General features: G+C 42.5%; 2 protein-coding genes across 2 annotated transcripts; both read left to right on the forward strand.

The window, feature by feature from the left end:
• Positions 1-39,012: 39,012 nt before the first annotated feature.
• On the forward strand, positions 39,013-85,087 carry LOC135497735 (uncharacterized). Its single transcript, XM_064787568.1, has 27 exons — positions 39,013-39,186; positions 42,417-42,506; positions 54,807-54,868; positions 55,964-56,134; positions 58,307-58,453; positions 59,215-59,331; positions 59,899-60,165; positions 62,005-62,119; positions 62,825-63,014; positions 64,246-64,416; positions 65,659-66,004; positions 66,870-66,999; positions 69,158-69,316; positions 70,017-70,149; positions 70,520-70,744; positions 71,156-71,365; positions 74,506-74,777; positions 75,961-76,108; positions 77,317-77,544; positions 78,093-78,246; positions 78,982-79,268; positions 80,485-80,679; positions 81,610-81,741; positions 82,935-83,082; positions 83,433-83,653; positions 83,914-84,084; positions 84,863-85,087. Exons 1-27 carry the CDS (start codon positions 39,125-39,127, stop codon positions 85,085-85,087), a joined length of 4,776 nt encoding a protein of 1,591 aa, XP_064643638.1. The 5' UTR covers positions 39,013-39,124.
• A 303-nt stretch (positions 85,088-85,390) lies between these two features.
• Positions 85,391-121,555, forward strand: LOC135497820 (uncharacterized). The gene is made up of 26 exons (XM_064787760.1): positions 85,391-85,635; positions 86,329-86,552; positions 87,956-88,061; positions 88,793-88,909; positions 89,682-89,802; positions 90,223-90,397; positions 90,825-91,101; positions 91,411-91,603; positions 92,486-92,703; positions 94,323-94,555; positions 95,347-95,500; positions 96,018-96,157; positions 96,574-96,726; positions 98,150-98,318; positions 99,536-99,674; positions 101,842-101,963; positions 105,219-105,358; positions 106,448-106,616; positions 107,900-108,094; positions 113,822-114,025; positions 114,977-115,762; positions 117,627-117,848; positions 118,876-118,971; positions 119,325-119,662; positions 119,917-120,118; positions 120,444-121,555. The coding sequence occupies exons 1-26, from the start codon at positions 85,476-85,478 to the stop codon at positions 120,752-120,754; spliced, it is 5,364 nt and encodes a 1,787-aa protein (XP_064643830.1). The 5' UTR covers positions 85,391-85,475; the 3' UTR covers positions 120,755-121,555.
• The last annotated feature ends 341 nt before the right edge of the window (positions 121,556-121,896 follow it).

A 121,896-nucleotide genomic window follows, 5' to 3' on the forward strand; every position in this document is an offset into this window, starting at 1 on the left:
GCGATTTCGCACACGAGAGGGCCTGATGTCCCCCCCTCCGGACCGAATTCGCAAGATTCGGTCCTTGGTCGCGATTCTTCGCCGTCAGGACAGCGCCACAGCCCGACAGTTTCTGTCGCTCTTAGGACTGCTCAATTCGGCGGCGGACCAGGTTCCTTTCGGCTGCCTGTATATGCGCCCACTCTAGCTCCTCCTGCTGTCGAGTTGGCGTCCTTTCACGGACTCCCTCGACCAGCGGATTTTTATCCCGGGGTCCCTTCTGGGGGAGGTGTGGAGTTTCTGGGGTTCGGAGACGGAGCTCCTCCGCAGAGTGCAGCTCAGCCCTCCGTCACCCCAGATGTCCCTGTTCACGGACGCCTCATTATGGTCGGGGCGCCCATTTGAACGAAGGGGACCTGACCACCAAGGGCACGTGGTCAGAGGAGGATGCGCGTCTCTCGATCAATATCCTCGAGATGCAGGCTGTCATCCTGGCCGTGAGGGACTCACGTCTCATCTGAGGGGTCACAGGGTTTCTCTTTTCTCCGACAATTCGACGGTGGTCGCTTATATTCGGAGACGGGGAGGGGGCGAGATCCGACACATTGTGCCGTCTCACTTGGGAGCTCCTGCAGCTTTGTCGCCGCTTGGATATCCAGCTCCTCCCCCGTCACATCCCCGGCAAGAGGAATATCTTGGCCGACGCCCTTTCCAGGTCGGACCGTCTGGTCCAGACAGAGTGGACCCTCCATCGCGAGGTGGTCTCTCGCCTGGGGGCCCTGTGGGATGCTCCGGTCGTGGACTTGTTTGCGACTCGGTTGAACAAGAGGTTCCACCTGTACTACTCACCCCTCCCGGACTGGGAGGCCTTGGGAGTGGACAGCCTGTCGGCCTCCTGGGACGGCCTCAATTCTTATGCATACCCGCCAACCCCTCTGTTGCTACCGGTACTCAACAAGGTGGCCAGTTCACGGGTCAGACTTTGTCTGATAGCACCGTTCTGGCCGAACCTGGCTTGGTTCCCGGTTCTGCTGGAGCTGCTGACGGATCACCCCCGCCGCCTGCCGGCGTGGGACCGTCTGCTTTATCACCCGATCGGCCGGGTCTATCATCAAGACCCTTCTTTTTACAGGCTTCACGCCTGGAGGTTGTCGGGTATTTTCTCCGAGAGAGAGGCTTTTCGGAAGACGTTATCCGTAAAGTCGCCCAACCTCAGAGACAGTCTACCCTTGATTCATACGATAGCAAGTGGGCTGTCTTTCGAGACTGGTGTCGGGAGCACGGAGTTTCTCCGGTCGCTCCCTCTCTTCCCAACTTCCTCGACTTTTTGAATTTTCTATTCTCGGTCCGGAAGTTTTCGGTTCAGGGAGTGAAAGGTTATCGCTCCGCCGTTTCGGTCACATTAAAGCTGACTGAATCGTGGCAACCGTCTTGGGATGACGCTGTTTCATCTTTGCTTCCCAATATGTCTTTGGAGCGTCCTCGCTCCATTCAGCTCTCCCCCAAGTGGGACCTCTCGGTGGTCTTAAGGGCTCTCATGAAATTTCCATTTGAGCCCATGCATCAGGCAGATTTTAAACATCTGACCTTTAAGACCGTTTTCCTGGTGGCTTTGGCCAGGGCACAGCGGCGGTCTGAGCTCCATGCTTTAGCCTTTGATAAATTGGCTTTCACTGAGAGGGGCGCGATCCTAGAATTTGTCCCAGGCTTTCTCGCTATAAAAACGAGGCGCCGCACACCTCCAGACGCCCGGTTTTTATTCCCTCGTTATCCGCTACGGTCTCTAGAGACCTTCCCGACAGAACTCTCTGTCCTGTTAGGGCATTGACGTTCTATTCTAATAAGACTAAGGAGCCTGCTGTTCGCCTAGGCAGGAAGCACCTCTTTTTATCTTATAGAGAGGGGTTTACTAGGGAGATAGCTGCAGCCGCGGTTGCCAGATGGTTGGTGGCCACCATCCGGATGGCTTATTCTATGACACTCGTTTCTCCAGAGCTTTGTCGCCTGGGCGCCATTACGGCCCACGAGATTCGGGCCATTTCTACTTCGTGGGCCGAGTATAAGGGAGTGGCGCTGAACGAGGTTTTACGGCTACGTGGAGTTCTCACTCTACATTCTCCCAGTATTATATGCGCGATTGGTCCAAGTTAACAGACGGTATGCTGTCTCTTGGTCCAGTTGTCGCTGCTCAGCACGTGGTCTAGGTGTTTCCCTGCCTAGACCACTCGTTGATTTTCACTCCAGCTGGCTGTCTTGTCCTCCCTCCTTTTTAAGCGGGGGGGGGGGGGGGGGTTTTCGGGCCTGCGTGTTCGCCCCGTCCAGCTGTCCAAGGGTTCAGCCGCCTAGGACTTTTGAGAGTTAGTCAGTGAGGCCGCTCCATATTATTCTGGGGCGTGCTCTCCTTCTTGTAAAAAAAAACAAAATTTCCACATTGTGTCTCTTGACGATATGTGCTGAGCTTATACCGTGTTGAGGTGGTTTTGTCCCCGTCTAGGAGGGGATGGGTTTCCCAGTTATGCTTCCCTTTGTTGTCAAAGGGCCTGTTGACCTCTAGTCCGGGTTTTCCCCAAGCATTCTTTCTCTGGGTCCCCTGGTCTCACCCGTTGGGTTCTGCTGCGCAGCTTGGAGACAGTTCACTTCACTACATGGTAAGTCACCGTTTACCCTCCTTCCTTTGGTTGTTGGTATTCGATGCAAAAGTCTGACCTGGGTAGAGTATGAACGACATAAAATTTCCATTTCCTGAGGAAATGTCATTTTATTAGTTCATACCTACCCAGGTCAGACTACCCGCCCTGCCTGTCCCCACAGCAACGGGACTTACTCGATGCGCTCGAGTAATAAGTACTAGTGATGGCGGCTCTCACGAGGCAGAGGCTGTATAGGGGCGCCGCCTAGGTGTAGCTAAGCGAACTAGCTGATATTTCTATTATAAATAGATTATTTCTTCCTCGGGTGTGTCCGAATGGAGGACACATGCAAAAGTCTGACCTGGGTAGGTATGAACTAATAAAATGACATTTCCACAGGAAATGGAAATTTGTTACTGTTACACCGGCAAGGGAAATAAGCGTAATGACTTCTGAAAAATTATAGAGACTGTCAACAAAATAAAGGTATGGAAGAGCAGGTTTCTCGGCTTCGTGTCCAAGTGGGCCATCAATTAGGTATACGCATGATGCCACATTTGTGACCCGTCTCAGCAAAACCAGGCGCATGTCGCACAGAAGATGAGCCTAATGACACCAGGAGATAATGGAAGAAATTGATGTGCTCATATTTCACAAAAGGCAGACAATAGAGAAATGAACAAACAGCCCGTCTAACCTGCCAAGCTCAGAGCGACGTGCGACTGGTTTTGCTGTAACGGGTCACATTTATTATATAAGGAGACGGTAAACAGACATTGTCGCTGTTGCTAACTACATACTTACCAATTTCTAGATCCAGTCTGTTGCGTAGGATGACACCAAATGAAACGCCCGCGGCAGAACCCCCAACCTTTTTTCTCCAATCGACACCAGGGATTTCAATTTCAAATTTAAATGTCTTGGACAGATCACTGATGTCTCGCCTCATTCGCTGAAGACGTGCACTTTCTCGTGTTTCTGGGCCCGACATCGGTCTCAGATTACCGGTTCTTGACCTACAAAAAATAACATCCGCACACAAGGTAACTATACTTTGTCTACTCTAACATTTAACACCACAGACTATCGCTTACCGTAAATGTCATCAGACATTATTGCACATCGTAAGCTAGTGTATATCAACTTAGAAACTAATTTTTATTTCCTAACGAAGCACTATGTACTGTACCCCCAGATATATGGCACGGCTTAACCCGCTGACTATAGAGGATCTCCTTTTTGGCCGAATGGTTGGCGCGTTGTCTCCATGATGGACGTTTAGTTCAGCTCGGAAATAACTTGGATGGGTGACCGGCGCATATACTAATCACTATATCTGCACGTTGAAAACCTGCGACATGCGATGTTCAATTTCTCCACCTACCCTTCTGGTTTAATTGTAGGGAACATGGTGGAGCGTGGGTGTCTTCTCAGTATCAGTGCCGATTCGTGTCGTACAACATGACTCTCATCTTGAGTTGCAGCGTGGTATAGCACGGATACAGCCTGAATGAGAGAGCCATAGAAACTACATACTTTTATATAATGTCATCAATAGCCCCTGTTGCCAGCGTTGGACCTAAACATGAAATATCTGGAGTTACGGTTGATTTGAACTTACATCCAGTGCAATGATGCACGTATTAAAAACACAGGGCCTAGTTTTCGCGTCAGCAGTTTTAAAAAATTTTATTCAGATATGGACGGCGCAATCGCGTTTGTACTAAAATCGAGACCGTCGGGTGGACCAAAAGTTCCGACCCAAACCTTCAGCCAAAGCATTTCAGTTCACATGAGTCAATATTTGAGGTCTACCCTTCTGGTGTCGATTTTAGGACAGAGACCCGACAGTACGGTGTAAAATTCCTTATAACAAGAAAGTATGTTAAAGAATATTTCCTACGACAAGTACACAGGCAAAAGTTTCCGTCCACGGATAGCTGATGGCCCATGAACGTTCCATCCACGGACGCCCATCCACGGATAGCTGATGGAGATTCTCCATCAGCTATCCGTGGACGGCCCATGGACGGAACGTTCATGATTAATCACCATCAGCTATCCGTGGACGGAGACTTTTGCCTGTGTATTATGCCCTTCCCTTGCCTCAGTAGATATCAATGCATGATCAAGTCATACGCAGGTTACTGAATGGAACGCTATTGCGAACCCTATTGTCCACATGTTCAGCAGGTCTAATCTAGCTAACTGATCTGCGCCTGAAATTACCGCTGAATCGATGGTGTGCGAAATCTCCATTATGGGACAATAAAGCTAGTAAGACCAGTAAGACTGCATCTTGTTGCGATGGTTTTTCCTTACATTTTTTTCTCTTAAAATATATAAATTTTACCATGGAAAAAATGCCAAGATTACCTTGTCGTGATTGAATGATCTGAGAGCATGCAGACCAGATCTCCTGAGAACTTGATGTGTTGAGACGTTGACGTAGGAGATAATGTGATCATACGACCTTTCCATACCAGCGTTGCCGAGACTCTCTAGAAGGATCACGTGATGCATGTCATAACGTCGAGCTTCGTTTTCACTTAGCATCGAACGGGCTTTGTTGTAGTGATATAGATCTATAAATAGAATTTTTCAGGTACGCTAATTCCTGATTGATTTCTTTTAAAATTGTTACATTGTGAGATTAGATTTCAACGTGAGATTTCATTTTACGTATAGGCATTTTGGCATTATATAATTGCTTACAATTGTTATTACTGTACTACAAAAACTACGTGTACGTTTTTCGAGTTACATATGCAGAGTTTAAAGCTGTCCGAGGTATAGCCCAAGGCGCTTTAATCATGCAATATGTAACGAAATGGCAGGACAGTATTAATACTATGCCAAAACTCCGAACATACAAAACTATCAAGAGTACCTTTGGAGCGGAGGAATATGTCAAACAGCGCTTAAACAGGATAGAGAGATCAACTATCGCACGACTCCGTAACGGATCATGTCCTCTGAATATTGAACTCGGCCGATATCGAGGGATAGAACTGGCAAAAAGGCTATGTGATATGTGTAATAAAACAGCAGTAGAATCTGAAATGCATTTTCTTTGCGATTGTGAAGCGTACAAGCAAATAAGATCCGATATGTACGCCAAACTCAACATGCTCAATAGAACATTACCAAGTTTCCATTCACTACAAAATGAGGAAAAGATAAGACGATTATTAAATATGAACTCAAAAATTGTGGCCAAATTTGCCATTGAATGCTACGAGATAAGAAACAGGAAATGACGTTTCCTGTTTCTTATCTCGTTATGACATATTGAAGATATAAAAAAAAAGAAGTAAAATGTCCCATAAGCCCTCTGGGGCTGGCTGTATCTGTACAGGTGACAATAAACAAATATATATATATACATGTGTACTCATTCAGCCAGAAAACAGTGGTTTTCATAATGTTCATGCCATTGGTCATGAGGCAGCGTATCTTAGGTCTACGTCCTACTGATGAACAAGTCAACAACTATATACTTTGGGTGGTAGTAAGATGTGCTGTATTTCTCTGTACGTCTGTCCCGTACGGACTCACAAGACCTTCTCCTCTACCAGCAATAGAATAGTGGTCATACCTATTAGTAATATGTGTGTCTTACAACTACATAATTAATACAAGGTATACTGTACAAATGAATTCACCCAAGTTAAATGGTAAACCCATGATAATTTAAAGGGCCTGCTGCATGGAACGCTGTCTTACAGTCGTAACTCTGTTTCTTGCTGATAGCTTGGTACCAGACAGAAGAACACATTATTAAAATGTTGACTTCCTTAAAACAACCTCACTCGAAAATAATGATTTGGTTTTAGTTGTAGTATGGAGCAAAGTCCGAACTGGCTGAATTTATGCAAGTATCAATTCGTGTCTTGTACCCCCCCCCCCCCCTCCTCAAGAGTACGACACCTTATCACCCTATAACGACATCTTAAGGCTCAAGCATCACCCTTTTTTCACCAATGCTACTTTTTCTTTCGTCAAGACGTCACCATCAACAATTTATCAGTTATCACCGTCATATAAAGTAACCGAACTAATTTTACTGGGTAAGGCTGTATGTTTGACAAGACATCGACACATTAGCATCCTTATTCTTTCCAGCTTCACCAAATTTTCACTAAAGGAAAAATAAATACTACTCAAGCATCGGCAAAGATTAGTGGTGATAGCTTAACTACCCTTGAGGAGGGGGGTACAAGAAACGAATTGATACTTGCATTAGATTAGACTGAAAGATGTTGCTAAACTAAATTGTACACGAAATCAACATGCAACGGTATAATTATTATATTCTCACCATGGAATCCAAGCAAGTTTTCTAGTCTGCCAACTAGCCTGTGTGCACTCTTCGTCTGACCGTTAATGTTGTGTCTATCTATAAGGCTGCCAAGCAACAGCAAGGCCTGTTGGTGTGTCTCCACGTCTTGTACCTCATCGGGGAAAGATTCAAGGTGAAAGCAGTACCGCTCTAGTTCGTCATCAAAAACCTGAAGATGATATTACCGAGATCATCAAAGGTAAGTAAAGAGATGCTCTGATCGATACAACTCTAATCGAACATACTGATAAACGTTTTATACATGTATGAAAGCTCAGATGCCCCAACCCTTCCCCCTTGGTGACCTCTCCTCTAGAAGCAAAGAACCAACACCTACTTCTATATATATATAGCCCTCCGAATGCCCGGAAAACACATATTTGGCACTCACATTATTGGCACTCCATTATTTGTAAGTTTTTCCTGCGTGTGGTGCCCTAGATCCACTAGTTTCCAAGATCGCAACTTTGGCTTTCTCTCTGGGAGGGGTTTACCAAATGTTGGGGTCCGCCACTGTTACCAGAACATTAAAATATCTTGGCTGACACTGAGAATTGTTTAAATACTGGCTTGAAACTCACTAACATGATTAGACGTTTACTCTACCTTGAACGATGGTTTGCTGGTGTCCGAAAAATGTGCAAACATGCGTTTCATGGTCTCGGGATTTGAGGTGAATCCGTATTCCGTCAATAATCGGATTGTGAGATCAGTCCCAACGTCAAACAAGGCGTCAACCATATGAAGACTTGCAGTAGATGGCCCAGCGCTGTAATATAAATTTTCATAACATTAGACTAGTTGTATATGCGTACAGTCAGTCATATAGGTTCTTTCAGACGATCGCTTCGAAAGGCCATCATATTTTATTATTTCTGAATGCAAGAATTATTTTTCATAGTTCGAGCGCTCGACATGTAATGTGAGCACTTTTGTTATGAAAATATGGATCCGAGACATAGCTGGATAACTTTGCAGGGCAAAAAATCGACTTCCAATTTACGAAAACAAGAAGATTCCGCCAGTGGTTGGCCCAAGCGTAATGTGACAAGCAAATATCAAGCATGGACAAATCCTTATGTCACATTAGCATTATGTACCCTTTGATAATACAGTAAAACAATGGTAATTCTGACCTATCGAAGCCGAAATAATCTGCTTAGGACAAGTTTCGCGTCATCACGGTATTTCCTACCTCCATTTATGCAATATATGTATTGGGCCAGGCCTAAATTCTTCTGACTGCGAGGGATGAGGAGCAAAATAAGGTAACGAGCATTTGTCAAACGGAGGCCTTCATTGCCTCTGCAACAGAGGTACAGGTCATCTCATCGGACGAATGACACTGTCCAGATTTAACACTTTCAGATTTATCAGCATTGTTTGCAAAGTTATTTGGTTTTTGATACTGTGCATGAGTCACTCCTACAATTTCATCTCGACTGTCATCATGCTCAGAGTCTTGTGACTCATCACGAACAGTACTTACAAGATGCCGCCATTCCTTATAGTCGGACTCACGGTTACGCTTCTTTGTTTCAACATAGTTGACCACAGACAGCCACATCAATATCATGAGGGTTTTTAACAAACTCATGCAACCTGTATTCTTGCCTGGTCATCACTTAGACCATCAACGAACCGTCTCAATATGTCTTCATTCTTGGTGAGGCAAATCTCACAATTCTTATGAACGACGACGTAAGAATTAAAGTCAGCGATAAATTGTGCATTTGATTGACGATCCGACTCGACGATCTTTGAAAACAAGCTGCCGATTCCTTGTGCCACTAAGTATGAAACATATGCACTTTATGCCATTCCACAAACGCCAGGATACTCACAGTTGTTGAAGAAGTGTCTTGCTTGTGTTGAATATTTGTTCGGTAACCGATATAAGCTCAGCATCTGGTAAGCTTTTCAGAGCACGTACCAAACCAGTGAAGCAGTCAACAGTCCCGATTGAGCCTAGCATAAAAATGTAATACATGTACTTGATAGAATTGAGAAAATCTATGGTCATCAATATCGCCTCAGACGACAAATAAGACAGATAAAAGAGGTACCGCACCCGCAAGAAAAAGTATTTGTATACACACACGTGGCATCGTAGAGATGGTGAATAAAATCGCGGGTATGTGCTGGCAGTGACATAATGCCGTAGGTACGGGCCTGAGCAAGGGTACAGTGGATCGGAATCACCCTCTTTGCGGAACCACGCACAGGCCACTGAATCAAGTGTCAGTAAAGAGTCATATCATTGTAAAAAGTGTTCAGGTAGAAGAGGGAGCAAGAAATCCAAGATGAGGGAGCAAATCCAAAGAGGTCTCAGAGAGACCGAAAGGTAGGAAACTTCCACTTCACAAGTTCGCCCCCATGTACATTGTGTAGTGCATTGATGTACAGGGGGCAGAGTTGTGAAGTGATCAAACGGCTGAAGTTTCTTACTTTTCGGTCCCTTACGGTTACGGTTTCTTCCTAATCCTTCATTGACATTTTATAACCTTTTAACCTAACTCGCCCTTGATTCTGTGGCCTGTGACAGAACTCAGGAAATGATAATTGCCTCATCGGTATGTCTACATACAGCGACTCTTATTTCTAGTGTAAGAAACCGTCTGCCTTTCAATCTGAATCAACAGAATTGTCTGCAAATGCGTTTTTGAAGTATTCTAAACTAAAATATTTTCAAAAATGATTTAGGAATTGAAACAAATAAGAAAATGTCATGATGCAATGACTGGATCAACCAACTTACTGTCCGATTTGTCTTTCTCGTCAAGGCAAGACAGATTCCCTCTGAAGTTGGCATCGAAATCTGAATTTTTTGTCCTGTTTTCTTGTTTCCTGGATGTGTTCTTAAAAAGAGAAACAAATCATTGGAAAAAAAGGGAATAACATTTCGAGGATAATATGTATCAACAAATATCTGATATAGGAAATATCACATTATTCCCGAAATACTGGTGTTTGCTCAACCCGTTGAAAGCAATTTTGACTATCTAATTTTCAGCAACTGTGATAGAAATGGGTTAAAAAGGGTTTTTATGCATCGTTCTTGGATACACTCACACACACATGATGAGGTCGGAAAGGCATTGGTCCATCAGAGTCCGTCATTCTGATGTACCCAATCTGAACCTAAAATGATATCGGTAACACTACATACTGCCTAAAAAAATGTTACCAGTTTGCTGACAAAAAAGTGTCAACTTCAACTTGACATCCCTTTTCCTACATGTATTATACAGAATGCAGATAAATTTTGGGCCACTTGTTGACACGAAATTAGGCCAAAAGCAAAATAGGTTGCTAGGCCATGCTCTGTTCATACTGCAAGGAGGATACCGCGGTGACGTCACATCACGTGATCCCGACCCATATTAGTGATCGCTATGGCCAATCAGATTCAGTCTACTGACAGCACCAGCACTGAATACATCTCCACGTCTCACTGTCTGGTGCGCTCCAATACACAAAAACACCAATAGACATGAAATATTGCCATACCTAGTATGGATTCTTCCTGTGTAAAATAAAATTTACAGAGCAGATTAACTTCCACGAATAAAAAAGACGTTTGGCGTGGCCAAAGTGCGGAAATAATGTCTCCGCTAAAATACACTACGAAATACACTAGGCAATGCACTACGCAATATACAGTAGAGATGCAGTTGAGTTTGTTATTGTTTTGACTTAGAAGCCCGCCCATATCATAATATATTCATGTATTCATGAAGTATGAACTCATTTCTGTCCCATACAACTCTAAGAACAGTCAATTTCTCCTTAAATCATCACCGAAACCGCGATATCCGCAGGAAGATTTCGTTCTAGTGTCCGAAAATGCATGATCTTACAGGGGCGCTAACTCGACAAATAGAGGGGATCTATGGGGATCTATGCGAGTTTTAGGTATTACAGGTCTCGAACTTGTAAAATCTGTAAACATGACTCCAAATCCCATTATGATAATGAAGAGATTGCCCCATATCTGGGAGACTGTTTTGAAACCATCGCTAATTTTGGAAGATCGGTGCCCGGCTATTTTGTTTAAAAAACCCTATTTTTCCCCATCAAAACAGCACTTTTCAATATTCAAATGATAGCTTATTGTCTGAAGACTTATTTCATAGCAGAAAAGTACTAATAACTCTGATTTGATGCGAAAAATCTAACTTTTTTGATGACTTGATTTTCCCTTTGCCGTGGATCGAGTTTGTTTACAATATGCAGCGCCATCTTGGAAAAGCCGTGACGTCACCGCGGTATCCTCCTTGTTCATACTGCATGCTTTTGTGTTAGATGAGGAGATGTATCAATCTATATACAGTCCAATTCACGATTGGCATCCCTTAATTCGCGTCAGAGGCGCTACCCAGTGCGTAGGTCGCGCGTAAAAGACGCGAAACATGGAGTGACAAGTGTGTCACTGGCACATCACTGGCGTGCAACTCGCGCCTCGCGCATACGCGAAGCAGGAAGGATGTCTAATGTTACTTGGACTTGTATCTTTCAAACTCCTGGGTTGCGTGTGTTTTAGGAACGATACAACAGCCTGCTAAGAGATGCTGTATTTCCTAAAATCTCGGTGATGATATTATCATATAATGTGAATTGAATTTCTAAGAGAATGTCTTACCGGATGAACATGAATCATTCCCTCTACGAGACCGGTCTCTGGCCTGGCTCTTACTTGTTTGACTCGATTGGCTGTCACAATCGCTGCTGATCCGGTACTAGTTGATTTCATCTGCGGGATTTCTGAAAGATGAACACATCAATCAGAATTGATAGGTACATTTATATGGCAATCAGTAGGCTATTATGTAACAATAAAGCATATTTATTTTACCCGCCCGCACCGACTTTGACCGTCCCCTGAAATTTTTTTATTCATTTGTTTAAGTATTTTACATTTCACCACCACTTCGTTAAGTTTTACAAGCACCCACATACGGGTATTCGACAAAAGCTGGATCGCTGGACTGCTGAATTCACCGGATTGTGACTGGTGGGTCACCACCGCCTGGATTGAGGATCATTCGAAAAACGGGATGTGATAGCCATGCGTATAAAAATTGGTTCCTCCCTAGACCTAGCAGAAGGATGAGGAACTAATCTGGGTACTTTAAGCCTATAATGCTCCGGGATGAGTGGGAGAGAGGTTAGAGCGCCGGGGTTATAACCAGGAGGTCGTAGGTTTGATACTCAGACGGATCAGCACTATCCGTGTGTCCTTGGGAAAGGCACTTAACTCTACTTGCCTCCCTCCACCAAGGAGTAAATGGGTACCAGGCTTGCCTGGGAAGTTAACATGTGATAGACTAGCAACCTATCTATAGGGGGAGTAATACTCATAGTCGCTTAATACTTCAGAAACGGGGAGAAGCCTGAGTCTGATCAGGATGACCAAAACGTTTCTTGATATCACATTGTATTGTACGCGCCGGTCACCGATCCAAAGGTTGACCGCGCTCAACGTTGCTTAACTTGGCTTAACTCTGGGGCCAACGCGCCAACCACTGGGCCATAAAGGAATTCCCTCATGGCTGGCGGGTTAAGCATCATTACTATGCATCATTCCCCCTTTCGGACAGAAATGGATCGTCCTCGATCCTACTTAGCGCTTCATGCGTCTCAGTACCGAACTACAAATCCAGAGCTCGCATCGCGTGGGAAGGTCTGCCAGATGTATTGTACGCGCCGATCCAAAGGTTGACCGCACTCAACGTGGATCGTCCTCGATCCTACTTAGCGCTTCATGGGTCTCAGTACCGAACTACAAATCCAGAGCTCGCATCGCGTGGGAAGGTCTGCCAGATGTATTGTACGCGCCGGTCACCGATCCAAAGGTTGACCGCGCTCAACGTTGCTTAACTTCCACTCTGGGGCCCACGCGCCAACCACTGAGCCATAAAGGAATTCCCTCATGCCGGCGGGTTAAGCCGTGCCATATACCTGGGGGTACTATACACACATATTGTTTGACAATAATTTTGTTTTCTAAAACGACCCATTAAATTTAGGCATGGTTTGTCAGGGATATTGAATATATTGTCAGCAGAAACGTCTATTTCGCCCAGGAAATGCGAGATCACGTGCAAAATGAGAGGAGAGTTACTATTAGCAAGAGACGTGCATTTCATCCGGAATTAGGCGTGGACTCAAGGAATGCTATCGATAACAGGAGAAATGTTACCTGCGTTAATTGCCGAGTCTGTTGGGAGTTCAGGCCTGTCGTTCTCATAAGGATTAAAACTGAAATAGATTTGAAACTGGTTTTATGGGCACTGGCTCTGTCATTCTGATGCGAGGATCCAAATCCTAAATCTGATGAATTAGAACTGTTTCCAATGATTAGAATGCTCATTCAAGGGCGGCAGTCAGTTCTCTAGAAAACAAAGAACAGACTACCGGCCTTGAAATTAGCATTCACTACGTTTCGAATGAGTTCTACTTGCTTTATGATTTCAAGTTCTAGCCAAAATGGTCAACACGTTTATTAAAATAAAGAGTGGTACATGTAGTGTCTTTGGGGTAGGCACCGAAAAGAACCATTGGAATGATTCCCAAATAGTTCTTGCCTCGGGCAGCAATGTCACGTAGCTGTGCAACGATGAGTGTGCAGCTGCATAGCAGTGAGTCCCGGGGAGTATGCAATGTTTATCAGCAAGATAACTCCTCTGGCGCCCATCATCTAACCAACAAACCATATCTTAGGCCAGCTATGAACATTGGCAGATATGTGGAAGAGTAACCCTCGTAAACACTAAGATTCGTTAGCCGTAAGATTCGTTAAAAAAAAAAAAAAAAAAAAGTAAAATGTAAAATGTAACCAACAAACCATATATTAGGCCAGCTATGAACATTGGCAGATCTGTGGAAGAGTAACCCTCGTAAACACTAAGATTCGTTAGCCGTTAGATTCGTTAAAAAAAAAAATGTAAAATGTAAAATGTAACCAACAAACCATATATTAGGCCAGCTATGAACATTGGCAGATCTGTGGAAGAGTAACCCTCGTAAACACTAAGATTCGTTAGCCGTTAGATTCGTTAAAAAAAAAAAGAAAAAAGTAAAATGTAAAATGTAAAATGTAACCAACAAACCATATCTTAGGCCAGCTATGAACATTGGCAGATCTGTGGAAGAGTAACCCTCGTAAACACTAAGATTCGTCGTTAGCCGTTAGATTCGTTAAAAAAAAAAAAAAATGTAAAATGTAAAATGTAAAATGTAAAAAAAAAGTACTAGGGAAATAAAAATATATATCACCAAAAAAAAGATTCGTTAGCCTGAGCATAACTTACTCCTTCGGTGCTTTTCCGGTCTCAAAGGTTTCATCGACGGACACTTTCCTTACTAAGCCAAGGTGTGAATCATATTCCAAAACCTGCAAGAAAGGAACTCATTCAGGTATGATCGTAATCAAGAAATTTATCTGCAGAAATAAACACTAGTGCGGCTTTCAGCGACATCTCAACAGTTTCTTTAAACTATTCCTGATTCTAAAGAAGTCCGACATCATCGGATGTTCTCTCATGTTCAAAGTTCTGAATTTGGCGAACCTCTTGCATGCTCATGGTTCCAACGTTCGGAGATTTTTAGTGAGGCTTATTAATGTCGATCTGGGATGCAAATCCTTTGGTACTGAACTGAGCCCGGCAAGTGGAAGACGTCAAACCACATCTTGGGGCAGCGGTAGCGCAGTGGAAGAGAGTCGGCCTCATGATCAGGAGGTCGTGGGTTCGACTCCCGGCCGAGTCACTGCTTGGTTCCCCTACTGGTCGAGATCAAGTGAACACCATCTGGTTGCTCCTTGAAACCCCTGATTGATTTCTGTGGAGACCGGTGTGCAAGGGGTAGTAGTCCTAGGGCTGATAGTCCGTGTAACAATAGCCCGCATTGCTAACTGTTTTGGTTAGGGTTAGCGGTACAATAGATCATGCTGCTTAATTGATCAAATACAATACTACCGGACTATGACTCCAGGGGGACTATATCCGCTGTCACACCGGGGTAATAATATGATATCCCAAAGCGCTTTGATCGAGAACTATAGTGTCACGGAATTGCGCTATATAAAAGACTCATTATTATTATTATTATTATTATCAATGAGTTAAGACTAAGACGATATTACAAATTGAACCTGCCTTGGTGTAATTGTTAGCGGCCGTTTTTACTCGATGATGTATGTTCCTTGTCTTTGTGAACCGTATGCCTCGACCCGTTGGTTCGGCTTTGTACGTCGCCTTGTGCAGTCCTAAAACAGAAGAGTTGCATTAGAAACAATGTTCTTTACTTCAAAGCACAATGGGATCGGTAGTTTACCAATCAAATGAGCTGACCATCGGTATTACTGTATTGATAAATAGTGATGTAGGAAAATAGTCATGTCGATGCTACTTTGTCATCATCATTCATTTACAAATTATGTGGTGTACCTCCTGTCCCTAATGGCATTTGTAAGTGCCGTCTTTAAATTATTACAGACACTGCGACAGGAAGACGTTTAAATGGCACAATTTTTTGTTGTATAGTGCGGAAATGATGGCATTTTGAAAAACGGACCCGTTTCGAAATTACATGAAAATACTCTGCATAAATAGAATATGATTAATGGACTCCCTTCGTCGTTTGTACACTTTGATTAGTTACGTATTTGTGAATTCCACCTACCTTCATGGCCGTTTTCATAGGTTGAATAATTCCATTTGCCGCTCATCTTGTCGTGGTTGACATCCTGTAACCATGGTAACAAAGAAGTTGGTTCCCATGTCATATTATTTTCAACGTCATCCACCCGCATGGTCGCATCTAGTAACTTCCGACTAGTGATAAACATTGCGCCGCTTTTTGGCTCATAGTCAAAGTGCATTTTCCGTCGTCGTCCGTGAACAAGTTACAAAAAGTGGTCTGTTTCTGTGGTCATGTAGCTATGAACTTGAAACATGTTACACATGATCCCCGATGTCAAAATTTCGATCTGGTCTTATTCTTGACTAGCCCACAAGGGGGCTAGAACTGTCACACAACCTCTATATCCGGGTTCTTCGTGATTAGCATTCAAAATGTGTGTTCCGTATCCCCTGGAAACACCTGCACGTCACATGGCGCGTCACCGCCAGAATCTAGGGGTGACGTAGCATGTCTGACCTCTGACCCGTCTTTTCCGGTGTAACATATGTGGTTGTTTCCCATGTGTCAGTGTTTCCAAACAATAGGCAGCTAGAGAGACCACGACTTTTCAATAGGGGGGAAACACAGAAAAACTTGTCAATCTATTTTTGAGCGTTCCCAAACAATGAGGGGAAACACTCAAAAACAGAAACACTCAAAAACATTACACCGGCATTACGTGTCAGCACTGTTTCAACCTGACCAAAATCTTTGTAGCCGACCGAATAATTGTAAAATTTTGCAATTATCTTATGGAGAATACAGATAAAGAAGCCTTTTACTTTAGTATAAAAATAAATTATCAAAGGGATTTTGAAATAATATTTTCACAGTGCTCGCGCGATTGGGTATTGTAGAGCGTGATTCTTCGGTTCTATTTTGCTCGAAATGCCCGCATGGCCCGACTAAATGACGCAATTTTTTTGTAGAGGCAATTGATTTTTTATATCAGCATTATTTCATATATTATCCGTGTCCATGAAGTTCTATTATGCCGTCAATTGATTTGTGATCGCATTAGGGTAAAGGGTTATGTGGACTGATAAGTCGCCCTTTCTGCCGATTCAACATGTTATGAATATGCCAAGTCTCAACACATTAGTTACATCTTACTTGCATGACAAACGTTATTCGTTGACCAATCAAATATGTTTTAGCTCAACATGATACCAGAGGTAGTGCAAGTATAGGAGCGCGCAATGACCCCTGGGTAAACGAGGTTGACTGACACATAAGCCCGTTCTACACGAGGACAGTTGGAACCGGCTTCGAGCCAGCTCGAGGCGGGTCAGAATAATTTTTACCGTGTAGAACGAAATCAGAACCGTCTCCAAGTGACCTGACCCGAGGCGCGTTAGCACTGCAGTCTCGAGTCACTTGAGGCGGGTTGGAGCCACTTCAAGACGCTTAATCTCTCGTGTAGAACCGATCTGGCCTCGAGTCACTTTGCGCACGGTACTAAAATCGAGTAGTGCGGTATATAGCAGTTCATGAAAACACGCGCCACCATGCGACGGGTTAGTGGTTTAAGTGGCCTGAACTGACCTGGGGCCGGCGATTTGATCCGTCTCCGTGTAGACAGCGCAAAGCCAGTTACAGGTGATCCGGCTTCAAGTGGCTCGAGGTGAGGAGGGCTAAAACCGTCCTCGTGTAAAAGCAACTATTGTATCTCGCTTATCAGAGATTAGTTTTTTAATACTTATTTATGGTACGCACTTCAGGCAAAGAGGAACCAGCCTTCCAAATTGTTTAGTTAACCCATTTTCTCGGTTACAACATGTAGCTGTTTAGTTACTACGAGCATTATACCCGTGGCGCGGGTTGTTTTAGGGTGTTAGCTTACTGTGGGCCGTCGGGGCAATTTGGGTGAAATGAAATGATATGTCTTGGGATACGACCGGAAAAATCAAATTCCACCACTCTTCAAAGTGGTCTCGAGTTATTTTGACGAACTATTTCGCGAATGGTGAAGAGGCAATGGCGTGAAGTTACGAAATTAGTACAACAAATGCCGCGATCTTAGTGGGTGGCAGCACCAGACGGAGGAAGTAGTTCGCCTAGGGTTTTTTCGACACCCTCCGCACGGACTCCACTCGTTCCGGAACACTTGTTAATCTGCAGTGGTTAGCCTGTTTTTATTGCAGTAAAGAAATGTTAATCGGGATTTTATATTATATTTTATATTTGCCCCGGGTATTCATATTGGGAGCTGTGCGCTACTTTGCGCCCAGTGCTTGGGTCGGGTGAGGCGGTTTTGTTATTATGTGACGTGTATCACGTGATGAATTCCCATACGGTACTTCGAAAAATTAAGAGCGATTAACAACGTAAGGTGACAGAGTACGACCAAAATAAAGGGGGAAAATTGCGAATATGTTTTAAACATATAGTGGCCTCAATACTTTCCCGGCTTATTTTCGTATAATCCCACACTTTTGATTTAATAGATTGCCCCATATGCAAATTCAGACCTGCTGAAATGGCCCCTTATGTTAATGAGTATGCCCATATATAGAAAGAACAAAAAATGCTATTTCTCCGAGATCGCTGCAAAGTTTACCCATTTAACCCGGCGACGACCATCTCCATATCAACCACGACTTTCAGGAAAAGTTTCGAGGTCATCCGATCTGAACTGACGGAGGAGATGTGTGACAAACTATTTCAGCTCTACGTCCATTATAGTAGTGATGGCACGTTTCCCAACCACAATGACTGTTGACCTAGTAGTAAATACTTTTACCTTTGCTTGTACTAGTAGGACTTACTTATTTTCATGCATACCAGGCCATTGATTAGGTAAAACAAATGCATACTAAAAAAACTCAGACATATTGGCCTACCTTAAGTGTTGGGTCGTCATGCAAATGCAGCTTGCCGAATACCATGGTAGCGAAGGCCTTTTTCATTGCAAGAATAATCGGCTCTTCATCGGACGAGTGGAATACCTTTTCAATATCACCATGCTGGGGGATAATGAGGAAGGAAAACCTGCAACAGACGGACGTAGCGCATGAGTTTAACTCTGTGCCGCCAAACAAGCAAAACTATGTCTCAATAGTGAGTGAAATCAATGTAAAACGTAGGTGAGGGCGAAGAAAAAGACAGAGCTTCGTAAGGGATCAAAAGGTTGGAAACTTCAGAATATCCATTAAATGTAGGAAATATTAAAATTTTCATTACTTCACAAAATCGCCCCCCTACGTAGCGTATAGTGGATTACGTACAGGTGGCGATTTTGTGGAGGGATAGAAATGCTGCAGTTTATACCTTTCGGTCCCTCGTGGGACCTCTGTATACTCCTTCATCTATCTCTACATAAAACGTTCATGGGTGTGTTAAATGTTTCAATCCCCTAAATGCCGAGGACGAGTGACAGTTGCATTGAGAGATGCCAAATCACTGTGATCATGAAATTCATTTGAACTCTCAAATCAGACCCCCGCACAATTCTGATCTCGAAACAACAGTTCCACGGGTCGAAATTCCTGAATGGGATTCAAATGTCGAACAGTTGTGCTACAGAAGGTACCTCGAGCTGTATATGTACGTTATATGACACCGTTTAACATTAGGTTTTACTCTGGGTTGAAATTTATGAAATCGACCGAAAAACAGGCCTCGTTTCAATCTGGTTACCCTTTAACACATCGACTATTTTTCAATTGGTTGTTTAAATGTTAATGTTGAAGTAAGAGGTCTTTGTCGCCGGAAATATTTCCCTTATCGCATAATTCACTGTTCGTTACGGTATATGAATCGAAAATTTTGATATCTTATGACCAAAAACATTCAACCTTTCTTTTGAACCTCTTTTCCTTTTTCGTTCATGGTAGAATGGTGTATTTGTACCCTCGGTTTAATTTTGACCCCCGCCTATGATGTTGATGGATGTTGCCACGCGTCAAACAATGCAGGGGCTTCAAATTAACCGGGGCTGACCCTATAACATGTTGTATTATTAGCAAGTGAGACGAAAAAAAATATAATCAAAAACCAAGGCCGGTTTTGTCCATATGCTCACTCAGGGGCAATGTTTATTAGAATTGTCATACGATTTCGTCTATGTAGTAGAAACTAGCAACTTCCGTGTATACAAAATCGATTCTGAAATATCGTCAATCAGAACTCACCATTTCCTGAAATCTATTGCGTCTGCTGGAACTGAAATCCGAGACGATTGTGTTAGTAAGGTAAGAGGAGACATATACCTTTACACAGAGTTTATAAAAGAAGTTACACGCAAATATTGTAACAAATTTAGGATAACGCTATCAGTTAGTATACACAGTATGTTCAGGGTTCAGAAGCTGGGCCATTGTTCTATGCAAACTCACAACAGGTGCGATGTTATCAGCTAGCAAGACAAGATAGATGGGATTCATGGATGGGGTGGACCTATTGTGAGATACGGGTGTAGCAGTAGCACAATTTTAGGGAGATGTTTTAGGCCTTGTTTGGCCATATGCTTGGATATTTTAGCAAGATTTGGTGTTATAAAAGTCGTATGAACATATGAAGAAAGAAACCTATAATCATATCGGGATCTTCGACCAGGGCCTCTGATCATTGGTTTAGGATTCCATAAACGTCATAAATGCAACTTCAGGGCAAAACGACTAACGTTGACAGTAGGTAGGGTGAATTCTGAGGCGTTTTATGGATTTATTTAGAGATGCATTTCAAAATTGGACAGAAGCGCAGCCAAGCCGCAGAAACCGAACATTCACCTACACCAAAAAGAATTCATCCAGTGACATGGTTGATAGCCTGAATGTGCCTTGTCTTTTATTTCTAACTGTGAATCACAAAATGTTTTTTTCCTTTTTGTTCGGTTTGAAAGGGACAACTTGGGCGCGTGATTCACCTGGCCAGGAGGCTAATGTGCCAACTTGACACTATGCGCCGCCACTGGTAGTATTACACTGATGCCGTTCTCTGGTAACGATTTTCACCAGTGTTGGAAGACAGTTTTGGGCATGGCTTGTAAATTACAAGCAGGTTAAGGTTACACCCCTTTCTAGGGCATTGTTTATTGCTGTTCAACGAGTTTTTATTAATCCTGCTGATGTGAAGTGACGGTCCTGCTGGAAGCAGTTTTTGTACCAAAAACCAACACATCTTCTGCCCAAGTATGCCCTAAAATGTTCGTTTTGCTTTTTACCTTGTCTTCCATTGCTGTGCAGCAGGATGGCGTTATGGACAGTGAGTAATATCTCGATGCTGACCTTTCCACGGCTGATGGGCATGAACCCCACCTAAAAATAGAAAAAAACTGATTGTAAGTCCCGCTGCGAACGATAAAGGCGTACTATCGAGTTTCGGCAAGATCAAAATTCATGCCTGTTTTACGTATCCCTATCGAATTAACGTATTATGAGATTTTCCCAACCTGTAATATGTAAAGTGCAAGCTCTCGTCAACTCACATAACTAGCGAGTTTCCGCATCGCTTACGATTACGATTACGATTACGAGTTGTGTTTGACGTCATCGATTTTTGGTGCTACGTCATCCCCAGCGAAATCGTCGATGGTACTTTCGTCTCGTTCTTACGAGGATTCCGGCTGATCTTCGTAAGTCGAAAAACGATTACATGGATTAGCGAAAAGCCTATTTTCCACGCTACATATCAAATTCAAGGTGAAATATTCATTGAAGAATACTTTAGAACATATCTGTCAAACACAGGAACTGCATTTAATGTGATCAACGGCGATTTTGATCATGTTTTAGCGCCGAGAAAAGTGCACCCAGAGCATGAGAGCAGAGTATAGGGCCTATACTACAGTACACCAAGTCGTTGGTGTGAATGCGGAAATAAAATTTCTGGTTCATGCCGGTTTTGAGAGTATTACGATTACGACTTTGAAATCGTAATCGTAATCGTAATCGTAAGCGATGCGGAAACTCACATAACAGTTGACAGAGGAGCGCCCCAAACCCCCGTCCTTCTGACATGTTTTAGCATGTTCATTGGGGTGAAACTGCCATCCATATTGATGGTACAGTCAATAAGTCCTTTTGACAACCATTACCCTTACCATTACCTTTACCATTTGATATTATCGCTAACCCGAACCGTGACACTTACTCTTCATGAAATAGCTATTGTTACTGACTCACCCGTGAAAATAAATGCATATTTAGGATATCATTAATAGGAGTAAATCCAGCTCTTTTTGCTGACATACCACACTTAAAATAAAATTTGGTAGTTTATATATATAATCGATGATTCAAGATGGGTATACTCTTTTGATACACCCTGCAGTACATGATATTTTGGTGTCTATTCTCGGACAAAGAATATATACGAATCCTGAAGACCTTTAAAACGGCACTTGAGGGCTCTGATCATTGGTTTAGGATTCTATAAACGTCATAAATGCAACTTCAGGGCAAAAAGACGAACATGGCAGAAGGTAGGGTGAATTCTGAGGCGTTTTATGGATTTATTTAGAGATGCATTTCAAAATTGGACAGAAGCGCAGCCAAGCCGCAGAAACCGAACATTCACCTACACCAAAACGATCAATTTCAGAACAAATACTAGTATCTAACTGCACTGAGCGTAGTTTGAAGATTTGTCAAAAACAGAAAGTCACCCACTCGCTGGTCAATGTTGTTTTTACTTTGTGCGGCGATCGCGAGAAATCGCATGTTTGAATCAAAGCAGTTTTACTCCACACTCGTCCCCATGTTTCCAATATGAGCCTGTGGTCGATACTAGAGCCATAATGTTTACTGACTTTACAGATTATGAGGTCTCTTGCATGAATTTGTCTCAGCAGGAAGCCCACCTGGGTCTGGATAACTTTAAGTCCTGTTGGCCTACTCCTCGTAAGGTAACCTGTACATACCCGACATTCAAGATGTGTGCAATACTACTGTAATCGTATTGTGTACAAAGGTTGTTGTCATTGCTTATCGTACCTTTAAGGAACAGGTAGCATGTATGCAGGACCGAAATAGTCTACAGGTAGTTTCAGGTGCGATGCCCCCGCCGCAATGCGCCAAAATGCTAGCATTCATTGGCTGCAAAATGTTCCAGTCAGAGGCGCATTGCCCGGGCGCATTGCGGGCCTACCTGTGTGACGTAGCGATGACGCTTTATGCTGCATTGCAGTGGCGTATTGCAGCCCCTTTTCGGCACCCTGATTGGTTGGTTCCTGTATATATGCCCTTTCCTTGAAGGTGGAAAGACAATTATTATTATGATTTCGGATAGTCAAGTAAGAGTCAAATAAACGAAAGTACGTATCGTATCTACTTCTCGTGTGGAAGTTTCTCCTTACGATCCCAGAGAGTTAGTTTCCCCAGGATGGACGGAAGGGTAAAGATTGGTCTCCCCCTTTAGTTAAGGCCAATACGACGAGTGGACAACACGATTAGATAACACTACTATACCTGGCTGAGATACATTTTGTATAGCGCTTGTTCGAGGTTACATAACATGATGGTAGAACTTAACATAACTTCCTAGGCCCGGTTGTTCAAAACAAGTGTTGTCACTAACGCTGGCGTTCACTGAACTTGGCGTTATCTCTTTCAGTTAAACCCTTATACGCCAAGTTAAGCTAACGCCAGCGTTAGTGACAAAACTAGGCCCTGGTTGTGAAAAAGGCTTGTGCCAATAATTATAAGCCCCCCTCTTAGGAGGGGCTCTTAAGATACACGTGTGTGCGGGAGTATATAATGAATGAAGAGAAATAAAGAGAGTAACTATTGTACATCCAACAAACAATTTTTTTTGGTTTTTCAAAATGGCGCTGAATAAATAAATCAGACCAGTTGTAGCGCTGAATTATAAATCAGACCAGTTGTAACAGGTTACGAGAACATCTAATTTAAATCTTCATGGGAATTCGCTACATATGCCTAAGAAATTGGCCAATTATATTAATATTTTTATTAGAGAAATATCCGTCCTAAATAATGACAGAAAAGGGTGGAAAATTTCAATTTTGTGTCGACATGGTCGAGGTCACGTGACATAAACAAAACAATCGCACACACCCGTCCAAAAAAAGCACTTTAAGAAAAACAAATACGTTTTTCCTGCTTAAAACCACACTGACGACTAAGTTATTTTAGTCTACTACCCAAATCTGAAGTATCAAAATGAATTACAAACTAGAACTAGCTCTATTTAGCAAAAGTTGCGTGAAAAATTCGGGTGAGCGACATTCTGAACCCTAGCGGCCAATAATTAAACTACTTTCAGCCGTCTGCTCCGGTCTCGTTAGGGAGTTTTTCCCAAATGTACGCGATGATGACGTGCCCCATTAACAGGACGTAACATCTATTTTAAAATGCGTTTCCAAAGTGAATGCATGAGGACAATCCATTTAAGTGTCGTATATCACTGGAAACGCCCGATTCCCGTGAATAAGGACAATCACAATGTATTACATTACCAAAACAAAAATGTGTCGGAAGGAACTATATGGATGGTCCCATCGCACCCCCCCCCCCCCCCTCCAGCAGTATGACACAGAAGGGCTAGTTGACTGTCAACCGGGATGGTTTGGGGAGAGCTTCCCCCCAACGCACTGGTAAAAACCTATGTCGACGGAGGGGGGTTTGGGGGGTGTCCCCCCATTGTAACAGCTGTAGTTGTTAGAGCTTGCACTTAACATATGCTCGTAGGGGGGTTCGGGGGAGCTCCCCCGACCTAAAGGGGGCTCACTAAGTCCTTGACTTTACATATTAAGAAAATTTTATCACGGGAGCTTATCATCTCAGGGGCTAACTGTTCTGATAACAAGCATAGTTAGAGTTCCTGAGAGAATCTCCCTAACAGGGATTGCCCTTCATGTAGCCAATTCCTGCGGTACACAGAGTAGGTAACAATAAAATTAAAGAGCTTTAAGATAGCTCTTTGTAGTTTGTTACCACTGTGTATGATCATTTCATTTTAGATGCAATCCAAACCTGATCCCTTTGTTAGTTTCTCAAATGTTAACCATGCGCCGCCACTGGTAGTACTACACTGATGCCGTTTTCTGATAACGAGTTTCACCAGTGTTGGGAGGCAGATTTGGTCATTGCTTGCCTGAGGTTACACCCCATTCTAGTGCATTGTTTGTTGCAGTTCAAAGAGTTTTCATTAATCCTGTTTCAGGGCTTATTATAATCCACGAGATGTGGAATGCGAAATCGCGAGATGCCAACCTCGGTCAGAGTACCATGCGCCACAGGATGTATTGCAAATATAGAACCCGAAAAGGCAAACATTCATGAGACCGAGGCTGTAGTAGGGAGCTAGCCTTGTTAGTCTCCGTCAACCTACGTATGTAGGGTTGAAAGGAGACTCTTGGTTTAGCTAGGCAAATTCCCCCAATTTATAACCCCGTTCCATGTGACTACGGTGTATGCAATGCACTATGTATATCATTAGTGATTGGAGAACCCAGGTGGATTCGTGTTCGCGAAGTTTAGGGAAAACTGGACATTAAGTAAATCAAATAGCATAATGAGTTGTTTATCGAAACATCAAAGGTGTGCAGTGCGAATTTTCAGAATTATTTAGCGAGCAATAACGACATATTTTAGGGGACGAGACAGCCGTTTGGCGATGGGTCGTGAAAATTTGATCCGCCATTACACAATCTCCAAACGAGACGTATTATGCGACCATATTCCCTGCCAATTTCGATTTCCGCCATTGCACATTCTCCAAATGAGACGTATTATGCGACCATATTCCCTGCCAATTTCGATAGCTTCCATGTTGGACAGGAAGTGGCCCGTGGAAATGGACTGAAAATGGCTGCAATTGATCAATTCGTACTTAAGAGCAACGATTACAGGAACACACTTGCTTTGACATAAATTGAAATATTTTATGATTCATTGTTGTTATAAGTTATTCTTGCTACAAACAAATTTTCGCGGCAACAATAGTGGTCAATACAGGCAGGGCCTTGGAGCGAGGCGACGGCGTTGATAAGCCGATCAAGTTCCGGTCATGCGCAAGTCGCATGTGCAGAATAGTGTTTAAGGCACATGTGAACCACAACATCACCATCGCTGCTATCCCAACACCGGCGGGCAGAAAATGCATGCTGCATACAGTCTGCAGACTGGGGGTTTTCTCATGAGTCAATAGAATCTAAGGTTTGGAATTAGGGGACCATATCAGTAGTTGCTTTGCGCCAACTTTTTTTCAAAGTTTGTTTTCTTATATTTGAATTACCTGTGAATCATCTTGCAGGAAGATTTTTTTTGGGTGTGCATGACAGATGACGTACTTGATACAGAACATGTATATTGTATCGGCCTGGTGCCTCGTGCGCCTGGTTGATTGGCCGGCAAGGTTGGGTTCGTTTCAAAGGCAGGATTTCATGATAAAAAGTGCTGAATGATATGGGTAAATATAATTAAAGATAACAGAATGAAGAAACCCAGGGAACAGAAAACCATTGTATATCAAACACCCACCTTGACAGTTCTCCTCTGTCTCTTGATGTTAAGTGAAAATACCGGCCTCTTTGACATTCTAAACAGGTGTTGTTAGGCCAAATAAAAAATGTTTTCAGGCAAATGTTTATTACTACAGTCCTGGTCACAAGATACATCCTAGCTGATTAGCATCATGTAGGCCCTACGTGCTAAATCCGTGCGAGTCACACATACATGTAGCGTGCCAGTGGATGCACTTGGTTCACAGTTAAATGAATTTAGGCCTACACCCCAACTCGTGGTGTATCGCAAAGCCTGTTTGCACAACGGCCTAGATAATCTTTGTTCTACCGTTTGGCATATACCTGAAATGGCCTCTTATTTTTTAGTGTGAAAATCACATGGCAACTGTTGAGATGGTCCCCTAATTCCAGATCTTAATTTTAATACAGAAGTTGGCTGAAAGCAACTGCTGATATGGTCCCCTAATTCCAGACCTTAGATTCTATTGACTCATGAGAAAACCCCCAGTCTGCAGACGGTATGCAGCATGCATTTTCTGCCCGCCGATCCCAACACAGCGTTAACACAGCAGCAACATAAACCCAATGCAAACCTTGCCAGCGAAGACAATTCTCATACCAAGGTCTACAGACAGTAACCCGACTTTTAATCTCCAACTATGTATATATGTATATATCTATTTTCCCAATAAACTTTTAACCAAAACATACTGCCTCCTCCACTTCCTCAACAAAGCACCCCACAGTTGACGGAGACTCCAGAGTCTGCCTGCAGACTCAACCGACAATTCTAGTTTTGATTGGCCCATTGAAATAGACTCCGCAGTGCGATGTGTGGAATTTAACCTCATTTATAACCTTCATTCAATAGTCGGACTATCCCGTGCTATTTTTAGAGATGACCAGACGTTCACCAGGTGCATGCTTTGTGCGGCTGTTATAAAACGCGGATTCCGCGGAAATCCGCGGAAAAATCTAACTTGGCTACAGGGTGGCTACCTGAACCGCAGGTGAGAGTTTTTCATATTAGTAGTGTGCATTGTACTCCTGGTGACAAGGTCTTTGGGAATCCCCGTTATATGGTGCGCTGTATGCGCCGTAAATCACAAGCACCTTGTAGTTTGAAATAAACTTATACTCTAGACGGGCCGCGAAGTAAGTTTTTGTGATTGCTTAAAATAGACTCCAATGTGCAGTCGCATATCGTTGGTTAGGTTCGGTTAGTTAGGTTGATTGTCCTAAAAAAATTTCGTAGACCACATTTCAGTTCATCATCGACTTATATTTGAAGGAGGCATATACCGTAACGTACATCAATCCGGGCAACAGTCACACTTGAAAGCAGCCTCGCAATGTGTTAGGGAAGGAACCACGGTGGTGTCGAAGATAACATGCAAAGTTTATCAACACCAAGAAAAAAAGCAAGAGGAAAGAGTCGATCGGAATGGCATGAATGGCGCTCCAGAGGATTAAAATCAGCCCGATGAAATGTGCAGATAACTAGTTGTTCTTGCCTCCGATTTATGATTTATGTTGTTATTTGTATAATATAATTATCATTAAATATTATGCGTGTATTTACTGGCGGCTTTGTGATTTTTCCGCGGATTTCCGCGGAATCCGCGTTTTATAACAGCCGAAGCTTTGTGTTATTGATCAATCATGTGTATGGTGACTTATGCTGCCAGGCGTAACGTGAAAATAAACTTGATACATGCAGCATCCTGAACCTCGTGGTATTATACTCACAGTATATCTCGATAAGTTGCAAAAACCTTTGTGGTCAAAATGAACATGCAGTTGACGTGGCCTTTGTATTGTCTTCGGCCCTACTATCATTGAATGGAGAAGTGGACAGCAGCATCAGAAATGGTGATTGTCATGGTCCAGGGAAGTAGAAAATCTTGTGGCAGAAAATAATGATTACCTATCTAGCGATTTCGCGATTTCTCATCTCGCGGTTTATAATAAGCCCTGTTTCAGTGTCCCTCGGAATGCCAAGACTTACTGGTAGCTAGTAGACTTCTTATATCACCCCAATTAAGATAACGTTTAAACTGTGTCAAACCACGCGTGTTTTTTTCGGCAGGCAGACCTTAATTACAGCGAATGACAACAAGACCATTATGCCAGTTGCAGGGGAGTTAGGCCTATTTACTGTACGCATGTCTTCAGTTTATGTGCATGCATGGGGCAACACCTATGTTACCACTATGATATCACTAAGCATTCAGTGAATCAGGATTACACAAGTATAGAACAGGATTATACAAGTATAGAACAGGCTTATACAAGTATAGAACAGGCTTATACAAGTATAGAACAGGCTTATACAAGTATAGAACAGGATTAAGTATAGAACAGTATTATACAAGTATAGAACAGGATTATACAAGTATAGAACAGGCTTATACAAGTATAGAACAGGCTTATACAAGTATAGAACAGGCTTATACAAGTATAGAACAGGCTTATACAAGTACAGAACAGGATTAAGTATAGAACAGTATTATACAAGTATAGAACAGGATTATACAAGTATAGAATCATTGGATCTAAATCAAAGTGAGCCTATCCTGAGCAATGCGGTATGGAGATGCATTCTTTCACAGCTATAAAATGCCGTTAGCCCTTTATTAATTGCAAAGTCACGAAAAAGTTGCTAGACAATGAGTAACCTTTGGACAAATTAGTGGGCAATGAAAAAACCGGTTTTTTTTAGGGTAATACTGGGGGTGATGATTTCAAAAAATGCATTTTTCCGAATGAACAGTTTCACTACATTACCTCAGAAATTGGACCCTTGAAGGATCTAATGGTCTCAAAGTAGGGGTCACAAAGTTCATTGATATCATCGTATCATATCGACATTATTAGCAAATTTAAAGGACCATTCCGTTCACACTTCAGGCGAGTCTGTGGCAAGAAATGGGGTCAAACAGGGAGGAGTGTTGTCTCCGGTGTTATTCAGTGTTTCCTTAGATCAACTTTGGTTTGTCCTCGAAAGTCTGGCGTTGAGTGTCACATCGGTATGCATTTTGTTGGCGCTTTCGCCTATGCCGATGACGTGGTTTTGTTAGCCCCGACGGTATTTTCATTGAATAAGGTGTTAAGGGTTGCTTCGTCGTTTTCAGTTGATTTTATGATAAGTTTCAATGCTTCCAAAAGTAAGCTGATTATTTTTGGTGAAACTGGGATCTTGAAATTGTCATTTTGTTTCAGGGGTGGTACTTCGACCATCTCCTATGAGTTGCATTTGTATATGATCTTTTCGCCAAACACGATGAAGAGAAAGGTTTAGGCTGCGATAAATGACTTGTATAGAAGAACGAATATTCTATTATCTCAATTTCGGTTTGCCACTCACGAAGTGAAATACGGGCTTTTCAAATCGCATTGTATATCTCTCTATGGGTTTCAGGGGTGGGATCTATCTTTTCGAGGAATTGAGAATACTTATAAGTAGCATGGATAGTATGTATAAGAAATCTTCCGATACCGTATCGAACGCATAATGCTTTGATTCCGTTAATTATACAGTGAGGATTTTCCTATTCAAGCTCAGATAGAAACAATGTATACTTTCGACTTTGTAAATGTACTATTGAGGGTGGGAGCCGATCGTCTCTGGAACTCCAACTGTGCTTTTTTAACTTTGTGTTAATCAATTGACTGATTGATTTGAGCCACAGTGATCTCTGCATAATAATATAATAATAATAATAATAATAATATAATACAACACGTAGGACTATATTACTTAGCTTTTGTGGTTTGTTTGCGACGCTTATTTCTTTATAGTAGGCTTTACCAGTACCGGTAATTTATTTGTCATGCATGACCTGCACCCCTGCACTTTAATTGTACCAATGTGTACGAATAAACATACATGTATTGCAGTATGTCTGTTCTTCTGTTGGTTCATGAGTAAACTACTTTTCTGAACGTGTTTCATGCTTTTCCAATTTTGTTTCCTCTCTTTGATAGTAGAAAAACGCGTTATTCGTTATTTTCAGTACGGGCAAGTACTGGCGCGAAAGACCATTCCCGCCACGTTAGTGCACGCCGAGATACGAGTTCACGTCACCCCGCTTTTAAGACGCAGTGTCATTTCTATGGCATGCCAAAGGGGAATTTATTTAGAGGACATTATTTTTCAATGCAGGAAGTCGTTTTGCAATCAGAAATTCAGAAAATATTGTTCAGAACCCTTTTACAGCAGACTGAATTCGAAATTTACTTCACAGAATGAAAAACACTATATTCTGCCAAAAAATCGTTCTGAACCTTTCTTTTATCCAAGAATGCCAAATGCGTCAGAATTGTTTTCTGGGCAGGACGTTTTTGCGGGCAGGATGAAAAATTCAGCAGAATTCACATGACTTCTGCCAGTAATCACATGACGCCGGCTGCCAGTGATCACGTGACCACAAACACGATGACGTCGCAAGGCACAAGGTCACGAGCCCTACGCGTATCCGGAGAACCGGATGTGTTTTTCCATAAATCTCTCAAGAGATCCGCAAATCTGCTGAAATTGAAAAAAATGTTCAATTCGTCTGCTCGATTTGGTGCCATGATGCAGAGCTAAATCGCGTGAGCGACGAAAAATAGATTATATGACGTCAGCAGTTTAAGTGGTCACGTGCGTTCTGGCAGGAGTCACGTGAGTCATGTGGTCATTGAAATTCTGAAGGATAAAAAATCCTGCCGTGTTTTTCGTTCTGACCAAAATTTTTTTGAAACATGGCAATGAATTATTCTGAAGGAAAAAAATTCATGAATCGGATTCTTTAACTTGGTGTTTTCAAAGTTCGGTCCTGAGAAAATTTTTTTGTACAGTTTGGCAAATTATAGCGTGATTCTGATGTCGGACGTGACGTGACGTGACGTCGGAAAATCGATACCAACACCATGAGGTAATTCCTAGCTCCAGGTAAGTTCCACGTGGAAAAAGTCGATGCGTGGACAGCTTAATCAGGTCAAATCGGAGTCAACGTTTGAAAAGCGCGATAATTCAGTCAGATTTTTAATTTTTCCTTTTTTTGTGCAATTTGTTGATGGGAACTAATTATGTAGAAAAGGAGGTGACTGGGCACCCGATAGCTGGGTAATATTGCCCTTGATTTAAACCTATTTCAAATAACTTTGGGTTCTTATTACTTGCATCTGTTTTCTTCTTTTTCAAAACGTTGACGTGGAGAATTTCGATGTTACGACGTAATAAACGGCGACAGTGAAAAGATTGCAAATGAGAAAAAGCCTTCAACAATCAGGTATCACGAGATTGCACGGGATTGTTTCTCGTGTGATCAAGATACTTTTTATCGCAAATTAGCCATCTTGAGACTGGAGGCGCTGATTTCGTTCCTTACAACGCCTCTACAGGATGTCTCATAAAAAAGGTAATCCTCGCAAAATGGGTCAATTTTTTTAAACCATACTTTCTACAACTTCTCTCATTGCAGCACAGTAAAGTAGAAGCTATGAGCTGTGTCTTGATGCCATTGCGACGTCCAACCTGTTATGCATGACTGAGCACCATGATCTTCAAAAACACATGCAGAAGTCACCTTGTTCCAAGTAGGGAAATTCAAGCTCGACATTAAGCCGCATTACGTGGCTGAGAATGAAAGCATATTTAATGATCAACAAAACATCACTTTCTTTCAGATACATTTTGTTCCACTTGAATTCAACATTATTACAATTTAAGCCCCGACACCCTCCACGTGACCCCCTCCTCTATGGATGCATTTGGCAACGTCGACACAATACCCTGAATAGACCGTGTCTCCATCTCTGGATTTACCCTCTACTCATCGAGCTCTCACTTCTGCTAGACCTTGAACTGGAGTCTCATAAACCTTGTTCTTCAGGTACCCCCAAAGAAAAAAAATCACAGGGGGCCAAATCTGGTGACCTTGGTGGCAACTTCACTGGGCGGTTCCCAGCGCGATTACCCGTTCTCCAAAAAAGCAGTGGCTGTCAAGGTTTCCTGAACTGCGTGAAGGCGATGTGCTGGAGCACCATCCTGTGCCCACCGTAAGCGCCTGAAAATACCCCTACCAGTTATGACAAAACACTCTTAAATTAATGAACCATTGACAATGAACCATGTGTGACGACAACTGCATGGAATTTCCCAACTTGGAACAAGTTCATTTCTGCCTGTCATTTTAAAGACCATGGTGCTCAGTCATGCGTGACTGCATGGACGTCACAATGGTATCAACACAAAGCTCATAGCTTTTACTTTACTGTACTGCAACGTAAAAAGCTGTGTAATGAATAGTTTAAAATATTATCCCATTTCGCCCGGATTACCTTTTTTATGACACACCCTGTCGAACTATTTAGTTGCCACTATCTTGAAAAGCAGTACCGCAGATATCGATCAGGAAAAAATCTTTCTTATTGCTGTGAGGCTATCGCATCACCAAAAAGCCCGCGAAAATGATTGCTACCCTACGCTGCGTTTGTAGTTCTCCGTACAATCATCCTAAAACCGACTTGTAAGCGTCAACTTTTATTTATAAAGATCATACAGTACCTACTAGTATATTTGTCGCGGCAGGTAGGCCTAGTAATTTTTCTAAGTCCATATTACGGTTTATACAGTAGGATCGAGTGACGATACCTAGAGAAACAGCCTATTATGATAACACGAATCCCGGTGTGCAAGGGATAGTAGTCCTAGGGCTGATAGTCCGTGTAACAATAGCCCGCATTGCTAAATGTTTTGGTTAGGGTTAGCGGTACAATAGATCATGCTGCTTAATTGATCAAATACAATGCTACCGGACTATGACTCCAGGGGGACTATACCCGCTGTCACACCGGGATGATCAGGTATGCGTAACACACTGAACTAGGAACTAACTAGGAAATTTTCCCTGAAAATTCTGAAATCGTTATCCCGATTGAAACGATATAACAAAATTTCGGTATGAAATAAAAAATGGTGCGCCTTCGTGTCGGGCGATATATCAAATGTCACCCCTCGGAAACAGGTTAGACCTCGGCCCAGAGCAGCCTCTGTCAACAATGTTCCTCGGGTCGACATTCGATATATCGCCCTCCAAAGCGTGCACCATTTTCATAATATTAACAACGTTGATGTTGAAAGAGACCTATCAGGTAATTTCCATGTTTTGTTCATAATCATGTATTTCAACTGAGCGCCAAGTCTATCGGCTTCGTGTTACACATCTCTGTGCACCCAAAGGATAAGTCACAACGAGAGTTCATTACATAATTTCATAAACGGAAACAGGACTGCCAGCAGTATCATATCATAAAGGGTTTCTTGGAACTAGCCCTTACCTTTGCTTTGACGTGAATGGCCCCCGCGGACCCTAGGTTGCATTCTGATTCTTCCTTGTAGATATACTCGTATCCAAGTTGGAGTCGAAACAGTGCACTACTAACATGAAAAACAGCCAACAAAACAAACAATATAAAGTAACGGTTTAAATCCATTCTCAAAACGTCAACAATGCAGCATGATGCTGTAATGATTAAGCCGAAAATGCCTCCTGTTTTAAACGATCGACGTCGGTCCTATCAGGAAGAGAGTGGAATTGTTTGTCGGGCGCACTAAGTTCTATAGGCCTGCTTATCGAGGCAGACCAGCTGACCTAGTTTTTTCGGCCACACAGAATGCAGGCCTTTAAATCTTTGATAGATGCAAACAAGTTGTCACCTGCCGATCCATCAAAGAATCGCCCTTCCGATCAGTCACACTATATCTTCTATTTATTTCATATAATTACCAATAGCTTGTTCAACATTATTCTTTATCAATCCATATTAGTAATATATAATATAATGAAATAAACAAACATTTGGAAGACTTTTTCCAAATGATCAATGACATAATGAAAAGAATGACAAATTTCGTTCTAGATGATCAAATAAACAATGGACGTTGCCTGTGTAACAGGTTCAATTTGAACAGTTTGAAGAGTTTATTCCCCCTTTAAATCACAGCGCGCGCCGCCTGAGCCTTGGCGATCCAAGGTTGATTATTTTATGTCGCTTGCAAGCAAGCCTGAGTTTGCGCAAAATCCCGCTATTCTTAACAAAGTTCTGTCTTTAATGAAGGATTGAATGATAGTTGGTTTTCAATTTTGCTGTAGACTCGTGATTATTTTCTGGTTTGAAATATATGTAACATTTTGATTGAATGCTGGCTGGTTTTGGCAGGCCATGTCAATCAAGAGATTGTTTTCTACTTGAGTGTGTGTTTTCTTCTTTTGTTTCGATATTTCGTGGAGATTTATATCAAGTAATTCTTGGTATTGATATTTTGTACTGTATGATTAGAGTCTGTATAGATTCCATAGATAATCCATCAGTACTTATTCTGTTGCATCTCTACTCATATCAGTTATTTAAGGTTTTGTTTGATTAGAGTCTGTATAGATTCCCCTTTTTATCTTTGGTAAATGTCAGGAGCCATTTTTTCTTGACAGGGGAATGTGTAACAGGTTCAATTTGAACAGTTTGAAGAGTTTATTCCCCCTTTAAGTCTGCTATAACCAATGGTTTAGCTCAGGTTATTTTGGGCCTTCACGGTCCCTGAGCCTTATGTCATTTCATTTTATGTGCTTTATCAGCTATTATTGTTTGTATAGTTTTCCTTGTCTACTGAGTTTCCCTCCAAATTCAGTTAGCCTTGGGATCCCGAACTGTGAACATGCATGTTGTAGACCTGGTCAGATGAGTTTAATATAAACATTTCCTCATATTTGATTTCTTCCTTTTCCTCCATCAACAATGTCACAAGGATTGGAACAGTGAATCTGTGGACCTGATGACTGATTTAATTCAGTATTACGCCAGCAAGATTTGCTGCCACAAGTTTTGACCACTGTCAACAATGATTGTCCGCTGCTGAGTTTTTCTATCATTCGGTAAATTATCTCTTACATTAACAATTTGATTGTTAACCGCGTGACTATTTTTAGATACTGTGGTCCACTTCAGATAAGAAGTTAATCGATCACAAGATATAATTTAATTAATATGAGCTTCCCTGTTGATAGTGACATGTTCCAGTTTCCCCAAATAAGCAGCACAACAATGACATCACGGTAGTTACTCGTCTGCGTACAAACTCTTTCGGTCCATCCGGTGACCAAGACAACAGTTTTATCTGGTAGTTCCTTTACCGAAAGATACAATTTTTACAGGGAACTAACTTATAGAGTTTGATTAATGTCAATAAAACTTTAAAGTGCCATTATGATTATTATTGCAGTATATGTTTGTTTTGCTGTTGGTTCATCAGTAAACTATTTTTCTAAATGTGTCTGATGCTTTTCCGACGTGAACATACACACATTTTTATTGTCAGCTTAACGTTGAGAACCATGAATTGTACATGTTTCCTGTGGCTTTTATTTCTTCCACTATGGACAAATTTTGTCGCCAACTAATAACTTGTAAATTCGACAAGTTATTCACCACCGGCCGGAAATTTATTTTTTGTTTGGCCTGAATTCTTGTTCTTTGTCTGGTTTGTGTCTATACCGGAAACCTCTTAATTTTGCGGCGTTTATAAGTTGGCAGGATATCCTGGCATGGTGAAAAACCTTTTTATAACTATTTATAAGCGTGGAATATCATTTTGAACAAGCGTTTTACTGTTTAGAAATGTTTTGCTCTGCTTTTTATTGCTGTGGGTCAAACAGAATTTAGGTAATAAAGGTACAGGAAAAAAGGTACAGGAAAAAAAGGTACAGGAAAAAAAGGTACAGGAAATAAAGGTACAGAAAATAAAAGTACCGGAAATAAAGGTACCGGAAAAAAGGTACTGGAAAAATAGGTACACAAAATGGCATAAATAGGTAAAAAAGTACACAATTTTTTTAAAAATATCATTTGAATTCTCCCTTTTTCTATTCATAACTTTAACTTTTTTTGTTGCGTAGGCATTGCATAGGCCTTAGAAATAAGTATATCAAATTTCCAGTATACCGTTATGGTTTTCAAGAGTGAAAACACGGCTATCAAGATCATGATGATTGTAAAGATTCTAGGACAATTCCCTCTGCAAAAGGGTTAACCGATAAATGTACCAATGTTCAAGTTAAATTGCAATTAATCAATTAACATTCATCATAGAGCTGGACCCAATTAACAATGTGTCTGGCCAATTAGGTCTTAACAGACAAATTACTAGATTTGAGACCAAACACAAGCTATTTAGGGAAATTGGCGAGAATCTTAATGTGAAATGCCAGGTCGGATGCCAGGTGCGCCTCCCCTTCCCAAGATCCTGGATCTGCCCCTAATAAGAATACGACCCGAGTATTTTAAAATTTAAAAGAACATGAATGTACATGTAGCTATTACCAAAAAAACGTCAGCTCCCCTGTTGGGCAACTTCTTCCATGAATTTTCCTCAAATTCATTCTGTAACAAAATTATCCGCAATGTATTAAACTATTTTAAGGCACCACCTTAGTCACAGAAGAAGAAAAATGGGCAAGAAAAGATTAAGACACAGGCCGAGTCTGAACCAGTTGAAGAGAATAATATTCTGAAAAAAAATTGTGTACTTTTTTAACCTATTTATGCCATTTTGTGTACCTATTTTCCAGTACCTTTTTTTTCCGGTACCTTTATTTCCTGTACTTTTATTTCCTGTACCTTTATTTCCTGTACCTTTATATCCGTACCTTTTTTCCTGTACCTTTTTTCCTGTACCTTTTTTACCGTATACCGGTCAAACCATACGACCTTACAATGTGCACTTGAAGAGGTATGCTGTGCCATCCCCTTATCTCGTGTCGCATCTTCTAGGTCTTATGCTGATCTGCAAAGTAGTAAAAACGTATAAAAATATGCCTGAAAAAGACGGATATATCGCATGTTCCCTTGCCTTAAAGGACCATTGTCATTATAAATGACAATTTTGCCCAGCTGTTGGCTGCCCAGTCACCTCATATTCTGTATATAGTTTCCAGCAACAAAGTCCACAACAAAAGGAAAAAATTCAAAATCTGACTGAATTATCACGCTTTGCCGATATTGACCCCGTATTGTCCCGAGTTAGCTCTCCATGCACTGATCCTATCCGTGTGAACGACGCACTATAGGCGTTTCCTGAAGCCATGGATTTACCTGTGTGGACTCGGTGTAAATATACATTATTCCGACGTCACGCTGATGGCGCTCGATAACCCTGCTACTGAGACGATAATTGAATTGACGTTGTGTCGTAATAGCGGGGTGATGTGAACTCGGATCTCGGCGTGCACTCACGTGGCGGGCAAGGTCTCGCCTTACATTAGGCCTTTTTACACGAGGACAGTTGGAACCGGCTTCGAGCCAGCTCGAGGCGGGTCAGGATGATTTTTACCGTGTAGAACGAAATCAGAACCGTCTCCAAGTGACCTGACCCGAGGCGCGTTTGCACTGCAGTCTCGAGTCACTTGAGGCCAGATGAAGCCAGTTCAAGACGCTTAATTCCCCGTGTAGAAGCGATCTGGCCTCGAGACACTTTGCACACAATACTCATTGTACTATAATTAGGTATTAGATGAATGAAAAGATGAGTCACCTGCACCACCTAACGAGGGGGAAGTGATTTAAATGGCCTAAACTGCCGAGGTAGGTCGATTCAATCCGTCTCCGTGTAGACAGCACAAAGCCAGTTACAGGTGATCTGGCTTCAAGTGGCTCGAGGTGAGGAGGGTTTGATCCCTCCTCGTGTAAAAGCAACTATTGATCAAGTATACCAACGAAACACTCTATGGGGCTTTTAAAAAAATGAGAACTTTTGAGTATACGTTTTGTACGGAATGTATGTGCAAACAATTCAGGCTTGATATCGTGGGAACATTTTCTCATAGGACAATTGCGCCGATCTTTCATTCTTTCTCAATTCTGATGATTACTGTCCGTTTGATCATGTACACGCTACGAGATCATTAGTCATTCATGTTAATATAAAAAAGCATAACAGGATCTTAATCAAATAGAAAATGAGAGCAAGCATCCCTCGGTGGTGTCGGGCAACCAATGAGCTGTCGGTATATGGTCGGCATAAAGCATTTTTTGAGGACGGGGAAAACCCAATCTCAGCGAGACACTTGTAAACAAGCTTTTTTACCCCGTTCATATCTTTTCTGGTAGAGATTGTCTAGGTTACTGCGTTTAATTGGGCTAACTCTCTTAGACCCATTCAAACCAATTATAACGATGCTATATAGGGTGTATCAAAAAAGTATACAGTTTGATAAATTACCCCCAAATTGCCTGAACGTAGTTAAAACTGGTTGCACCGCAAATGGATGGCATTTAAATTGGATCAAAGACCATCGGAAAGGATATTTGGTATCCGCTTTGTTTTCCACAAAATTGCTAATTACAGCAATAACCCTTTGGCCTCCACGTCAATTTCAAAAAGTACACATTTTGATAAATTACCCCCATATTCAAAGTGTTTTGTCAAACTTATAAATAGCATTACAATGTATATTGTCTAGCTTACCAAAGCTTTCGTAATAATCCAACTACTTCGTCAGTTACAAAACAGTTTGATCACAAACTTTCACCTGGTGTGAAAGACCTTTTCTGCCACGTGAGTGCACGGCGAGATCCAAGTTCACCTCACCCCAATTTTATGAATGCAACCTCATTTCCATTATTGTCGCAGTTGCGGGGTAATCGAGCGCCATGATCAGCGTGACGTCGGAAAATCGATATCTACACCAAGTCTTCACAGGGTAAAGCTGAGGCTCCAGGAAGCGCCATAAACATGGAAAGGATCGACGCTTGGAGAGCTAACTCGGATCAAATCGGAGTCAGCAGCTTATTCGGAGCAGCAGACGTGTTCGACAATACCGTGTTAAACGTAGGCCTTTAAACGATATCGATATTTCCATTCGCGATCTCATCCGGGATATTCTTATAAGTGCATTCATACACGTTCGTGTATTGTCACGGGATGCATTAATGTTGTTTGTTTCCCGTCTTTCGATTTTCCGGCCGGCTGTGTTGTTAAAATATAACTGATTCTTAGTCCACCCACCAGTCGATTAAAACATGATGTATGCAGCAAGCCTGCTTTTGCTCCTTTGCGTCTCTGCCATTGAATCCACTCACGGGTAAGTTATTATAATGCTAGACTAGGTTTATTTTCGTTTTCGTTTCTCGCCCAAGCCTTCTCAGAAGTAGACCGCCGCCTAAAATAGGACTTGTTCTACTCTTTAAAATCTTAATAACTTTCTTATCAATTATTGTATGGAGAAAACAACTTCAGGTATGGACAGAAGAGGTTATGGGATTTTTTGGGATATAATGTGTATTATTGTGATAAGTGGTTGTTACGCAATGGACCTCTGAAAAGACAGACATATTCTGATTTTCAGCTCGGAGTTTAAAATCGATAGCTTTCCGCCTAGTGGCATCCGATCGCAATGCAACGCCGCATTCTGGACAGGATGGCATGCGAGGTTGAGTTTAGCTTCTCCCTGAAGATGGCGCTGTTCTGTACCTCCTCGAACACTTCGTCCGTTATTGTTCGCAGTAATTCCTCGACTTTAGTGAATGAGCGTTGCACATACACCAATTCCTTGATGTAACCCCATAGGAAGAAGTCACAAGGGGTGAAGTCATGCATTGATTGGTTGAATTATGCAATATCTAACTTTCATTTTGCATGGCACTGTCCATTTGTTGTTTACTGACAATCCTGCCCTGGTTGAATGAAATGACATGTAAATTGGATGGCTTATTACGTAATCACTATTGGACCGTTTAATGCAAATGTTATAATAATAATGAGTCTTTTATATAGCGCAGTTCCGTGACACTATAGTTCTCGCTCAAAGCGCTTTGGGATATTATATTATTACCCCGGTCTCCACAGAAATCAATCAGGGGTTTCAAGGAGCAACCAGAAGGTGCTCACTTGAACTCGAACTCGAACTCGACTTTCTAGGAAATTCTCAAAGCCTCTATTTACCGTATTAAAAGGTGTGTTCCCATATTATTGTTTTTTGAGAAGGTATTCAGATTTTAAAAAGTAAAAGTATTCTTCACACCCTGTATAGCAGTTTAGCTGGAGAGAGCACTGTAATTGCCAAATTACAACCGACCCATGTGCTTGGGCGTGTCAGAATTATAATCTATAACAACCTGATTTCAGGTAATGATTAGAAATGTAGTCGAGGTTATATTGTGTGCCATCTAATGCACATTATAAGAAACGAAGACTCGACAGCAAAGTGCTCGTTCAATTTGAAATACACGAATCTTGGCCCGACTTCAACTCTCTAAAGGAAGATTTCTCAAAAAGGAATTGACAGATTAAATCGAAATGAATGCTATTCATTAGAAGAAATATCTTTATTTTGAGACCAAGATAGCGAAGTTCCGATAAGATATGATTGTTGTCCTTGTGCCTTACGGTGCATGCGCCTTTAGTAGCGCTGATCAGCAAGGACTACCCAACATTGGTGGCTGATTTAAAAAGTATACATACATACATACAAATAGCATTTATATAGCGCAAAATCCAATTAGAAAAATTGCTCAGCTGCGCTTAACAAAAACACTGTTTGGTTTTTAATCTTCTTTTGAACTCGCTGACGGTGGAGCTGTTGCGGGTGTTAGTGTCCAGCGAGTTCCATAATTTGCTGGCATAAACTGTAAAGCTTCTGCCACCAAATGTCTCAAGGCGATACCTGGGAGTCACCAACAACTCTTGGTTATCCGATCTCAGGGATCGCCCTGGGACATACGATGGCAGGATGTCATTCTCGGAGTAAGTAGAAAGTATTTAAAATCGTTCGAAAAACAGTTTACCCGTGAGACATTAACTCGATATATCACAACGGACCAAATTTCTGTGTCGAAATATTGCCACATAACTTATATCGGAGATTTAAATCGGCCGTTCAAGGGGCAAATATCTTGGCGTCAAAAACAGACGTCGGCCATATTTTGGAAAATGACGTCATACCATACCAAATCCGAGAAGGACGTCCTCGCGTGGTGAAATTTACGCAACTTGGCGCAATAGAGGTTGATATTACGTAACATACAGTTTTGTGACGTCATACGATGTAAATGGCGACCTTCATGGCCCAGAGAGTTTTTTTTGGCGGGAATGACCAGCCAAACGTAAATTGGCCCATAAAAGTCATGCACGACCTGATATCCGCTCAGTGAGATTCTGGGTCGTTACAAATGCTCGCTGTGACTATAGAAATGAAAAGCAGTGTGGCTCTATTCTCCTTACTCTTTAAAAGATTTTTGAAATTGTTGGCTTTCAAGAATTTTGAGAACATTAGATGCTCCCTCGAGAGCAGAAAATTGCATTAGCTATGGTGGGAGAAATACAGGAATAAAAAAGGCAACGGTAAAAAAGTCCCGGTAAAAGGACAATAGGGTAAAAAGTAAAAGGTAAAAAAGCTACAGGTAAAAAGCCACAGGTGAAAAAGCTACAGGTAAAAAGCCACAGGTAAAAAAGGCTACGGTAAAAAAACATGTATGAAACAACCATTCAAGATATGAATCTTATTCGACCCTATAAATTCGCCTTGAAATCGAAATGAAATTGCACCGGCCAGTTGTTTCGATGACGAAAAACTTCACCTAACAACAGCTAGCAATTTGTTGATCCTCTGATGATGATTCGGTCAGATGAGAATATATCAACTCAGCCTATCTCCCAAACCACAACCAAAACGGCATTTAACCAAGAACCGGCTACTTGCTAATCATTGGTGCTTTAATCCTTGATCAGCCAATATGTTTAGTTTTTAATAAGGCCGGGTCTATTTGGCAAGCGGCTCGCCGAACAGGCATCTTTTTTTGCCATGCTTGGAGAGCCGCTTGCCAAACAGCGCTAAAAATCAACTCTGTTCGGCTAGCCGGGCTTGCCAAACAGGGCAAAAATACTACCCTCTTTGGCGAGCCGGAGAGGTTACAACATGTTGGCCAATCAGAGAGCAGTGACGTCATATTCGAATTTATATGCGCATATTTAACAATGGCCGACTTCCCGCTCTCGATTCAATTTCTGTTACTAAACTCGGGTTTTGGTCAATAATCCATGAAGAAGCATGTACATGTGCATGACTGTATGGATTTACAAAAAAAGTCATAAACGTGATTTAACTGATAAGCATGTTAAATGCATTAGTGTGCATTTCTAAAGGCGTTTCACTGTAACTCCAGTGTTGCTGACCGTGTTGCCACGAATGATAATGAGCTCCTGGATGGTTGAATATGCATGAGTTCGGCTCTCCATCTAGGGCAGAAAAAAGGCGCTGTTTGGTAAGCCGGGCTTGCCAAATAGTCACTTCCTTTTAATAATTCTTTATTACAGGTGCAAACGGACTTTATATAGGCAACAGCGGTGGGAACTAACGAAAGGTTGCGGTTGGTTGTGGAAGAAGAGGTGTCACGTGAGATATTTGTGAGTTTTTATCCTTTACCCAAGTAACAAGTTTAAACGTGATTAAATATTACGTTTGCTGATTAGGGTCTCTTGAACCATATTGATTCTGGTCATATTGTCTGTCTGTTAGTGCGTCTGTCCGTTCACCAAAAATAATTTATACGCCTTCAGAACATAGCTCCTGTATGAGCGAGAGTCAGGAAGTCAAGTGTTACTCGTTTGTGGACCCTGGCATTCACATGACCTCATCGATCAATTTCACAATTAGATGTTCAAGGTTATATTGATATATCAAATTTGATAATCTCAAAAATCTCGATTAGTGTGAGAGATAGAAACATAATATCGAGTAGTATATATGTTTGCTTAGTTGGGGCTTTCCATAGACTGATCCATTTCCGCGGTCAAAGGTCAAGGCCTTTTCGAACTGATATGTCGTATTTCATGATAACAAAGATCTCGATTTGCATGGAAGATAGAACATGAAACCCAATGGCATTGTATGTTTGTTCTGTCGGGGCATTTAGTGGACTAACCCATTTCAGGGTCAGAGGTCAAGGTCATTCGGAAACTGACATACCATATTTGATAACTTCAAACATTTCAACTTGTGAAACCGATAGCAACATGAAATCAAGTAATATGTATGTCCGATCCGTTATTAGGTTATTCAATAGGCAAATTTCTTTCAAGGTTAGAGGTCAAGGCCATTGTTAAACAGACATTTCCTATTTGATAATTGCAAATATCTCGACTTGTGGGTCAGATGGAAAGATGAAACCAAACGGCATGCATGTTTGTACTGTAAGGTAATTAAACGAACTAAAATATTTCAAGTTCAGAGCATAAGATATCAAGTTTGGGCTTAACCTGACATTGGTTTTACTTTAGTATCGAATAATCTTGCGGGAACCATATGACATTCACAATGTCTTCTTGTTGTTAAGCTAGAAGTAGATTACGAATTCGAAGCTGCGCCATGCATGACGCAGGATGCGGCGAATACTGAGAAAACACTACCATTTGACTTCAAAGGGTTTCCTGTTGGGTTTTCTGTTAGACACCAAATCGTTCCTAATAAATGAATTCAACAAACAAAATAAAACAATATCGTGTGACGCAGAGTTAAAACAACATCATAAATACATCCTCCACGCACATGGGCGGAACCGAAATTATTTAAAGATCATTACTAGCTCTTGCCAGCCTGGCCAGTTAAGCCACTGAGCGTGCTAAATTGGTCCAAGCAGGCCTAATGGAAAATGCATCGGAAATATCAGTTAAGTTCGCTTTTTGAGTGCGGTGTTAACGAAATACCGGCTCTTCACTTCTGACAAAATTCTATACTTGCATGCCAAGGCATTTGTGAAAAAAAAAGTGGACAGATTTTCATGGAAATTCGGTGTGTCCATGAATAGGTTGAAAATTTGGGTAAATGTGTAATGCTTAGCTAATGTAGCCCTTAGTGTAAATTCTTGAGTAATCGGGTTTCGGGGGGCTTTAATTCCTAGCTGCGCTAGCCCTGAAACTGCTCATTAGATACATTCCTGACGACTTCAGACCCGGTTGTTAGTAATCTTGGCATTATATCCCCAATACTTCAGGTAGGGTTAGGGTTAGGGATGTACCATGCCAGGGGACATCGTACTGCGGCTGGTTCTCCATCATTCACACCGGTAACTTTCATAGCAGGTGTTAAAATGTCACTGTTATCTACCCCAAGCAATACATCGATAACTGGAGGTGAGGCTTCACAAATGTTGATGTCACGTAAATGGCAGTATATATTCAGCACTTCTTTACGTATGACCGGAACATCGCCACAAGGATTTGTCACCTCCATCAAGTCAAGTTTGTGGCTAATGCTTCCATCGAGACTCTGAATTTCACAATCAGGAACTCGCAATTTGCGATGGAGAACTTCCCCACCAGCAGTTGTGATCATGTACGTTTGAGAGCAATCAGATTCGCTAACTTGGACAATACCCTCTCGCATCCCTGACTTCCAGAGTCAAGTAGTATACGAACCCAGTGTCTTGTATTACCACTCTTTAGGTGTGCCATGACGGTAGGCAAAACACAGACAATGTTATTGTTACTTTCTTTGTTTATCTCTGAATCAGTAGCAAAGGCGGTCATTGTATAGTACCCCCAGGTATATGGCACGGCTTGACCCGCCGGCCATGAGGGAATTCCTTTATGGCCCAGTGGTTGGCGCGTTGGCCCCAGAGTGGAAGTTAAGCAACGTTGAGCGCGGTCAACCTTTGGATCGGTGACCGGCGCGTATAATACAGTCATGTTCTGATTTTGAGCTTTGAAGTCTGGTGCGGTTGGGTTCAATGGCGTAATTTTAAGTCCAAACTAGCGATATCCGCCTGTACTATGACATATTGATGAACACACAGGCACTGCGAATGGGCGAAAGTGTTGGCGTTTTGGCGGATCGAACGGCGGTTTTCCTGACACACAATCATCATTGCCGCATCGGTGACAGATTCCGTGAGCATTCAGGATATCGAATTTCGCCTTTTGCAGAAGGAATCTGAATTTTGTTACATCCCTTTGGGACAAATATAAATTTTGGTCGAGTTTGTCTGCAGTTTGGCAAAATGAATATTCCAATTTTGTTGGCCACGGGCTGTGCAGTCATCCGATATGATTCTTCTAACTGGGGCTCGAGTTGTTGGTGACACTTAGAGTGGATGAATGATCTGCCCTTCCATCATATCCCGACCAGGGCAATATGGCATCAGACGCCTTTCAGCCGGGTGTTATTTGGTGTAAATTCTCCAGCGTAAATTTGCCATGCATGCAAGATAGGGGCAGCAATCTCGCAAAGAAGGACCCCATATCCCTTCGAACGTCATTCGAGCATCCCTCCCAGCCATTGGGTTTGTGGAATGGAACAGTTCTAGAACTGTTGAACTGTGCCGAGAGACTTTGGACAGTTCTGACAGTAAAATAAAAGGGAATGTTCTGTCACTGTTCCAACCAACATCACATTTTAATTGTAACCTGGCCTGAAATGATTACGGGATTAAGTTTTACTTGCAACCTTGTTGTTGAGAGCTACAAAAGGAAACCAATCAAAGCAGATTCTTTTTTAATTCAAATTTTACTTGTAACCTTGTTGTTGAACTAATCAGAGAAGATTCTTTTTTTTAAACACTGCGGGCTATTATTTCTAATTTCCATATTACTACCCACCCACACGATTGGCCTAAGCTCTACCATGGCAACACTCATTATTTATTCACGTGTGTGTCCACAGGGGGATAAAAGAACACAACAGGACCATTTCCTCAAAATTTGGCTCAGTTGTAAAAACAGCTGTACAGACAATGCAATATGGTGATGAATTGCTTAACTAAAATACTAAGAAGTAAATGCCAATGGGTAGTAGAGAGCAAATGCAGCTCAGCGGTACTAGAATCGTCTGAATCGGTAGACTGGTGCCTTATCAACAGCTGCCGTAAGAAAGGCTATATTTCGGTTTCTAAGTTAATGTTTTTTTAACTAACCTGTTTTTGCTTGGAATAGATTAAAATTTACCATAAAGTCGCTTAGTGTTATATACTTGAAAATGATTTTTCATGCACGCCGTCAAAAAGATGTAACATTAGTGATGGTCAGTGACTTATACTAACTGCAAGCTAAATCTTTATTGATGTCTGTAAAAAACATGGACTGGGAGTAACTAATTTTATGTCGTTCATACTCTACCCAGCTCAGACTTTTGCATGTGTACTCTATTCGGACACACCCGAGGAAGAATTAAACTATTTATAATAGAAAACCCTTAGCTACTTCGCTTAGCTACACCTTGGCGGCGCCCCTATACAGCCTCTGCCTCGTGCGAGCCGCCATCACCAGTACTTCTTCCTCGGCACACTGTTTAACATTGTTCCGAGTTTCTTACCTACGTATTCGTCCGATTACGGCCTATACCGAGTTAAAGAAGGAGAGACAAGACCACAATTGATTTTTTAAGCCTTTTAGCAGTTAAATTGTCAATGTTTGACCGCGACGCATCAACAAACGCGTCAAGTAGTGAAACTGAAATTCGGATATGATATACGGGTTAGTCTTGCGAGTAACTGGTGCGATGGAAATTGGTGATTGACCACGGAAATTTTTTTATAATCGACAAATTAGACAGACTTTGATATTTCCACTGTTTTCAGCCAACTGGCAGAAAAAACTCAAAACACGCCCCCTATTACCCAATTAGCAAAATTCGAAATTAATTTTTTCATCAAATAATTTCTTTATATCTGTAGACTTGCCACAGCAAATATTTTTTCAATACCTCTCCAAATATGTACTTGAGAGTAAAAAACATGCACTCGTCTAATTGATAGGCCTCGACCCTCCAACCTATGAATATTCATTAGTGGTCTTGTCTCAATGAAGGTACATTTCAGGGGTTAACATTTTGAGATTTTTTTCAAACTAATGTACATGACATCCCACAACTCTCCAACAAAGGAAAGTCATATCTGGACATTTTTGGAGAAATGAGAGACATTTCAAAGAGTGGTACAACTGTGCCAAAGCGACGAAAGAGGACAAAATCGACAAAAAGTCATGATTTTGCAGCCAACAGCACCAAATTCAAAGACCTGCCCTGGCCAGAATAAGCAAGCTATGGAGCTGAAAATTTAGGATGTGATTTAGGAATATATTTGCTGCTCAGGGCACAACTTTCAGAATCAAGGCCTAAGTAGTTTCAAAGAAATTACAAAATGAATGGCAACACAACAAGACTTGTAAAAATGAAACCGAACTTAGACCGGGGTCAGGTTGACTCTTATTTGGGTCAAATTAAGTTTTTTTCTCATTATTTTAGCTTGTTTTGACCTTAAATCATCAGCAATACAATATTCTAAATGAATTAGAGTGATTTGAGCACATTCAAATTTTTCACTATATTGACCCAAAATGTAGTGTAAATAGAGACAAGACCACAATTGATTTTTTAAGCCTTTTAGCAGTTAAATTGTCAATGTTTGACCGCGACGCATCAACAAACGCGTCAAGTAGTGAAACTGAAATTCGGATATGATATACGGGTTAGTCATGCGAGTAACTGGTGCGATGGAAATTGGTGATTGACCACGGAAATTTTTTTATAATCGACAAATTAGACAGACTTTGATATTTCCACTGTTTTCAGCCAACTGGCAGAAAAAACTCAAAACACGCCCCCTATTACCCAATTAGCAAAATTCGAAATTAATTTTTTCATCAAATAATTTCTTTATATCTGTAGACTTGCCACAGCAAATATTTTTTCAATACCTCTCCAAATATGTACTTGAGAGTAAAAAACATGCACTCGTCTAATTGATAGGCCTCGACCCTCCAACCTATGAATATTCATTAGTGGTCTTGTCTCAGGACTGCCCAGGACACCTTCGGGAGGCTTACTTTCACAGGAGACGAGTGAGATCGTTCTTTTTACAATCCCCCTCGATTTCTGCTTTTGGAGCGTGTTTCTTCCTGCCGACTCCAAGAAATTTTTCTCCTGACTCCCGGGCTGCTGGTCACGTGACCCGTTCGTTCGTTCCCCAAGAAATCCGTCATAATGGTTTCATTATTGTCGTCTTTTCTTTCTTCACTGGGTGTACCACCCTTTGTATTGGACCTCCTGCTCTTCAGGGCGGGTTTTCGAGGTCCTTTTACCGGTGTGTCGGGGATTCATAGTCCCCAGCCCGGTTCTTCCCCGTGTCGGGGTGCAGGTAGTTCCGCCGCCATGGGGCCGGACCCTTCCACCCCCGGGATGCCTTCTTCTTCTCCCGGCACTGCCGGTAAGAAGGAGAAGAAGGTGAGGAGAGGGGCGCGGCCCTCCAAGGGAGAGGGGTCTCTGACCCTCTCTCCCTCGCCCTCCTCACGGACCCCCGCTAAGCGGCGAGGTCCACGGGGCTCTGGGGGGGATTCCGACCCCTTCCGACCCCTCCCCCAGGCCGGGCACCCCTTCTTTGGGGTGTGCCCCCTGGGGAGGCCTTGGGGTTGAGTGTTGGTGACCCTGGTTCAGGGACACTCCCCAAGGGTGGGACTCTGGACGTTTTACGTCCCGATCCCCCCCCCCGCCGACGTTGACCGGGCCGGCCCGGAGCCAGAGCAGGGCTTAATTAACCAGCTCTTTCGTCTCCCTGCCGTCGGGGCTTTATTGCCCGAGCCCGAGTCCGCTCCAACCTGTCATGGGTTGGTGAGCAGCGTCGTCCCCGTTGAGCCGCCTGTTGTTTCAGGCGTGCTCCCCCGTCCTCCTCCGGGGTTTGTGACGGGGTTGCGGCCGCTGTCCTCGCCGGCGGCGACTGGCACTGCCAGCGCCACGGTTGAGTCAGCGACTGCTCCGAGAATCGGCCACCCCTTTGCTTTGGGGCGGGCTCGTCCGGGCGACCCTCTCTCTGTGAGTCGGTCGTCTCTTCTGACGTCCCCTGGCGGGGCAAGACCGGTTTTCACCTTCCCGTCTTTGCCGCCGTTCACCGCACCTGGAGGTGTCCTGCCCGGCGTGGGCAGGGGGTTGGTGATCGAGCACTATTCACGGGCGAGGGGCCCTGGAGCCCCCCCCCCTCGTTTTGGGTGCCGTCAGACCGTCCATTTCCCCGGTCCGACCCCACCCTGCTCTGTCTGGTTTGTCGGGTTGACGGGTGCGGCTGCCTATCAGGCATGCCCCCCTCCCCCCTCCTGTGTCTGCCCCACGGGAGACCGGGCTGAGCACTGGGCCTCAGCCCCTTGCTTCCTCCCTCACGGAGGAGCAAAGGCAGTTGCTCAGGAGTCTGACGGACCGTATGGAGGCTTCTAACCTCCATGACAGGTCCTCGACTCGTCCGGCCGAACGGCCGGTGGCTTTTGACTTAGGCCATCAGCCCATGGATTGTTAGTTTAGCGACCTACAGTCTTTTTCAGCCTATCAGGCTGATAACCCCTCCGGGGGTGAGGATTCCGCCATTGCCGCGGGTATGCGCGAGTTACGCGAGTTACGCACTCTTGTTAGGCAATTTGTGCCGCAAGAGCCTTGTCCTCTCCCGGCGGTCAAACCTGCCCTCGGTAAGGTGCCGTTCGACTTGTTCGGCGACGCCTCCGAGCAGGAGTCGGATGCGGTCCCTGACCGGGCATTTCAAGAATTGCCCGCATCTCCGGCCCTGATTAGAGCCTCCACATGGTTGGATACGGCTTTCAGGGATACAGTGCCATCTTACGGGGGTCACTAGCGCGCCCTGGTTTCGACGCTCCCGTCTACGGGACCAGGTGCCTGGACTCAGGCTGGGAAGCGATTCACGACCGCTTCCCCTCCGAGCCTGTCCTACAGACCCGATTATTATCGGGTCTCGCCGTCAGGAACCGACCCGGTTTCCCTGTCGCCCCTCAAGGACGACGACATCCAATTTTCCGGGTTGGTACCCTCGAAAGTCCTCACTTCTTCGTCAAAGGATGCGAAGAATGATGAGGCCCTGGCTGAAGAGACCCAGGCGGTGTTGTCTTACGCCGACCTGACTCTTTGTGCTCTGACCAGGTCCTTAACAGCGGATGACTCGGAGGCCCAGCGCGTCCTCGCGATGTCCCTCCAGCAATCCTTGCAGCATGCCAGTGACCTGACTGCTACGCAGGCGGCTAACGGCGTGCTAAAACGCCGTGACCTGCTCTTTGAGGGGTTGAGCACGGTCATAACCCAGTTTCTGCGGGGGGGGGGGCATTAAGGACCGCTCCACTGAGCGGCCCTTTTTTGTTCCACGACTCCCTGCCTGACACCATGAGTGCTCAGGCAAAGTCGGATCGCCTGATGGAGTCAGTTTTGACTCCTCAGGCCGCCCCCCGCCCACGTTCCTATTCGCAGGCCGCGGGCAGGGGACGACAGGCGGGGTCTCGACGCCCCCGAGGTTCGTCGGCTCCTCGTGGGCCCTCGTCCTCGCATGGCTCCTCTTCCTTTCGTCCTCAAGGGCAGGCAGAAGCTGCGGCTCCCTCCCGAGCGTCCTTCCAAGAGAAGAGTCGCGGGGGCAAGCGCAAGTGACTTTTTAGTCCTTCCTCCTGCGCCTTCAGGTGGCGCCCCCACAGTTGGCGTAGTGGTTGGCAGACTGCGACACTTCGCAGCCTTTTGAGACCGGTGGTGTCAAAAAGACTCCCCTGTGCCGGATATGCTCCGACATGGTGTCCGATTGGACTTTTCCCGTCCCCCCTATGACGTCGACTCCCACCCCGGTGTCCCCGCCAGTAGACCCCGTCAGGGCGCTTGCCCTTTGATCGGAGGTCCTGTCTCTTCTCGAGAAGCAGTGAGGTTGGTGACAACCATTCCTCCCCGGGCTTTTACAGCAACGTCTTCTTCGTCCCCAAGAAGTCGGGGAAGTGGAGACTGGTCATGGACCTGTCCAGCTTGAATCGGTTCCTCCGGGTTCCCAGCTTCAAGATGGAGACAACCAGGTCAGTAGCAGTCGCGGTGCAGCCCAACAATTGGGCTATCTCTCTGGACCTTCAGGACGCGTACCTACACGTCCCGGTTCATCCAGAGTTTCAGCCCTTCCTTCGTTTCTTCTTCGAAGGAAAGGTTTATCAGTTTCAGGCCCTTCCTTTCGGCCTGGCTTCCGTACCGCTGATTTTCACAACAGTCGTCAAGGCGTTTGCCGCGCCTTTCCACGCCATGGGCTGGAAGCTCCATTGCTATCTCGACGACTGGCTGCTACGGCACCAGGCTCAACGCCGTCTGGGAAAGCAGGCAAAGTTTCTGCTCGTCACAACCAGACAGGCAGGGTGGCTTTTAAATTGGGACAAATCCGAGCTGGACGCAGCTCAGGATTATGTCTTCGTGGGGGTGCGATTTCGCACATGAGAGGGCCTGATATCCCCCCTCCGGACCGAATTCGCAAGATTCGGTCCTTGGTCGGGATTTTTCGCCGTCAGGACAACGCCACAGCCCGACAGTTTCTATCGCTGCTGGGACTGCTCGATTCGGCGGCGGACCAGGTTCCTTTCGGCCGCCTGTATATACGCCCACTCCAGCTCCTCCTGCTGTCGAGTTGGCGTCCATTCACGGACTCCCTCGACCAGCGGATTTCTATCCCGAGGTCCCTTCTGGGGGAGGTTTGGAGTTTCCGGGCTTCGGAGATGGAGCTCCTCCGCGGAGTGCAGCTCAGTACTCCGTCACCTCAGATGTCCCTGTTCACGGACGCCTCCCTTTATGGTTGGGGCGCCCATTTGAACGAAGGGGACCTGACCACCAAGGGCACGTGGTCAGAGGAGGATGCGCGTCTCTCGATCAATATCCTCGAGATGCAGGCTGTCATCCTGGCCGTGAGGTCCTTCACGTCTCATCTGAGGGGTCACAGGGTTTCTCTTTTCTCCGACAATTCGACAGTGGTCGCTTATATTCGGAGACAGGGGGGGACGAGATCCGACACATTGTGCCGTCTCACTTGGGAGCTCCTGCAGCTTTGTCGCCGCTTCGATATCCAGCTCCTCCCCGTCACATCCCCGGCAAGAGGAATTTCTTGGCCGACGCCCTTTCCAGGTCAGACCGTCTGGTCCAGACAGAGTGGACCCTCCATCACGAGGTGGTTTCTCGCCTGGGGGCCCTGTGGGATGCTCCGGTCGTAGACTTGTTCGCGACTCGGTTGAACAAGAGGTTCCCCCTGTACTACTCACCCCTCCCGGACGAGGAGGCCTTGGGATTGGACAGCCTGTCGGCCTCCTGGGACGGCCTCAATGCTTATGCGTACCCGCCAACCCCTCTGTTGCTACCGGTACTCAACAAAGTGGCCAGTTCACGGGTCAGACTTTGTCTGATAGCACCGTGCTGGCCGAACCAGGCTTGGTTCCCGGTTCTGCTGGAGCTGCTGACGGATCATCCCCGCCGCCTGCCGGCGTGGGACCGTCTGCTTTATCACTCGATCGGCCGGGTCTATCATCAAGACCCTTCTTTTTACAGGCTTCACGCCTGGAGGCTGTCGGGTATTTCCTCCGAGAGAGAGGCTTTTCGGAGGACGTTATCCGTGAAGTCGCCCAACCTCAGAGACAGTCTACCCTTGATTCATACGATAGCAAGTGTGCTGTCTTTCGAGACTGGTGTCGGGAGCACGGAGTTTCTCCGGTCGCTCCCTCTCTTCCCAACTTCCTCGACTTCTTGAATTTTCTATTCTCGGTCCGGAAGTTTTCGGTTCAGGGAGTGAAAGGTTATCGCTCCGCCGTTTCGGTCACCTTAAAGCTGACTGAATCGTGGCAACCGTCTTGGGATGACGCTGTTTCATCTTTGCTTCGCAATATGTATTTGGAGCGTCCTCGCTCCATTCAGCGCTCTCCCGAGTGGGACCTCTCGGTGGTCTTAAGGGCTCTCATGAAATTTCCATTTGAGCCCATGCATCAGGCAGATTTTAAACATCTGACCTTTAAGACCGTTTTTCTGGTGGCTTTGGATTCTCCAGAGCTTCGTCGCCTGGGTGCGTTACGGCCCACGAGATTCGGGCCATCTCTACTTCGTGGCCCGAGTATAAGGGAGTGGCGCTGAACGAGGTTTTAGATGCGGCTACGTGGAGTTCTCACTCTACCTTCTCCCAGTATTATATGCGCGATTGTTCCATGTTGACAGACGGTATGCTGTCTCTTGGTTCCGTTGTCGCTGCTCAGCACGTGGTCTAGGTGTTTCCTTGCCTAGACCACTCGTCGATTTTCTCTCCTGCTGACTGTCTTGTCCTCCCTCCTTTTTAAGCGGGGGGGGGGGGGGGGTTGTTTCATAGACTGTCGCCGGGTCTTCGGGCCTGCGCGAGAGTTAGTCAGTGAGGCCGCTCCATGTTATTCTGGGGCGTGCTCTCCTTCTTTAAAAAAAAAAAAAAAAATCCACATTGTGTCTCTTGACGAAGTGTGCTGAGCTTATACCGTGTTGAGGTGGTTTTGTCCCCGTCTAGGAGGGGATGAGGGTGAGGGATGAGGGGAGTATGAACGACATAAAATTTCCATTTCCTGTGGAAATGTCATTTTATTAGTTCATACCTACCCAGGTCAGACTACCCGCCCTGCCTGTCCCCACAGCAACAGGACTTACTCGATGCGCTCGAGTAATAAGTACTAGTGATGGCGGCTCGCACGAGGCAGAGGCTGTATAGGGGCGCCGCCTATGTGTAGCTAAGCGAACTAGCTAAGAGTTTTTTAATATAAATAGTTTAATTCTTCCTCGGGTGTGTCCGAATAGAGTACACATGCAAAAGTCTGACCCGGGTAGGTATGAACTAATAAAATGACATTTCCACAGGAAATGGAAAGTGTGACTAATTTGGCGATTAAAGGACAACGTCAAACAAATATGATTATGTCTGATGTAGGGCTACATAATATGTTATTTATTTATTTTTTAATTTTCATTAGAAAAACGAGAATTGAGGGCATCATGTTTGGTGCCCCTAGTAATTAACCCACCAATCAGAAAAGTTATCCATTTGTACCAACTGTCCCAAAGTCCGACAATTCCTGTGAACGGCTCGATTCTCCAAAACTGCAGTATTATGTTTCATTGACAGTTACATACTATACAGCAATTCAGTGCGCGAGACTGGGTTGTGTAGAAAAATTTAATTTGAATTTCTGATAGATGGTATCCTAAAAAGCCACTTCATCGATATTATAAGTATTGATAATTTTTATTTCATTCATCGGAAATACACCTTTTTAGTTCATAAATAATATTAGAAGTTAGAAGTTTTGTAAACGTAGCGTGTCCTTATTTGACGTATCGTCCCCTTTTACAATTTTCTAACAACATGATCAACAATTGCAAAGTGATATGGGTGACTATTTTCTCAGTATTCTTTATATCATCAATGACACCTCTCACCGTTCCGTTAGATTTTTAGATTTTATTTTAAGTTATGGTAATGATATGTATTATGGAAATGAAATGTACCACTTCTTATCATGGTATTTCAACATTTCTTACAGGTTCGCTAAGCAGGCAAATTGAGGGATAAGTCTCTCCTTGGAAAATTTATTGAAGCCCAAGTCAATTTGTGTGCACTAATGTGTGAAGACAAGCATGCAAACGGGCCATCTTTGCTATGGTGGCTAATTTGCATATATTCAGTGTCATTCCTTGGTTTTGGCTATAGAGTTTTCCGTAGTTTTTTGCCTGAACGGCAAATTGCTTTCTGACTTGCAAGGGAATGAAGTCGGTGAGATATCGACGTGGTCGGTTAAAACAGGGTGAAAGTGGCACTTTGTCGGTTTTCCTGTTCACCAGTGTTATTGACCCGGATTTTGGGATCAAAAACAATTTTAGGATAAAAAGGCAATTTTAAGCATGGTCGATGCAATCACTCTCTGCTTTATTTATAACAGTTACAAGCAGGCATCGTATGAAGTTTGCTGTGACGGCTATGGAGGAGACAATTGTGATTACTGTGAGTGTTTACCTTATGTCCGTGTGAATGATATTTGCCGGTTTTACGCTAAACAGACGCTTCATATTGCTTGGTTACTGCGACTCCTATAAATGGCAAGTCAGAATTTTTTAAAATCCTATATAAAGAAAGAAGAAACGAAGACAAGATATCCCAACCCTTTTATGGCTGCGAAAGCCCTACTATTATGCCCGGTTGTTTATGCAAGTATCAATTCGTTTCTTGTACCCCCCCCCCCCCCCCCCTCAAGGGTAGTTAAGCTATCACCACTAATCTTTGCCGATGCTTGAGTAGTATTTATTTTTCCTTTAGTGTAAATTTCGCGAAGCTGGAAAGAATAAGGATGCTAATGTGTCGATGTCTTGTCGAACATACAGCCTTACCCAGTAAAATTAGTCCGGTTACTTTATATGATGGTGATTACTGATATATTGTTGATGGTGATGTCTTGACGAAAGAAAATGTAGCATTGGTGAAAAAAGGGTGATGCTTGAGCCTTAAGATGTCGTTATAGGGTGATAAGGTGTCGTACCCTTGAGGAGGGGGGGGGGGGGTACAAGACACGAATTGATACTTGCATTAGGCTCTACCCATCGAGGCGGTAGTAGAAATCGGGTATTGTCAGGCTTGGGATCTTATTGGTGAGTAGATCCAGTATAATATTTCTGTTGAATGTGGCAAATTGTCATATTGTATTGGCTGTAAAATACACAATTAACAGTCCATATTGCTTTACACAGTTTTGTTTTTTAGTAGTAGGATTTTGTCACAGCAAGCTAAATGAGCTTTTGGCGCTAAATGCTATTTTAGTTTTCCATTTAAACATGTTGCCTTATCTGCAGTATTCACCTCAAGTCTACGACTATATATATAATTATACCCAATGCGGCAGAAATCCATATGAAACTGGATTTGTAATCCAAATTGCAGTCCCTACACAATGTATAGAATTCTATTTAGTAGTGCAATGGTTTTTGTGGCCAAATCGATACAGTGTTTTTGTTGGTCGGTTGCGACGGTAAAATCATTAATTTGGGCTACCCTCTTTATCATCTTATTCATAATTTTAATTTACACCGTGCATGATTATTATAGATGTTTGCGGCGGAAGAACCAACCCAAATGGAGCATGTCACACTGACATCCCCAGTGGTCGGCTGATCAGGAAGGATGGGTCGAGTGTAACCTCAAGCGAAGGAAGCTGCTCATCCCCCGGCGTGTGCAATTGTAACAAAGGGTTTTACTCATTTTATGGTCTTTGCAATTGTAAGTAACATATTTTTAACTGAAAATCTGTTTTCTTGCGAGTATTGATATGTGGAAGTGGAGATTTTGCAAGAAGTGTTATTCAGTTGCGGGTCTTTCCCAACTTTTATCATGTTCATTTTGAGTAGAACAAGGAAAATAAAGAAGAAAAGAGGCATTGTGGCATTGTCACATTAACCGCAGAACTGAAAAATAAAATATGATTAAATCACCATTACTCGACAAGTTTGACCCTCGAATCCACTCCAATGGCTGCCCACGACACAAATCCCGACGAGATTCTCATATACGATCGTGTTCAACTAAGTGTACACTAACTTATATGTACAATTTACAACATGTTTGTCAGATTCCAAAAAATAAAAGTTATAAGATGTTAATTAGGAATCTTACCGGAATCTTGTGACGATACTGAAAAAACAGAAATGGAGACAAGCCCATTGGCTTCCATGGTCGCAGCTGGATTATGGCTGGGGAGAAATAAAAGGGGCAAAACACGGGACTAAAACTCACCAAGGCAAAAATCCCATCACGAGGTTGAAACTGGGGAAGGGGAATCCCCAACAATGCAAAGCACAGCATGTTAGTACTTACCACGGTATGAAAAAAGTTATAGATTTCTGCCCTAGTTTACGGTAGACTACCAAGGCCCATACACGGTCACAATGTACACTGTAATAAAAAGGAAAATGTCAAAAAGCCTCTCAGTTTTCCAATAGAAATACTTCATTCTCTCTCAAACTGAGTTATTGGCAACAAGGTCAGACCAGTTCGTGTAGAATTCATTAGCTCATTTAGACATGTAGGCCTCCTCCACAAAAGTGCAAAAAGAAACGACTATGCTATGCATCAATTTAAAGAGAGCTAAACGCGTAAGGCTAGCTGCTAGCCCAATAATACAGTTTAAAGATTAATAGGGCTCCAGTCTCTGTTTTACTATATAATTATTAAATTTCAAAATGTTTGATATTTTGACCGAGGTATATTGCTGTTCTTTAACTGTTTGCATTCAAATCTAAAGAAAAATGACCGTTGATCGTTGAGGAAGAAATAGAGCCTCCCACGAAGTGAAATAATGAACATCAATCAAATGGGCCAGCCGACCAGGGTCATCAAAAAACGGGCAAATGCAAGGCGTTTTGCAGACTTTGATCCCGCCCCGCAATCACAAGATGAACTAATTACACTAGGCCTACTTGCTAAACTTGACAGAAGTAATTTGGGGTATTGCATCCTCTCTTTGTTTTCTTACACCGGGAACACAGTCCAATGTCTAAAGGCCTGTGTACACTAGCAACATTTTTACAACATTTCTCCAACATTCCTTGTTGCAACGCCGTGTTGGAAAAATGTTGCCAAGTGTGTACAGAGAAAATAATGTTGTAAAAATGTTGGAAATTTGTTGCAAAAAGAATTGTCTGGTCAATTTGTTGTTGCAAGTTTTTGGTCGTGTTGTAAAAATGTTGCTAAGTGTGCACAGAGCAAAACCAGTTTTCCAACATTCTTACAACATCTAATTGATCATGTGATCTACCTGAAGTCCCTTAATTGGGTGTCTTGCTTTGCAATAAGGGGTGAAACCTTAGCAGGGAGTTCCTCAAATGCCCCCTCATCCATTCTCAGGAAGTTCTTATAGGAGGGCTTATCACTCATCTTCAACTCCCTCAGCAGGCAATGGTATGCTCCATGCTGCTGCCTCATTTGGATCCACGGCCTGGTCCACAGTCTCTTGACTTCCTTTTTCCTCCGCCTTTGCCGTCTTGACAAGACAATTGCCAAAACTGTGGCAGAAGCAGCCAAAACACATGTGCTCTCCTTGAATTCATCCATGATTTTCCCACCAAAAAAAATTTTCCGCTCTGTTTTTACAACAAACTTCCAACATCCTCCCAACAAATTTCCAACACTCTTAAAATAGTGTACACAGGGCATGTTGTAAAAATGTTGTAAAAATGTTGTAAAAATGTTGGAGAAATGTTGCCAATGTACACCCTGCTTTATGCCGATCGAACGGCTTACAGCAAGACAAGCCAAACCATGGCACCAAAATTAGCGGGTTGGTAGTCAAGTCGAGGAGCTTCCTAATCATGCTGGTACTGCAGAAGCAGCTACCCAATGACGAGGTCAGATTAGTAATTGTGTGCTATTGATGATGTTTGATTTTAACTCCAGTGTGTCCAGACATTAGGAACTGTGACTACGAGGAATGCACGAATCATTATGATACGACATGTTCTATTTGTGACGGCACCCATGGACCTGAAACTTGCCGCGGCTGCAATGCATTCAGAAGGAGCCCCAGTAAAACGAGTTGCATTGGTAGGCAGAATTTATCTCCCCCATCATGAATACTCTAGACTCACCGATCAAACACCAGTTCATTATCTCGGGGCATCACCGCCCCCAGCACAATGCACATTGAACATTTTATCAATGGAAGCTTCCCGCCTTAGGTTTTAACCGGGCAGTTCAAAACTCCTCATTTTTTATCAGCGTTTCGCTATAGGTCTCCTTTAAGCTTATCCTCCTTCTTTTGTGTGGTAAACACCACAAACCAATCGCAATATCGCAACACGTATTTCACAGATTTTTTACATGTTTTGAGAAAAAAGACTAACGAAAATAGCCTTTCTATAGAACTGAGAATTTCTTTGAATTTCTCAATTTCATCTTAAAGCCACTTTACAGGAATGTTATCAGTATGTGAGCAATCCAAAAACCTTCGTACAAAGTGTAATTTACTTCAACCACCTGGGTCAATTGTATCTAATGTACGAGCTATTCATTCCCTTATTATCCTGTCAAAGACTTTGGCAATTTGATATACGTAAAAAAATATCAACAATTTGAACACTACGTTGATGAACCCTGAAGTCTGGCGTTATACTCAGCCTTAATAAATTACCCACTGAAAAAAGAATTGAAGGACTAAAGAAGTCCTGATCTGAATTCAAGCTGCGACTCCGCATTCCTTTTTTTCATTTTTATATTATAGTTTGCTGATACCGGTAGGCCTAAGCAATAATCTTGGCACTTACTTCTAGGAATGTATAGCTGTCACAGTTCTCGTTTTGTTTCAGAGCAATGTTCGTGGCGCTTAACCAGCACACCCTGTTGGCCAGGCCAGTGTGGATATATGGGATATAAGAACGATTGTAAATGTCATGAAGGGTTCGGAGGAGAGAAATGCTTCACAAGTAAGTTGCGTGAGGCTGGATATAATGGAAGCAGTCCATAAAACAGCAACTAAATGTTGATATCATCCTGACTGCCAAACGATTGCAGCAGGTACACAACGCCATGCTAAGGAGTCCAAATCCTCATGCGTCTGTTAAAGGATTCTGGTTTAAGCATTTTTTCAATATGGTTTAGGCATTCATAATGTCTTAAATACACCTTTTACATAATTCATCCAGTCCGTTTTTAGGAACTTCAGAATCTTTGATTGCCTGTATTTCTGCCTGACGATCTTAAACCCGGATCACATAATATTCTTGGCGGGTATTTCGTCCTTGGAGTTTATGCTATCAACGAACGACGAACGACAGGTAGAAGAGACCGCTACTGCCTCAGCGATCGAATCAGTTACAACAAATGTACAACCAGTCTTAGTGACCTGTACTAACTATCCTATCAGCTTTTCATAGAGGTATAAAGTCTGAGAGTTGCTTATTATTTGGATCCAATTCAGCAGAAATGGTGTAATGGGGATTCTCCCACTTCACCCGTTATAATTGGCGCGTTCTATTTACTTCTACTTGCAGTTACGAAGCCGCCGAGTATTTTACAGGCGGGCGTGAAACTAAGCCAGGGCATGGGAGGTGGCCACTACCGTACGTTAGTTCATAACGATCCAAACGAGGTAAAACAAGCCAGAGTTTACTGGACTAACGCGGAGGCATCACGTATCAGTGTTGACTCAAAGGCACAGTGGAAGACAAAGTTGCCTCTGAAACCAAGATACATCAGTTCTGACAATCGAAAAACTGATATCTCACTCGGAGCAAATATGAAGATAATATATCGCCAAGGTAAGATAATCTACCAAAGTCTTAAGTAATTTGCTTTAAAGAAGATTATGGTGAACTTTGAAACTGTCGATCTGCAAATATGTAGCCATTCCTTTTTTTTGTCAGTAGTAGATTTTAAGATATTTTAAAATCGTTTGAAGTACAGCTTACTTGTGAGACACCTGCGAAAAAGATCGAGATGCCGAAGCTCGGGCACTTGCGAAAATGACAAACCTCGCCGCAACAGACGTCGCATGGTGTAAATGGCTGCCTCTGTGGGCCACTGTGTTTTTTGCAGGATGGCCAGCGTAAAATAACGTGGCGAATAGTGGCTGGCCATAATGACACCTATTGTCCGCTCAGGGGTCGCTGGGTCGTTTAAAATGCTAACTGTGATTATAGTACAGTGCAACCCTTATCTACCTAATCTTAAAGCCTAGGTTTATTAGGTGAGGCTGAACACTACAATAGTGCTGACTGTTAAGTAAATGTCATTGTGCTTTTGGTTCACTAATGTGCAACTGCGACGATTTCTTAAATCTAATTTGGGGAACCAAGAGGATTTTTCACATTTTCAGTAACTGTATTATTCGCGCCAGTCACAGTTACAGTTACGACCGCACTCAACGTTGCTTAACTTCTAGCCTGGACACAACGTGCAAACCATTCGGCCATTAAGGAATTCCTCCATGCCATATAACTGGGGGTGACCCGTCCTCGAATAGCCTAATATCATTAGGCCCCGCGTGGTGGCGCTGAGGCATTGCCAGCCGGGCCCTAATTCTAAATGATTTCATTTTTGTAATCCTTGACCAGAATTTTGGAATTGCAGGATCTTCGGCTAGAATAAGTTTTCGTGTTGTAACGACGCAAACAAAATCTAACAGTTGGTTTTTCATATGAGTTGTCTGTTTCGGTCATAATTTACACAAGTTTGATTGTAAGTATGGACAAGCAGATTTAATTCAATAAAATATTCCCATGTTTGAAAATCGACGATTAACTTCGGTTATATACGTTGTCCCTACGTATAAGTTCCCGTGGCCAGTGCGTAACCACTATTGGTCATTTCCGGGCCACTCTCTGTTATGCAACCAAGAGAGAGTGGTTGAGACACGCTAGTTCTTTACCGACACCTAGCGTCTCTGTACCGAACTACAATCCAGTGCTCGCATCGCGTGGGATCATCTGCCAGTATCTTGTATTATACGCGTGGGTCGACCATCCAAGGTATTACCGCGCTCATCGTTGCTTAACTTCTAAGCCTGGAGACAACGCGCCAATCATTCGGCCATAAAGGAATTCATCCGTGGACGGTGGGCGAAGCCTGCCATATGACTGGGGGTTCTGTACAATGACCATGGTTAAGAAATATTTCTAGGTATGCATTCTTGCACATTGGTGTAGTATATTGATTTTGACTTTTTTTCCTCGTCTGTACTATTCATATCAAGATTAATTTTGATGAAATCTTCAGCTCATCTTTTTTCATGTAAATCTTCAAATGTGCAAAGTATCATTAGAAAAAATCCGCCCCGGTCCGGAACCACAAAATCGTCAAAGGCCTCCATTGAATTTTATGTTTACTTGGCAAATCTCTAACATCGAAATTGTGTTGGGTCCAAATGATACTTTAAGTTGATTGAACAAAAACCGAACTTAGAAAAAATCGACCTCGCAATTTTTGCAAAGGACTGTGACATTTACTTCGGAAAAAGCCTACATGTATACATGAAGTTGACCGATCGAGGCCATAAATAGGTTTGCGCAGCCGAGGTGAATTCAAATGTGTTTGCATCTCTTCATTTTACCACAATTTACTGCTGAGTACGTCCAATTTAAGATTTATTTTGCGTTTAGCTGCTGGAACAGGGAATACGACCCAATATGATTGCACATCCTCCCCATCACCGAATGAAGCAAGTTGCAGCGAAGAGGTGGATTTGAGCGAACGAGTAAAGGCACATGGAAGAAGGTATGTCTCTACTAATGTCTTGTAATAGCATTCCGCGAAGATGATGTCACTGCAGCTGCTGCCCTCTATTTGCCCATCGCTGAATTACAGGAAATGTCGGACAAACATGCGGTTTCGTAATGGATTCAGGCTTTCTAACTAGGGCAGTTAGATTCAATCTGGCACATGTCCGAGTGTTGGAAATACTACATAATTGTTCTGAATATTTCTCTCTCTGACTCTATGGTAGCATTCATGCTAAAAACAATGCAGGGTCAAAGATAATTGACTTTGAAATAAGCTCAAATGCGTAGAAATAAGTGTCGATGTCCGACTGTCACGTGACTAAAACGTCCTCAATATCTTATTCAAATGACCTTGTGAGCTATAAATAGTAACGTCGCGGAATGCTATTGCATTGGCAACGATAAGGTCACTGTTTTCAAACAAAGACGTACAATGTCATCATCGACTCCTTTATTCATCTACCCGATAACATTGTTTCTACACATTGTGGCGTATGTAGGATGGAAAATGAAATAGTCACAAACTAACTCACGGTCTTTTAGTGTGAGAATGATACGTGATCCGCCGGTTACCTTGATCAGGCCTGTCAGGTGATTTAATATACATCCTTGACATTTCTAATGCCGCATTTACTGCAATTTTGTCGATAATCAATATATGTCTGTTCATCCATGTATAATGATAACGTTGTTTTTTTAGTATTACGACTGAGATAGATTATATTCTTAGTGGATTTGTAACTATTATCAACCAAGATACTCGCCAGGAAACAAAGCACAACTTCATCAGTGCCACTTCGAGATTCGTGCTAACATTTAGATGGGACCTCCTCAAGCCGTATGCTAGTCACCCACGCCATCTTACGCTATCAACGGAAAAAGCCGAATCGGTTTGTGTGATATTCAGCACTTGCAATGAACGTATTGCGGATACAACTTCAATCAAAATTACTTTATGGTAGACCTACGCCTGATAAAAGAATCTGTTTTTTCCCTCGAAAAAGTCTATAGCTCCTTTTTTCAGTCCCACCTATTGCTCAGTCGAATGTATGTACATGGTCGGCTCAACAGCTGAGTCGCTGTGGTTCATGATGATGATGATGATGATGAAAAATATGTGGACATCAATGTAATCAAATCTAGCTGCATCTTGCAAATTAGCAAAAGCATGTCCTTACATGTAAGCGCTTAATGTATCTACCAAAACATGAATTTGATTTATAGTTATTATTTCAGTAAATTTTTACACAAGCTTTCTTAACTATATGGCACAGGCGTAACACTATTGCTTAAATGTATGATTACATTATTCCTGATGAGATCTAGCTATGCAGAATAAAAATAAAAGAGTAAGGGGTCAGAGCCAAAACAATTTATGTCAGTTTTCGTGGTTTTGAGAAAAAGGAAATAACGTTGTAAGTTTTGGCTCTCGTCATTTTGAAACTTCCTTTTTACTCAAAATAATTACGTTATTCTCGTTTAAACCATCCATTAATCAACTGTGCTTATTGATGGTGTTAATTATCAAAGACCAGATCCGAGTCTTTCAGATAGATTCTTAGATCGTTCTCAGCAATATAATTTATATTGTTATGTACATGTATTTGCAACCCGAAAAATCATATGTGTACCTCATGTGCACAGTAAATATATTTTTCGTTGAATTTTCGTCGTTCCATCACTGTTTTGCACCTCAGCTAATCTCAGTTTGCAGCTGAATAAAATAAAAAGGGCTTCATCTTGGCTTCAAGTTAATTGCCAAAGAGAGCTGTGGGATCAAAGGAATCTTGCTGTGACCTGACTCATCTTTTTTGAAAGAGTCTCTGGCCGGACTAAGCAAAATTCACAGTGGACAGATTCTGCACATGGGCTGTTTTGGCTCTGAGCTGAACAAAAGCACCATTTAAAATTATTGCAGAGACAAATGAATGCCACCTATCGACAGGAACGTCTGAGTTCTCATATCGATATATCTTTTCCAAAACTACCTATGTGGCACCAAGAATATATCTTAATCTATTATTGGTGGCACATATAAGGTTGTTCTGGCTACGACCCCTTCATATTGTGTGTTAATTGAGTATCATGGGCAAAGAATCAGAACTCATTTATCTATTGCAGGCTAATGAAAGCATAACCGCATATTGGAATGGCTGGAGGGACGACGATTCTGGACTCGATAATGTAACTGTTGGCATCAATCGCCTTGTCACTACGGGTGACAGTCTACAAGATCCATGTGGGGGGTCTGACGGCTTTGAAACCATGCCATATAACAATGGACACCACACGGTAAGGAGCGACAACATTCTTTTCTCTCATTGTATGTTCACTTGAAGGAGTAATACGCTAAATATTCGCATCATTACGATGCTCTACCAACAATTTCACAAATTCAGTTTGCACAGACTCTTCCGGAATTACCAGCTTGATATCACTCCTGAACGTCTCATCATCATCATCATCATCTGTTAGGCTTCATGGTTCAGATGTGGACCTTCGCCATTTACCCCTGATACACCGTAAGTTTTAACTCGCGCCGTCGTTATAACGCAGCCAATGGAGGGTAATGACCCCAGGCTACACCGTTAACCCAAGGCTACGCAGCATTCTCAAATTCTCATCTAGATTATCTAATATATTCACCTAGAACGACAGCATAACCGAACCTGATCAAGTTGACCAAGTTTTGTGCCAATTCAAGATTTCCTGCGGGTCGACGCTGCTAATTGAAAAATCGCTAACACTAAGTGTGAAATCCCTTCTTCGCCAAATAATCACTGTCTCCATCTGATCGGGAATTTGAAAAAATATCGTTTATTAAGCTAGTCAGGCATGACAAAAAAAATGTTATACACACCTGGTAACCACATAAATCTAGAAAAGGCCACATTCCTCCGTGAATATTATGGATTGTCCGTGAAAAATCTGAACTTCCCGGGATTTATCCGTGATCTTCCTAAAACAGGACACCATCTAAAACCTTCGCAGCTCCACGGCGGAGGGCCATCAGAGAAAAAAAACTCCATTTAGAAACTCGAATATTAACTGTTGGAGTCACATTTGATGGAAAATGCCAACTTTGAAGGTCTCTAGCTCCTCCTATACGGGGTGTATCAATGCAATTGGATCTCATAGTCGCTACACTGCGGATTCCAAATTGTGCGATTTCAAAGTTAAAAGTTTTTTAATAGTGGGTTTTTTGTAATCTCATATCATTTCTGGTAGAGGTTATCATCCGAATCCCCCTCCCCTCCATCCCTGAAAAGCTTCAGTAGAACTATGAGCTGCTCAATCAGCGCTATACATCATGAGTTTTGGCGGTACCTATTAGCACATATGGTTGGAGTAAGGCATGTTACAAGACAACGATACTTGACTAGAATCTCACGCCGACTGTGTTGGGATCGAACTGGGAACATCTTGACCGCTGGCCGAGAGTCCGAGTCACAAGGCCACTGCGGCTCCCAGCGGTATACACGCTTTCCGTAGTTTCACGTCGCCAGGTGCTGACGTTTTTCTATTCCATTTCAGTTTAATGTGTCTAAACCTGGAGTCTACTCTGTCGTTCTCACGGTGTCGGATAAGGCCGGCAACCACGAGAGAGCAAGGGCATTCTTTACCTACGATCCTGACTCGACCATCACTATCAAAAATGGAACAAGCATCAAAATCAAAGGCGCTGTCAACAACGCAGCAATTAATTGGCTGAATGACTTGCACAAGCCAATCATCATGACATACAGTAAAGGCCGTTATATCAACCTGAACTACGCTCATGGGAAATGGCTTGGAGGGATTCAGAAATGCTATGGTATGAATGACACATACGATGAAGCCACTGGTACAAGAACTACAGCACCAATCACCAATAACCAAGGTAAGTGTTATATGTATAGTACCCCCAGGTATATGTCACGGCTTAACCCGCCGGCCATGAGGGAATTCCTTTATGGCCCAGTGGTTGGCGCGTTGGCCCCAGAGTGGAAGTTAAGCAACGTTGAGCGCGGTCAACCTTTGGATCGGTGACCGGCGCGTACAATACATCTGGCAGACCTTCCCACGCGATGCGAGCTCTGGATTTGTAGCTCGGTACTGAGACGCACGAAGCGCTAAGTAGGATCGCGGACGATCCACGTTGAGCGCGGTCAACCTTTGGATCGGTGACCGGCGCGTACAATACATTATATACTAAATATATATTACCCGATAGGGCCATTGCCGCCTTGAACCACCTTGCTACTAGCCGCCACGACCGCCCTGAACCACAACATTGACAAACAAACAAACAAAAACTTACAGAACAATAATATTGTAACAGAATGTTCTACAAGAATACAAGAAAGATTTACCTTTACAATTTATTTCAACAGTGCCCGCTATAATGTTTTTCTAAGTGAAAACATTCTTTGTTTATTACCAACTGACAGATCGATATCATTTTGTTGAATCAAATAAAACTACAAATGTGAAATAATGAAGAAACGTGCGTGTTAACCAAATCATTTAGAATATAAGTAATTTTAAGTACGTGTGTTTGTTATTACGCGCATGGTGATTTTGGAAATATTTTCTTTCCAACGTCTGAAATATCAGATTTTCCAAGATAACTATGCGGTGAACTATTCTTTACCCATTGATTGATGAGTCTGACTGGCACTGATGGGCATTGAGTATAATGGCAGACCACTGAAAGCACGATTGTGTTCAATATGTATAGCAGAACAATCCTTTTCATATGACAGGCGTTGTGAAAATGGAGATAGGCTACGCGTTATTGAACCAACCCAACATCCCCATCCGATACAGTGATGTCGACATCTTTTCAACAAAGGCATCTTTCAACATGTCAAGGGCCGATGGTGACTTTATTAAGTAAGTACCAAGTTATAGCAATATCCTTGGGGGGTTTCTAACATTGTATCATGTATAATAGTTCCAATCTTAACCTTCACATGAGGACAGTATATATGATGACTTATGGAATGCCCAAGGAGTTAATGCCATGGGCGCCAGCATGCAGATATCACAATGTATAAAGAAAGTGACTACTTGGCAAGCCCGGCTTACCAAACAGCGACTTTTTCTTGTCCTGAATGGAGAGCCGAACTCATTAATATTAAAGTAAAGTCTCCAGCTCGCCAAACAGGGTAGATTTTTTACCTGTTTAGCAAGCCCGGCTGGCCGAACAGGGTGGCTTTTTAGTGCTGTTTGGCAAGCGGCTCTCCAAACAGGACAAAAAAAGATGCCTGTTCGGCTTGCCAAATTGACCCAGCCATGTATAAATACATCCAAAAAACAAATTAGTTCAAAAAACCATTCACTTAAAAACCAGAAATATAGCCTTTCTTTCGGCAGCTGTAGATTAGGCACCAGTCTACCGATTTAGACGAGTCTAGTACCGCTGAGCTGCATTTGCTCTCTACTACCCATTGGCATTTACTTCTTAGTCTTTCAGTTAAGCAATTCATCACTATGTTACATTGTATGTACAGCTGTTTTTACAACTGAGCCCAATTTTAAGGCAATGGTCCTGTTGTGTTCTTTTATCCCCTATGTGCCGCTAGTGTACACACTCATGAATAAGTAATGAGTGTTGCCATGGTAGAGCTACGCCAATCCAGTGGGTAGATTGTAAAATTGAAGGAAGTGGCTATTTGGCAAGCCCGGTGTAGAAGTTTAAAATGTCCTAGGATAAAATGTCCGGGAACAAAGGATTCTATTATGCGCTGAGCTATTGACGGTCATTGCCTCTATAGAACCATATGCCATAATCTGTCAGAATACAATAGGCCCAGACACTTTTTCTAGGGGGACACTTTTTACTTTTACACCGGCTTACCAAACGGCGACTTTTTCTTGTCCTGAATGGAGAGCCGAACTCATTAATATTAAAGTAAAGTCTCCAGCTCGCCAAACAGGGTAGATTTTTTACCTGTTTGGCAAGCCCGGCTGGCCGAACAGGGTGGCTTTTTAGTGCTGTTTGGCAAGCGGCTCTCCAAACAGGACAAAAAAATATGCCTGTTCGGCGAGCGGCTTGCCAAATACACCCGGCCAAAAATTGAATTTAGCAATAATAGCTCACAGTGTTGAAAAATAGATTGTACTTGAATAAGTTTACTTTTGTACTTCGCAACAACAAGGTTACAAGTAACACATGTGAACACTTTGTATCCTGTGCATGTAGTATTCGGTGGATAAGACCCCTTTGATGCAGGTGTGCAGTTTATAATTGATCATGACCGTGATCTATCTGTCATCCCGTAATCATTTCAGGCCAGGTAACCATTGAAATGTGATGTCGGTTGGAACAGTGCCAGAACATTCCCTTCCATTGTTAGAACCTCCAAAAATGTGTTGACAAATTCAATGCAACAATGTTCTGTTAGCAGTTACTTAAGCTTTATGATGGACTATGAGGGCTAATTATGTTTATTTAAGTGGATCTCGTAACCCTGACTGCAGTAATTTAATACACTCGTACTATTTGATTTTTCGAGAATAAAAAAAATCAAACTAAAGTGAACATATATGTAACTACGGCTCTGTGATTTTACACTACGTTTCTACTACCCTAGACCACATCGGATTTATTGTTATCTTCCCTCAATAAGCATGAGCCTTATCCCTCAACACCAAAGAATAGGGATTCACAGGCGCGGCTTTCATCAAAGGACGGAAAACAGCCGAGATCGACAAAAATACCTCACTATTATTGCTCTAAAATCGTTATTTTTCAGTCAATATAAAATTTTAAAGAGCTATTTGTGATAGGGATACATTTGTTAGCGAACTGCCTCGTTCCCAAAAGCGACACAACACATTGTTTTACCTTTTATTTCCTTAGTGACTCGGACATATTCCTGAGATACACGAACAGAATGGCCCATCAAGGGTCCCCAGGCCAATCTTGATAACAAGTACCCCTACAAAGGCTTCGGAATGGGGGTACTTACGGAATGTATAAGCAAGTTGCATTTGTAAAAATTGACAAACATGAAAAATTGACATTGACTATGTTCTCTTCTTTCAGATTCTCCATCAAGGTGACAGATTACATGGACAGATTTTTAGTTGAAAATGTAATTGTGGGGACGGACTCTACTCCACCAGTAATCAACGACTTATGGCTGACGAGGGAAGGCTCGGGAAGACTGGCCGTGCACAACTCAGATGACCTCCAATCTATGATGTAGGTGTCAGTTAAAGCGTTCATACATGATCGAACTAATTAAACTTTAGTCCAACAAAAAGAAATACCAACATAATCATTCATTTCTGTTAGTATATCTGTATATGATTATCGTAAGAACTACATGTGAACCTAGTACCTATTTTACCCATACCTAATTTACCCATACCTAATTTACCTGTACCTACTTTACCCGTACCTATTTTACCTCGTACCTATTTTACCTCGTACCTATTTTACCTCGTACCTATTTTACCGTACCTGTTTTACCTGTACCTAATTTACCTGTACCTATTTTACCTACATTCGTGAACCTCACGTCTACAGGACGTTCGTTACGACATCTAGGAGATCAACGAAACCAGGTGATGAACGATTGGGTAAATCTTAAAGTATTCTATAGGACCGTTTCTGATTGACATCAAGCTCGATATAATGCACAATATGGTCGTTCGATGTCACTCAGCAAATTCAAATTCGATCAATTATGGACAATGCATGTTGGCGTCACCATGTTGTCCATTTGTCATGACGACATTCTTGGCCTTTGTTTCGATTCCGTAGTAATACATGCATTGATCAATGCGAATCATGTTCACCCTCGTATTTAGGCATTCGACACTTTGATCGACGCCTAAAAATATTTTGCTCGCCCAAGATAACCTAGGTTAGCTAATAATTTATTGTTCTGCCGTTCTAGCTTTGAATGGGAGGCTTATGACTTTCATTCTGGGTTGAGAGAAATATCGTGGTGCATCTATGATAACCAAACCGACCCAAAGGGAATAATTCACCATGGCAATCAGAGCGTTGGACACCAGGGGCTGCATGAGGTCAGTAGACAGGCATCTTCAAGAGAAGCAATGAAAACATGTAGTCAATAGCATAATGGAATAGAATGATCTGGTCCTTGGTGACATAATATTTTCTTGGAGGATGCAGTGTACTTTGTTGATAAAAAAATGCAAATAAAATCATATAACTTTTGTTTCTTTTTGTCAGATATGGTTCTGGGGGAAACTTACCCTGTTTGGGATTCATTGATTAGATTGATCCCTTTACTGGAAAAGGAATGCTGCCATCTCGTCCTAACATTTAAATATAGGGCCTACGTGTATCCGACTCCAAGGGTTCTTGAATAATAAAAAAACTTCGCTTCTTCCGATTGCCCTTACCTGTATTCGGATTTATGTCTTGTTTCAGACCCTGGCCACTTGCAAGAGTGAATATGCTAATACAAGACACGGACCAGATTGCTACTGCGTCGCATATCTTGGCTGTTTTCATAAGGACTTCGAATTCAAACCGTTCGTCTCTGCCAACAACGGCCTCCATCCGAACCGTACAAAAGGGCAGCACAACGGAGACTATTTCGTAGAGATCACGGCGAAGAATTGGGCCATGTTGGAGTCGAAAGTTACCATAAAGGTGAGCAATGAAAGATTGAAATCTATGAAAGCTTCTCATTTGATGATGTTGATCAGGATTATACTGCATTTGGCTGAATTACCTAAGTCTGTACACAAACAGTTATGGAACTTGCTAGAATGAGATTATGAAATTTTCCTCTCTTTTTCATTTCGTCTGCGAGCAATTTTTTTTTCGTAATTGCAAAAATCCAAAGAAATTGATGTAGGATGCACTTACAGAACGTATATTTTTTTTCAAATTGTAAATGTAATACTTTATCATTACGTGTAGTCACTGGTAACGTTTTAATTGCTCAGAAACAACAATAAATAATTGTCATTGACCTCAAGACCCTTGTCAGGTGAGCCAATGATCACTGACACTTTTTGCACTTCATATAGGCATGATATGTATCGTTGTTATTTTCAGGTAACTATTGACGCATCTCCTCCAAGGCCTGGTGCCGTCGTTGATGGGATGTCGGGTGAGCCTGATGTTGACTACCAGAGTAGCCGGTTTCTAACTGCTCACTGGAAGGGCTTCTTTGACCATGAGAGCGGAATTGCCTACTACCAATTTATCTGGGGTACCAGCTGTGCTAATGCTAGTGTTTTCGGCATATCCTACGACAATTCAAAGGTATTTTCTTAGTCTTAGTCTTACTTAAACAAGTAGACAGTCAGGTATGTTAAGTGAGATTAATCAGACTCAACGTGTAGGACTTCAAAAACGACTTTGTCAGGTGTATAGTACCCCCAGGTATATGGCACGGCTTAACCCGCCGGCCATGAGGGAATTCCTTTATGGCCCAGTGGTTGGCGCGTTGGCCCCAGAGTGGAAGTTAAGCAACGTTGAGCGCGGTCAACCTTTGGATCGGTGACCGGCGCGTATAATACATCAGGGAATGCAATTAAACTTTTTTTAAGCATGCACAGGGGAATACAATCAAACTTGCTGTGAGGTTTCTAACCACCTTTCGGAGCGTGACTTTCTTAATAGATCACTAACGACAACTCCGTATGACCAAAACAGAAGATTTGAAGTTAGTAAACACTTTCAATGAACTAGGCTTCTCTTAATATGTAAATTGATACCCATTAGCCTCATAACACACAAATTATTGGTTCACATTTTTTTCTTCGTCGATTTCCTCCTTGAAATCTATCATTACAGGTCTTATTATTTTGCATAGCCTAGCTAAATGTGTATGCAGGCTTGTCTCTCGTCAAATTTATTCAGTGAATCTCTAGTTTTTGGAGAAAAGCTGTTTTTGTGGTCATTTGTCCGTTGATTTCGTTGATATTTTGGGAGATGTCCGTTTACTCGATAACTGCTTTTAAAATCAAATAAAAGGTTTTTAAGGTATGTGATATGAATTAATATTACTACTGGTCGAGTGGGATTGACGTTGGACGTTGACTGTTGAACAGTTATGCGGAAATAACGAAAATATGTCCGCATTGTTGAGAGTATATTCACTTCATGAATTAGAACCTTTCCCTTTGAGAATGCCGAATTGTAAAATAGAACGTGATTGACAAATCTGTCGTTTTTCGCCAAAAATGCACACATATTTCTTAATATATCGTATATATATAGCTCGGTGATTTTATTGAAAATGTTTGCAGTTGATTTACATGTTTGAATGGTTTAAAAACAAAATTTTTAGAAGCGAGAAATAAAAAAATAGTTTTTGGCGCCAATGATGTCGGCAATGGCAGATTTGAATTAAGATTCGAGTCGATTCTTTTGGAAGCCGAAAGTGCAGATGCACAGGGCAATTGCATTTAGAAAGCTCCGCCGACTGATAGTCAAACCATTCCCTGGAGTGCTCGAAAACCTGGAATCAGTGTGTACTTCCGCTTGAAAAGTTCGCGGGTGAAGGGGTTTTCTTCATCATGATATTGATAATGACAATGATGATGATGGTTTAAGAGCGCTGGCGGATCCAGGAACTGGAAGAAGAGGGAGCGTGCGCTGCATTTCTCATCAAAATTGCTGCACTACAGGTGTGTTCCAAAATTTCATGGTCAATTTCAAAGATTCTATAACAATCAGGGGGCGTACCTCTGGTGCACCCCTTGGATACGCCCCCGATAAACGTTCATGGATGAAAGTAGAAATAAAGCTTTAAAAAAAAACGATATAAGATTCGCCAGGGTTTGAATCTAATTCGAATCCGCGCCTGATAAACGTTCATGGATGAAAAAATGGAAAGAAGACCTTTTAAAAAAATGAAAAAATACATTCGCCGGGATTTGAACCCGTGACCACCCAATCTAAAGCACAGCGCTCTAACCGCTGAGCTATCAGGGCGTTCATGTTTGACTTGAGATATTCGGCAATCTGAAGACAGGCCTTAGGGTATGCGCCATGATTGTGGCTAGGTCACGCTGGCGGAAGAGTAATTGGGTGCAAATAGTTCCAAGGTAACCGTATAACTCAATATTACTATATATATTTCTTAATATATCGTATATATATAGCTCGGTGATTTTATTGAAAATGTTTGCAGTTGATTTAAATGTTTGAATGGTTTAAAAACAAAATTTTTAGAAACGAGGTCAACAGGGTCAAAAGAAATAAATTTTGGCGCCAATGATGTCGGCAATGGCAGATTTGAATTAAGATTCGAGTCGATTCTTTTGGAAGCCGAAAGTGCGGATGCACAGGGCAATTGCATTTAGAAAGCTCCGCCGACTGATAGTCAAACCATTCCCTGGAGTGCTCGAAAACCTTGAAAAGTTCGCGGTTGAAGGGGTTTTCTTCATCATGATATTGATAATGATAATAATGATGATGGTTTAAGAGCGCTGGCGGATCCAGGAACTGGAAGAAGAGGGAGTGTGCACTGTATTTCTCATCAAAATTGCTGCACTACAGGTTGGTTCCAAACGCGCCAACCACTTGGCCATAAAGGAATTCCCTTATGGGCGGCGGGTTAAGCCGTGCCATATACCTGGGGGTACTATACAATGTTAACTATTCAATGTGACCGCGAGCTTTTTCATCGGTCAGCTACTTTCCCGGCAATGTGCAAACTTGTTAAATTCCTAGAAATCTTTCGGAGTAAACTATGTCAAAATTAACCATTTCATTAGCGGAATACATTTTATTCAAAACCAGGTACTTTGATAAGTACGAGTTTAAGCGCGTAACTAATGTATCTGTAGCTTATAATTTAGCGATCTTTGTCTGTAGTTTGACAACTTTGATTGAGTGTTTTGATCGGAACCGTAACAACGTTAGTTCACTCCCACTCTCCTATTTATTTTCGTCTGCATGCCTGACACAAGTTTCAAGCCGGTGTAACATCTGTGGTTGTTTCCCATGTGTCAGTGTTTCCAAACAATAGGCAGCTAGAGAGACCACGACTTTTCAATAGGGGGGATACACAGAAAAACTTGTCAATCTATTTTTGAGCGTTCCCAAACAATGAGGGGAAACACTCAAAAACAGAAACACTCAAAAACATTACACCGGGTTGCCGTAGAAAGTATTTTGCTATTTCACCAAATCAATCTATTCGTGAAAATTCTGAAGTCACATCAAAGTGGCGTTCAGAAGAACAATTAGTTGAGATGAAGTTGTTGCAATGACAGCTTATGACATGACATTTGGGTTTAAGAAGGGAGTTGCTCTGTTGTGTTGTCCTTTTGACCTCACTTGGGCTGTGTCCCTCGATATTATATTAGTTTCAGTGGCCTGTGGTAACCAATCTCATTGTGAACCTGACGCCGATAGGCTTGTTATTTTACATTCATCTTGTCTATTTTTAGGTCAAGAAAACTACAAGGGGTATCACGAGATGGATTGCACCAGCCGGCGGACGGTATTTCATCACGGTGGTCGCCTTCAATATTGCCTTAGACCATTCTATACCTGTGTGTTCCGATGGCGTCATAGTTGATGAGACAGGCCCGGTTTTCGGTGAACTCACTGTCGAAAACACCAAAACTATACCAGGCCTTGTCAAAGAAAATGGAACTGTGTACTTTGTTGGAGTTGATAGGAAGAAGATACGGATAAGGAACCCATCGAAGTTGTGCATGTAGGTATACTTTAGTGTCTGAATGGTAGATACAATCTCGGTTAAGACGCAGGGAGACCAGTGACATTGTGGATAGAGCGTCATTTTCGAAACCATGTGGTCGTTGGTTTGACTCTCGCTGTGTCCTCAAGTAACCCAATCAACCTTAAATTGCATCAGCTGAAAACGGAGGTTACATGTATCTTTGTGTCTTTACCCGGGAAAGCAAAAGACCAAAAGTGAGAATTGGTACTTGAAGTATGATCGGAGCACGTACAGAACGCCAATCCTGATTTTGCGGACGAATACTCTCCGGAGAATAACGCTCCGAAGTGCAGAGCGAAATTTGAAAAAGAAGAAGTTGACGATTAAGGCGGAGAGCCTCTTCTTCCTTTGCATGATGAGTGTAATTGATGAAGGGTTTCATGCATGTATTTACCGATCATTATTGAAGTGAATAATTCATGAATTATGTGCATCTGTAAATGAGTTTTCCAGATTTTTTACACGATGCAATATACAGTATAAGAAAAACAATGCAATCGGTGATAATCATTTTATGGTCTCCCCAGTGACGAATAAGCGTCTATACCGACCAATTACAAATATGTAGGAATATGAGATTTTCAGATCTAGAATCTGTTTCAATAATGATGAAATGGCATGAACTAGCAGGATTCAAGCACAAATCTGTGTGTATTATACGCGCTGGTCACCGATCCAAAGGTTGACCGCGCTCGACGTTGCTTAACTTCCACTCTAGGGCCAACGCGCCAACCACTGGGCCATAAAGGAATCCCCTCACGGCTGGCGGGTTAAGCCGTGCCATATACCTGGGGGTACTATACATCATTCCCCCCTTCGGACAGAGATGGATCGTCCTCGATCCTACTTAGTGCTTCAAGCGTCTCAGTACCGAACTACAAATCCAGAGCTCGCATCGCGTGGGAAGGTCTGCCAGATGTATTGTACGCGCCGCTCACCGATCAAAAGATTGACCGCGCTCAACGTTGCTTAACTTCCACTCTGGGGCCAACGCGCCAACCACTGGGCCATAAAGGAATTCCCTCATGGCTGGCGGGTTAAGCCGTGCCATATACCTGGGGGTACTATACACTGTGGCCATGGGTCCGTTGTTTCAATATGTAGGGCCTCATTAACATCAATGACGTTTATATGTTTTTTCTTTTTCTTCACTCACTAGCACCAATGCCACAAATACTACTGACATCACAATCTACCCAGACTCAACGTTTTCGAATGGGACGATAAAGACCGAAGGTACAGACTTCTGCGAGGCAAAACACCCAATGTCATTAACATCGTCTACGCCATTAACAAAGGATCGTTATGTAAGTACTAAATACTCGGGTGACGCTGTTGTGTGCACGATATCTAGGGAACAAAATATGTCACTGATTTAATAACACTATTTACTTTAGGTGATTCAATATCGTCATTCAACACGTAGGTCCGAATTTGACATTACGTTTTTCTGCCCTTGAACAGAAAAAAAACGCGTTTAGGCCTAAAGGTCTTTGAAAGCACATTTCGGATGATTTATTTAGAAAAGGTATATAGGAGGGATATATCCGAAATGTGCTTTCAAAGACCTGCAGGCCTAAACGCTTTTTTTCTGTTTATCTGTTCTTTTTATTTCGAGCACTGCTAATGCCGCAAGTACCACTGCGCGTGATAAAACGGGATTGCAAGAAACGTCCTCGTCCCTAAGATCCATAAGCCAGGCAAAAAGAAGCTGGGTGCTGTTTGTCTAGTGTAATGGCACCCAGGGTGCTTATTGTCCAGTCGATCTCGAACCTGGGTACCATTTGTCGGCACCCAGGACGACATCCACCCTTTCAGCCAAAGTGGCTATGTTCAAAAATCAACCATGCTTCCCGTCAGAGTAGTCCTAGCTACACTAAACAATGATATATATATTAAACATCGTATATAATACTGGTTATTAAAATCTACCTGGGGTGACACAAACTGCATTGTTTAGAATTAGGCTTGTTTGTCGCCTCTGGCTATGTAATAATCGCACAAAGCAGCAGTGACCCATATAGACCATGGGGCGTGCTGGAAAAAGATGCTTAAGAAGGAAATTTAATTGACTCTCTTTGCAACTACAAAAGAACACTTGTTCTTAGGTACTTTGGGGGTGCTCTTTCCAAATCTGCAATGTTCTCCTTTGTAAATATCCTCAACTCAAAGGAGGTGTTAAACCCTGCTGCCCTCTGTTGGATTAGTAATAGGGAGGGCGGCTGATCTATGGAACAGCCTCCTTGCTATTGTTTGGGGTTGAGGAATTAGGGTCAGGCTTCGGTCGGGAACAATTGACGATTTTGAGGGAAGATAACATATGAACCGAATCGGGATCAAGGGCTTAAGAAACGTAATGGACATCAAAAGGCGGATTTGATGTCCTTCTTGTAATCATTTCTCATGACTTCATTGACACTGGAGATGCGAATGAGTCCATAAAACATATGTTTTAACGATTACTACGGTGGAAATTACTGCCTTTGACGTAAAAGCTTCAAATCATAACTTCCAGATATCGGTGAATTGGACAGCGTCTGATGGAGAGAGTGGGATCGACGGTTACCAATTCGGATTGATGACGAACCCCAATGAAAGTCAGGCCCCGGATATACTTCCATTCGAACAAACCAACTTTGGCAATGTCGGCCACCACAAGCGGCATCACCCCGGTCTTAGCGCCGGTAGAGAGTTTTATATTATTCTAAAAGCAAAGAACAAAGCAATGTTGATAACCACAAAGGTACGGTAGGCTAGAGGTAGTTAGTATTTTACTGGGTGCCTGGCCAATTCCAATTATATGTGACCCGCCATGGCAAAATGAGTCGCATGTCGCTCCTAGCCTGACAGGTTGAGGCGGACTGGTTGTTCATTTCACTATTGTCTGCCTTTTGTGATATCTGAATATATCAATTTCTTCTATTATGTCTAGGTGTCATTTTAGGCTCATCTTCTGTGCGACATGCGACTCATTTTGCCGTGGTGGGCCACATATGTGACTGAATTTCATCGCAAAATGATTTGAAATATCTTACTGAAAACATCATATTTATGATAAATGACAATCTTAACAAAACCGGTCGTGTTCATCGAAAACCAAATACCACTATCGCATCTTTTTTTACTTGAAGAAATATATTTTTGATCATGGTCATACGACCAAAATGAGATACACCTAAATGCTTTTGGGTTCATCATCAATTCACCTCAACCTATGTTTATTGAGTAATAAGTTATAGCATGTCTCGGTAGCCTAATCGTTATTTGAGTGGTTCCGCTTTCCCTTCTCAGGTGTTTGGTCCATTTGTGGTTGAGGTTACACCCCCGAAATTCAATGGGAAGATCATGGTTCGCGCCGTACAGGGGGAACTTGTACCAGAATGGCACCCCATGGACTTCACTGATGGTGAATCAGCTGGTCCCCACAAGTACGAAGTTGCGCTTGGTACGTATTACATGCGACCCAACATAATTTTGTTTGTGTATATCCAATTGTCTAATCTGTAGCTTCATCTCTGATCTCATTATACAGGTATGTATGTATGTGACGTATCAAAACTGTGTGGAGCCTAAAAATCGATGCCTCAATCGGTTTTTGCCGTTGACATAGCTTCGATTGAATTCCTTAAGGTGCCGGATTATGTTACCAAAATAGGCGGGGCATCGTGACTTAAACATTCAATTACTGCCAAGTATCACTAAATTTCAACTCTATCGAATAGCTAGATGTATGTTTCATAAGTAACAGGCACAAAAGATTTCAAAAGAATCCTCTTATTTTGGCTGATTACTAATACAAATGCATTGCTGACAAAATTCAACTTACTGCCCTTTTTTGGAATAATGGGTGATATGAATAAAGACTAGCAAATGCTTTTATCTAAATCTCCATGTACATTTACACTAGGCCTTCCTGTACAAAACCGGAGTAAAAGCATTTGCTAGTCTTTATTCATATCACCCATTGAATAAGAGGATTCTTTTGAAATCTTTTGTGCTTCTTCTTTTTTATGAAACATACATCTAGCTACAGTTATAGGAACTCCACTAAGGTTTATCAATGCAAAAACGGACGTTTTAGCCATCCGAAGTTTGGTGCATCACATAAATGACCCGTTTCATATGAAAAGAATGAAATTAAAATTATTATCATCGCGTGACAGTTGTTGTCATTTTGCAGGCACCGTTCGAGGTGGAACAGACGTTGTTCCATGGTCTTCGTTATCACCAGGAGCAGGTTGTCAGTTAACTTCACCGCCAGGCTGTAGCCACATCAACATGAAGTCAGGCTCCAGGCAACTACATTCTGGTGACAGTTATTACGTATCAATCAAAGCTACCAACTTTGCTGGACTATCCGTTGTCGCAACATCTGATGTCGTACAACATTTCAGTGATCCACCTGCGAAGGGAGTGGTGATCGATATTGCACCAGCTTATGCAAGATCGGTTGAGTCGTTTCCTACTGTGAGTCCGAGGATACCTTTTCCCTATCTTTCATTCTCATGTACCACTGACAATATCTTTCAATTATCTTTCATTACTATGTCAGTTAGGTAGTATCGTCAAAAATGGTGCGGACACCCACTTTAGACGATTGGCCAATCAGATGCCACAGTAAGAGGTTGAGCCATCCGTGTGCGATTCCCAAACAATTCAAGAAGCGGAAATGAAAACGCCTATAACCCCCCCCCCCCCCTCCCCAAACCAAATCATCGACGTAATCTACAATAGTTCTCAAGCCATGAAATAGAGATGGACAGATGTGATAAAAGTCTCAATTTATGTAGCTGCAAGTGCAAGTAAAACTGTTCGATATCATATGTAACTGCTTCCCGCATGAAATACAGTTCTTGATGACGCCATACTTATGCAAGTATCAATTCGTGTCTTTTCCCCCCCCCCCCCCCCCTCCTCAAGGGTACGACACCTTATCACCCTATAACGACATCTTAAGGCTCAAGCATCACCCTTTTTTCACCAATGCTACTTTTTCTTTCGTCAAGACATCACCATCAACAATATATCAGTTATCACCATCAAATAAAGTAACTGGACTAATTTTACTGGCTAAGGCTGTATGTTCGACAAGACATCGACACATTAGCATCCTTATTCTTTCCAGCTTCGCCAAATTTTCACTAAAGGAAAAATAAATACTACTCAAGCATCGGCAAAGATTAGTGGTGATAGCCTAACTACCCTTGAGGAGGAGGGGGGGGGGGGGGGACAAGAAACGAATTGATACTTGCATTAAAATCGATAGCGCTATATACGGACAGGGGATTTTCTCATGATAACCCCAACCTTTTTTTGAGTACACACTCCGGAGAATGACTTTTCCTCAATCATGTTGAAATATCACTGTAATTTAAGGGATCGTTTGTCATATTGACAAAATGTGGGCTGGCTTTCTTTCATTGTTGTGAGCTGAAAAAAGTTATCTCTTATCCAGTTTTACTAAGATATTGCCCAATAATAGGAACACATCGAAAAATTGTTGCAAAACCAGGCATTTTGATTCAAATTTGGAAAAAAGGACACTAGGGGTGTTCTAGTTTTCTTCTGGAGGTGATTTTCTCCAGGGAGTATTCCTTCTCCAGGGCGGGCTGAGCGTTTATACGTGACACTACGGTTATGCGCCAATTAGGTTTATTGGCCTACTGATATTATACATTTTCAGCCGGAAAATGACATAGACTACCAGCTCAACACCACATCTCTGAAAGCCTCATGGTATGGGTTCGACAGACCGTACAATTCCATTAAATATCTTGCCGCAGTAGGGACGTCTCCAGGAAGCCAAGATGTTGCTAGCTCAAGAGAAGTTACAGGCTCATTTTACCAGTTCAATGATCTAGAACTGTCAGCGTATAAGGTATAAAGACGTTTCGTTATTTGTGTTATTGTGGGATAATGACGAAGCTATATATTCGATTTTGTGACTAGGCCAAGTCGACAATCCCGATTATCGTTTCAGATCTGATGTAGTCTCTTGTACATATGTGGTACATTGTGCAATCACCCTTACAATATTTGTGACCCGCCATGGCAAAATGAGTCGCATGTCGCTCCTAGCCTGACAGGTTGAGACGGACTGGTTGTTCATTTCACTATTGTCTGCCTTTTGTGAAATCTGAATATATCAATTTCTTCTATTATGTCCAGGTGTCATTTTAGGCTCATCTTCTGTGCGACATGCGACTCATTTTGCCGTGGTGGGCCACATTTTAGTCAAAGATCTTAAACAAGAATCCGACAACAGTCATGTGACGATTGCACATGTTCCTGTAAATAGGGAACTGATCTGCAACAAGAATATGATAAGACACGTTTGTATTTATAATTACGACTCGGGCATAATGTGCTTCAGAATCTTTTAAATCTAAAAAAATGACAAACATTAAAGGTTTGTTGTTTTTAATGCTACAGTTGATCATCGATCATGTCGGTTGTGTGACTTCTCCCAGTTATTTGAATTCTAGCATGAACGTTATTAAAAACATTGATGGGAACTAAGATCCCAACTGATACATTCCCCCCAAATGTTTTTATTCTCGACCGGGCAAGAGCTGGCAACCAGGTTGTCGACTGATAATGTCCAGCAGACTTGTCTGAATCTCTATTGTACTAGAAAAACAAAGAACAACTCAGGGAACCATTTATTAACCCTCAGTGAAGGATAAGTTGCTTCTTTGGCATGGTTCAAGGTACAGGATATCCCTTGTTCGAATACAACTCCATGTTGCTCTGATCTCGACACCTCAATAAATGCATTTCTATTTCACATTGCCTAATGATGATGAAGACTTACTACACGACGATTTGGGCCAGTAATGGAAATGGTGAGATAAGTGTAAGTTCTGATGGCGTCAAGGTTCTCAGGGCAAAAGAAGTGATTGCTGCCAAGGTGTATGATGGTCCAGGCACGTGTTCACCGGTTAGTATTGCATTTGACGTATGGTCTTGCCTTCAGACAACATGAGTCAAAGAGTGTGATATACTGGCTGAATGGCCTACGTTGGCTCACTCCACACCTGTTCCCATGTCATGTCGAGTACAGAAAGAACACGAACAATGACTTCTTCGTGAAAGCGACTTGCAAACAATAGAGACCTTTCGCTACGCCGTTCTGAGAACCGCTACACCGAGAACGTTTCTCGTTCCCGATCCCGTTCCCGGAAACACTGAAACGCGTTCCGCATGGCCGTCACCGAGAAAGAGTTTGGTTTCTATGGAGATCGTCGAAATGGCGGCAAACTTGAGACGCCTTGCAAATTTCGCAATTGAAGATGATGAATTTATGGCATTTTATATCAAAAATGAAGTCTTAGGAGGCAAGGAAAATACGTTTGCGCCAGCGTGTGCATCCAATGCATGCTGCTATAAATGACTGATTTACGACCGCTTAACATGCTTAATAGGGCGATTCGGGGCAGTATGAACTTGTTTTCCCCTTCTAAAACACAGTCTCTCCACTTTACATACTACTTCAGGTGCCTTACCGCAATAGAATCCCACAAATTCGTCATTTTTTTTCTTTAACCACTGTAAACAGACGCCGAGAAAAACAGGCCTCATTCACGGAATCCAGAACGGGAACGGGCAAAGCTGCTCATCAATCGATGACGTCATACGCAAAACGCGATCGTTCTCGATCGATTTCTCGGCGGAACGGCGTAGCGAAAGGTCCCTATTGACTCGATCATCGACTTCTTCATCTGATTTCTTGTCGAATTTACAAATAAGAATTTGATTTTTGATAAATCCCTGGATGGCACCGTGAACCACATACATTTTACGGGCCCGTGCAAACATCAACCTGACAAGTGAATCGCCAACAGCTGATGTCGTCAATTACGTCATCAGATGTTGGTTCACGCTATCAGGGCTTGCAAATGACGTCACAGCGATGAAATAGATTCTGGCGGTGACGCGGCATATGACATAGGGGAGTGTCCAGGGTCTATGGTTAAGCCATTTTGAATTGCTAATCAAGTAGACCCCGGATGTAGAGGTTGGGCAAACTCTTTAGCATACAATTATGCATGCAGCACTTAGTATGTAATCCGATATATGTCGCTATACTGAATGGTATAAGGAGAGTTTTCCTCTTTCTTTTATCGTCTTTAGAGAGTCAATGAATCAACCTGTGGTAGAGATATTGATTACCAGGCTTCAGTTTCATCTTTTTCTGCCCATTGGTCAATTCCCAACAAAGTGGCGCCGTATATAACCGTGGTGTTATGGAAGATAGAGCAACAGAATGACGTCATGGACTGTATGTATAATTATATATAACTCATGTTTTTTATACCATTCACCATATTTCCAAGCTTGAACTAATTGGATAGAAAATATTTGGATTCGTATATATGTCGTTAAATTCTCCTTACATAAAGTATTCTCTAGCTGAACAAGAAGTTACAAAATCGAAAGTTCGTTATTTGAATAAATAAAGCAAACAAAACAACTATTTAATTTCAAAATCCAAGTTTTGAAGACATGTACATGTACTTCCAAACCTCCAAAGTGCCAACCAGCCTGCAGTTACTTCTGACCGCGTCGGTGGGCAGCAAACATGCGCACTATTGTAGGTAGAACTAATGGGTTCCTACCTTATACTTTCAGCAACTTTATGGGTGACCTTTGAACCGTTCCTGAGACTACCAGTGACAAACTCAATAGCTAAGGGTAACCTTGGTCTCGTCTCTGGAAAGCGGTATCGGTCTGTGGTACGGCTGTGTCACGGGGATATCTGTTTCGATGACATCTACAGTGATGGTGTCCTCGTCCTTGCAAAGCCACCTGCTGCAGGATCTATCCATGTGCAGTACCAAGAACCTAAGACGGTAGGTTCATTTATTGCCAAGGAAAGTTATTTCATAGCTGTTACGCTTATATCAGTTGTCATGCGAATAGGTATATACATTTCCAATAGCTTCTTTACGTTTTAGCAGCTAAAGTTAGCATGCGAGAACATATTGAGCTGGTTAATGCATAGTTGACTGTTATTGAGAGCGCAGGGCCTGCCCACTTTTGTCGACTCGAAGTATGATGAAGGCTTTGCGTCGAATTTGCATCCAGTTTTATTGTAAGCATTTTCTTACAGATAAATGTGATGTTTGATAGATTTGTAGACGTCGACATTCCGGAGTTGTACACCGATCTTTCCCGTTCTGTAATTGACGTCTACGAATGGACAGTGGCAGCGAGCAGGGCTCCTGGTCAACATATTGCGGACTGGAGAAAAATAGAGGTTAACGTCACAGACATAAAAAAGGTAAGGGCAACGTATGCAGTGATAAATATTCAGTGCAATTATTAGGAGGAAAAAACAAAACATGTAGCATGTAATTGGTGCTGTTTGGATCATTCATTATTTGATACATTATTTCCGGCTGGCTACATCCTTGTACTTGGACAGCAACAATATCATCAGTTATTGGACAGAGGACACACATAAATCGTCTAACTCTGATTGTGGTGCAGGCCAATATTACGACTGTTGGAACATTAGATTTGTTGAACTTGAATAATAAAAAGACAGGATAATAATCTGACTCGATTATAAAAATAGTCAGGATAGTACCGGTCTTAAATGTAGCCATATTCGACGTGAGTCCTCAACACTCCATATCAGATAATGTACAGGCTAAATAAACCATAATACACTTGCTTTTGGCAAGATCCGAACACCTCAAACGTACGTATTCAGAAATTACTATACACCATTGACTGTCAATTCGGCGGGGGGGGGGGGGGCTTTTGAACATTTATATATTACGTGAAACAGCGCCTCACAGATTTACCTTTAAGGCTGACGTTACATAGGCCTCATTCGTTCACTTCCCACATGTCACGTTCCAGCTTTACTTAACGTTCCTCGGTGAATGCACGGCCTTGTGGCATGCATTCAGTGAGGGACGAACGCATTAAGGGGAACGTGACATGTGGGAAGTGAACGAATGAGGCCTATGTAACGTCAGCCTAATCACTGTGTTACTTACTTACTTTCTTACTTAATCGTTTCATTGTTTTATAACTTCATATTCCTTTAGGCTGAATTCGTTGCGGTCCTAGACCAATCTCTATCTTTCAAGACCTGCAACCGACTTGTCTTGCGTGGTTTCTCAAAGGCTGGGCTAAGCACAACAATATCGAAAGATATCAAGAACTGCAATGATATCAAACCGCTAGCACCGGTAGTCATAGATGCATATGGCCAACCTGTCCTCGAGAAAGGTAATAGTTTTGGTAGATTCCTAGATTTCCTCTGGAACTGAAAAGTTACTGAATTGTGCAGACCATTCAGTTTAGAATTTTGGTTTTGCAGTCGAATAATGGAAAAGAAAAAATCTATTTTTGAAACGGCACGTTTTTCATTCAATTGGAAATCATTCATGCTTAGCAATATAGGTAGGCCCTTGTCCTTTTCACCCATTATAATGTCCTGCAATTTTCATTGTATTGTCGTGGATACTTGAGAAATTAAGACTGTTAAAAAAAGTCTTTAAGGTGGAGACTTCGCATCGCTACGGTGTCATCTTTTTGTTTGTTTTTTGATTCAAACTTCTAGGTAAACCTGTTACACCAAGAAGAAGTACACCGATAACGAAAAAATCTAATGAGCCCTGGCCTCACCCTGACCGAGATTTCACGCCGTACGCCAACATGCTCTCAGCTATCTGGCCTAGTCTCCGCCACGGGAACTTCACATACGCTGTCATTTTGGATGATACCTTGAATGCCTTCTCCCACTATCATCGGCCAGACAAAATGGTCTACAACGATCCATGCTCCTTACCCACTGCAATCAAATGTGGAACCACGGGTAAACAAGGAATTTTATTTTCAGGGAAAGCTAAACACCATGATAACAATAAAATCCCGTTGCTAGATAAAACAGACGTAAAATAACAATATCACTACTGTGCATGCGCACGTACAGGCAATTGACCATGCTTTTTAATAAATTCTAAAGTAGTCCTTCAGTATATCTGAATGGGGGAATTCTTCGATTTTGATTAAGGTTAGGTCCTCACCAGTTACAGTTAGCCGCATGCAGTTATGCTTTCGTAACCGCTTCGAAATGAACTCGCTGCAAGGAAGGTACAATAGTTTCAAGCTGCGTAACACATGAAAACGCAAGTCATGTCGTACAATGTCGTAGGTATTCATATTGTATTATACGCGCCGGTCACCGATCCAAAGGTTGACCGCGCTCAACGTTGCTCAACTTCCACTCTGGGGCCAACGCGCCAACCACTGGGCCATAAAGGAATTCCCTCATGGCCGGCGGGTTAAGCCGTGCCATATACCTGGGGGTACTATACACATATCTAATCTGATAACTTTATCTTGCTTATTCATAAAATAATTTGATCGTGGACTTGAATTTAGAAATGTTGTTTTTGTGTTTTCACTGCATCATTATTCTGTTGAACCCGCATACCACTCCACGCCGCATTAATTTGATTTTACTTGTTGCAGGCAGGAAATTTCAGAAATAACTGATCTCTTGCAGGAAACAAGTATGCCAACATTGCCTTTGACGCGGGGACATTAGTGCATGGGAAACGATATTACATATGTATCCACGCTACTGCTGTGAACCACAAGTATGAGGAGTGGACAGAAACGCTACCTGAGGTCAACGCGTGTAGTGATGGCATCACATTAGATCTGACCGACCCCAAGCCAGGGAATGTATGGTTTGGTACTGATGAAGTCACAGAGTCACACTTTCATGTATGTTATCATATTAGCTCTTTATGTGATTTCGAGTAAATATGCCTCGCAAAGTTATATAACTTCCCGCCGCTCTTACATTATGATGACGATGATTACTCAGACGATTTGCTTTTACCTCCGCTCTTACTCCAAGACATGTTAACGACTCAGGTCGGCTTGATAAGCATTTTTCTGAAATATCAATCAACATACATGTTATACTCACACATGAAATGATAACATGTTCGCAGTGTCTGTTTGCACTTCTTTTTAAATTGTATTCTAAAACAACTTGGTTTATAATGAACTGCACATTAGATTGTAAAATGCACTGTGCGCCAATGAAGCCTCGTTTTGAATTCAGTGGTTATGGTTCGGCAACCATAACCGCTTGGAACTGGCTATTCGAACCGCCACGGTGTATGGGGGCATTGTTTCCGGTCTTATTCGCACCGTCAGAAACACCGTTACGGTGAAAGGTACCGTATCGTGTTGGTGCGAATAATACGGAGTGAATAAATAGATCGCACCGTGGTGACATGGGTGATGGTGGGTAAGGAAAGTAGGCCTAATTCATGATTGAGGTGGTGTTTGTTTGTGACGAGTGTTGGAAGTGCCTTTACTCCTGGCTCCGGGTGTGGGTAGGGTCCATGACTTCCAGCTAGGCCAGCCGGCCTTGTCACGGTACGAATAGCCACGGCCTAACCGCTTGGGTCGGTGCAAAATGTGGAAGCTGAAATATTGGCCGAAACCTCGGCTACGCCTCGTGTCGTGTTCACATGGTCACATCCTGTCTTCGTGTCTTCGGCGACCCTTAAGATGGGTCCGGCCCAGGTGCAGTTGGTGCAGTTGGCGCCGCACGATTGGAAAATATTAATAATCATTGTTGTAATTCGGTCAATAAACGTCGTTTTAACGAGTAATAAACGGACAAGACAAGTTAACGCAAAGCCGAGTTCGACATTATATTCTTTCAACGTGATAACGCGACACCTCGGTTAGGTCTAAATTTAAGCTCTACCCTCGCGGTTTTGTGATACAACCAATATCTCCAGTTCGGTATCAATTCCTTCAACGTTACACCGCTACATTGTATAAGATTGACTTCATGATTAAATTCTGCAAGTGAATGGTCATATTTCAGTTCCATAAAAAAGCATTATTCCTCTTATTAACACTACCTTAATCTAACTAATTAAATATAATCAAATTGCTAATCAAATTAACTCTTTATTGTTAATTAGTTGGCAATAACCATCACAACAAGAGATGTATTGATATTGATATTAATGTTATTACACGGTGTTAGTGTTTAAAACGTTGTGCAATATTCACGAAGTAATGAACAAAAAGTAGTCACAACTGTTGATGGTATAGGCCTACCACCATCACATAATTAATGTTGAGTGTTACCTTTCCAGACGTCGAAAACAGAACTGGCTCTTCACTGGTCTAATTTCGTGGATGTTGAGGAGGAGGGACAATCGCCATTCAACACAGGAATAAAGTATTATGAATATGCAATCGGTAAGCTCTTCTCCGTTATAAACTTAATTATAAATCTTTATGTACAGTATAACCTCTCTATTAAGGACACCAGCGTTTAAACTCGATGTTTTTAAGATCTACATTGTTTGTCACGTATCACTAAGTGTTAGCTGAGAGATATGCATTCCTAAGTGCTTGCAAAACACAGATCCATCATAGGGGAGGAGGGTGTCTGTCCCGCCGTCCCGTGCACATTGCTACAATAGCTCGTGTTCGTCCATGGTGGATGCCTCGCATGACATGCGCGTTCAAAAAAGTAGGGCAGTGCCGAAAATAGGAACATATGCGTCCCCCAAAACACCAACTTTGAATAGCATTCCGCGAAGTTACTATTTATAGCTCACAAGGTCATTTGGATAAGATATTGATGACGTTTTAGTCACGTGACAGTCGGACATCGACACTTATTTCTACGCATTTGAGCTTATTTTAAAGTCAATTATCTTTGACCCTGCATTGTCTTTAGCATGAATGATACCATAGAGTCAGAGAGAGAAATATTCAGAACAATCATGTAGTATTTCCAACACTCGGACATGTGCCAGATTGAATCTAACTGCCCTAGTTAGAAAGCCTGAATCCATTACGAAACCGCATGTTTGTCCGACATTGCCTGTAATTCAGCGATGGGGAAATAGAGGGCAGCAGCTGCAGTGACGTCATCTTCGCGGAATACTATTAAGCTATTTATTGTATGTTACATGTTGTAGGCACACGAGCTGGCGTACCGGACCTTGTAGGTTTTACCAATGTTGGAATGACGGATCATGCTATGTTACATGGACTGAGGCTGCAGGATGGTCATACATACTACGCTATGATAAGGGGTAGGGTAGAATGGGGGTAATTGTAGCCCCTGTTTATGATATTGATTAATATCCCAATGCATGTAATTGTAGCCCCTGTTTATTTGTAGCCACTGCATTGTTTGAAGCATGGGGATATCAATCAATATCATAAACAGGGGCTACAATTACCCCATTCTACCTGATGTAGAGTTAGACATATACGTTGATGAACAGCAATAATATTACTGTCTATCTCGGCCTGTACTGGTTTGAGCAGGATCGTCTGTTTTTAAATACGATTTTAGTTTGTCAGTTCAGAATATCCTATTGCTTCTGGTGCAATGATGAATAAATACTTTCCACTTTGTTTCCCTTTGATCTGTAATATGGTTCTCCCAAGCTACAATTGGGAACTGCAGGGATAACAATGAGCAGAGTTCAAATCGACTTATAATGTCATGTTTAATTTATTTATTTATCTATTCAAAACCTCCTAAAAGGAGAACATTACAAATGAATCAATGGCACAGAAAATAATAAAACATACATGCGATGCAAGATAATGCAATAATCATTTAAATGGTGCACTTGATTAAAAAGCTTTTGTAAGTAACTTGGCTTGGATCATTTCAATAGAATAGGCTTATTGTAGCATTTGCTAAATATCAAGGACCAGTGAGTCCGTATCACCATCAGGGGTATTCGTACCTGACTTTAAAACTCGCTTAACTGTAAATGCGGCTGTAAATTGTGAAAGGCCCTGTATAGAGTCCATAAGGGTACCGTTATTAGTTCCTTTTATGATTTTCAGCGACGGATTACGTGAATTTGACGACTACAGCAGTCAGTGCTGGTGTGACAATTGACACAACACCACCAATAAAAACACCAGCAAGGTTAAAGTCTGAACACAATGGTACTATCGCTGCAAGGTAAGCTCATACCAGCCTATACATGCTTCCCGAAATTGGTGGCTTGCATTGGAACTAACTTTTTCCCCCTTGTCCGTCATTGAAGGCATTCAAGTGTGTTGGTCAACCATGACTATCTCCTTTGTCCCTCCACCATAAGGACTAGTTTCCCCTTATGACATCACTATTTCGGACACTCAGCGCCCCATTTCTGAAAAGGTGTATAGTCCGTCGAATGTCAATCTTCACAACCTCCTCTCATTTGCTCATGGCTTTTTTTCCAGGTCGAAAAATGATGTTAAATATCATCTCAATAATACTAATACCATATTAGGTCTATTAGGTCACTTATTTTCCTCGGATGCCATTGTGTGGTGACCGTTGCGGTTTTAAATTAGCCGTTCATAAGCAAATGACCAAATCAATGCTTTGCCGTTCCAGTTGGGATGGCGTATTCTCAGACGCCGAGTCTGGCATATCACATTATGAATGGTCAGTGGGTTCCGAGGAAAGATATGCGGACATCCTACCATACACAAGGACAAACCAGACCTCTGCTTTCACTGGGACCCACCTCAACCTACATGAAGGTCATGTCTACTACATCTCAGTAAAAGTAAGTTTGTTGACGTTTTTCACATGCAAGAATGCAACTTGTACTTGTCGATATAAACCTTTAGCCTCGACTTATCCACACTGATTATTCAAATTAACATAGTCAAATAATATCCGTGGAATTCAGATGATATCAGTGGACGAGGTTGCACGGCCTATGCCTGTGTTCCTCATTTTCCACCTCAGCATTCGAGCTTTTATTCTGCCTCAGGTTAAGTTCTGGGTCCAAAGAGTATGGTGACGTCACAAATGACCAAGAAATATCTACTTTTAAGACTAAATGTAACTTGACAAAGCGTCTTGAACGATGAATAATTATTTTTTTTGCACAATAAATGAACATGCTGATTATCCAAACCGATGGTGAATCATAGGCACCATCGAGTAAGCCTATGGACAATAATCTGTTTCGCATTTTCTCTCCCAAGGCCTTCAACAAAGCAAGTCTTTCTTCCCTGGTCGCCGCCTTGCCTGTGATGTACGATGTATCTCCACCACTCAAAGGTTACGTGTTTGACGGGAAAAGAGACCAGGCAGCTGCGAAACACAAGGACAAGAACTTCCAGTGGGACGCCGACCATATCTGGGCTCACTGGGATGGCTTCACCGACCCACATTCGGGCGTAGTGTCCTACAGCTGGTCGGTTGGGACATGTGTTGGTTGTGGTGACGTTCTTAGAGACCATCCACTTGGGGCGAACACGGGTGAGGATTCAATTATTATTCCAATTTAGAAAGATCTTTAATTCACATAACGATGTGTTTACAGGTTGACCACCAGGTGGTTTTCGTCTGAAAACAAAATACTTCTTTACCTGCCATTTATTCTAACCACGTGTCCTTGGTTTCCTTCCCAGTGTCTGCATATAACGGCCAATGGTTATGTTAATACTGTTGGTATCACAGTCGTCACACTTGCCACTTTGTAATGGATTGATTATTAAGACATGCCAATAAAAAATCTACTAAACTCCTATTAGTTTCATAATCTCATACTCTACTCTTACTTTCAAGATGCTGTCACCACGGATTCCGAGGTAACGCCTCGACCAGGACAGATTTATTACGTAACAGTTACTGCCTGTAATGCTGTAGGACTATGTACAAGTGCCTCGTCAGATGGTGTACTAATAGATAACACGCCACCTGTCGTCGGTTGGGTACAAGATGGAATTGACCTCAGGGACACTGACTATCAGTTGTCAAGGTAAGACAAATCTAGCTAAAGAAATGTGGTATTCTCTTAAAGGACCATTGGCATTATTAAGGGCAATATAACCCAGCCGTCGGCTGCCCAGTCATTTCATTTTCTACACATTAAGTAGTTTCCATCCGCAAATTCGAAAAAAAGGAAAAATTCAAAATCGGACTGAATTATCGCGCTTTTCCGATGTTGACTCCGATAAGACCCGAGTTAACTCTCCACGCATCGACTCTTTCCTCGATGCACCAGTAAGGCGTTTCCTGGAGCAAGGATCTACCCCTTGACGTCAGGGTGCTGATATCGATTTTTCCAACGTCACGTTGATGGCGCTTGATCACCCCGCAACTGCGACGATAAATGGAAACGACGTTGTGTCTTAATAGCGGGGAGACGTGAACTCGGATCTCGACGTGCACTCCCGATCACGTGGCGGGAATGGTATTTCGCGCCAGGACTTGTGCGTACTGGAAAAAACGATTAACGCGTTTTTCTACTTTTTAAGAGCTGAAACAAAATTGGAAAAGCATCAAACACGTTTAGAAAAATAATTTACCGATGAACCAACAGAAGAACCAGCATACTGCAATAATAATGCCAATGATCCTTTAAGTAATGTAGTGCGCACTTAATTACACCACTCGGATAGCTTTCTTCTGTATATTCATTACTTCGTGCATTGCTCACAAAGATGGCCACTTTAACCTTTATTGTGACCGTTAACGACTGAATGAACTTTTAGACTGGAAGAGTCTCGGTATTTCAGTCGAAAGAAGTAGCACTTAAATAGCGTAAATGTGAAATGGATCGGAATGGAATAGCGGAAATATGATGAAAGGCAACCACGCATGTCATCGTCCATAACCCAGTTGCGCTTCGATTCTGCAGGGATAATGTTGGGGCGAAATGGTGGGGTTTTCTTGACCCACATAGTGGTATATCCCACTACTCCTGGTGGATTGGCACGACCCCTGGTGGTGATGACCTAATGAAGGAGGAACGCCTCCATCACACACAAATGGTATTCTTGCGACAGCTACCCGGTGGAGTAAGACTTCCAGTTGATAAAGACATCCACGTCACAATCGGTGCAACTAATCAAGTTGGTAAGTTTAATTTTCATTCACATAGAAATCGTGCAAAAGCCAAATATAATTTTCCCGACATGATTTTTCTGTTGTGATTGTTCACTAAGGATTCCGTTACCTAATCAATTTCTCATCACCATTAGCAAGGTGTGATATTCAGAAATATCCTTAATACGAACACAAATTTATCTGGCTGTCAGATCGATGCTTGTCGTTTTAAAATAACAATAGTACTCCATGGAATATTCCGCATGACAGTTTCTGAGACAAATCTATTTTTAACAGTTGAAATAACTGATTAAGATTTGATCAATATTTAGACTTGATCTACATTATGCTACTAAATGATAGTTTGAAGTATGCTTAGTAATGTGCGTTACCTGGGATATATCATGTTGCCCTTTAACCCGTTATTATCGATTGGCCTTTTGAATTGTATGGAATTTCTAAAAACCGAGCAATAATTATTAGAAATGATAAACAATACGTCGATGATTTCAAAAAGAGTCCAATAAGCAAATTTTTCATCTTGAAAAAAATCCGCATATATTTTATTGGAAATGGCTATTTGGCAAGTCCGGCTTACCAAACAGCGACTTTTTCTTGTCCTGAATGGAGAGCCGAACTCATTAATATTAAAGTAAAGTCTCCAGCTCGCCAAACAGGGTAGATTTTTTACCTTTTTGGCAAGCCCGGCTGGCCGAACAGGGTGGCTTTTTAGTGCTGTTTGGCAAGCGGCTCTCCAAACAGGACAAAAAAAGATGCCTGTTCGGCGAGCGGCTTGCCAAATAGACCCGGCCTATTTTATTTTGAAAACTACTTTGAATATCACCGTGATAATTGATGTGTAAGTAGACATTGGTAGTAGAAGCCAGATGGCGCTGTTATCTCAATTTCAGAAAAATTGCAGATTGGTCAATTTGTGAAACTATCGACGAATAATCATAGCCATCCTGACTCGCATGCGTTTGCGTCACCGCTATCGAACTCCACAAATGCATGACGGATTCCATAAATTTTCTTGTTTTCTCTGCACGCTCTCAGCGCACTCCAATCACAGCGCTGATATGAACATTTAAATAGTGCAAAGGGCAACGCCGATCGCACGTTGTCCAACCTCGTCGCCTGTTTTGGCAGTGGTCCAACTGATGCAATTGTTAGTGTATTTTTTTTAGAATCCGTCTAATGGGTACTGGGTTGTAGGCAGAAACTCGTTCTCTTGGGATAGCCAAGACAAAAACTAGCTTTATCCCAACAAATTCTAAAGTACTTTTCATCTACTGAAACTCGTTCTCTTGGGATAGCCAAGACAAAAACTAGCTTTATCTCCACCAATTCTAAAGTACTTTTCATCTACCTGTCCCCTGCGGCATGGGAAAACATGAATTATTACACTTTTAAATCGTATTGTCGTGGATATTTCAAAACGTATTGTCGCTCAGAATCGGATACTACTGCAGTTGCTGAGATCTTTCCGTAAGATATGTTCCGATAGGTTCAAATTCAAGGCTACTTGCATGGGCCCAAAAAACTGCTTCTGATGAGGCGGAACATGTCAAGATTTTGGGTAAATGATTTAGCGATCTCATAATATTGCGGGTCAAGATGATTCATAGCATGATTTTGCTATATTTTAGGCATGTCTTCCAACGCGACCTCCAATGGATTCAAAGTGGTCACCTCCGCACCAGTCATAGTTCAGCATCCAACACATCTCCGATCAATGGGCTCTTTCTTCAGAAACACTCAAATCTTAGGAACCGCATTTGGTGTCGCATGGAAATTCACAGACGCCGGTTGTCCGATTGGAGAGCAATACATTCGACTGGGAACTGATGGAGTACACATGGAAGATGTGCCAACCGTTCGGGTAAGAGCTAAATGAGCTTAACAGTCATGTTTCCGAGCCTCGCGAAGCACGTCGTTGCAATGCATCAATTAGCGATTAGCGCAAAGACGATTGGTTTCATGATCGGAATAATACTGATAATTCCGTAGTTTTTCTTTTCCGCTTTCCCGCTTTCCTTCAATTTGCTGGTGGAAACTAATAATGTATAGGAGGCCGGGCACAGTCCACAACTGGGTAATATTAATAATGACCCTTTTTACTCCGTTGGCCTGTTTTGTTTAATACTATAATATGCTGTGTATTATACGCGCCGGTCACCGATCCAAAGGTTGACCGCGCTCAACGTTGCTTAACTTCCACTCTGGGGCCAACGCGCCAACCACTGGGCCATAAAGGAATTCCCTCATGGCTGGCGGGTTAAGCCGTGCCATATACCTGGGGGTACTATACATCATTCCCCCCTTCGGACAGAGATGGATCGTCCTCGATCATACTTAGCGCTTCATGCGTCTCAGTACCGAACTACAAATCCAGAGTTCGCATCGCGTGGGAAGGTCTGCCAGATGTTTAGTCTCCCCCGTCACGATCCTTGGGGAGGCCAGGCCCTCCATTTGTAACAGTTTTCGTGGCCAAAAAGACACGGGAATACTATTTCTGAACACGATATCTAATACTGCGAATTTGTCAATCTTTACAATATCGCCGTAGGCGATTACATATTAGTTAACACGTGGGCGCATGGCGGCACCACCAGACGGCCAGGAGCGCGATATATGAAATACCATACATCCTGCCACAACTTACTTTTTCAGATTGGCAATACCGTCAGAAGCTACTACTTTACGAACGTCAGTCTACACGATGGGACAATTTACTATGCGTCTGTCACAGCGTGTAACCTAGCCAGAAGTTGCACTACCAGCACCAGTGAGAAGGTCCTCGTAGATAATACCCCTCCACTTACAGGCGAGTGTGAACAAACCGCTTACCAATTTCAGACAAATCGGTGTGATTGTCGGAATATCGCAGCAGTTTGAATTAACAAGCCATTTCCTCACTTATGGTTACAGTGTGCAATTAAAAAGCAGATCTGCCAAGCCGACACGCTTAGCTGTCTATTCAACGATACTTTGGAATTTAACAACGGCAATTACTTTAACCCTTGCATGTATGCGATTTTCGTCAACTTTACACGCCACAACCCTGATCAACAGGCAGAGCCATCTGAAGTCAAGTAGCTGAACTAAAAAAAAAAACAATGTGAGGCACCTACAACTGTCAACATCAGGACATGGCTCTTCAATGTTTGGGCAGAAACGGTCTGGCGTTTCCCATGTTTGACTCATTTCAGGCTCAGTGAGGTGTAATATAACCATGAACAAGGTGTATTTTTTTAAACCATGTCTTCCCACTTAATGCAAAATACATGGAATTCAAGTAGGAACGCTTTTCTAATTTTACGTTACTGCGTTTTCTGTTGAAGGGGGTTTTACAAATGCCACGTACTTCACCTGGAATTCTACAAGCTTGTCATTGTCTCTAACTGGTTTCTTTGACATCCACTCCGGCATAAGACATTACGATATTGGTGTGGGAAGCAGCTACGGGGCAAGAGACATCACCGTACGTATGTTTGTTTACCGAGTTTCCGCAAATCTCACAAATACGAGCTACAAATTACGAACTTATAGATCCATTTTTTCGGAACCGACCCGGGTTGGGTTTAGGTCGGTTCGGTTTAACACACTGTGTAAAAAGGCCTAATTCTTTCGACACATCCTAGAACACCCACTACTTCCCACTACTATTGTTATAACATTCTGTTTTTAATATTGTATCATTTCCACAGTTGAGACATTCTGCCTGTAATATTTAAAGCCATAATCTTAGAAGAATATTGTGAAAATCGTACTCCATGTACACTTTTTTAAACTAAATACGTTACAAGAACAATAGTGGGACTTTCGTCATGTGATGAGTTCTGAAATCAACATGCATGCGCACTAATTTACCTCACTCGGATGCATCTTCCTTCGCAGAATGGAACACTCATTCGATTTCATCATGTGTCGTCCAAGCAACTGGAACAATTTGATGGTGACGTGCAGAGTGTTGTACTGATTGGGAGCAATATCACGAAGAACCTGTCGGCTGGAACGTATATCTATGTTTCTGTGACTGGTACTAATGGGGTAAGTTTTTTCATTTGACTACCATCTCTTGCAATAAAAAAGACAACCTTTGGCCAACTCGATTTAAAAAAAAAAGTTTAACCTCTTTAGGGCAGAGACCTGTATTCATCCACGACCGGAAGTGTGGCACAGTCACATAGAGCCTATCAAAATGTCAAGTTGTGGTAAATACATGGCTGGGATGGACCAAAGTGGAATTAATTCTCAATCTGTGGTTGATTCTTAATCTACAGAGTCAGGCCATCACAGAAAATTGTTTTTTTGATAATATATTTAAGAAAATGTGGTCTTACTGGTCAGTTTAGAACTTGTACTTTGACAGGGCCATATCAATGCGCCAGTGACGTTTTGATGGATATGGTGTACGGAAATCTTTTTTTCTCAGGCAATCGGTATTGGAATTTTTAAAAACTTTATTATGCTATTGGCAAAGGGTTCTTCTTGACACATATAAAATTTTGTGCAGATTGATTGGTCCAATGAGTACTTTTTTTACCAAAACCTATGCACAACAATGTACACGTAATGTACACATGTTTTAATAGAGGACTATGGCCTTTAATTCTGTATTATGGTAGGGCCTTCGTTATGTAGGGCCTGCGTTTGCGGCACTTTCAATTCAAGAGCCTTGTTTTCGTAATGTCCGTACTTATCTTGAGTTGCCTCAGTAGAATAAATTGTCAACACACAACATCATTAACAGTTCTTTGTCTACCAGGCCTGTTTCTCAAGTACCGTTTACACGCGTTTTTCTACTATCTCTAAGAGCTGAAACAACATTGGAAAAGCATCGAACACGTTCCGAAAAAAGTTTACTGATGAACAAGAAGAACATACTGCAGTACAAAGCCGACCAAGTCATTTTAAAAATATTATGCATTTCCAGCTTACACTTCCTGAGTTCGACCCATGATTTCCTCAGGATGAGCTTATACCGCTATTTCAAAATAATGTTTACTTTATGCAAAATACATTTAATTGAAGTAAGAACGCTTTTCTAATTGTACGTTACAGCGTTTTCTATTGAAGGTTTTTGTTACAAATGCCAGGGGTTTACAATACAACAACTGTCCAACACTATAAAGTAAAGTTTGTTTATGAAAGTGTCATCCCAATGAAAGGGCCAGCCAGCTTTTTGGCTTATGAGACACTCTTCACTTCCAAACTCCTATCTCTAATGCCAGGCGCCTGGCGAGAAGGCAGTTTGTACCCTATATTTAACTGGCTGGCGGCTAACCAACCGACCGCATCGGAAAGAGGTTACCAGCGGGCCTCGAACCTTCGACCTTCCGTTCACGAGGCGGGCGCCTTAACCACTAGGCCATCGAGATATTTATTGCTATTTCTCACAGTTGTGTCAAATTCAAGGTTCTTGCTGATAAGATATGTCATCACTTGTGATTTGCGTTTCATATATTTTCAGGTTGGATTAGAGAGTGATGTTTTACAAAAGAAGTTCAGGTTGTTGGAGGGCGGTGGCCTTGCCCTTATTAGGCAATGTGAAGCAGAGCTGTGTGATGGTCATTGTGTATGTTCGCCACAAAATACAAAGTGTCCAAGATCAACGAAGGAATGTTCAATAAGTAGAACCGGTTAGTTTACTATCTGCTGATAATGGAGACATACTGCAGCCTTGCAATTTGACTGCCTCTGTGATTTCCTTAAACCACTTGAAGCTGAATGGTTGGTGTACTGTACGCGCCGGTCACCGATCCAAAGGTTGACCGCTCAACGTTGCTTAACTTCCACTCTGGGGCCAACGCGCCAACCACTGGGCCATAAAGGAATTCCCTCATGGCCGGCGGGTTAAGCCGTGCCATATACCTGGGGGTACTATACATCATTCCCCCTTCGGACAGAGATGGATCGTCCGCGATCCTACTTAGCGCTTCATGCGTCTCAGTACCGAACTACAAATCCAGAGCTGGCATCGCGTGGGAAGTTCGCCAGATGTATTGTACGCACCGGTCACCGATCCAAAGGTTGACCGCACTCAACGTTGCTTAACTTCCACTCTGGGGCCAACGCGCCAACCACTGGGCCATAAAGGAATTCCCTCATGGCCGGTGGGTTGAGCCGTGCCATATACCTGGGGGTACTATACAGTTGGAATTAAATCAGCTTTTGTCTGCCGTTGATCATTCATTATTCAACGTTGATAAACATTCATTGCAACTCCCCATCCCCCCCCCCCCACCACCACCACCCACACTCATGATCACGCACACAGACACATCTAAAGCAAATGTCTTAGACATGTGATGGGGTTTGGGGGGGGGGGGGGCTGGGTTCAAAACGAAATGTAAGCAACATCCGAACTGGTTTGATGAATCACAATTACCATTTTTCCTAATTTTTTTTATGTCCATTTCTGCAACGTTTCAAAATAAGCCCGTGCCATATTTTGTTGACATGCATGTCAGATCCGTCAGCTTGCTTTGACAGAGGTAAAATGATCAGTTATCAAGGTCAATGTTCGAAAAACAATGTTCTTGGAAATTTCGTTGGCCATGGGATCACTACGAGAATCCATCTGGAATCTCGATGTGTACATAAGAACAATGATTTTTAAACCTTGCTTGTGAAAAAAACCTGAAACTAGAATAATTATTTGGAAGTGACTACTTGGCAAGCCCGGCTTACCAAACAGCGACTTTTTCTTGTCCTGAATGGAGAGCCGAACTCATTAATATTAAAGTAAAGTCTCCAGCTCGCCAAACAGGGTAGATTTTTTACCTGTTTGGCAAGCCCGGCTGGCCAAATAGACCCGGCCATAGTATTCACAAGGTGTTTCACTTGTTCAATGCAGATGCGGTCAATTTAACGGTGTTTGATGTCATCGACTTCCGTGAAGATTCCACTCTTCTAGACATAGATTACAGCCCTTCGACATGCCTGATGGCAGCGCGCTGGAAGTTAGATCCGTCATCAACAATGACGCCAATCAGGTAAGAAACCGCTCTCCCGCGGTTGAAATTAACGAGCACTCTATCATGCATACATATCACACCGTGTGCATTGCATACTCTAGACTCACCGATCTAAGACCGTGTTGGAATATGCAAACCAAGCCCCATATATAGATAATGCCTTTTGTCGTTCGATGCCATTCAACATTGTTTATCGACATAGCCATAAGGGGGGGGGGGGGGGGCGACACTAAGTTGTGTAACATTTCTGATGGTCATGACACCATGTCCTGCCCTTGTCATTTTTGTGTCGATTTCACAGCAAGGGCTCAGAATGTCAGGCGGATAGGCCCTGAGCCGATCAGATATAGAGGGGCCTTGCCTGTTCAATGTGTGGTGTAGTGGCTTGGACTCTCAACCAGCGGTCAAGAGGTCCCGGGTTCGATCCCCACTGTCGACGTGAGACTGTAGGCTGGCCTCTCTGTCTTACTTGCCTCTCTGCACCCAGGTGTATAAATGGGTACCGATGTGCAAGGGATAGTAGTCCTAGGGCTGATAGTCCGTGTAACAATAGCCCGCATTGCTAAATGTTTTGGTTAGGGTTAGCGGTACAATAGATCATGCTGCTTAATTGGTCAAATACAATGCTACCGGACTATGACTCCAGGGGGACTATATCCGCTGTCACACCGGTCAGAAATGCACAGATTATAGCGCTGGTCGAGCCGCTCATCTCTGGTCTACTGAAAGGTTTCAGGACAGACCGGGGTTGAACTGAAAGTCGGATGATAACCTATATCGTATTTGATATCAGACTATAAACCCTAAACTTTAACTTTTTTAACTTTATTGTGCCGGGGGCGGTCATGCCTCGAGATAATGAGCCGGTGTTAGATCGGTGAGTATTGGTTCCACGGTTCATCGCCATTTCGCCTATAATCATTTCGCCTACAATCATTTCACCTACCGCCATTACGCCTACCAGAAAATGCCATTTCGCCTACAGCCATTTTGCCTACAGTCATTTCGCCTACAGCCATTTCGCCTATTTCCCATTTCGCCTACTTGTCATTTCGCCTACCCGCCATTTCGCCTACTCGCCATTTCGCCTACTGCCATTTCGCCTACATACAGAAAATGCCATTTCACATAATTATGAATATATTTGTTTTAAATCCTACATATTCATACCAGTATCAGTAATAATATATGTTACCAGGCCTTATACCTACTGTTGCAAAGGATTTGCAAATCCACCACATTTGTTTGGTATCTGTCAAAAATATATGTTTGGCCATATGTAGGCCTACTGTAGCAGAGGATTGTATCCCATTTCCCTTTTAGAGTCCCAATCATCATACACTAATTTGTTGTTGTTGAAGCTCAATTTTGGTTACTCGATTAATTACTGGATTAATTGGATCACTATAAAATGTGTCACACAACATAAGCAGACTAATTAAGCCTATGAAAGGATTCACAGACAATAGGAAACTGAACAAAACGGCTTCGGTGGTAGAATTACTTGTAAGGGGTGAGATTTAAAGAGAGCTTCATTGGTCACATGTATCTGGGAGATATGAGTACAGTCACTATACCACATGTGGGTCTAATGACTACAAACTTATGGATTATCAAAAAGTAGGTTGACAAATAGGGCATAATGTTCCATAATTCATAGGTTTGTAATCAATAGCGCCACCTGATATATAGTGACCGTACTTCTATCTGCCAGCTAAAAATTTGCCTCAAACCACCTCTGTTCAATACAAATATCCAGAAAGTCCTACTTTCCTTCCAATTTATAAAAAAAACAAAAATGGCAGTTAAAGTAGGCGAAATGGCTAGTAGGTGAATTGACAAGTAGGCGAAATGGGTAATAGGCTAAATGGTTATAGGCGAAATGGCTGTAGGCGAAATGGCTGTAGGCGAAATGATTGTAGGTGAAATGGCTGTAGGCGAAATGATTGTAGGCGAAATGGCGATACACCGTAATAAACAAATGGTATTCAATCATACAGACTAAATAAATTGAACAAATTGAAGTTGAATTCAATTGATTAAGTTCAATTGACTCTGCTTAGATCAAAGGGAACTCTTTGCAACGGCTTCAAAGAAAGTAAGCTGGCTGTTACATGCAAGTAACACGATATGATTCACTGAGCTTACTCAAATAGTTGAGCGTTGTTTTTAATAATCATTTCAGTTATGATGTTGCTGTGGGGCTTGCCTCCTCGTCGGAGCCGGACGGGTTACACATGAAGGGTAACATCGTGTGGCGCAATGTTGGGCTCAGCAACCATGCTATACACACACGAGGTCAACATGGTAAGCGTTATTTAGCACCAGCATGCCTTTTAATTCCTTGTGAATCGGACAAAAATAGCTCATCGTTGTTAATTTCACTTTGCAACGACTCTTCTGGACTATTCAGAAACAACGTGGCGCTTTGTTTCAGTATTTGACAGGATTCAACGAGACAAGCGCTTCTCTTCTCTTCGCTTCTCTTTGCTTTGCTGTGATCGGTGGTTTGTTGCAAGTGAAATGTACGCGTAGAAAAGCCAGAAAAATTGCTTTCTGGTTGACGAGTTATGGATTGTTATCAAGTATCAATTCACCATCACACACAATTCACAATTAATTACATATGTTACTGTTTGATTCTTGTTTTTTCTAATGACAATAACTAATTGTGACCCGTCACAGCAAAACCTGGCGCATGTCGCACAGAAGATGAGCCAAAATGACACCACGAGATAATGGAAGAAATTAGTGTGCTCATATTTCACGATAGGCAGACAATAGAGAAATGAACAAACAGTCCGTCTCAACCTGCCAAGCTCAGAGCGACATGTGCCTGGTTTTACTGTGACGGGTAACAATTATGTCGGCCTACAAATATGAGGTATCTATCAGATTTGATGGGTGCTGTCAATCAGTTAATCGCCTAATGAGTCAAATTTGTTTTAAATTTGAGCTGGGTTTGGTTTGCCGCTGGTATTATTGTCAATGACAATCACTATTAAAAGTAATGTACATGTACATGTGCCAACAGATACCATATTCACCCTTGCTTCGACGCGCGTCCAATACCTTGATTAAAATACATGCAATCTATTTCAAGCTGAAGTTAATCAGCTATTACTTACTCATAAACGGCATCGCTGTACACATTGTATAGTAGTACCCCCAGGTATATGGCACGGCTTAACCCGCCGGCCATGAGGGAATTCCTTTATGGCCCAGTGGTTGGCGCGTTGGCCCCAGAGTGGAAGTTAAGCAACGTCGAGCGCGTATAATACATCTGGCGCGTATAATACATCTGGCGCGTATAATACATCTGGCGACCTTCCCACGCGATGCGAGCTCTGGATTTGTAGTTCGGTACTGAGACGCATGAAGCGCTGAGTAGGATCGAGGACGATCCATCTCTGTCCGAAGGGGGGAATGATGTATAGTAGTACCCCCAGGTATATGGCACGGCTTAACCCGCCGGCCATAAGGGAATTCCTTTATGGCCCAGTGGTTGGCGCGTTGGCCCCAGAGTGGAAGTTAAGCAACGTTGAGCGCGAACCTTTGGATCGGTGACCGGCGCGTACAATACATCTGACAGACCTTCCCAGGCGATGCTAGCTCTGGATTTGTAGTTCGGTACTGAGACGCATGAAGCGCTGAGTAGGATCGAGGACGATCCATCTCTGTCCGAAGGGGGGAATGATGTACAGTAGTACCCCCAGGTATATGGCACGGCTTAATCCGCCAGCCATAAGGGAATTCCTTTATGGCCCAGTGGTTGGCGCGTTGGCCCCAGAGTGGAAGTTAAGCAACGTCGAGCGCGGTCAACCTTTGGATCGGTGACCGGCGCGTATAATACACACACAATGGTAACAAGTTAGCGTGATGCAACTGACCATCGCTATTGTTCGATCAGCTATCTGATATCTCGGCACGTGCAGCTTTTTGTGTCTCATTCAAAAACAACAATATGCTTCGCATTGAAACTTACGCAAGGTCTAAAGAAGATTAAATGGGCACACCATGTGAAGTTGTTTTAAAATCCAGTTTATATTAACAGCGCAGTGGCCATGGGAAGTGAGGTATGTGTGATCGAAAAACGGGTTCACCATATACTGCTTTATTTACCGCATTGAAATAGTACCCCTCTGCAAAGTTTCATGCTTTCTTGAAGAAGTGAACGATTTTTATGCTTAGCCGCTCTACTAAGTGTACATTGCATACGGTAGAATCAAAATGCGCCGCGACGAGTCAAAAAGCGGGGTGTTTTTATTGATTGTGCTGTTTTTTTATGTTACTAGTGTTTTCTTCTCTAAATAGCTCATTAAACGCGGCGGTTACTGAATAATCAAGGCAAATAATGTGTTTTGCTCATGCATAACTAATTGAGTTCACTACCCTACTTTTGCAGTAGTTCAGAGAAACAGATGAGGTAACGGCTTTTTATGTAATCACCCGTCACCCCTTCCATTAACGGGGTGAGCCGTTCGTAATTACTGGTGGTCGAGGAAAATAGAAATGCAAGAGGTCCGTCGCGTGTCAAATCGTCGCACGGGTATTGCATGTATGATATACACTAATATACAGGTTATCCTTGCCTATATCGTCTTCTATACCTTCTTGTACAACTGAAGATGTATCATACATTTAATTAGGCCCTTAAAGGGGTATCACCAGGAGTGGGTGTGAATACTCAAGAAATCTTTGTAGCAGACTCCGACCTCTAGGCCTAGACCCTCATTGCAATGTCACCAAAATACGTTAAAGGCAAAGATAACCTGTATGTCTAACCTTAACCCTAACCCTAACCGTTAACCCAGCAATCTGATTTGCTCCGACGATCTTGCACTGGACACTAGTGGCAGTTATACAAGTTCAAATTCAAATTCAAATTCAAATTGGTTTATTGTTGCCTTATAAAAGTTATATTTCATATCAGCAGAAGTTTAAAAAAAACTGGTGTAAGGTGAAAATAAGACAGGTTAGAAGGTATTGAAGCATGCTGAACATCAGACCATATAAAGAGAAGTGGAGTGGTGCAAGACTTGGTTTAGTACAGTGGAACCTCCCTTAGCAGACACCTCTCTATTAAGGACAACCTCTCTATTAAGGACACTAGGTTTGTTCCTGTAGCCCATGCTTTGGGGCCATTTCCAGTGTTTCAATTCAGTCGAAAGGGCGATAGTTTCTGATGGTATAACAAATTCGATTTATTCACAAAACACGCAGTTTATTATTTTGGGTTTGAATCACAACCGGTGTGCAAGGGATAGTAGTCCTAGGGCTGATAGTCCGTGTAACAATAGCCCGCATTGCTAAATGTTTTAGTTAGGGTTAGCGGTACAATAGATCATGCTGCTTAATTGGTCAAATACAATGCTACCGGACTATGACTCCAGGGGGACTATATCCGCTGTCACACCGTGATAAAGAGTGTACGTGAGTGTACGTTTCTGCTTAGTTTGCTAGTAGCCAGGGGCGGTCTCTTCACTTTTGCCACAAACTTAGTTTTATTTCGGGAAAATGGTTGCTGTTACAGCATGTTATCTTTGTTTCTTACCATTTCAGATCATTATTTATATGATTACGTCAAGTACAGTTTCTTCGTGAAGGCCTGGATCAGTAGGACAGAGTATACACTTTTCAAATCTGACGGTGTATACCCATCAGCCCGTCCACCAGCTCTGGCAAAGAAACAAGCAGCTCATGTGAGTGGTTAAATATCACATATCGGGTTGGTCGTTATCAATATATCTCCATTCTTATTAGTGTTCGAAATACTGTAGAGTATGCATTATCCGGTTGTCTAAAGAACAGCGAATCCGTATTGATTCATTGAATATCCATGTTCAGGGGCTGGGCGTGCCTGATCATCAGTATCAGCATCACCATGTTTCATGGGAAGAACTCCGTTGAGAATGAAAGCATTTGCTAATCTGTATTCATGGTGGTGGTGGTGGGGGGGGGGGGGGGGTTGATATTACTCAAGGAGGCATTAGAAACCTTATAAACCTGTAACCGCCCGCGAGGTGCTAGTAGAGCCATCTACAGGACGTTTATCTAACTAAAAGTTGTTATATAGGTCATTATATAGGTCACCGCATCCTGATCGAACGTACGGAAAGATGTTTAACCACAAGTAATTTGCCACCATCTTGAAAGCAGTACCGCGGATATAGAAAAGGAAAAAGTCGATTTGCAAAGAGGCTTTATCGCGTCACCAGTAACCCCGCGAAAACGATTGCTGCCCTACGCTGCATTTATAGTTCTCCATAAAACAAATTTAAACCCCAACATAAAGTGTCACGTTTTATTTATAAGGATCATATTTTGTTATTTATTAATAAAATAAACCGTCTTCTGAGAAAAAGTGGCACTGATTTCTGAATAAGACTCAATTACAGTCTGATCTGAACTGGTGACGCAGTGTATGACGTCGGATTATCAAACATGCCGATATCAAAATGGCGGCAATTGATCAATTCCAGTGTCTGAATTTTTTTAATTTCGGCACTGTGCGAGTTTGGCTGAGTAGCTAAATAGCTTTGCCGCCTCTCCGATTGCAACCGTAAGGCAGGTAAGTTTAAATGAGATCAATGGTCATGGCGACGAGATATTTTTAATTAAGTGAATCTCAGGGACGCAAGGTAACCTATTGTCAGTACAAAAAATAAAAGTGAGATCGCAATACCTGTAGTATATGCATCAACAGTTGGGTAAAAACGACTATGAATATGGTGATTATGTGTGTATTTCCAAATCTGTTGATGTTTCCAACCGGCTACATTCTCATTCAGGTGAAGGATTGCCGCCAAGACGACGTCAATAATGGAACTCCCAAGGCCAAGGATGTGGACTGGTATAACCGACCGAACTACTTTTGTGTGTCTTGGAAGAACGCCTTTATGGACAGAACGTCTGATCATTGGGACAGGTATTACGTATCGCTAAGCACATTTCCTGGCGGTAAGTACAAACTACAATTTTAGATGTTGTGGTTCACTGTTGAGTGCAATACTTGCCGAATCGGATCCTGTATTGTGTATACGATTATAATGACATACTCGAGACTCACCGTTCTAAGACCGGTGTAAAAGTAAAAAGTGTCCCCCCTGGAAAAAGTGTCCGGCCCTATTGTATTCTGCAATATGGTTCTATAGAGACCCTGACAGTCAATAGCTCAGAGATTGAAGCGCATAATAGAATCCTTTGTTCCCGGACATTTTATCCTTGGACATTTTAAACTTCTACACCGGTTCATTACTTTGAGACATGGCCGCCACCAAAATGATATGCATTGGACACGTCACGGTCCCTTCTTACTGATTGGCTCACGCTTGTCGGTCTTCAGGTCGTGGTAAGTTGATGAAAAGTGCAGTTGGCTTTGGGAATGAACTGATCACTTGTGGCCTAGATACGGTAGTTATGGTGTGGTTTATCATTTTTCCCGTCTATTAGCCAAGGTCTATTGACAAAGAATACTCAATACAATAAATCGCATTGATAATACAATAAAATGTTTAAGTGCCTACCATCCTGAATGTTAACTATGACTCGAAATTGATGCAAAGGCAAAAGGCATAACCATTTAACAACGGGTGTCGCCTGCCCATTACTGTCCATCCTTTGAATGGCATTCGACAAAAATGCGCATAATATCTAAGGCCGAAGTTACATAGACCTCATTCGTTCATTTCCCAGGACTCATTTTCCCCTTTTGCTTTCGTTCCCCTGTAAAAGCACGGCCTTGTGGCGTGCATTCACCGAGGAATGAAAGAAAAACCCGGAAAGTGACTCGTGGTAAATGAACGAATGAGGTCTATGTAACTTCGGCCTAAGGGGGCTCGGCCTGCATATCCAGAAACAATGTTAGATCGGCGAGTCTAGAGAATTGACACTTTGACTCCTCTACAGTATGTCTTATACCATAACAATCCACAGCTGTGTTGTTCTTTGGAATAAAAGTACATGGAACCGATTCACTAAATCCGAACTTTCCAGGAAGTGTTAACTAAGTGTCAACTTGGTACTAGCTTAGTGTTAACTAAGAGTTGATCTGTAGCGGGGGTTAAGGGCAGGGTATCTTTACTTTCCAGGGTTACACTTGGGTAACCGTTGTGCCAGATTAACTCTGATATGACCTCGCGCAATGTCAGAAGTCTGAGAGCCGTTTCGACGGGCATTTTGGATGGGGTTTTCCGTGCGGGTCTCGAATATCGGCTATAAGATTTACTCTTTATCAATTCAAGGGGAAGACATAAAACCTCAACAGGAATCAACATCGTCATTTATGGAATTCCATAACTTGAGTCTTACTCCTGGTAGACAGTATTATAGCAACGTGAGGGCGTGTAATAAGGCCGGACTATGTAACGAGAGACATTCAGATGGCGTTATCATAGACCTCGAACCTCCACTGGCTGGGGTTGTTCTGGATGGACCAGGTAAGCTAATAGTTTATTTCAGTTAAATAAAATGTTCTGTACCACGTGTTTAGATGAAAATACAAGCAGAGAATGTAAGACGTATCTGATGTGTTCGAGCCTGATAATCTGTAATATTTGGTGATTGTGACGTCTCGTTGAAATACAACCTATCACGGAGCGGCCCGGTATAACGCCAACTCCATCCAACCCTTCCCGGGCCGCTACGTAGCGCCCCGGGACAATGCCATCTCCAAACAATCTGTCCCGGGTCGCTACGTAGCGCCCCGGGACAAAGCTATCTCCAAACAATCTGTCCCAGGGCGCTAAGTAGCGACCCGGGTCACTATCTAGGCCTATTTTACTGCTGGGGTAATTAGCGCTATCTATCAATATACATGTATATATACATACAGTGACTACTTAGTTAACTGGTGCTTGGTCTAAAATTTTCTAAGTCACTAATAGAGGCCCAGAATGGGATATTGTCGATTTACGACCATGTAGGGCCTATACTAATCACATTTCAATGAAGAAAATGACAGAGTTTTGATTACATGTTCATTTCTTGATCTGGTCTTCTGTGGCCAATTTTATCAATCAATGGTTGGTATGAAAGGCAATTGCAGTTGTGTAATTTCCTAGGCCCTTTACCCTAACAATCATATTGGTCATTCCTGTAGAAAGTTCAAATCATGAGGAACACAACGTTGTTGTTACTGCTGATGCTTTCGCTCTTTGTCATGTGTCAGTCAATGATGGATGCTGGCAATGATGACGATGATGATGATGATGATGCCGATCAGCAGAATGGTGCTGCAGCAGTTGGTCTCCCTCGACGATGTAACAGTTACACTGTTGAAGCCAGGCTGCGACATGCCTTGGATTGCCAAACAGCAATTGAACATGGCCGCATTCTAAATGTCAATGAGTATGCTAGGCGCTATCGACTATCCCCAACAACGCTCAGGAGATGGATACAGAACATCGATGAAATGACGGATCAAGTGGAGGAAAATGCAGAACGCCGGCGAGTCAGAACCGACCATGATGGTTGTTGGCCGGAAGTTGAGAATATCGTGCACCAGCATTTTCAAGAACGGAGGAATATTGCCCTGCCCGTTTCTCGGTCGGACATTGTTAATGATGCAACGATTGAATTTCAGAACTGGTGGGGCCAACTCCCACACAATGAACTTGAGGACATTGCAGCACGTCGCCCCGAAAGGTCCCAGTTTTCTGCATCAGTGGGTTGGGTTACAAATTTTATGAAACGGAAAAAGATTGTTTTCCGCCGTAAAACGAAAGATTCCACCACTGTACCGGCTGATGCACCACAGAGAGTGAGAGAATTTCAGACTGGCGTTAGGCAAACTGTAGCTGACAACCATGTCCACACGCTCTTGAACTTTAACGAAACGTTTGCTCAGTTGGACTTCCCTCCGATGTATACAGCTGAGACCAGAGGTACAGTAGATGTAAATGTGAAAACATCGCGAGGAAATGCCAAACTCGGGTGCACCGTTGGATTGACAGTTGGCTCCAACGGAGAAAAACCGCCTGCTCATGTTGTTTTCAGGCAGCCGGGCTTCGTGCGTCAGATTAGAGATTTGAACAACATTCCAGATAACGTACTGGTCACATCCTCGAGGTCTGGTTGGGAGAATGGAGAGACACTGCAACATTGGTTGGACAATGTTCTTTTCCCTTACATTGGCGATTTTGACTTTAATGACATCCTTCTGCTTTTGGACAGATTCCGACCGCATCAAGCAGAGGATTTCTGTTACCCAATGGTTGAAGCAGGCATACTGTTAGACAATATTCCTGCTAGGTGTACATCGCTGGCTCAGCCGTTAGATCTCACTATTATGAGGGGATTTAAAGCTATAATGCGAAAGTATTGGAAGTTATGGAAATGTGATGCAACTGAGGCTGACGGAAATTGCCGCAAAATTACATTACAGGATGTACTCGGCATTATAAGTAGAGCATGGAATGATGTAGCTCCTGAGTCTGCGGCTAAGTCATTTCAAGTGGCTGGCTTAACACCTCAACCAGATGGTCATTATCGTGATGATGTTGCAGATGATTTGTTGCTTGGTGAAAACGAATTGTCAGACTCCGATAATGATGATGATAACTTAAATTTTGACGACAACTTGGAATTGTAAAACAGTTGTAGTGCAAAGTAGTGAATAAGTAAATGTTGTTAATGGCATCGGTTATGTAAGTGTTAGTTACTTTACCCCCCAAGTTAAACTTTTGGGCAAAAATCTCACATCCCCTCCCTGATTCAAATGCCACTTTTTTTAGGGTTTACCCTGTAAAAAGTTTGTAACGACATTCATTTTCCATGAAAAGCACTGGCCAGTGATCGTAGTCTTGGATGGACTTTCTGCATGTCGGATTTCAAGCTATTAAAACTTTCTGAGTACTTGATGAAAGTGATCATAGTCAATAGGTATCAATGCCGACATGTGCAGTAGGCTCAAGTTGTCATTATTAGCCCATTTATGCTTCTCAAAAGGAATGTAGGCCCTGCACAACCCATCTGGGCCTAAAATGCATATTATAATGACCTATTATGGACTTAGAAAATTTTAGACCAGCACCAGTTAACTAAGTACTCACTGTATATAGTTTATTTATCGTACTCTTGTACATTTTACAGTATTGTGCATTGTGCGCTTACAAGAAAAGGTGCATTGAACAAGACAAGAACGTAAAAACAAAATACATGTATCAAAGTCTATTTATGAAAGAAAAAAATCTCATGGATCCTCTGCCGCGGGGGGGGGCAAAGGTCAACTTATCATTCGCATGCTAGATGCGTAATAGCATCTGACAGCTCATCTCTATCAAAGAGGTGATAGTCACCCCTGTCTCTCATCAGTATAAGATCCCTGATCACACTGCCTATGTCATTCGTTTCGATATCACCAACTTTGTTACCCCTTCTAATAAGGTTGTCCCTATCGGTCCCTATCTTCTCACATAGTACATTGATGTTTCCCCCGACGGAGGAACTACTTCCGTAAATGACTAATTTCGCAGACAGTTCAACCAGTTCATTATAACTTCTCAGAGCAGTCTTAAAAAATTTTAAAAACCTGCTGTGCATCTGAAATTCCGGATTGATATCCCGGCATATAGTAGGCAACAAATTTGAGTGTGTCCGATACGGTAATTTGAATAGTTTCCTTATACATTTCCTCCAGGTCGTAAGCAGTCTATCCATGTGCCTAGAAGAAAAATCCCACAGTACGCTGCCGTATAAACACATGACATATGTTTTGAACAGGCGATATTTTACATCAATGTCGCAATGACCAAATGCAGAGACAAGTGCATTAGTTCGGGCAATCATGTTTCCAATAGCTTGATCAATAAGTGTCTGCTCGGCGTGGGGGCCTATGATATGGCCCAGGTGATTTGCTATATCTTCTACCTCAAGTCTGTTGTTTTGCCACCTTAAAAAAGTATCGGCTGCTTCTTTTCCAAACAATAGGAAGTGTGTTTTAATGACATTGAACAATAATCTATACTCCTCTGAATATCTATCACAAATCTTAAGCATTTCCTGCATGCCATGTCTAGTGGGGCACAATAGAACTACATCATCGGCGTACGCCAATGCCCCTACAAATTGTTGGCCAATATAACATCCGTAACTCGACTGTTTCAAGTCCAGTAGCATTTCATCCGAGTAAATGCAGAATAAAATAGGGGACATTACTCCACCCTGCTTTATACCATTTTTTACATTAATTACCCTACTTAGAGTGTCCTTCCATTTTACTTGGACATATTGACACGTGTACAGCGTTGCCAGAAATTTCACAATCAGTGGACAACATTTCTTTTTTACTAACAAGTTGAACAGCCTGGTGTATTCAATCCTGTCGAATGCACGACTGGCATCTAATAACGTCACGTAAACATTACTTCCATGCGAGAGATAATAATCAATAACTTCTTTGAGCACAAATGTACACTGGGTGGTAGAACTCTTTTTCTTAAACCCAAATTGCAGATCAGATGTGCAAAAAACCTGAGGGCATTTTTCCATAATGATGTGGTCTAACACCTTACATAAGACACTACTTAATGCGATTCCTCTATAGTTATCAGAATCGTTTATAGACTTTCTCTTGTTCTTGGGGATAGGAATTATAATCGACCTTTTGAACGCCTCTAGTATGTAAGAATGGGACAACATGAGCGTGAAAAGCTCCGCTAGCTTCTTGTCGAGTACCTCTGTACCATGTATCAAATGGTCACTAAATAGAGTCTTCCCACCATCATGTTTTCCTTTGTTCAGTTTGAAAATTGCAGATCGAACTTCAACTGCTGAGATAGTGTGGCTAATGCACCCACATCTGTTAGTTTTACATCTAGAGTCTATGTCGTTGTCCAAGTCTTTAATTATATCACTCATCTGATCCTCGTCGTAACCAACCGATGAATATAAAGCCTCATATTTAACAGCAAACCTATCCGCGATGGATCTGTCATCCATAGCATCATCAATTCTCACTGCGTAGGTCTGTTTCTTCTTTTTTCCCCTATTGATCAACTTCCAGAAGTCGCTGTCATTCTTTTCCAGGTATGCCATTGCTATTCTATTACTCTCAGCTACCTTATTCTCCTTTTTGGAGAGTTTGACGGCATGGTGGTATCTCGCCCTAGTCGTTTTACGGATCTCGAATACGACCCCTTGCCTTTGCGACCCCCCGGCCTTCCAGATGTTGTGCCAAAGCAGCGCCCTTTCTCTAAGCTCTCTAATGTTTTCGTTCCACCCTGGAAAAGGTTTCCGACCTTTTGCCTGAGCATTGACCTGACTAGGAAAACATTCTTCCCCTGCAGTTAAACATGCACTAATGATATCATTGTGTAAAGCCTCGATCCCTTCCTTGTGGTCATTACATTTGAATATATTACAATAGTCGCGTGCCGTTCTTTCAATGGCGTTCACCTCCCTGTCTAGATTAAACTTATATTGCACCGGGCCTAGAAATTCTTTGTGATTACGACCATTGTCATGGAGTTTTATCTTATTTTGTACCGGGAGTCGACCTCATGGACTGTAAGAGCCGTGGTGACGGACTTTTGTTCCACTTTGACCGTGGGTCGCAGATCATTTGATAGGGGCAGTACCGGTATTGATGTTGGTAGACATATGCCGAATCCCAGAAATAATAAATCCCAATCCATTTAATAGACTGTTCCGATTGCAATACAACCAAATGTTTTACAGGAAATGTTGTATTTGCCTGTTTGATAACGCAGTCATCCAGTCAGAGGGTAAAGGGGCTGAGTGCTGCAGGATCCATCCATTGGATTGCGATTCTAGCGAAAACTACCCGGGCGGTTTTTCGGAAATAATTTGTTCACTATGTTGAGGAGTTTGTCATGGCGATTCGTGTGCAATGTCTAAAAATGCAAAGCTTCTACTATTTTACCTTTCGTTTTTTGGGTTTGAAGCAAGACAAAACATATCAATTAGGTCAATTTCAGTTCTTTACTTTACCATAATTAATGTTTTGGGCCATGGTGTCATCCATTCATTTTCTTCATAACAAATCGCCTTGGTAGTTTTTGCTAGAATCACAATCCAATGGATGCATCCTTAAGCACTCAGCCCCTTTAATTCGTCCCTGTTAGCTGGGAGCGGGCTCATTGTGTTTTTTCCTCCCTACTTCAATATTGAGCACCGCGTCCTTTCCTTCGCTTTCTCTTTGTCAGGTTTGCACGACGAGCAGTACCAGAACAGAACACACCTCGTGGCGGCACACTGGAACGGTTTTGTAGACCTCGGCTCCGCTATCCATTATTACATGTGGTGTGTAGGCACTAACCAAGAGACTGATGAGTGTGATGTGTGGCCTTGGACAAATGTTGGATTACACACAAGAATAAGGAAAACGGCAACATCTCATTTACCAGCTGGTAAGTACTAAAACAGAAATCTCCAGTCTTGTTTCGGCTCACAAAGCCAAATGTGGTTTTCATGCAATTGCGACCAGTCCCGACCTTTTGTTGAAATTCATGATCAATACTCAACCATTATTTTATGCGTCACCTCGGTCAATGCCAGTAATTGTTGTCAGGTATGTTTCCAATCACGCATTGTACGTTAATAGCACTTGATCCATTCGTAAATACGATAGGACATGTAGCATTACTATTACAAGCAATTGCAACCTGTCTTAATAATCAGTGCTAATTCCCATTCGACTCCATGCTTCTTCCAATACAACTGATAATAAGCATAACGCTAAAAGGGTAAATTTCGTCCTGGGTGACCCTACATTAAGTGCACCCAGGACCAACCTGGGTGTGCTTTGACAGCACCCAGGATGATCCTTGGTGCACTTAAATATCCTCATGTGCACCCAGCTGGAAATTCGCGGCGATTAAAAACCTGTGTCCGAGGTTTGGTATATGTGCGTTTAGCTGAACACGAATTGTAAACGAGGCATCAAAATGTCAGTCCGGGTTCCGCCAACATAGCAGAATAACATCAGCGGGTCATCATCATCATCATCACCATCACTTTAGTGATAATTCTGCCGTATTAAATCCATATTTGTAAACTTTTCAAGGGAATAAATGAGAAAGATATTCGGCACGAGATTTCGTGATTTGCAACAACACAAACATACCATTTTCAACCTTGGAAACAGGTTTTTAATTGGCGTGAATTTCATGCTGGGTGCAGATAAGCATACTTAAATGCACGTCCACATGGTGGTCCTGGGACCAATGACGGTGCACCCAGGGCGACATTTACCCTTTTATCGATAATAAATACACCTGCAACAAAAATTCCAAATTAGTCAACATTTAGTATGTCCTATTTTATAATTCATCATTGACGTATTCTCTGTCGATTTTCAGGACGTAAGATCTTCAACAAAGTTTACGCAGTAGATTCCGCCGGATACCACTCACGTGTTGCAGTCTCCAATGGCGTAACTGTTGACATCACACCGCCTGCCATTCTAACCAAACTTAAGTTTGGAGACAACATAGTAAACAACCCATCATTTGAAGAAGATCAGGGAATCAGTATGGCAGCTATAGCCAACGTCACTGCGAGTAGCTCACCACAGCAGATCCAGGGTTGGCAGGCCAATAAAACGGCCACTGCCTTCTCAGTGAATGAGGCGGCATTAGCCAGGGAAGGTCGACAATTCCTATTCCTCATTGGTTCGCTCTACCAGAAGTTGTCTGGCCTCGTGGTCGGTGAAAGATATATCATGGAGTTATATGTCAGCAAGATCCTGCTACTCAAGTCTCGAAATCCGTCTCAAGGCGGTAGAGAAGGTACAATTCGACTTCCAGATGGCGAGGAGTATGTATTCAAGGTGAGAAGCAGGACAGGCCACCACGACACCTCCAGCGGAGCAGCCACCTATTGGATCAAGCATATATATTACTTTAAAGCTGAGTCAGCTACTGGGAACGTCATTATTTCGACTGCTGGGCAAGGAAATGCTATTGCAATAGATGACGTTTGCATTAAACAAGTCCAAGATGGCCAGGAATCGGAGGCAAGCAGTGAAATGATGGAGTCGTCAATGCATGTGCAGTATGTGTTCACAGCTGACTGGATGTCTCTTCATGTTGCCTGGGAATTCGAAGATAATGAAAGTCCAATTGTAGAGTATAAAGTAGCAGTTGGTAAGTTCTAACCCATTTTTGTTCATAGTTATTATAGACCCCACATACAACAAATGTGGGGTCTATATTGAGATTACTAGGAGAAGGTACTAGGCTTCTGCATTCTTCCCAGGTTATATTATGGAGGTAGTCCAGCAAAACTGCTATTTCAACGGAAAAACTGTCAACCCTGTCCAATCAAACTAAACTCGATCTAGTGCACCTGGCAAAGATTTTTTCGAAATTCGGATAATTTTGATGACTTTGAAGCGTTTTTATGCGCCGATTTTCTTCTGATTTGCTTTCAAATCTCCGACGCGATTCTGTCAATCACACGTACATTAGCATAAGCTCCGCCCCGTAACGGTGACGTCATATCCTCATGTATCATGGCGGCGGTATCTCTTGTCGAAGTGGCGAGCTGTCGAGTATTTTGAGCAAAGAACGACGGTTGAATGTAGGAATAACATAAAGGAATAGCCTTAAATGCTTATCGATGATCCATCCTGCCCATCTGAAAAGGTTAGGGTGCTGTTTAAATGTTATTGAGCGTGTGATTTTGAGAAAGCGCGAGCGTGTTTGTCCGGAAATAGATCATCCGCGAAACGGAATAGACTTCACCCCTCCATACGTGTACTGTGTGGGCCCGTGGGGGCTATCAAATTTGCTGACAAGCAAATTTCAAATTTCTAGCTTCAAAAAGGTATTTGCCAGGATCAAATAAATGTTATAAAAGGACTATTTTGTTGACTTCGCTTGTATAATTAAATGGTCTCGACCGAGGAACCCAAACCACAATAACATAGCCACCCACTCAACGTTGTTGAAATAAAACAAACTTTAAAAATATGACATTCATGTCAGCATCTCGTCTTCTTCACATGTAGTACTACTAACCGGAAACGCCAGGCAACAATAACGAAGTCAGTCACCCACTTTGAATGGATGTTTTTTGAATAACACAAACTTTAAAATGTATAAACATTAATGTCAACATCTTCACAGGAAGTACTACTCCACCGGAAATATCTCATCAGCGCCACACACACCGACCATGCAGACTAATCAAACCACACCACGCATTTCAACTTCATCGTTCACAATCACACTTATCTATTCACCCAAACATACTCTCAACTCGGCTGTATAAGACCAGATCATGTATTTCTTGCCCGCCCATTACATGTTAATCATACATGTAGGATTACCCAAAATCACGATTCCAACCAATGAAGTCTGACGATAATTTGTATAGGCCTACCACCCCTAACCTGGATGAATATCCTTGTAAATAAACACCATAAATGTGGTATTGGGTGGTGTTATCAACCTGGTCTTATAGAGCCGAGTTGAGAGTATTCACACACACATGCTAATCATTGTCACTTTGTGACAGTAGCTCGGTTAATTTTTGACGGGGGAGGTGTATAAGGAACAAAATAATCCATAATATCCCAGATTGTATTCAGTTTTGTGCTTGTGCATTAACATTCTTCTCAAGATTCTTGTACGAGTCTCAGTTAAACTATAAATTGTAATCGTATGAATTCTGGTTAAAGGGAACCTGTAGCGCTTATAAAAATGCGGAGTTTTGAACGGCCCGGTTAAACCTAAGGTGGGGATAAATGTTAGCAGTTTCTAGTTTCCCTCAGTTAGTTGATTATGTAGCCAATAAGCTGCATGAGAAGTAATCACCATTCAGTTACTTTTACCACGTTTAGACTAGCGCCACGACTTGATCTATTTAAGATATCAACTACTAACGGATTAACAAGAATCCTGTAACGATTGTGCGTTTACAATCTGATCTGGCCTGAGTTTTCAGCCTGTGCCTGACTTTCCTAATAGTTCAGCAACTGCAGCATTTTTCCCTTACCAACTTCAGGGAGACGGATTGGTGGCTCACGACTGACGTACGGGTACAGGTCTGTAGCACTGAACACGTTTGCTCAACTTACAAACCTCAGTTTGACACATGACTCGACTGTATTCGTTACCGTCATAGCCAGGAATGCGGCCGGACTCAGCACCTATCTAGCCTCGGGAGGAATCAAGGTAGACATGACTCCACCTATCATACATTACGTTTGGGACGGAGATAAAGAAGGTACAGAATGTGCACTTTGTAACATTGATCTTTTTTGCTATGTAAGAATTGATATTCAAAACATGTTTATATTTGACATGCATATTAAGTCTTATTGATCGTGTTAATGATGCAATACGCCCGTTTGTCAAGTGTATGCAACCATTCGGATTTTTATTTTTGGAAGAGGATATGTACACAGCATGCTGTGTATGCAACAGACAGTCGTTTTATGTTCACAGCGTTTTATATTTATATTTATTAGGCTCATTATAAAGCCCCGCCTCCGATTTTATGCTACCTGCTGTGCATCCTAGCAACATTTTCTCTTGAATACACAACATGCCGTGTATACAATGTACAGGTACGCGCATTGTCTAGAGTACACAGCAGACTTCACTGGAGAAAGTTGTTTTGGCACACGTGCCATCCAAAAACGGGGGCTCTATATACGCCTTAGATATACTTGGGGGTCAAAGCCAAATGTAGAATGGGGTCAAAAAAGCACAACGGGACCATTGTCACCAGCGGTTTCAAGAATCAATGAGATAGATTCAGTAAAAAACAATTTGGCAGGTTTTTAAGCTCCAAATGTTGAATAGAACAATATCCCTTTTACAACATGATTTTGACTTCCTGACTAGTCTGAGAATTACACAAAGTCAAGACAAGAACAACAAAGTTTCAAAAAGAAATGTTCAAAATTCTCTCCAGCTCACGTCATTGATGACCCGGTGTGACAGCGGATATAGTCCCCCTGGAGTCATAGCCCAGTAGCATTGTATTTGACCAATTAAGCAGCATGATCTATTGTACCGCTAACCCTAACCAAAACATTTAGCAATGCGGGCTATTGTTACACGGACTATCAGCCCTAGGACTACTATCCCCGCCACACCGGTTATGTTAATTCGCCTCTGCTGTGCATGCAACCAACTTGTTCCTGCGTACAAATCAGTCTACTGTGTACCTAGCCACTTCGTTTAGTTTACAAACCACTGACATTCGAGGTAAAACGGCAACAGTTCTATCCGTGTACTATTTTCAGGTCAAGACATTTCTTATCAGGGCAACCCGACAGTCAAAGCGCAATGGAAGGCCACTGATCCAGAATCGGGAATACAGTTTTGTGAATATGGAATTGGTAGGTTAAGTCTTTAAAATCAATAAGAAAATCGCCTATATAGTGATTTATGCCAAATAGGAACGCGAGTATTCTTTAATCACATAGGTACACCGCCGTACCGGAGTCGCGCTCAGACTCTCATTACATTGTGGTTTAAGTTCAGTTTTCTACCATGTCGAAACACGGTAAGTTCCTTAAACTAATGATCTGATCCAGTCATGCCTACAGACAGTGATGTGCATTGAACATATTTCATGAGATCCTTGTAGGGTTATTTGCAAGAACTTGTTGCTTCCCGGTAGATCCTAACAAAAAAAGTTGATTCTGAGTCACCACTCCTGTAAACAAAATATTATTTCATCTAATCACAGGTGCTACCCCTGGATCCGTAGCTACACAGCCATTCACTAAAGTCCAGCTAGGAGCTACGCATATTTCACATACCCTAAGTGAACATTTCCCTCCGGTAATCTACACATCTGTCCGCTGTTACAACTTTGCGGGTAGCTCAACGACCGTGACATCAAATGGTGTTGGAATCACTCTATCGAAGCCGAGCATTAAGAATGCAGTGGTTAGGATCCTGACAAGATCAGAAACAGTCTACTCAAACCAGGAGTACGCGGGGAGTTCGTTTCAAAGCCAGGCAGATGAGTTGTTCTTTCAGTGGTTTGGCTTTGATGACCCTAGTGGAATAGACGGGTATGAGGTACGGCAATTTTCATTTCATGTTTAATGACGATTATAATATCTTAGTTGTGCCGATGAGAAGTGCATCGTAATTGTAGTCTTTTTTTGACTACATGCATAACCTGACAGCCTTAGCCTTTTTCCCATGTCGTGCATCACCAACCACAAATTATAACGACGAGGTACCCAGCGCTATGCATACTAATTGATGACAAAAAGAGCCGAGCCATCATTTTATTTGAATGTGGTACTCGACACAATCCTTTTTTTCAGATAAAGGTTATCGGAAAGGGTGTGTGGGACCAAACGATACAGGTTTCAGACGGAGGCATTACCGACATGAGGGTTACTGATCTCGGTATGACAGATGGCAGCACATATTCGGTCGAGGTTCGCGCAGTAAGTGGTGTTGGCAGGAAAAGCGACACGGCCAGCTCTAAAGTTACTATCATGAGGCAACATCCCACGCTGATAGGTGAGTTCTTGTTGGAATGAGTATGTTCTGACGTGAAATATCGAATTCGAATTAACGATGATATGAACACGGTAGCATCTACCCTGATCAGGTTCCAAGAACTCTGCAACCGCTTCCACTAGCCGTAGCTCACCAAAGCTTCGTGTTTTATTACCAATAAAAATGTATTTTCGAATATGCATGTGCCTGTCATTACATGAAATCGACCAGAGAGGATTAAATGCATCTAGTGCGACACCGACAAATCCACTCGGATTCGTTATGACACTAACCTCACACGTCTTAATTCTTCACCACTGATCATCTGCGAGCGTTATTTTTTTAGGGTCAGCTCCGAACCTCTACTGGACCGTCCTCAACAAGACTTTTATCATGGACTGGTCGACACTCTTCGAACAGAAGTCCGTCTTTAGTTATGAAGTTAGTTTGGGGACTCTCCTAGGTGGCGCTGATATTAAGCAATGGCTGGAGACAAAGTCATCCAATATGACATTTGAACTTGAGTCTCACTGGCAAAGAAGGACCACATTTCATGCTACTATTACGGCCATAAACTCAGCCGGATTGTATACGACCACAGTTTATCCAATTGTTAGGAATTCAATTAAACCGGTTGTAACTGCTAAAATTGGTTAACCAGTAGTAAATATGAAGTTATGCTGAGAATGCTCAGTCACCCCTTCTAATAGGTAAGGCATCTTCAAACAAATATCCAAGTAAATTGGGAGGGAGTATGTTGAAGGTTCAATTCGTATTTTTTTCTACTTCTCGCATTATGTATTTTTACATCTTTTAAACGTTGTTACCCCAACGCGCCAAGGCAGGAATTAGAGATACGTCAGGCTATTGCTTTATGCTTTCGCCAAATTACTCTAGAATCCCGCGGGAGGGAACAGAGCTTCTGCACCAGCGACATGACCGGCGACTGACCAATTTGCAGTATTTGACCAATCAGGATCGCCGATCATTATTTTGGCCCCTGTCGTAATGTTGGCTTATCATAACATCATGTAACATACACCACAACCAAGTTGAATTGTTGAAGTTCATGGCTATGAACGATCAGATTCTTTTAAATCGTACCACGCCTATAGGCGATCAAGCGTGTGATTCACTCACTATACATTAATGATAGGTCTTTAGAAACAGATACAGTGTAAAATAAATGCAAGTCCCCCCGGAATCTAAGTCTGCTCCTTTTGTTAAAGTGAATAGAGTCGCCGAGTTCCTTTGTTGAAGATTATCTAGCTAACCCTAACCAAACCATTAACCACATTCTTTGACACAGCTATTGCATGGGGTCCTTATTCCTAGGACGTCCATTCCTTTTACAGCTGCGGAAAGATGGTCGGGGCAGAAGTTAAAGCTGAACTGCATGCACAAAACCGGAGCACCCCATGCGGCAATAGTAAGAAATTCAAACGACCGAAAGACCCTTCTGAATACGGCCTGAAACATGATAGACCTCCAATGCTTCGATGCGCTTGATTTCACAAACCAGCAAGTCCTGGGACGGTGCGGACCTTCGCAGAGAATTCTGAAGGCAAAAGTAAAAAGGTCCTCTCATCGGGACTCGAACTCGAGACCTCTGGTTTTATTTGCCAACACTCTTATCCTCAAGGCCACTGGGCTGCTTGAAATGCCTGTCGTTTTGTACGCCTTTATAGAATGTGCAAACATTTGTGTGTAATCTTTGTTCAACATCTTTGAGCGGCTTCCAGTGGGCAACGACAGGAAGAAAGTAATTTTTTCTTTGGTGTGCGTGATTATGTATGCGG

The sequence above is a fragment of the Lineus longissimus genome, chromosome 13, assembly GCF_910592395.1.
Source record: "Lineus longissimus chromosome 13, tnLinLong1.2, whole genome shotgun sequence".
Classification (NCBI taxonomy): Eukaryota; Metazoa; Nemertea; class Pilidiophora; order Heteronemertea; family Lineidae; genus Lineus; species Lineus longissimus.

Coding starts and splice junctions, on each gene's coding strand:
- LOC135497735 (XM_064787568.1), top strand. CDS start 39,125: ATGATGTATGCAGCAAGCCTGCTTTTGCTCCTTTGCGTCTCTGCCATT. Junction 77,545..78,092: donor CAATGTTGATAACCACAAAG/GTACGGTAGGCT, acceptor TTCCCTTCTCAG/GTGTTTGGTCCATTTGTGGT. Junction 83,654..83,913: donor AGTACCAAGAACCTAAGACG/GTAGGTTCATTT, acceptor ATTTTCTTACAG/ATAAATGTGATGTTTGATAG.
- LOC135497820 (XM_064787760.1), top strand. CDS start 85,476: ATGCTCTCAGCTATCTGGCCTAGTCTCCGCCACGGGAACTTCACATAC. Junction 88,910..89,681: donor ATACTACGCTATGATAAGGG/GTAGGGTAGAAT, acceptor TATGATTTTCAG/CGACGGATTACGTGAATTTG. Junction 120,119..120,443: donor GCAACATCCCACGCTGATAG/GTGAGTTCTTGT, acceptor TTATTTTTTTAG/GGTCAGCTCCGAACCTCTAC.